Consider the following 123,755-nt stretch of genomic DNA (forward strand, 5'->3'; position numbering starts at 1 on the left):
TTGTTGATCCAAGTGGGACAGGAAATTCACAGTGCCTAAAAGAGATGGCTGGGCAGATGACAGCCCCCCTCCAAGGGCAGCCCCAGCATTTCCCCTCCCAGGAGGTTAGCTGCAGAGGAAGCAGTTCTAATGCACCAGAATGCTGAAAGTTGCAAAAAAAGTCATTAATGGGCACCAAGAGATGTGGTGCAATGACTAGATGGCTCCAGCAGGGGGAAGCAATTTGAGACAGTACAATATTGAAAAACATCTGCACAGATGAATATATACAAATGAAGCTGAATGTGTTAGACCCATTTTTAAAATTTAAATTGATTTTTTTATTTTTATCAAATTTATTGTAATAAAATGCTTTTGGAGTAAAAATCTATCTAAAGAGTTTTTTTTAAATTTAAGATACATTAATAATTTACAGTAGTTTATCCAGCATGAAATGGAATGAACTTAATGATGTAGCATGAGGCTGTATATTCTGCAATATTTACATTTTTTGTAAACTCATTCAATGAATTCAAGCTCTGCAAGCTAAAGAGGAAACCTTCATTTTGTTGGCAAACAATATTAAAGATTCTACCAGCAAGAATTTCAGATCCATCATGGCATTGCCTGTTATGGGCATCCACTCACCTGCTGCCCGCCACGTCCCTCACCCTGTTGTGTCCCTGCTGCATCTCCAGCCGTCCCGTTAAAGCGAATGGGATGGTCGGTGAGTCAACAGGGGCTCAGAGGAGGAGCTGCTGCGGGACAGAGACGACAGTTGCTCTTTAAAAACCGAGTTGATTTAAATCAAGCCTTTTTACTAGTGATTTAAATCAACTTGATTTAAATCAAATCCAGCCTGGTTAGACCCTTAAAACAAAGAAGATATGAACTTTCACAAACCAATTGTCTCTTTATTAGGACCAGCCTGTGCCCCAAGGCAGGAATCCGGAACTTGAGGCTGCAGACAAAGATCGTATCACATCAAGCCATGGCATTTGGCAGCCGAAGCCACAACTTCTTCAGAAGGGGTGCCACTCTGCCTGGAGCTGCCCTTGCCCTGCTGCAGGATGGGTGACACGTGCAGAGAGCGGCTCTTGGCCCCCGCCATGTCACACCTGGTGGGAGGGACTGCCAGGCGCAGCGCTGGCTTGGAGCACAACAGATGCCAAGGTCCCGAGGCACCGCTGGTGTGGTTGCATATCAGAGGTGGGTTCCTGCCAGTTCGCACCTCTTCGGGCATACCAGTTCCAGAAATTTGTCCTACTTTTGTGTACCTGTTCCACGGAGGTGTGGCCACGCCCCCATACCGGTACGCTCCCCTGCCCTGCAGCCCATTTGCAAGGCGCTTCTCCAAGAGAAGGAAGCAAGGGCGGGGCTTCTTCAGAGGACCCCAGGCAAGAGCAATGTTGAAGTCCTCTCTGAAGCAGCTGGAAAAGGTACGTGTGGTCAGAGGGAGGAATTCAAACTTCATCCTCCTGGTGCTGTACGGGGCTTTGGGCAAAGGCTGGAGGGAAGGACCCTGGCTCGCTTGTGCTCTCCCTCCCCAAGTGTAGTTTGATTGCAGGCGGAGCCATGTTTCCTTTTCAAACCTGTAATCAGTGAAGCTGGGCTGGATTTTTACATAGTGGATCCGAGCCTTCCGGGGCTGGGGGAAAGTGTGTGTGCTACACCATGGCTCTTTGCCTGGCTTCCTGTGTCCTGTGGTTTCCTCAGTGCGCGCTCGTGCTCTCCCTCCCCAAGTGTAGTGACTTCCTCCCCAGGCCCACATCCATTGCTCTCTCTCACACACACACAGCTGGATAAAACTATATAAAAATCTAGCCCAGCTTCACTGATTACAAGTTTGAAAAGGCAAGTGGCTCTGCCTGCAATCAAACTACACTTGAGGAGGGAAAGCACAAGCGAGCTCTGAGGAGACCACAGGAGGCGGCAGGAAGCCAGGCAAAGAGCCATGCTGTAGCACACACACTTTCCCCCAGCCTCTTACTTTTGGAAGGCTCGGCTCGGCTACCCTCCGGCTTCTCTGCCTCTCCTCTCACCCCAGCCTGCCAGAAGAAGGTGAATGGGTGGGCTTTATTGTGTTCCAGGCATTTCCCACCCAGACAGCAGGCTGCATTTGCAATGGGGAAGGTGTTTGAGGAAGGCAGCGGGGGAATGGGGGGGGATGGCAGAGGCGGTGCTTTCAAGCCATTGGAAAAGATATCCAATCCAATTTGTGTGTGTGTGTGTGTGTGTGTGTGTTTGAGAGAGGGGGAGAGGGAGGGAGAGAGGGAGGAAGGAGGGGAAGGGAGAAGAAAAAGAAAGAAGGAAACTTTTTCGCAAAGGAGAAAAACAAATGCTATCGCTTTAAATCGGAACCGAGCATACCGAGCTGTGAAATTCTGGGAGTTGAAGTCCACAAGTCTTAATAATTTTAAATTGAAATTATCTGGCAGGCATGTGGAATGAGCCTCAGGCAGGTTTCTTTGTTAGCAGAAAGAAAAACAGCACAGCAATTTAGGGCTAGAAGGCTACGAGGTGGTCATCTAGTCCAACTGCAGCAGGAAACCTTACATTGTATGGATTATTTTGGTGCCTCTAACAGAGAGGAAAATTGCCAGAAAGGAGAAATAGTTTACTAGGACAAGGGTGCCATGCAGAGGAAGGCAGAGATAGACCTTGACTTATGACTATAATTGAGTCCAAAATTTTGGTTGCTAAGCAAGAGCGTTGTTAAGTGAGCTTCACCACATTTTACCCAATCCATGACAACTCCTGGTGAGTGACATCAAGTTGGCCACTCCCACCTGGTCACATGACTGCCAAGCCACACCCACAAAACTGGCCACGCCTACATAATAGGTTCTAAAAAAAATTGAAACCCACCACCTGTGAAGTTCTGGACAGAGGCGACGGTTGTGCCCTGGGCACCTCTTGAAACGCTCCTCTTCCCCGGATTTCTGGCATCCACATTGAAAGGGGGATTCCCCTACACAGACCTCTGTTCATGATTAGATTGTTTTAATGGCTAAAAGCAGATGATTAAAGGTTCAGTTCCCCTCTTTAGCCAAGAAAGCCATCTGGGAGGCTTTGGGCCAGCCCCGCCCTCTCCCTTCACCCCTCTCCTAGCCCCACGGATGTATCATGGGGGAAATGTGAGAAGAAAAGTGTGTTGGATATGTTTGTGGCTTATTTGTAAAAATAACAAAAGTGGGATACAAATACATTTTAAAAAAAGCTTTTATGCACTTCGGTGCTGTCTCGCATTAGAATTCTGAATTGACGTCTGAGGAAAACTGCAATCGCTCCCTTATTTTACTTGCAGCTACTGAAGGTGATGCTTATAAAGGGGGGGGGGGCTGTCAGGATTGGCAGGCAGTGGGCGGGGCATGACAATCCAGGCCCGCCCACCTCGCACCTGCCTGAGACCGACGGACGGGCCTCCTTCGCCCAAACTTTGGGAAACTTTTCTAGGCGTCCCTGAAGCCCCTCGAGAGACGTCAAATGCCCGCTTCCCTTTGTCCTCCCGTCGTCGCCTCCCTCCCTCCGCCCTTTTCTTCATAAACACCTAACCGTCCCCCCCCCCAACTGCCCCTCTCCGACCCCCAAGAAACCCGGGGCTGCTTTGCACAAAAAGCGGCCGAAGCGCCGGTTGAACGGACGGCAGGCCCAGCAGCGCCATCACGCGCGGCCTTCCCTTCCAGGCGGACCCCGAGGCTGACCCTCGTCTTGGGGCTCCAGAGCCCCGGGGGGCGAATGGGCAGCGGGTGGTCCCCTCGGGCGAGACGGGGCTGGCGCTGTCCCCGGGGCTTCTTGGGCAGCCGGAGGCTTCCCCGGCCGGCCCCGCCGCTTCCCTTCGCCAGGCCGGAGTCCGCGGCTCGCCACCTCCGCTGGAAAGGCGGGCGCTCCGGAGCCTGGGAGGAGCCGTCGCCGCCCCTCCGCTCTTCTCCAGCCGGCCAGCCAGGAGCCGCCGCGGCCGCGCCCTCCACGCCGACGGCCGGCTCGCGGGGGCGGAGAGAAGGGGCGGAGAGGGAGGGGACCCCGCCGCGCCGCCTCTCCACAAAAGAGCCCAGGCCCGGCGGCTTGGAGCGCTGGCGGCCGGCGGGGCTCTTTGTTCGCCGGTGGGGCGGCCCGGGAGCAGCAGGCGGAGGGCCAGGCGGGCCGGAGTGCGGCGGGGCCGTGGGCGGCGCAGAGCAGGAGAGCGCCGCGGCCGGCGGGCATGAAGGGGCGGCGGGGCGCCGTGCCCCGCTCCGCCGTCCTCCTCCTCCTCCAGCAGCGCCCTCCGCAGTGAGGCTGGGCGTGGGCCGGCGGCGGCTCTTCCTCCTGCTGCTGCTGCTGCGGCGGCGGTCCATGGCGGCGGCCCCCGGGCGAGGATGGCGGGGCCGGCGGGCGTAGGGAGCCCCCCGGGCGCCATGGCGGAGTGGCGGCAGTGCGGGCGCTGGCTGATCGACTGCAAGGTGCTGCCCGCCAACCACCGCGTGGTCTGGCCCTCGGCCGTGGTCTTCGAGCTGGCGCAGGCGCTGCGGGACGGCGTGCTCCTCTGCCAGCTGCTGCACAACCTCTCGCCCGGCTCCGTCGACCTCAAGGACATCAACTTTCGTCCGCAGATGTCGCAGGTAGGGCGCGCTCCGGGGCGGCGCCTCCCCAGGGCCGGCCGAGGGGCCCGCTGTCGTCGCCCTCCCCGCCACCCGCCGCCAGGCGCGGCCGCCCCTGCCCGCCTCCCCGGCCGGGCAACGGAGAGCCGCCGCTGCCTTCCCTCCCGCGCGGGTCGAGGGAGGGGGAGCGCCGGGGACGCCTCCGCGCGGGCTCCGGGAAGCGCGTCCCAGGGGACCTCCGGGCCGGTGGCACCTGCTGGGGCTTCGTCCCGCGGGGAGGCGCGGACGGAGGGCGCCGGCGGCTCCTGCCTTGGCGGCTGCTTCGGCATCGGGCCCCGAGTGAGCCGGCTTCGTCGCCAGCCGTCCGCTCCTCTCCCCGCAGGGCCGGGGGAGTCTCCGGTAGGGGAAGGAGGGCCCGTTGCTGAAGGCTCCGTTCGCCCCCGGCCTCCTGCTCGGGGTTTGGAGAGGGTCGCCTCTCGGCTAGAGGCACAGATTCCGGGAGCCTTTAAAGGGGGGGGGGCTGCTGCCTTCCGGCCCTGGAGCCCCGAAAGGAGTTGCAGCCCCTGGGCTTTTCCACCCGGGACTCTTTCACAGAGGGAGACTCCAGGGAGGGGCTGATGGGCTGTGTAGTCCTGGTTGGGAGGAGGATTCGGCTTGAAGGTTGAGGGGGGAGGGGCGCTGCTCCCGAGAAGACAAATCCGGACCTTCTCAAGGCTTTTAATGAAGCGGATTTTGCCAGGATTTCTTGCAGGACTGGCAGCGATGGGGAAGGCCCTTGTGTGTGGGGGGGGGAGCTCTGGGGGGGGGGGTCTCTGCTGTGGACCCAGGAGCAGCTGCAGAGCTTCACCGCTTGCATTTCTGCCCTGGAGTGTGGACTGGCGAGGAGGAAGGGAAGGTCACCCTGTGCTTTAAAAGTGTATGTGTGTCTTTGTGTGTTGTGCAGATAAATCCTGCCATTCATTCACTTTGCTTCTGAAGTCAATCCAATCACTGGAAAAGACCTTCAGCCTGGCAGAAAGGAAAGGGGGGGGAGTGGTCACTCTCGCCTCTCCGTAGGTCCTGAAGGGGGGGGGGTCCTGCTTTTGGGGAAGAACTGGCCCTTTTGTCTAGGGAGGCCCTTTCGGGAACACGCAGGGTCCAAGTGGGGGGCTGCTGACCCAGCCTTTGCTCTCCAGGAGCCCACTTATCCATGCGCTGGCCACGTTGCTCCCCACGCATGTCTGGTGGGTTAACCATTTCCATCCCTTGGGGGCAAAAATCAAGGGAAACACAGGAGGGGCAATTGGGGGAACTAAAATACCGAAAGCCAGGAATCTGGGTTAAGCGTTCAGTATTAAGATGGTCAGCTTCTCTCCTCTTCCTACAGACAGCCAAGCCTTGAGAGAGACTGTCTGAAAGCAGAACTCGCACTCTAGACCAGGCAGTCCAAGCACAGGAGGGACTGAACAAAAAGCGGCCCATCATTGGAGGCTGGAGGCTGAAAGAAGCAGGGGCAGAGGGGGGAGCAGGGTGGGGGTCATTGCTGGACTGCCCCCCTGTCAGCTACCCAGAGAGGCAGGGATGGTGAGCGAGACCTTGGCAGTCGGATCTCCTTGGCAGCAGCTGATGGACTCTGCCTCCTGTGTGTGGTGGTGTAATATTTGAGCAAGCCTTGCTGATTTGCAGCTGATTTACAGGTGGGGGCAGAACGGCGCGAGGGGGATGGCAGCCCTGGCAGGATGGAACTGCTGCTTGGAAGGCCGAGGTGCCCCCTGTGTGTGTTTGTGGCGCTTCTCGGGCATCGGTTGGCTTCAATCTCTTTTTCGCAGTCGTGTCCTTCAACCCAAGGAAAGGTGCCCTGCAGCCTCGGCCCCTCAAGCCCAGGTTTCCCACACACAAAAGGAAACAAAACCTTTCCACTCCTTGTTCACTGACAAGACTCTCAACTTCTTGGCCATCCAGTCTGCTGAAGCCTCTGGGTTCTCAGCCACCAAAACGGTGAAATCTGGCTGACTTCTCCTCCTTTCTTCTCCCTGCGGGAGGCTTGAGTTTTCCTCAGTCTTGGCAAAGGGGCATCTGTGGACCCCTCTGGACCCTCCAGACCTGGGAATTTGGAGCTTCCAAAAGGGGCCCCGGGCTCCTTGCCGTTTCCACAGTTGTGTCTTTTTTTCCTCCAAAAGAACTGCAGAGCACAATCCGCTTGCACAAGGTATTCCTGCTGCCCACCAGGTTTCCTGAAATCAAAAAAATGCAGGGGGGGGAGTTGGAGGTGGCGGGGGGAGGGTCGGCAGGAGTTCCAGAGAAAAAGGGCATGAACTTCTCCCTTTGTGACAGGCTGGGGGTCCCAAGATGCCCTGGAAGCATGTGGGGCCTCTTCCTTCTCCCTAAGGCTGGCTGTTTCTTGTGAGGGGAACTTCTGCCTCATTTCCCAGCCTGACTGCTGCCCACCTTCCCTCTTAGCTGTGGCACTTGGCTGGTGTCTGTGTCCCAGAGCAGCCCCTGCCCTTTCAGTGCCATCTGTCAAAAGTGGTGTAGCGTTTGCTTGGATGGGGGTGGGGTGTGTGTGGACTAGATGACCTACAAGGTCCCTTCCAACTCCGTTCAACTGTATCTGTGCAACTAAGCAAACCCTTTGGCCTCATCCCTTGCCCAGAACCTTCGCTGTTGGGCGAAGCCATGTCTTGGCTGGAACCCATGGAAGCCTTTTCATGAATGCAGATGTGTGTGAGTGTGTGAGTGTAGAAGCACATTCCTTTGAACTCCTTGTAGGTTGGGCTGAGTCACTGATCTTGTAGGTCACAATGTCGAAATTTGGAGCAAAATGCTAAATTTTAATAGCATGACCTCGGTGCCTTTTCTCCTGTCCAGTTAAGCTTGAACGTTTAATACACAATAAAGTCCGTGTGGAGCCCTTTCCACCCCCCCCCCGCCCACCCGGATTCTGCATTCCTTGCACTTCTCTGGCTGGAAGTAGTAATGAGGACGACAACTACCACCACAACGACAGTGTTTGTGTAAGCGCAGCGCACAGCTGAAAAGTGTCGTGTGCCCTCAGAACTGAGGCCCCCAGGAGCGAAAGAGCTCGTCGGGAGATTTTCCCTTCCTGCCGGGGATTAAGCCAGGAGGGTGGCTGTTTCCATGCCCCCCCCCCTTGGCTGGAAACCAGCTGCTGCCCTGATTAAAACGTCATCAATAAATAATGGCTGGGCTGTAAGAACCTTTGATCTGTCCTGCTTCCCGGCTCCAGATCCCTCCTGACTGGCTGAGAACTCTCCTAATCCCCACAGGGCTGGGGGGCAGAGGGGGGGATCCCTGCTTGGAGGAGGCTGCTAAATGCTGCCCTCAAAGCTAATGGGCTTCCAGGAAGGCAGTGAACGTCTCTGGCCCGGAAGCTCCTTTTAGACTCCAAGTTCTCCTTGGCTTTTGGCAGCTGGCTGGGGCTCCACGCCCTGCTGCAGACTCACAGATCGGCCTTTCTTCTCTCTTAGCCAGGACTCGGTGACCCAAAGGAAGAGCTAACCGAGCCCAGTCTCAAAAATGTAGGACTCCATCACTGCATTGATAGATTTAAAACATTGACGAAGGTCTGCATATTTTATGCCTGCCAGGCTCTTGACACTGAAAGAGAAGCAAGTACTAGAAGATCTTCAGGCGCCGTGAAAAAGAAGGTGGAATTATTCCGCTTTGGGGAGTCAAAAACCCTTGGAGACCGACTGTAATTATCCTAGAAGTCTTCTTTAAACCTCCCTTTGCTTGGCTCTGCCCTCCCTCCCTATTATGTGCTTGGCGTCCTTCCCTCTCCTCCTAACTCCTCCCTCCTCTTCCTCCGCCCCCTCCATCTTCTCTTTGTTGAAGTTTAGATTTGACAGTCCTATTCTGACTCTGCCGGGGCACTGCGCATAGCCCCTCCTCGGTGGGGTTTCGACAACTGTCGGTTGACTGGAAAGGTAGTTTCCGGAGAGCTTTGCGCAGAAGGATGAGCTCTCCCTGTTCCAAAGTGGGCTGGTTTTGCATTCGCACCATTTGCACCCAATGCAGCACCTGGCAAGGCTCATAGCCTCATTTCCACCTTCTGCATATTACTGTACTGAAAGTGTTCTGGGAAAAGCCGTGGAGGCCAATATCCGGTGGTGCCCTTCACACAGGAAAGATTGCCGCTCGGGGTGTAAGAGGAGGAAAAGATCGTTAGCATGCATTCATGAGCGAAATGAAGAGACCCGGCTGCAGTGTGTGTTGTTGTTGTGAAACGAAGAAAAAGATGGAGGCTGCAAGGGCCGGGAACCGAAAGGGTGCCATGCTGTAAGCGAGGAGATGGACGCCCGCCTGGAGGGGAAGGACCAGGTTTAATTGTGAATGAAATAGGAGGAATTGGCTGAATGTGGGGCTTTTGGGGTGCTTGCAAAAAGCAAGAATTCATACTTCAGGAATTCTACATTTCGGTGAATATAGTGAGAACGGGAGGATTGAATTCCAGTTTTGGAAACCTTTATAAAAAGCTCTGAAAGAATGACATGGATGGATGGATGGGAATGAGAGGAAGGAGGACAGAAAAACAATCTAAGAATGAAAGAGAGTGCGGGGACCCTCCTGAGGGAAGAAAGCCCAGCCTGATTTACTTCAGATGCATAAATAAGCATCTTGTTTAAGCATAAATCTGTTTACTTGCAGGCCATGCATTGAACAGCATGAATGGATTTCTGATGTGGAAGGCCACGGATTAACAAGAGTGGGAAGGGACCTTGGAGGTCATCCAGTCCAACCCCCTGCCCAAGCAGGAGACCCTACACTGTTTCTGACAGATGGTAGTCCAGTCTTTAATTGAAAGCTCCCACAACGTCCGAAGGCAACTTCTGTTTCCATGGGTGGATTATTCTCCCTGCCAGGAAATGTCTTCTTATTTCCAGGTTGAATCTCTCCCTGTTCAGTTTCCATCCGTTCTTCCTTGTCCTGCCCTCAAGTGCTTTGGGAAACAGCTTGACACCCCCCTTCCTCTCTGGCAGCCCCTCAAATAGTGGAAGACTCCTATCCTGCCTCCCCTGGTCCTTCTCTTCCCTAGACCAGCCATGCCCAGTTCCTGCAACCGTTCATCGCCTGTTTCAGCCTCCAGTCTCCTAATCATCCTGGTTGCTCTTCTCTGCACTCTTTCTAGTCTCAACATCTTTTTTTAGTGTGATGACCAAAACGATGCAGAGCTCTAGGTGTGGTTTTACTAAGGCTTATCCTGGTTTGTGAATCTTGGGAAATGCCCGGGGATGCAGGACTGCAGGAAGCAGATTAATCTCCCAGCAGGAGGAGAAATGGAAAGTGGAGGTAAGGAAAGAGAATGGGGAAGCAGCAAGGAAAATGGTGAAAAAGACTTGTGTTACCAAATGTGAGCGGAGGGTGTGGAGTTCTGGGGATGGAGAGAGAAAGGGGAAGGCAGGGGGTGGGAGAAGGGGCGTATCAGTAGAACAGATACGGGCATCCCTCAACTCACAACCACAATTGAGCTCAGTGAAAGCTGAGTGAATGGAGATCAGTTGTGAAACATTTATTAAGTGTGTTTTGTTCCATTATATGACCTTTCTTGTCACCATCGTTAAGAGAATCACTGCAGTTTGTCACACGGTTGTTAAGTGAATCTGGCTTCCCCACTGACTTCACTTGTCAGAAGGTCACAAAAGGGGACACTGGGGCTGTCATAACTGTGAGTCAGTTGCCAGAATTTTGATCAACGTGGCCATGGGGATGCTGCAACAGTCGTAAGCGTGAAAAACGGTCGTAAGTCCCTTTTTTCAGTGCCACTAACTTTGAACGGTCACTAACTGAATTGTTGTAACTTGAGGGTATTTGCAAAATCACAGCAGGAGAGAGAAGAGGACTAACGGAGCCTCCTGAAGGGGGGATGGGTTACTAATCCTGGAGCCAGAAGGGGGGGGGGGGAGGACTGGGGACAGCTTGGCCAAAGGACAGAGGTCCAAGGAGAGAGGTGGAAAGGAGGCCACCAGGGCAAGTGGGCTGGACAAGGGAAGGCAGTGAAACTAGAAGGACCTTCATATAAGAAGGCAGTTGACAGGTGGCTAAATTTTGGAATTAATGTGCTTATATCGAGGACTAGAAAGGTGAAATTATGTTCTCTTCCACAGAAGGCAGACTGCAGGCGCTGCAAGGAGGGGCCAGGACGGAATTTGAAAAATAATGATAATTAAAAGAGCCTAAGTAGAGACCCAGATCAAGGCCTGCACAGCTTTTCTGTGAAGACCAGATAAATGCAGGTTACAGAAAAACGTGCGAGTGGGAGAAAGTCAGCTTAGCACACCTTTGTTTAGTAAACCTATGATGGCGATCAGGCTGGCATAAGGGTGGGTGGAGTGTCTGGCTGTGGAGCTGAAGGTGGATTGCTGAACCTGGCCAGGTGGGAAGCTTAAGAGACACTCCCAGACTAAGGCGGAAGGGCCTCTGGCTGTCCTCTCATGCACGTCCTGGTAAAAGCTTTGGATGGCAAGTGTGACGTCAGAGAGCCGTGTGCAGGAGACACAAAGTGTGACTTCCTTTGCATGCCAGAGGCGCCATCCTGTTGGCCGAGACCCCTGACCAGGTTCCCCAATGTCAGGTGGATGAATCTGGATATGATTGGACCGAAGACCGAGACCTCATTCCCGACGGGGAAAAGAACACAAACGATCGCACGTGACACACAAACGGTGGGAAGTAGTGCAAAATGCTACATCTTATTTTGGTAAAATATTTACTAATGATGAGGAAATGATAAATTCGGGTAGAAAAGTAGCATCTGGTATGTGTATCAGCTGCGAGGAATGACTGTCTCTCGAAGGAAGCCCTATTGAAATTGAAATTGGAGTTGTGTAGGTCTGGAGGGAGAGGGAGAAGGCAGTGGTTGTGGGCTGTGCGCAGTGAAGGATTGCAACCTCGGTTTTCCACCTGGCTTCTCTGCATAAGCCAAGAAAAACCTCTTACTCCTTAGGGAAAGATATGAAATTGGGTTGGTATAAATTGATCAGTGAAATCAATATCTGAGAAGACGGCATCCCATTTTGGTCACCACGATGTAAAAAAGATGTTGAGACTCTAGAACAGGGGTGTCAAACCCAAGGTCCGGGACCCAGATCCAGCCCGCGGGGCTGCTCTGAAACCCGTGAAGGACTGGCCCATGGTGATAATGCCAGGGAAAACGGAGCTCTGGAGCTCCTGACAGGTGCCCCCCACCCCCCAAGCTCTGTTTTTGCTGGCAGAAGGTTGCAAGAGGCCATCGCAGGTGAAAACGGAGCTCGGGAGCTCCAACACGAGTGATGATGAGCTGGCCATGCCCACTCTGGCCACACCTACCCCGGCCTCCTGAGGTCAAACGCAGCCCTCAATCAAATCGAGTTTGATACCCCTGCTCTAGAAAGAGTGCAGAGAGGAGCAACCAGGATGATGAGGGGACTGGAGGCTCAAACATATGAAGAACAGTTGCAGGAACTGGGCATGGCTGGTCTAGTGAAGAGAAGGGCCAGGGGAGGCAGGAGAGCATCTTCCAATATTGGAGGGGCTGCCACAGAGAGGAGGAAGGGGGTCAAGCTATTCTCCAAAGCACATGAAGGCCATACAAGGAGTAATGGGTGGAAACTGACCAAGGAGAGATTCAACCTGGAAATGAGGAGAAAATTCAACCCATGGGACAGAAGTTGCCTTCGGAAGTTGTGAATGCTCCAACACTGGAAGTTTTAAAGAAGACGTTAGATAACCCTTTGTCTGAAGTGGTGTAGGGTTTCCTGTCTAGGCAGGGGGTTGGACTAGAAGATCCCCAGGGTCCCTTCCAACCATGTTATTCTATGTTCTATTCTGTGACCCTTTGCACATCAAGCCCATCCATGTTACATCATTATTTGATCCACTGTGTCCAGTCAAGGGCAGCCCACACTCACCAAAAGCTGCCCTCCTTTTCTGCCGGGGCTGACCCAGGAGGACCCCTGGGATAAGGACAAAGCGACAAGCTGAGCTATGAAACCCTGGAGAAGGCCGGGCTGCTCTCTGCAAACACACCTGGCATGTCTTGCCAGACTGAGAATCTCCCTGTCCCTCCCCCCTCCCCCCTTTTTTCCTCAGATTTTTTAAAATTATTTTTTCCCTTCTACAACACCTTACAGTCATTATATCAACATTATTATGTCATCATACCTGTACATGTATATATTATTTTGCTTCTAACCCTAACCCCTCCCCTTTTGAATTCCTGACAACTTTGGCCGAAGAGAGGCGCCTTTGTTTGGAAGCAGATTTTGGCATTACTTCCTGCAGATTTATGGCTGCTTCTGTTGGGCACAACCAGCATCCACCCTCCCTTGGCAGAGAGGAGAGTTGGGGGTCCCTGCAGCTAGGGCTAGAAACCATCCAGAGCAGGGGGTCTCCAACCCTGGCAACTTTAAAACTTGTGGACTTCAACTCCCAGAGTTCTCTAACCAGCATAGCTCAGCATAGCTGGCTGAGGAATTCTGGGAATTGAAGTCTTACAGTTGCCAAGGTTGGAGACCCCTGGTCCAGAGCACTGGGCAGTGGTCCGCTTGCTTGACCGGTGGTGGGATGGTCCAATTCGAAGACTCGGTGGGTGATAAGCAGCAAGCGTCTCTGAGGGCTGAGTGGTCAGGAGGAGACCACAGGGTGGGTTTTTCAACGGTCTGGTTGACTACATATCCCCTTGTTGATTGACGCAGGGATTTCCTTCTCGCCAGTCACTCTCCGCCTGATTGATCTTTTCCAGACAAGAGAATCTGAGTCTGAGGCTGCTGTGTAATGTGTAAAAGGCAGCCCATATTACAGAAGGGCAGTTGGAAAGTGAGGGCCAAAGGAGACCAAGGATTCCAATCCTGCCCCAGGCATTCTGCTGCCCTCTCGGTCCCAGGCAGCAAGGTGGGGCTGGGTCCTGCCAGGCCCCCTGAAAGCCAATTCGGCATGGCAGAGGGAGCCTTTGAGGGTCTCCCTTGGGGATTCCTTCCTAAAAAGCCCCTGAGGAAGAACTGGCTTTGGCAGCCCCTTCCCCTCTTCCACTGCCAGCTGCTGCCCCAAGATTGGGGAGTGGGTGGGTGTGGGAGGGCCTCTGCTGGGCAGGTTCTGCCCCAACTGGCCCACCCAGGGTCGGGGGCCTGGCGGTGCAGATGCCTGCAATGAAGCCCAGAGGCCGGGGACAGCTTCTGCAGGGTGGCAGGAGAAGCTGCGTGGCTTCATTTAATGTGGGATGCGTGAGGAGGGAAAATGTCCATTGGAGGATACCTCCAAGGAGGGGGATTTGGTCGTGTGCCAGTGGCATGAAAAGCCATCTGAGGAACGGGGGGGGGGGGTCCCTCCCGGCCTTCATGCGATGATGATGTGAATGTGGCCCCTCAGCCTCCCCTGGGGCCCCATGCTGGGTCTTGGCCAGTCCCTCCAGCTTCCCCTTGTGGGGCAGGTGGGGGTTTGGTTTTTGCTATCCCTGCGGCCTCTTGGGATTCAGAGTTGGCAGCACAGAGCTTTTCTCCTCTGCAGCCTCAAGAAGAGCCCACCCCCGTCCGATGTTTTAGTAGAGGCCTTGCCCTTTTCTTCAGAAGGGGGGCTCCAGACTCCTCCTGGTGCCTCCCATCATTAGAGCCTCACCTGCAGTTGGGGCTGCCCCAGTCCGGGGCCTGCAACTGGGTGCGGTGTCTGCCTCGCTTCCCTGGGAGAGCTGCCCTCCCGGCGGATGGGGCAGAGGGCCTGTTCCCCAGACAGGTGGGCAGCATCGCTCAATGTCTCCTGCCTGCTGGCATTGTGGACCCAACGGGCAATTTGCTCCCTCTGCCAGGAACTTTGCTCCAGTGCAAAAGGGAATGGGTGGCACAGGGAGGGGGAGGTTAGAGCTCTGCAAACGCCCAGAAGCTCTCATGCCCCCTCTCCCTTCACCGCTTGGTCCTCTCTCTGCCCAGCTGGGCAAAGGGCTCCGAAGTTCCTGGCAGAGAATTTTCCAGGAATGAGAGGGAAGCCTCCACACTCTGGGGAGGTTTGCCCTCAATTCCTTCGGCCAGACCCTTCCTCTCAGCCCAGCCTACCTCACAGGGTGGTTGTGGGGAAAACAGGAGGGGGAGGAAGGGGGAGGGGGAGGGGGAGGAGGTGGCATGTTCTCTGACTTAAGTTATTTGTGAAAATAATGGTGAGCTGACATGTTAGACCATCCATCACAGCTAACAAATATCGGAAGAGATGGGGATTGGCCTGTGGGGCGAGACCCCCGCTTCTGCCCCCCCCCCTTAGGATGGAGGATTTAAGCCGCCCAGCAAAGCCTGGGGATTTGTGGCAAATCTGCAACTGCCCCCTGAATGCAATCTACGCCTGGCAGTTGGCATCGTCTGCGGGATTTCAGGGCTCAGGATATCAACAAAGCCATTCAGTGAAATTCATTAAAACCCTTTTATTCATGAGGCTCCTCCTTGGTTCTGCCCTCTCGGTACAATGGGAGGCACTTTTCTCCAGCGCTGGGTGACCTACGTGGTTTTTAAAATTACTGTATATGTTTTATTGATACTTCTTTCAATAAACATAAAAAGTTCCATATCTATCTGAACAGCATGTTGTCTGGGCATAGTTGGTTTTAAATAGACACACAACAATACTGACAACCATCATAAACCTGTCAATATTAATCACAAAATAATAATACAATTAGAAGAGCCTCAGTTTTAATGTTGCTCCCCCTTGTTATAAGTAATCCAGGTGTGATATTTCCCCCCACCCTACCTGGGACCCCAGCTGTGCTTTGGATCAAGTCGGAACTGTGTGTGTGCTTGTGTCAAAAACCCCGGGGCAGCTGTGAGCAACGCACACTCCGAATTCTGGATTCATACAGCCAAGTCTGAAGTCAGATTAAGAGTTTGCAGAGCAGCCGAGACCCCCGGCTCCTCCAAGAGGGTCCCCGTGTTAGGACTTAGATTAGGCTTGGAGGAAGTGCCCCCCCTCCGCCTGTTCCTCAGGGGCTTCTTCCTCCTGGTGGTGGTGGTGGGGGGGGAAGAAAGCGGGATCAGACTCCCTTTCAGGAGTTAGCCTCCAGCTGTTTTTTGGAAGGGAAACCCCACTTCACTCCTGCCTGGGGTGACAAGGAAGGAAGGAAGGAAGGAAGGAAGGAAGGAAGGAAGGAAGGAAGGAAGGAAGGAAGAGGGGGTCAACTTGTTCTCCAAAGCACCTGAAGATAAGAAACAATGGAAGGAAACTAAAGAAGGAGAAATCCAGCCTAGAACTAAGGAGACATTTCCTAACAGGGAGAACAATTGACCACTGGAATGGCCGGCCTTCAGAGGTGGTGAATGCTCCAACACTGGAAGGTTTTAAGAAGAGATGGGACAACCATTTGCCTTAAATGGTACAGGGTTTCCTGCAGGGGGTTGGACTAGAAGACCTCCAAGGTCCCTTCCGACTCCAACTACTCTGCATTCTGGGACTTCACCTGCATTTCAGGGGATCCCTGCTAGACCCCCCTGTGGTCACCCATAGGGTGCAAGTGAGTCTTTCGCCCAGACTCTGCCCAAGCACGGCGTTCTTAGTTGGCTCTTTGGAGTCGAGAAACCCAAAAGTGTTTGGGTGTTTCCTTCGCTCCCCCTTTTTTTCTGTTTACAAAAGCATCTCCTTTGGCCTTTTCTCCTTTGCCAGAACTCTTTTGCCTTCCCGGCCTGAGTTTCTGCTCCTCAGCATGAGGGATGCCCTGTGTGAAGGGAGGGGCAGCTGGGACCCTCTGTGATATTCGGGGCTGTTGGCTCTTCAAGGCTCCTGAGGGTGCGGGGACGGGGGAGGACTTGGGGCCTCTGGGAGGGTGCTGATCCGAGGGGATGAGTGGGAAGGGGGCACTGGGGGGTTGGCCTTGTAGTCCCTTCCCCAGGTTGGCTGGTTTGAGTCTCTCCAGGTGGACCTTTCTGGGTGGGGGGTGGTGGTGCTGTGCTCTGGCAACCATGTGGGGCTGCAGAGGCTTCAAAGCGGTTCCTAAGCCTTGTGGAGACCCCCTTGGCTGAGAAGGCTTCCTTCTCTTCTCTTGCCTCGCCCTGACTGGTGCCCCTGACTCCCTCGGCTCCAGGCTTGGGAGACGCCCAGGTGTGGAGACTCTGCAGGTATGCCAGAGAGGAAGAGGCCCCTTTCATTCCTGGTAGGGGGAAGGGAGGTCTGACGTGGGGCAGCCCAGAGAGCTGCACAGAGGGGGAGGGGGCTTTTGCTTTTAAAGAGAGAAGCTGGGCCTTTTTCTTCCTAGTTGTGCAAAACAGCCACACTGGCCGAAGGTGCCTCATTGTTGTGGAGGGAGACGCCGATGCTCCCTGCTAGCTATCCCCACATCTCCCCCCCCCTTGCAGGGTCAGGGGCTCAGATTTCCATGATTTCTGCCTTATAGTTTGGTTCACAGCTGAACTTTTATGGCCTGGGGCTGCCTTTGCCGTGAAGGGTGGAGGAGCCTCTGATTTGGATGGTGGCCTGGGAGTGTCCCAGACACCCCCGGCACTGCTCCTCCTCCTCCTCCTCTGTCTTTGGCTATTCATGCCCAGCCTCCCTGCTGGGCTCAATCCCGTTTTCAGAAGAAATGTGCTTCACTGGTGGGGGCTGCAGCCCAGGAAAGACCCAGAAGGGGAAGAGCGCCTGAGGGGGGCGGCATCTGAGGCTTATCTCGCCCCAAAGCCCTGGGCCAGCTCTGGGAGGAGGAGGAGGAGGAGGGGTCTGCGGGATGCCCTGAGAGCCACGGGGAGCATCTCAACCTTAAGAAAATCAGGAGTGACTTGTGCTTTGGGCTTCTGGCTGTGGTCTTGTCCCTCTCTGAAGGTTTGAACATGGCAGCTGTGCCTGGCACACGGGCCCTGCCTTCTGCCCTTCCTCCCTGGCACACGGGCCCTGCCTGCTCTCTGCCTCTGTTTCCCGAATGCTGTGAAGCTGCTTGCAGCTGCTCTGTGGAATTGCACACATCTGGCTCCAGGGTGACCCCAAAAGCAGATCTTCCAGATCTCTGCCTGGTGTGCAGAATAACTGAGGTGTTCTGAGTTGGGAGTAGAGTCTCATGCAGAGACGCTGTGGGCACCCTCTTCACCGACACGGCAGCCGCCCCAGCTCACCGCCCATGTCCCCAGGCCACGTTTCTCTCCTTTGGCTTTGGGCAATGCCTGCTGGGGCATTCCAGAGTTTGACGGAGAGAGGCTGGCCCAAGGACCGCCTGGCGCATTGGGCAGCAAGGCTGAGGCCCCATCAACCAGGAGCAAGTCCAGCTGCTGGAGACTCTTGGGGGGGGGGTTGAAAGGCTGACCGGTCTTCCCCCTGGGAGGGGAGGGCAGAGTCCTTTCTGACTGAAATTGAGCAGCTGGGATTGGGTGCAGATTGTGAGACTTTTGTGCCTCTTGACTCCCAAGTCCCTGATTCTTTGCTTCACTGGGGTGGGGGGGGCAGCTTGTGCACTAACAGAGTTGAGTTACTTAGAAACGGGGGTGGGGGTGGGGGGCAGGAAAAGTGCCTGCTGGGGAGTGGCACAAATTCCAGAGGAGTTTCCTCAGAAAATACTTGGCGGGTGTGCGTAACTGGGACTCTGCTCTCTCTCTTCACTAAGCGTTGGGGCTTCAGATGGAGGCTGATTTTGGAGGGAAGAAATTGTGGCCTGGGGGAGAGAAGCCCCTTGGAAGAGCCGGTTGGGGTCTTGAACTGACTTGGGATCCTTTCCCTGGAGGGAAGGGGACAGGAGGGGTCTCCAACTGGGAGCAGCTTCTGGCTGGGATCAACTGGGAGGGTCAGTGTCAGCTCCTGACAACTTCCATCAAGCAAGCTTTTCCAGAAGCCATTGCGTCTTTCCTAGGGCTCTGAAGGAGGGACTGGCTTTCTGCCTAGGGCAGGATTAGAACTCGGCTCCTCCCAGTTTCTAGCCTGATAAATTTACAAAGGATGGGATGAATGCAGCCGTTTTTTTCCCATTCCCAAGAATGCCTCTTAGTCCTGCTTAGGGCCTCCGGGGGAGAAAGCAGGCCAGGCAGCAGTCGGGGGCGTTTTGTGTTGAAGAAGGGGCAGAGATATTGCTTCATCTTCTAGAATTGGGGGGCTGGGCTCACCACCTTGTTGCCAGGAGCCTTCCCCTCCCCCACGCCTTGCCATAATCCTGCTATGGTTCTTGTGGTGGGGAGTTCCATAAGTGATGTAGCGAGGTGTCTGTAACTCCCCACTAGTGAAATCGATCTGTCTTTGCTTTCGATTTTTGGTTGTCCCCGCGAAGAAAACGTATGCTTGGCACCACCCTTAGCCACGGCCTCCTGTTGGCAGAGGCTTTTGGGGGGGGGGTCAGTGGCCGGGGGGGGGGCGATCCCCTGGCAAAGAGCTCTCCTCATCAGCAGAGACGGAAGCAACATCTAATTCCTCTCGCTAGGATTTAATTCGTTTTCTCCCCAGCAAGATAAGCAGCGGCCCAGCCCTGCCTCTCAGCCAGAAAGGGCTCCAGGGAGGTTCTTTGGGCATCCATCGCCACCCCCCTTGCCCAGAAAAAGCCTGCAGCTTGGGCAGGGGCCCACCTGGCAACAGAGCCTCCGAGCAGACGGGCAGGGACTGTCCTGGTGCGCCCGGGGTGGGTGGGTGTCTCCTCGATTCTGAACCGGAGCTCTGAGGAGACCTCAGTCCGTTGTTCTCCCTGCTGCCCCTTTGGAAGGCAGGAGCTGAAGACCCTCGTGGGGCTCAGAGGGCAGAAAGCCCCCTCCCCATCCCTCCCTGCTGCTGTAGGCCGGGGAAGTGAAGGAAGCTCACCTGACTCTATGCAGAAGTGCCCGCTCCGCCCCCAGTGGGGTCCTGCTTGAATGGGAGGCTGGCAGTGCCAAGGGCACCAGAGCTTCTCCAGCATCGGGTGCTTTTTTGGCCCTTTAAAGATCCGGAGGCCGCGTGGAGGCGGGATTAGGGGCGTGGGGCGTCTTCCGTGCCTGAGAGGCTGCTCCCCCCTCGGACCTGCGCTTGGGATTAGGCCTGGGGAGTGAACTGTGTGTGGAGGGAGGGGGGTTTCTCCCACTGTGGGGTCTCTGAGGGAAAGGCTCTGAAGGGTCCCCTTCTCTTGCAGTTCCTCTGCCTGAAGAACATACGGACTTTCCTCAAGGTCTGCCACGACAAGTTCGGCCTCCGGAACAGCGACCTCTTCGACCCCTTCGACCTCTTTGACGTCAGGGACTTCGGAAAAGTAAGTGGGGCTTTGGGGAGGGGGAGGGGAGGGGGAAGTGGCTTTTTTCTGGTTTCTGAAGCCCCCCCCCCCCCCGAGGAAAATGCCTCTGAAGAGGGGCTGGAGAGATGAGGAGAAGCACCTTGCCCACCGCCCAGGAGACCCCTGGGGTGTTGGCAGCCCCTTCCGGGTACGGCCACCGTCGTTCGTGCAGCTGTTGGCAACGCTGGCCCCAAGCAGGCCTTCAGAGAGGCACCTCCAAGTGAGGTGCAGCGCTTGGGGTGTCTCGCACAGAGCAGAATTCCCCCCCCCCACCCTGCTGCTGATGCTTGGACCTGGGTCGGGCTGCGGCCTCCGTGTCCTATGAAGGCCGCTGTTGGCGCTTGGAGAGACCCTGTTAATATGGAGGGTCGAAGCTGTTGTGTTGCCTTCTTCAAAGCAAAATCACAGAAAGTTGCATTGTTGAGTGAACGGAAATCATTCTGCAATTCATCTAGTAGAACAGCTGCAGTTATTCTACCTGTTGAGAAGGCCAAAAAGGGGGAAGAACTACTAAGCCATGGCAAAAGTAGCTTTTTCATAAAGGACCTTCCAAAAATCACAACTCTATTGGGCGGGGAAGGAATATTTTGTGGCGGAAGGGAAGGGTGAAACGAAATGCGGCTGTGTGGAAAGATTGCGGGCTCCCTCTCTGCCCATTGAGCTCCCCATTTCAGCATTTTGGCCCGAGCTCTTTCCCCTCTGACGGCAGTGGAGGCATTATAGCTGCTGCATTGCAGGCTTTTTAATTTCTCAGGGGGACCGTAGACGTAAATATATTTGCTGCGCCGGGGTTTTTATTGCGGGGGGGGGGGAGGCTAGCGAGGAAAAGAAGCTTGCTGGGAAACCCGAATTGGGAGGGGTCTTTGTGTAGCCCACCCTCCTCTCTCTTCTGCCTGACTCCCTGCCTGAAGTCTCCTGGAGTTGCTTCAGGGGAAAGCAGGTGGGGGATCTGGCAATTGCAGGCAGTGCGTGGAGGAGCTCACCTGGGCCCCCAGAGGAATTCAGGGAAGAAGAACGGAGGGGTTCCCTGGCTGTGTGGCTGTGGGCTTTGCTGCTTCCGGCTCTGTAATCATGCTGGAAATGCTCTCTCTCTATGTTTGGTCTCTTGGTTTCTACATGCCGGCGATGCGTAGATTGAGTTCCCTGAACTCCTCCATTTCACAGGAGGCCGGCTGGGCATGTTGCACAACACAAAGTCCCTCTGTCTCCAAAACGCTTGGAGTTCCCCGTTCTTTTTTTAAAAAAAAGGTTATATTTATTTTCATTCGCTTCATGCCTTGACCAGAGAGTTTATATTTTCACGGAAATGGAGGTGCGGGTGTGAGCAACGGTGGGGCTGTCGTAACTCCTCAGAAATCGGAGAGTCCATTGAGCATGAAAAGGCGTTTCAGTTTCTGGGCCCGTAATGGTGGGTCTTAAGCTGTTGTGCAGCTGACTTCAGTTTTCCAGGGCTGCTCACATTCGGGGTGTTTTCTTGAGCCTGGCAGGGCTCCCAACGGCTCCGCTGAATGAAGGCCTGATGGGGGGCACATTTAGCAGCTGATCTGGGATTTGAGGTCGGAGTTTGGGAGGCTGGGTAAAAGCCACACTTGAATTTCCGGCCGGTGAACAGACCTGTAGCCGGGACTCAAAAGTGCCTTTGCCTGCCAACTGGCGGGCATTTAGAAAGGACCAGGTCAGTTCCTGCCAGTGAGGGGAGGCAGAACTTGGCCAGCCACGGAGGCCCTGATCCCTTTGCCCAGGTGGCCTTGATGTGAAGATCTTCTCTTTAGACTGGGAGGTTTGTGTTTGCACCGGGCTGGGCGAGAGCCCCTTCCCTGAGGCTGAAGGCTCCTGTTTGGCCGTCTCGGTGGCCCTTTCGTTCAGCGGCCCCCATTTTGCCTTTAATGACCGGGATGGACTTGTTTTGAACTAGAATGGGGACGAGGCTTCACTCCTACGGCCGTTGCGGGAGTCCCGTTGCTTTCTCTGGAAGTCCCTGGAAATGACAGGAGGTCCTATTCCAAAACTGGGTGAAATAGGATGGATTAGATTTGAAAACCTGAGAATAATATATTATTCCGAACAGCAAAGGGAAGAAGCAGAGATGGTTAAACTGATTCTTTTATCCAAATAAGAGATTGTATTTGATTTTGTCTCTATTTTGAAATTGCTTCCGGATTTTGTGTTTGCGAGGAGGAAAAAATAATAATGGAACTTTGGTTCTGTTTTTGTAAACTAGACAGGCTTATTGTTGTAGAAATGGCTTATACATTAACTGTTGTGGGGTTTGTTTTACAAAAAGTTGTGGCTGTGTTGCTGTTACCTAAAGTGAGTCGGACGTTGGTGCTTTCTTCTTTCTTCTTTTCTCCCGCTAACTACACCCTCTCTTTCCCCCCCTCCCTCTTGCCTTTCTTTTCCATGTTTTTTCCCCCTTTACATTTTATGCTTCGATAAACTAATAAAAAAGTTAAGAGGAAAAAAAATGAAATGGGGTCAGGCAGAGAATAATTCTATTGGATTTCTCTGCCACCCTAAACTGCTCGGGGGGGGGGGGGCTCTTGCAGAGGGCCCCCAGTCATGATTAAGACAAGAAGGCCCTGCTCGGAGGGGCCTCTGGCTGGGGCTGGGGTATTCTTCCTGGCCCACCTTGGCAGCTTTGATGTCCTTGATCCCGATGTCTATGGAGACTCCCAGTCATCCATGATTGTCACCACCGTCACCCTGGCGCTGGGGTGGCTGTGGGATCCTCCTGGAGCCCAGGACTTTCCATCTTTACTCCTGGGTGGGTGGGTGGGGGGGATGGGGGGCTGCATCGTGTCCCTTGCGCTTTCAGCTCCTGCTTGGAGAGCTGGGCACGGATCCCTCTCGGGAGGCCAGTTGCTACCATTCACAGTCACCCTGCCTCAGTTGGAGAGAAAATCGCAATGGGGAAGGAGGAGGAGGAGGGCCTTAGGCTGAAATTGGGAATCCCCCCCCCCCCCCGGTGCAAGGTCTCCTGTTTGCAGCCCTGAGGGGGCTGCAAATGCCACAAGACAAAGGCCTCCTCCCCATGGAAGCCTTGCCTGGCCTGGGGCGAAATATCTGCAGGGCCAGGGACACGGCTGAAGCAGGGAGGCCCTCCCAGGCAGACCTCATCTCTTGCACAGTTGAGCAAGCAGGGACTCTGAATTGAGTCATGCTTCTCTAAGGGGGATTTTGTGCATCTGAAAATGGAAACATCTGCTCGGAGACTGATGCACCTGCTGGCCAAATTTGGCTGCTCAAAATGGAGGCAAAAAGATAAGCCAGCTTCCCTCCCTGTGTTCTCTTTCTCTTAATACCAGTCTTTAAAGTCCTAGTGAGGCCACATCTAGATTTCTGCATCCAGTTTTGGTCACCACACTATAAAAAAGAGATTGAGACTCTAGAAAGAGTGCAGAGAAGAGCAACCAGGATGATGAGGGGACTGGAAGCTGAAACATACAATGAACGGTTGCAGGAACTGGGCATGGCTAGTCTAGGGAAGAGAAGGACCAGGGGAGACATGAGAGCATCTTCCAGTATTTGAGGGGCTGCCACAGAGAGGAGGGGGGGAGGTCGAGCTATTCTCCAAAGCACCTGAAGGCCAGACAAGGAACAATGGATGGAAATTGAAGAAGGAGATATTCAGCCTGGAAATAAGGAGGAATTTTCTCGCAGGGAGAACAATCCACCCATGGAACAGAAGTTGCTTTCGGAAGTTGTGGGAGCTTCATCCCCGGGAGCTTTCAAGAAGAGACTGGGCTGCCATCTGTCAGAAATGATGTAGGGTCTCCTGCTTGGGTGTGGGGTTGGACTAGATGACCTACAAGGTCCCCTCCAACTCTGGTATTCTATATTCAGTGGAACAGAAGTTGCCTTTGGAATCTCTGACCTTCCACATCAGCAATCTTTTAATCTTTCAAGACGATGAGATTATAATTTCACTGTTGAATACTTCATGACCGTTTGCCAGACAGTGTCAGTTGCTGCCCTCCATCTGACGAGCTGCATTGAGGAAAGGAAGAAGGGAAGGCGGGAGGCAGAGGCCTGTTCAGCCTCGGGAGGCAGGGAGATCCTCGGGCTGCCTGGCACGACGGTCGGTCCGCCTTCTCCATCCCAAAGTCTGGGCCTTCGTGCTCGGCTGGGAGGCAAGGGACCTGCCGGGAGGAAGACAGGCAGGCGGGGGAACTGGCTGATTCCCCTCTTTGAGGGGCAGGGGGCTGGTGGGGGGAACCAAGCCAAGGCAGAGGCACCTGGAGCGCTTTGGGTCTGCATCCCCACCAGCCCTGCGGAGCTGTGAAGGTGGCAGCTGTATCCTCCCCTGCAGGTGGGAGGAGGAGGACGGCTGGCGGCTGAGGTCCTGGCCCAGGAGCCTTGGACCGGGCAGGGTCTCTGCATTTCTGACAGCGAAGCGATTCTCCAGCAGCTTCTGTGACGTCTGGTTTTCACAGCCATGAGTGAGTTTCCAGTAGAAAGAAGAAGGGGGGTGGGAGTCCGTCTGGGTCTGTCCCAAACCTGGACCCAAAGGCAGAACTTCCCTCGGGCAAGAGAACTGGGAGGAGAACTGGAAGAAAGAAGAAGCCCAGGATCCAGCAGAGCCTTTGGTCTGTTTACTGGGGGTGGGGTGAGAGGGGGATGGGCTGGCTGTGGATGATTGTCTGGATGATCCTTTCTCTGAGTGGCCCTGGAGTTCCTGAGTGCGGCTGGCCCAGCAGCGACTGGCAGGCCTTTTGGGCACGGAGGCTCCCAGAGTTTTAAGCTGCTCTTTTGCTGCCCTGAAAGGGGATATTTTGGGAGGGTGAATGTGTGGCTTTTTTCCTTTTCTTTCGTCTCTCTCTCCGCTCCCTTTTAAACGCACTTCCACCCCAGCGGCTGAGGGCTCCATTAATTTCATGGCTTTGCGTATAATCTTTTTCTGCAGGAGAATGAAGAGCACGAGAGCCTCGCAGTTCCCTTCTTCTGTGGTGGTGGTGGGGGGTCTGCAGGGTGGCCCAATGCCGCACAGAAGAGGGGGGGTGCAGGGAAACCTCAGGGGTCACAGATTAAACAAGGGAGGCTTGGAGGTGCCTGGTCTGGGGGGGGGAAGGGCAGTTAGCATCCGGGGGCTGGAAGCCATGTTTCCAGGGGGAGGAGGGGGGGCTCCAGGGGGGTAGGGGAGGGGCTGGGATGCTGCCAATGGCATGCGGAGCCCCGGATGCCTGGGGGATGCCAGGGCAGGATAGGGGCAGGTGCAGCCGGCCTGCTCTGGTCCCTTCTCCAGCACAGAAACCTCCGGAGGGAGCCGGCTCTGGCCGGTGCAATCTGTGGTTGTTGTGGGAGCTGCAGCCGCAGAGAATAGCCGCTCCGGCATCCAGGAAGCCACCAGGGGGGCGGGGTGGGGGGGGGTGGGGGGGAAGGACGCCGGAGTTAAACTGAAATCGGCTTCTATTTGGGCTTTTTAAACACGGTCCTCAGTTTTAAAAAATGGATTTTTGCAAACTGATTCTCAGATTCTGTTCCTCATCTCCATTTTGCAACGTTTTGCTCCCGCGGCTGAGGAGAAGCCTTCCACTTTGACCCCTTTGCTGTTTTTGTGCTGGCCCTGCAGGGTCCACCGTGGACCCCCAGAAGCCCAGCGTTGGCTTCAGAGCAGACCCCCCTCAGGAGGAGAAATGGGGCAGGGGGAGAACCCTGCTCGGGGGGGGGGGAGGCTCTGCAGCTCTCAGCAGAACTGGACCAGAGCCGTTCTCAGCTCCTCTGCCCCCCCCTCCAAAAAAAAAACCCTAGGTCTAGCTGTGAGATAAAGAAGGAAGTTGGTGGTCTGCTCCATTCCTTCTGGGGGGATCTTGAGGGTGGGGGGCAGAGGATGAGGTGTGTCTCTCGTGCCTCCTGCAGTCTTTAAAATATCCCTGGTGGAAGAGTTCTCCTCTTAAGAAGGGGCCAAGGGAAGAGGGGGAGAGAAGGGTCCCTGTGTTGCTCAGTGTGGGAAGAGTGAAGCTGCTGAGAAGGTGGGGGAGAGCTTGGAAGGGGCTGGGAATCCTGGGTTCCTCTCTGGGTAGGCAGAGCTCCAGAGGGACCACCCAGAAAAACTTGGGGGCTCCTCCGAAATCCTCCAGGGGCCACCTGGGTCTGGGCTTCAGAAGGAGATCTAGCTCTTTTGCCATCTGTCTTTCATCCCTCCTGACCTCCCGTCCCACCCCCCAATTCCTCTGCTCAAGGAGGTCCCCCCCCCAGGATGGCTCCAGAGAAGCCACGGATGGCCTTGAAGGGATGGGGGGCATTCCCCCTGCAAGGGTCCTGAGCCATCTCGGGGGCCTCTCCTGCATCTCTGAACTCTTCCCCTTCCCCAGCCAATCGCCCTCTCAGCCAAGGGTCACTCGTCCTGGTCACTCTCTCACTAGGAGGCTTCTCCTGAACTCGAGACCTTCACAACCCCCACGCTGTGCAACTGCTCCATTCTGCTGAAGGCCTCCGCAAAGCCCAGAGAGGGGACCTACCCACCGGTGGGGGGATGAGAAACCGGCCACATGTTGGAGGTGCTGCACAGACAGCAGAGTGCAGCTGGCTCAGACATCAGCCAAGAAGTCCGCAGAGGCTTCCTCAGGCTTCTCTGACCGAGCCAGGCCTTCGCCTGCGCAGCGTCTCCAACATGTGGCTGGTTCCTCATCCCCCCACCGGTGGGTCATCTCTCTGGGCTTTGGGGAGGCGTCCAGCGGAAGGGAGGCAGAGCTGAGCCCTGGGTGGGCAGTTGCACTGGGTGGGCATGAAGGCTCTTCCCTGGCACAGCCAGTGGCACAACCGCTCCAGAAGGAGCCACAAATGACGGCTAGGTTCTCCCCTGGCATGAAACAGCAAAGGCCAGAAATGGTCTTTCTCGGCTTGGGGGCCTCTCTGGGAGCTGAGCCAGGCTGATGCAGGGATGCCTCCTGACCCCCCCGGAGGAAGCCCAGCCTCCAGTGACTCCGTTCCTTCCCAATTCTTCACCCATTAAGGAAGAGGGGGGGGTGTCCTCAGGGACTCCAACCTTTTGGGGAGCCCCTTCCAGGACACGTACCCAGTTCTGCTGACCCTAGAGAAGGGGGCGGAGCAGCGGCAGCCAAACCTTTGGGCCCGGGGGTTCCGTGCAGAGAGGTGCAGACCGGAGGGGGCCTCTTTCCATGCTGCCTGCATCTCACAGGTGGGTAGGATTGTTTGGGTGGCCTGGTTTCTGGCACGCCACAGCCAGGTACCATGGAATGGGGGTTGGGGTAGAGGACCAAAGCCCCCCTCCCTCTTCGGACTTCCTGGGTGAAAGCTCCCCCCCTCCCTGCCCAGTGGGGGAAGTGTCTGCCGGAGCTCTCCTGGGGGGGGGGGGTTGTTGCCAAAATACACCCAATGTCTCTCCCCCCCACCCATGGAGGCAGCCACCCCATTGTTCTCTCTCAGCAGCCCCTCTGTTTATACAACAGGAGGGTCACAACGTTGGTGGCAGGCGGAGCTTGTGCCCATCAAAATTGGGAGCAGCCCCAGCTGGCCAGGTTCTCCTCCAGGCTCTCTCTGGAGCTGCAAAGGACTGGCTCCCCCCCCCCTCCCCAGCCCCCCACTTCAGCTTCTCACAGGGAGATGCAGCTCCCCCTGCATTCTGCAGCAAAAGTCCACGATTAGGAGAGAGAATAGATGAAGGGTCTGCAAAAGGAGCCCCAGGAGAGGGAGGGGCTGCTGTGCAACACACACACCCTGTGCTTCTGGCTTCCCCCACCCTCAAGCAGGCCCTCCTTTTCTGTTTCTCCGTGGGGGCGAGTGGCAGCCGTTGGCATGAATGCAGGGCACTCGGTCCGTCCCGTCCCCCCGCTGCTAAGAGGAGCTGGGTTTCTTACATCCTTCCTTCATCCTCCTCCTCCTCCTTGTTCTCCTGGTGTCCTGATGAGCCCCTTGTCCTGGAGGCTGTTGCCAAAGGGAGCCTCCTCCTCCTCTCTCTCTCTGATGTACTGATGCACACGGGTTGCACACTTCCCAGTTCTTCACCCGGGGAGTGTGCAACTTCCCAACTCTCTTGAGGGATTGCGGCCTTTGTAAATACGGAGCCATCACGGGATTTCCCAAGAGGTCCGTGGCTGCTCTGCCCGGGGTTGGTCCTCAGGGGAGCTGCTGAGCGCTTGGACCTGATCCGAAAAGGCTACCCGCCACTTTGAGATCTGCCCTGTCAATTCTTTTGTTAGCAGTAGCTTTTAAAGCATGAATACTGCTGTAAATCTTGAAGAAGGAAAAAAATAGAAAAGGGAGAAAAGGGAAAATAATAATAAATGGAAAGAGATGTATATAAATGTATTGGAGCCAATTTATTCTGGTGGTTAAAGCTCTGGGCTAGGAAGCAGAGGGTGTGAGTTCAAGTCCTGCCACCCAAGAAGGAGGCCTGGGTGACGTTGGGCCGGCCTCCCTCAGCCTGACCCTCCCGCAGGGTAGTTGCTGTGTGGAAATAGAAGGTGGGAGATAAAAATGGTGAAGGTGGGGTACAAATAAATAGAAAATGAAATGTACAAAAGCTAAATGGCTTTCTCCATCGCAACAAATATTGTATCCCTCATCCTTTTCTAAGAGCAGCTGGGACTTTGGGCATCTCTCTTTCCACGCGGGACTCTCCTCTGAGTTGGACGGTCTTCATCGTTATTTCGCTCACAGGCTAAAAATAAAGGATATTGAGCCATAGTTTGAACCATGTTAAGTCTCCTTTTTTAAAAAAACTGGAATGTCGATGGACCTTTCCAATCCTCTTGAGTTTCTTGGCATCGCTTGGCTAAAACCTTCACATCCCCTCTTCTGCTGCTTGCTGAATTCCATGAGTCCCTGCAGCCTTTTAACTTGGCACCGTCCAGAGAGCTGGTTTAACTTCCAGCACCCGAGGTTCTTATAATAGGGAATATCTTCTGAGTCATGGTGGTGGCGCAGTGGTCAGAGTGCAGTCCTGCAGGCTCCTTCTGCTGACTGCCAGCTGCCAGCAATTTGGCAGTTCGAATCTCACCAGGCTCAAGGTTGACTCAGCCTTCCGTCCTTCGGAGGTGGGTAAAATGAGGACCCAGATTGTTGGGGGGCAAGAGGCTGACTGTCAACTGCTCAGAGAGGGCTGTAAAACACTGTCAAGCGGTATATAAGTCTTAAGTGCTATTGCTATCTTCCATGTTGGCGTCTCTGTCCCCTTTCTTTGATCTCCTCCTATTGCAGCTGTCAGAAAGCCAACGCCTGCCCTGAATCAATAGAAGGATGGTATCGAGGTCACGTGAAAGGTCACTTAGTGCCACTTTTTATACTGCTTTGGTAAGACCAGACTTGGAATGCTGTGCCCAGTTTTGTTGACCATGATACAAAAACATGCTGAGAATACAGAGAAGAGCAACAAAGATGATTAGGGGGCTGGAGGCTAAAACACGAGGAACGGTTGCAGGAACTGGGTGTGTGCAAGTCTAACCAAGAAAGGGGCTAAGAATGACAGGATAGCAGTCTTCCAATATTTGAGGGGCACTCATGGAGAAGATCAACCTGTTCTCCAAAGCACCTGAAGGCAGGAGAAGAAGTAACAAAGATCATTAAAGAGAGATTCAAGCTGGAACTAAGGAGGAACTTCCTGACAGGGAGAACAATCCATCAGTGGAATGGCTTCCCTCCTGAATTTGTGAGTCTCCAACACTGGAGGTTTTTAAGAAGAGACTGAACAGCCATTTGTCCAGAGGGATGCAGGGTGTCCTGCTTTGAGCAGCAGCCTGGACTAGAAGACCTCCAACATCCCTTCCAACATGGTTATTCTGTGTTCTGTAAGAATGAGATCTAGGAAATAGGAATGAATTTCCAGAGGAGAAAATTGCAGACTACAGGAACCATTTCCACCACTGAGGACACAGATAAGCCTCCAGGTGGCCTCAATGACTCTCTCAAAAGACGCAAAGGGCCAGCTGTCTGCAAGGAATAGAAATCCTTCCATTCCCCACCATCCAGCCAGAGCTGAAGAAGCTTCTTGGATGAGAAGCGAAATGTCTTCAAAAGAAAAAAAAAGTTGCCTCCTGAAAAAAGCACTTTTACAACAACCGTGACATGGATGGCTGAGAATCTCTTCAGACATCTAGGAAATGGATTTCATCCAGGAATGCTTGATTTTTATGCTACCGTATTTGTGGAAATGGAAAATAGAATGCCTATAGTTGGAAATAAGAGGTTATAGTTTGGGGAAGACGGGCACTTTGCTATCCCTTCAAGGCATCTTCCCCACTGGGGAGGGAAGCCCTAATTATTGCAATCAGCATCTCTGTTAATTGATCCCTCCTGGCCAGGGTTAGCCCAAAGGGGGCTGGTTCTGGATTACTGGGAGAGCCTGATCCTGTCCTGGCAGCCTCTTTGAAGCCCCAGGGATGCAAGTTGAAACGGATCAAGCCAAGGCATCATAAGCTGCCCTGCGGCCTCTCCTTGCCTGGTGTGCTAAAAGCGTCATTAGTCTGGAAACGGATTTGAGGAATGAATCTGGAAAAACCACAAAGTCTTCACAATCCATCACAAATGAGTCAAGGCAGCCTCTGCAGCCCTGCTGGTCTGAAGCAGCTCCCGCATCAGCCAAAACGTCTCCCACAGGCAAGTTCCAGCAAGTTCAAGGGAGGCAGGGACCCTCCCCGCTTTTTTCCTTCCACTGTCACAACAAAAGATTTCCAATAAACTTAAGCTGTGCTTGGTCATGTTTGCTGCTCAGCTTTTGCTCCCCTCACGCCCAGATGTCTGCTGAGATCCTGCGTTCCCCCCAGTCCCTTGGTAACCCAGGAGAGGTGTAGGTGGCTGAGCAGGCCGAGGCTCTCCGGAGCTATGAGATGATGAGCTGGGAAAGCCCATAATTCTAGTTGGCCCCCAGTGCCGTCTCTGGGGTAATTTGGCTCCTTGGTTAAAACGAGCACTGGGGTGTTAAGGAGTCCCCAGGATTGGCCTTGGAGCCCTGAGATGGTAACTGGAACCTCTCCTGCCCTGCTGGCTCCTGACAGTCCTTCTGAATCTTTAACAGGTTAACAAGAGTTGGAAGGGACCTTGAAGGTCATCTAGTTCAACCCCCTGTCTAAACAGGAGAGCCTACTCCATTTCTGACAGATGGCAGTCCAGTCTCTTCTTGAAAGCTTTGGTGATGAAGCTCCCACAACTTCCGTTCCATGGGTTGATTGTTCTCAGTGTCGGAAAATCCCTCCTTATTTCCAGGTTGAATCTCTCCTTGATCAGTTTCCATCCATTGTTCCTTGTCCGGCCTTCGGGTGCTTTGGAAAACAGCTTGGCCCCCTCCCTTCCTCTCTGGGGCAGCCCCTCCAATATTGGAAGATGCTATCCTGTCTCCCCTGGTCCTTCTCTTGCCCAGTTCCTGCAACCGTTCATCGTATGTTTGAGCTTCCAACCCCCTCATCATCCTGGTTGCTCTTCTCTGCACTCTTTCTAGAGTCTCAACCTCTTTTTTTATAGTCTGGTGACCAAAACTGGATAGAGTATTCTAGGTGTGGTCTTACTAAGGTGTTATAGAGTGGTAGTAGCACCTCCCTTGACCTTGATTGTATCCCTCTGTTAATTCAGCTAAGGATTGCATTGGCTTTTTTGGAGAAGCCCTCCAATTCTGGTAATCACAGGTAACGTCAAAGCCTGCCGTGAGCTGTGTGTTATGTTTGTGTGTGTGACTGGAAGCTTGCACATTGCTTTAAAGAGGGGGGGGGTGCTGCCCCCTGCATTGCTCGCTTAGGTGATACATGTTGTTTGTCTGTCTGGTAAATGGATTTGATCATCAGTCATCATCTTCTACCATTAACCCTATCCCAGAACATGGCACTGATGTGCCTGGTCTTCCTGCGGCACATCACAAGCCCCTCATGCAAACATCAGAGTGTGCCCCGTTCCAAAGGCCTCGGCAGAGGAAGTCGCATGTGGGAACTCAAGGCACACACAACGCCCATCCAATGCAAGAGTTTAAAAAGGGGCTGAAGAATGGTTGACTGCTTATTGCAGACCTTTTAGGAGGCCTCAGGAGGGGCTGCACCCCACTCGCCCCCCCCTTCCAGGTTTCAGAACCTTCAGGGGAGAAACTTCAGGCCATGGGCTTGGCACGCTTGCTGAGATCTGAGTCTGTAAACCATCATTTGGATGACGATAACATGAGCTGACCCTGCAGAGGTCTTACATGCCAAAGGAAGCATTGTAGAGCCTGAAAGGATTAACCCTGGTTGTTCCAAACCACTTCCAAGCCCTCCCGCCTGCCTGGAAGGAGCCAGGGGCCTTATTCTCCGGAGGGAAGCCCTCCTCCTGTCCATGGTTGCCATGGTCTCAATTGGGCCCTGCGGGTGCCAAAACAGCTGGTCCCAGGGGTGGAGGAGAGTGCCCAGAGTCTTCCTGGTGCTTCCTGGCAGATTATTGTGGCTGGGCGTTGTGTTCTCTTCCAAGACAAAGGTGGCATTTTTGCTCTATAAAGTCAAAGCACGAAAGGGCTCGGAGCCCTTCTGGGACATCCCTGTTTTCTCTTCTGTAACGGAGCTATGCAAGTGTGCGTGAGAGCGGGTGCTCCCCTCTTCCCCAAGTACATTCATTAGATTCCCACGGCCTCTTTTATCTCTAAGGGGCGAAGCCTTCTCCATTCCCAGGGACCGAAGGGTCTGGGCCCTGGGGCTGAAGGAGGCGCTTAGGGCATGGGTTCCACATTTGACAGCAGGCCCATATTGTCATTCTCATCCCGCCCCCTCTTTCTCTCTCTCTGTGTGTATGGTCACTTTTTTCTTTGCAAAAGTCACCATATTTGTAGGCATGGAGCTCTTGAAATTGCTGCTGCTGCTGTCCTGATTGCAGGGTTGAGTTTCTGGGGCAGCAAAATATCACAGCTGATCCTGGCTGGAGGTCAACAGCCTTTTCTTCCCAGAAGCCCCCCCTGGGATGAAGAGCTTCCTTGCTCACCGGAGCTCCTGGAGACAATTCCCAGCCTTTCCAGGGAGAGTCTCTGGGGCGCCCCTGGCAGCCTCCCTCTGACCTCTTCCCCTCCTGTAACTCTGCCAGGTGGCCAGGTGGGCTCAGCTCTGCCCAGCACTCTGAACAGCTTGGCATTTGGTCAGTTTATGAGAGGTCGACCCTCCTTCCTTGGTATAAAGAGTTTACTCCGTGTATTATGGAGGCCGTGAGGAAGAACAGCTGACGTCCCTTGAGTGTTGATACAACGCCTCTGCCTATTCCCCTTGACCTCATTCTTTTGTGGAGTTGATTTTATCTCCTGTTAGATTTTTATCCACCTTTATTACTTTATAAGTAACTCAGGGCAGCAAACGTGCCTAATGCTCCTTTCTCTCTTATTTTCCACACAACAAGGGTCCTGTGGGATGGGTTGGGCAGAAGGAGAGGACCGGTCCGAGGTCACCCAGCCGGCTTTCAGGCGTAAGGCAGGACTAGAACTCCCTGCCTGCCCATTTCTTCACCACCAGGCCAAACTGGTTCTTCCCGGAGACCCTTCTATCATCTCCCCCCCCCCGTCTCCCCCCCGCCTCCTCCTGGGAGTCAGATGTTTTGCAAGGAATTGAGGTGTGGTCCAGTCTGACACCCAAAGGCCTTGTCTGGCCATCCCAGCTGTCACCCAGAGTGAAATGAGAGCCGGGGGGGAAGGGGGGAGGGGATGATCTCATAGGGAAGGATCCACGGCTGGCAGCATTCCTGATGATCTGGGAACCATTGAATTGCTCTCTGGATCCATCATGACTCTTAGTCTGGAAAGCCCTTTCCAAGAAGAGGAGGAGGAGGAGGAGGAGGAGGAGGGGGCTTCTCTCCCGCAACCGGCTCCACCTTCGGACAAGGCTGCTGCCTGTGGGGGCTGCCTGGTAGACATTCTTCTTGGGGGGGGGTTACTGAAAGCCAGGAGAAAAGGGAGGAAGCCGGGCTGACTCAGCCGTCGCCCTCAGGTACCCCTCAGCCTCCGCTTAAGGACACCCGCCCCACATCTGGGACTTGGCCAGTTCCAGGAACCTGGTGCTCCGGCTGGACACAGCCCCTTCCTGCCAGCTGTTGGCATCCGAGTGAGGAAGGGGCCATGTTGCCCCCCCTTGGTTGCAGGAGGGAGAAGGGGGATGGGGGGGAGGCATCTTCTCCGTGCCCGCAGCCGTCTCTGCTCCAGAGCCACCTTAAAACTTCTGCCATTTGGATTTGCCTCCAAGGCCGCTTGGTTTTTCTGCCGTTGTGACTTTTGTGACTTCCAGGAGAGTCGGTTCAAAACTCATTATTGCTTTGGCATTTATTTACGAAGGCTGAAAGCAGCTGGAGCTGACTGTGGATAAATGAAAATGGATCTTTGGGGAACGGGGGGGGGGGAGAAGGGGGGGGCTGAGTCTCTAGAAAGTCTCCCTTTTCTCTCCCAGAGCCCATTAACTCCTTTGGAAGAAAAGGAGGCCAAGGGCCCTGCCAGAGATTAAGTCAGGCTCTCTATGAGAGGCCTGGAATTGCAGAACAAAGTGGGGTGCGGTTGGGGGGGGGCAGGCCCACCCACCGGAAGGACGGGTGTGTCACTCAAAAGCCCACTCCTGGGGGGAGAAGGTGGGCTCCGCTGCAGAGCTGGGGAGGAGCTCTCGGGGGGGGGGCAGAGGGGCAGGCTGCCTTGGAAAGCCCCGGCTCTGGAGGGGGGGGCACCCCCTTTGAAGGAGGGCTCCCCAGCCTGCTCTGAAAGGGAACGGAGGCTAAGATGGGGGGTGGGCAGGCCCAGAGGGGAGCTCTGCCTGCCAGCCTTGGGGCAACCTCTGGGTTCCAGAATCAGAGACCCGGAGTGGGGGGGGGGGCTCAGCAGAAGGTTGTGGGGGACCCACTGTCGCTACTTTGCCCTGAGGGCTGGGCCTGTGGGGAGAGCTGCCTGGGGGGGGGGAGGGCCAACTGGATTCCCCTCCCAGCCCCTCCTGCCTCGGCTTCATTGGCCTCCATGGACTTTTGTCCTCCTCGTTTTCTGCTTTGTATTTTTAGACCTCGCTTTCAACCAAAAGTTCCCCAATAGCAGGAAAATAGCTAATAAAACTTGGGAAAACCGTAGTCCCCATTATTAACCCCCCCCCAATTGAGGTGCCCCCCCCCTGCTCTGCTTCTGCTCTTTTTTGCCAGCAGCCTTTCTGAGACGATCCTTGAGTTTTATGGCTGCTTCCCCCCCCCCCCCAATTCTTCAGCTGCTCCTTCTGGATATGCTCCCCCCTCCCCCCCCCACCAGCATCTCTTTAGATGCCCCTTTTCTCCTCCTCCTCCTCCTTGGTGTCGTTTGTGCTTGCTCCTAATTTCTCTCGTCCTCCCTGCTCCGTCTTCCCTTTCGGGATCTGATGCCAGTGGAGGATATGCCCACTTTCCCTCTTCTGATGATTAAACTATGCTCCTCTCTTCCCCCAGGATTCACTTCCCTGCTTCTCCCCTGCCCCTCCTTCCCTTGGCAGCCCTTCCAGTGGGATTGGGTCCAGGGAAACAGGTCCCCTCCTTCCTCCTCCTCCTCCTCTTCCCCTCCTCCCCCCTCCTAACAAACAACGTTGTCAGCAAGAGGGGAGGGGGGCAGGTTGGGCCGTGCAGCAGATGTCAGGGTAGTTGCACCCTCTTGCAAGCAAGACTTGTGAAAGCACGACAAGGATGTCATAAAGATCAGCCGTAACATACCAGGGAACAGTCGGTGGGAAGCGATGCGTGTCCCGCTTGGACGGCTTCCCTGCCACTCGCCCGCCCGCCTGTCCAAAGGCATCTGTGTCTTGCGCAGAAAAGGCCTGGTCCGAGGGAGGGGACAGGTGGAAACCGAGGCCAAGGGGAAAGGCGCACATGTTGGGCGTGCAAAAGGGCTGCCAGAGTTTTGGGGTGCCCTTTATTGGGGAGGCGGTGTGTGTAAGAGCCCAACTCACACGTGGTCTTCCTGGTCAGAGCTCCCAGGCAGAGGGCCACGGGGGCCCGTTCCTTTCAGTGGCCTCAGATGCTTTCCTTCAGCTGTTGCAGGACTGCTGCAGGCAGAGGAGGTTGTGCTTGTGATGGGCTCTGCCTGTTGTGCTTACACAGCAACTTGGCCCCTGTCACATTCGCCTACTTCATTCTCTCGGCTGCTCAGACACGTCCTTCAGCCCTGGGGAAGAGCCAGGTGGGCACCCTTGGTCCTCCCTCCTGCTCTAGGAGTCGGTAGGGACTGCGTGGGCCCGATGGCTCCGTGGCCAAGCGAGGGCTGCTCCTTCCTCCCAGGCGAATGCGGGGCCAGTTTAGGAAAGTGGCTGGGAGATTCAGAGGCTTCGTCCTTCCCACAACCGTGGCTTGCCATCAGCAGAAGCTGCCACCTCTTCACTTGGGGGGCTGGGCTGAGCGAGGCCCTGCTGTGGGGGACCCGGGGGGGGGCTGTTCCTTCCTTTTGAAGGGTGCCGGAAGAGCCCAGAGGTGAGGGGGGGGCAACCCTGAGGGGCTGGAAAGGATCATGACGGGGGGGGGGGCATCTGGAGTAGCTGCAAACGGAGCCTTGGGGGATCAGTAGCAGCTTCCCGCCTGCAGCCTCCTAGAATTAAAAAACTGCTTTTTCCTTTCCTTTATATTTCTATCATTTTAGAGCCTAAAATTTGGGACAAGCCCCTAACTTTTTACATGGTTTATTAGTGCACAATTCGCACGCGGGTTTGAACCTGTCAACGGGGGTTCATGAAACGACGCTTGCGATGTAACTGAGGTGTCTGGCATTGTGCAGTTACAACACTCAGACTGGAGCTCTGCAAAACCCTGAATCTCTGCCCTTAAAATAAATGCATTTTATTTACTATGTTTTTCTGATCAGATTCCCAACAAGAACAGTTCAGGTTTTAGATCAATATGTTGCTGCGTCATCTTCTCCAACCACATTTGGATTTTTGCCCAGTTTTTTTTTTTGCTTCTGCACATGTCCACCAGAGATGTTAATATGAGCCCGGGGTCTGGTGACGTTTCTAACATTAAAAAAAGAAAAGGACGAATGTTGGTGGCCACCCTCCCTGTGCCCAGGTTGCCATGCTCTGCTTGTGACTGAATCCTGAAGGCCAGGGCCTGCTGCTTAACAGGATCTGACCAGCATGGGAGCAGCTGGGACCAGATCTCTCCCAACCCCCCCCCCCCAGACAACATGCCTGCCGGTCTCCTCTTGGCTGGTGTCTGTGCCCCGAGTGCCCCATCCTTTTTGCTCCTGGGGAATTAGGAGGGAGGTGAGGATGCTTTTCTCTTGAAGGGCAACGTATGCGAGCACATCACAGAGAAAAGCCCCCTGTGCCATCCCTTCAGGCCCCGCAATCCCAAAGAAGGCTCCCAAGGCAGGGGAGGTGTCCAGAGGGGCCGGTCCTGCTTGGACTAGGGACTCCAGGAGATGTGGGCCTCGCTTCCCTTGAGGGCATCTTTGGGGGCCATTGGAAGAAAGTGTGGACCGTCTGATGTGGCCAGAGTCACCCTGCAATTCCCCTCGTCCACCTTCCTAGGCAGATTCTTGGGCTTTTCCTGTTTCCCCATGAAGAGACGGTGCTGGCTTCATTCTCGGTTGGGCTTCCCTTGTCTGGGCCCAGTGCAGTGTCGGCTGGTCTTCTGCAAGGCCGGAAGTGGAGGGCCGGCTGAAATAAGCCTCCGTGAAAGACTCCCCCCCCCCCGGGTCCAGTGTGGGAGTCCCAGGTGACCTGCAGAGATCCATGGGAGGCTGGAGAAGGCCCTTTTCTCTGTGCAGCCACGGAAAGCCCGGCGGAGTCTGAGGGCCAGGAAATGGGCTCCTCTGATGCGCTGCTCTTTTCAACCCATGGGATGCTTAGGGTGGGGAGGGGGGCTGTTGGCAGAGCAGGCAGGGCTGCAAACCTCCGTGAAATTGGGCTGTTTTAGCCCATCTTGATAAGCGATCCCTGGAATGGCCGGTGGCCAGGTGGGAGGAGGCAATGCCCCTTAACTTCACTCCTATCTTCACTCGGGTTAGGGGGATTTCCTGACCCCTCCCCTCTTCGTTGCCTTCTTAAATCCCCTCTCAAGCTCTCCGTTGGCAAAGCAGACCTGCTTCAAGGGAGGCTCTCTTCCTGGGGCCCCCAGAGGCAATCTGGCCTGTCCCTGTGCTGGCCAGGAGGAAGGTCAAGCTGTGCCACACGCCAGGGGTTCCAGGCAAAGCAGCCTCAGCAGAAGCCCCTCCTCTGGCCGGGGGTGGATGGGGGAGAACTTGGGCCTTTCATCACAGTAGAAGTGACACATTCCCCCCCCCCCCCCCCGTTCCTCTGGCCTCTGCCTTCCTTGTTCGGACCTCTTGCTGAAGGGGGCTACAGCACAAGGCAAGTGGCATCCGCTTGCCACCCTCCTCCTCCTCCTGCAGGGGAAATGCCCATCAATCACTGCCTCTGGCAGGCTGAGCAGGGCCTGCTCCCTCCTTTGCTGCCCTTCTGCCCCACCCTGGCCTGACCCATGTGCATTTCGGTCCTCTCGTCTTCCTCTGTTGCATGCGGGCATGCGGGCTCCCCCCCCCGTGCTTTGCTGGGAGGCAGGGGTCAGGGGTGGGACCCCAACATTCCCTGCTGGGCTGCTTCAGCCTCCCACGCCATTTCGCCATTCAGGCTGTTGCTGCTTCGGCTTTGTGCCAAACAGGAAGGGCCACAGAGCTACGGCCAAGGAGCAGCTTTGCGCAGTCAGACTCCTGGCACGAGGCGCTAGACAATGGCAGCCAAGGAGGTGGGGGAGGCATGCTGGCACCCGCCTGAAATGGCCCCCTTCCAGTCCCTCCCGCTGCTGGCTGCTTGGCTTGGCGGGAATGGTCGTAACAGAGTTTCCTGCTTTATGGTGTTGGCCGTTGTTGCCGATGGCCTACGGGGGAAGCTGCAGCTTAAGGGCAAGCAGAATCGGGCTCTCTGGTCAGCTGGGCAGCCTTTGCAAGAGCAGGAGGGGAGGCCGGAGGCCCCCAAGGCAGGGTGGATGGGGCTGGTCATTGCTAAGGGCAGCAGTCTTGGTTACCCCTTTTGTGTTTTTAAAACCATATTGTACCTAGTTTAGGGGTTACACGAAACGCTTGTTGGGCACATTTCAAAAACGTTGGGAAAAGATACTGTTGACCTCGGAAACTGGCTGGAAAAACTTGGGCTCTTTTGTCAAAATAGGCTAAGAGATTCCTTTGCGACACATGGGCCTCCCATCCTCCACTCTTTGTGGGACTCGGGGTCTTTTCATGCTGCCTGAGGGGTCCTACCCAGGACCTGTTCTTGTGGTCTCGGGAGGAGCACCAACCGGGGCGGGCGGGGGCTTCGTTCAGGCCTTTAGGTGGGTCGAGTAGGAATGGCTTGTAACTTGGAGGTCCTTCTGGACAAGCTATTCCTACTGCTGGAGCTGCAGGTGGAGATGGTAGCTACAACAGCCTTTGCCCAGCTTCAACCGGTGCTTTCCTTGACGCTGGACTGCTACAATGGGTTTTATGTGGCGCTCCCTTTGAAGCCAACTCAGAAGGCGCCTTGATGCGGTTAGCAGGTTCTGGTTCTGCAGGCTTGCACCGAGCTTTGGGGTGGAGGCCTCAGTGCTGGGCCTGGGTGGCTTCATGGATCTCCACCGCCATTTCCTTCCAGAAGTTCCCTCTGGCCCATTCACTCCTCTGGACGGAGGCAGCAGTTTTTCTCTGGTGGCTTCATGCTGTTCTTTAAGGAAGATTGTGAGGAGAACATTTTACCCTGCTTGGACCAGAAGTGCAGTTTATTTTTATTTTTTTTGCACGTTTTCTGCTTCTGAAAGGAATTGCAATCCGCGAGGGTTTTTTTTTTTTTAATTGTCACAAACGGCAGGAAGTTCCTTGGGGATGCAGCAGCGTTAACCTACGGAGAAATAAATGGATGAGGAAATGGGCTGTGTCATTTTGAATAAGTTGGCGAGGTTTCGCCCAGAGAGACGATCGAGGCAGGCTGGCTCTGCCATCTTCAATCATAGGCTGGTGATGCCAGCAGACAGGCCTGGGTGGACTGAAGGCGGGGCTGGGGGAAACGGCTCTCCTTGGCTTCTATTTATGGTACATTAAGTCAGTCTGATCTCCTTGTCTCCTTGAGGTTATTTCTTGCTTGTTCGGTTGCAGTAAATACATAAATTGCAGAGTATGCTTCGTAGACTTGACCCAGCTCAATTTGGCAAAATGAAAAGGGCTAAATAAAATGAACACATAAAATATTTACGATGTTCGGCAGCTTTACAAATAGTGATTTTTTATTTATTTATTTACTCTCTTTCCTGTCGAGATGGGCCTCTTTTAAGAACCCTGGTTAACGTTTTCAGATACCCGGCCAAGATCCGGCCTACTTTGGTCTCAGAATAACAGGGTTGAAAGGGACCTTGGAGGTCTTCTAGTCCAGCCCTCTGCTCAAGCGGGAGACCCTAGACCATTCTGGACAAATGGCTCTCCAGCCTCTTCTTAAACACCTCCAGTAATGGACCAGCCTCCACTTCTGGAGGGAAACCATTCACTGGTTAATAGTTCTCACTGTCAGGAAACTTCTTCTTAGTTCTAGATTGAATCTCTCTTTGATAATTCTTTCACTTCTTGTCCTGCCCTCAGGGGCTCTGGAGACCCTCTTCTCTGTGACAGCCCCTTAGGTCCTGGAAGTCTGCTATCACGCCATGCCTAGTCCTTCTCTTCCTTAGACTAGACCTACCTCGTTCCCTCCTTTGTTGCTCTTTCCTGCATTCTTTCTAGGGTCTCAAGAGACGTTTTTTTTGTATTGTGGTGATCGGAATTGGACGCAATATTCGGAATGTGGCTCACGAGTGCAATATAAAGTGGTGCTGTCACTTCATGTGACCTGGACTTTATCCCTCCGTGAATGCAGCCCAGGACTGCGTTGGCTCTTTTGCCAGCTTTAGCACACCTGGAGTTTTCTCACCCCACAGCGGAGGTTAAATGGGCCCGAAGGTCTTCCCTTCTTTCCTGGACCAGTCGTGCAGTCACCCCGAGGATCCAGGCCGGAGGGTCTGTTGTAAGGGGAAATGCCCTGAGAAAGAAGCTGCCCCAGAAGATGGAACGTCTTCTAGATTGGGGGGGGGGAGGGGAGTTAGGCAAAGGTGGGGGGGTTTGTCCTCCATCTGAGCTGGGCTAAAAAGATTGCAGCCAAGTCTAGAGTTTTATCATGACGTGAAACCTCAAAGCTATGCCAAAGAAGGAGAGAAATCTCAAGGCTTTTAGTGTGCCGTTGAACGAATCTCAACAATGTTCTTGGCTTATCTGATCGTTTTCAAGGGCAGGACAAGGTGGCTGGTTGTAGCTTGTAGGCCCTGATTGCTGGATTCCTGTACTTTCTGCCTTCCTGGATTTTGCATTCAATAACTTTCTGCCCCCCCCCCACCCCCCTTCTCTCACAGCAGGCCCTGATGGCCAGGCTCAGAGGGAGGGAGGGAGGGAGGGAGGGGACCTGTCTTCTTGGCAAGGCTTCAGACATGGCTGAGCTTCACTTGGAGGGGGGAAAGGGGGGTCAAGCACAAGGGAGGGGCTAGGTGGAGCCCTGTCTCTGGAGGTCACTCAAGGTTGTGTTATTGGAGCAAAAGCTTTAAAAGGTGGGAGGGGAGCGAGGGGATTTATCCCTTTGGAATCCAGGAACACCATCCTCCCTCTCCCTGGGGGAAGGGTCTCGCCTTGATACGGTTGTGTGTCTGCAGAGAGACCAGAGAGAGACACGGAGCCAAAAGTAGAGCCTCTCTGTGAAAGAGCAGCCCAGCCTCCGTTTCCACAATCGGGCATTCTCTGGGTGGGTCGCTGACTCCTCTATCCCTCTGAAATCACACCTGCCCACCTCTGCCTCCCTCCTTGGGCTCAGCCGCCTTCAAAGGATGCAGCTTCCAGTTTGGCCCTCAATTCATCCCTTCTTCTTCCTCTTCCTCCTCACCTTCAAGCAGAGGGGGGGATTCAGCCGGTCTGGACCAGTTTGCCCGAACCGGTAGTGGAAATTGCAGGTGGGCCTGTCCCGTCTCTATGACGTCCTATTTAGGCAGGTTTTCAAGGCTTGTGCATGCATGCAACTCGCACGTGTGATCAAAGTGCATCCGCGGAAGGCTGAGCGCAGTTACGGATGGAACGTGCATGAGTGAAGTGCGCGTACCCACATTTGCAAACTGGTAGGGAAAGTAAGTGAATACCACCCCTGCCTTCAAGCATGTACTTTGCCCATTGATGGCCTAGTCGTGATTTTTTTAATAGTTTTTTTTTTTTACCCAGCCATTATTCTTTTTATAAATAACTCAAAGCAGCTTACGTCCCCAACGCTCCTCCTAGTTTCCCCAAAGCAGCAACCCTGTGAGGCGGACTGGGTGGGGAGAAAATGCAGACACAAAATTCCAGCCACTCTTCATGCTTATTCAGGTGGGACTAGAACTCCCTGTCTCCTGGTTCCCAGCCTGGGACCTTAACACCAGACCAGGAGTAGTACATCTTACAGACCAAGGGCCTTTCGAGTTCACGCGCCTGTGAATCTGACAAATTTAGTGGGCTGAAATATTTTTAAAGTTTTTGTTAATATTTGATTTTTCATGCACATTCCTCTGAATATATTTTTGTTGACAATGTTGCTTTATGTACATAATTTTGCAAATAATGTTTTAAATATAATGCTTTCCATTTTCATCAATTTATTTCTTTTTCTCAGCTGCTCTCACACTGGCAAACCGAGTTGCAAATGCAGACCACCGAGAATTTTGAACAATGGCAGGCCTTCTGCGGATGGCTTCATTTGTTTATTGTTCCAAAAATGCAAAATTAGGTATTTTCTCATTCAGAAGTTTGTGCTGGGCCCCTATGTCCGGTTTGATTCCAAGGGGAAGGAAGTACTTTGACTTTAGCAAATCGAAAGCAACTCGGAGGAATGCTCTGAATGTTGAATGGGGCAAAAGGGATCCTTGGGAAGAATTTAAATTGGTTGGTCAGTTCTTGAGGGGAGACGTTCCCCACCCCCCTCGCCCATCCCCTTTCCCTCTGCCTGCCGGGCACGGTGCCCGTTCTTCTGCCAGGCCTGGAAGTGGCTTTGTCTAAAATCTGGAACTGCCTCCTCCTCCTCCTGCTTCAGATTGCCGTGTTTATTTCATAGGCTTATGGATGTCATATTTAGGAAACAAACCAAAAGCAAAATATTTAAAAAGCACAATGCTGTTTCTACAGGAATTTTTAATACAGAAAATGTTTTCTGATAGCCAAAAGCCCTAAAACTGGAATAGAGCAAAATGAATGTGGAACTTCTCGTGTAATTTCAGGGTCATTTTCAATAAAATGGAAAGTTTATTGACTGAAACATTTTACTGAAATGTAAATGAAGATTTAAGAAAGTAAATGCAGCATTAAGCGTAAGGGGAGAGGCTAGAAACAGAGTCCCACAGCAGGACTGGAGGGGGTCGGGGTGGGGAAAAATCTAATGTAGGGTCTGTTCTCTAGCCTTAAGGGCCTCTCCCGCCAGTCCTAATTCTATCCCAGTTTGGCTTGCATTGGGCACATTTCTGCTCTTGGAAATTGTAGGAGTTGCTTGCAGCAAGGGGGCAACTCACCAAGTAGTTTTACACTCCTGAGATCTGAGCCCACTTCTTAGTGTCCGCAGTCATAGGGATGCTGCCCTTACTCCCAAGGGGCAGTCCTGAAAAGTGGCGAGGCAGGTCACTCAGCATGGTGTTGATCTGCCAGGCTGGTTCTGGGCTCAGCAGGTGCTGGCGGTTGGGGTCAGGCTGGGCAGAAGGGGCTCGAGGGTCTGGATCCTCCTTCAGGAGCAATAGAACAATAAAAGTTCTCCAAGGTTCTGCTTGTTTGGCAGTGGGCAGCCCACTTGTCCCCGGGTGTAAGAGCAGAAGCTGTGTTTGAAGCAGATGCCATGGAAACAAGTTCATTCCCTCAAGACCCCTCCCTCCCTCCCCCCCCCAAGATTAGTCCACCTGAAGTAAGAACTCTTCCAGCAGAATTGTTCTGGATGTCCACTTCAAAGTAATGCCTATGAACCACAAATCCCCCATGACTCGGTCCGGTTCATCTCTGAGTGGTCCCTGCCTCCCGTGCCCATTTTGAGGGGAAGGGAAAGCCCAGGGGGGGGGGGGAGCAGGCAAGCAAGGTTGGCCAACAGGGTCACCCCACCTGAGACTCCGATGGCTCCTCTTGACGCTCCCTTTTTGCATTCTTAATTAATCCTAATTTATAAGCATCCCCAAATAAATATCTTTTTATCGTTTGCCATCTGGAATCTTAGGATTAACCCCACTTTTGCTCAGAGCCCTGCTGACTCCCAGCCTTCCCCAAGACCGGCATGTGAAGTCAAAAGAGGCAGAGACGTGGGGGGTGGGTGGGTGGGCTCCTGGATCAGGCAGCCCCTCCCCATAATTAAGCAGAAAACCAGCACCCATAAGCTTAAAGCAAACCATTTCAAGGCTTGCATTTTATGCCCTTTTATTTTGCTCCTGGGCAAACGTAATGATGGTATTGAAGAGCCAGGTGTTTCCCAGTGGGGAAGACACTTGACATCTGGGCCTTGTTGTTATGATGGACTTGCTCTTGGGCTCTTTGATCACACGAATTGACCCTTCTCAGTTTCTCCCTTAGTTTAAGGCAGGGGTCTCTAACCTTTGCTGGCTGGGGAATTCTGGGAGTTCTTTAAGTCCTCCAGGCTTAAAGTCGCCAAGGTTGGAGACCCCTGGTTTAAGGAATGAAAGGCAATGTATGAAATAATGCCTGGCCACACTGGAGACAGAGAGGCCGTGGGATACGCAGGGCGCAGAAAGCAGTGGAATGAAACTGAAATCGGATTCGTTTTCTTTTTTTCCTGGGCCCTTTTAAGTTCCGTGGGTAGCTCTTTTTTCAAAGTTTTCTGCACTTGGCCTAAAATTGCCTGATGATGGACATGAATGGATGGGAAATTAGTTCGTGGGCTGGGTTCACACAACCAACTAGCGCTTGTTCAGAGCACAAAGCAGCCACACACTTCAGCCTGACCTGCTATTCCAACCCCGCCGTGAAGGTTGGGGTTCGACAGGTGGGGTTGAAGGAGACCTTTGGCTGAATTGGCTGCAGGCAATCCCAGAGCAATCTGGCCCTCGTTACCCAAAGAAAATCTCAGGTCCAACTCAGTAAATGCCACAGGATTATATGGTGAAGGTAAAGAATGGATTTGAGGGATTAGAATGGATAAATAGGGTAGAGAAAGAACTTTGAAATTTGTGACATTGCTGAAGATAGCAATAGCACTTAGACTTCTATACCGCTTCACGGTGCTTTTACAGACGTCTAAGTGGTTTACAGAGTCAGCCTCTTGGCCCCAACAATCTGGGTCCTCATTTGACCCACCTCGGAAGGACGGAAGGCTGCGTCAACCTTGAGCCTGGTGAGATTTGAACTGCCAATTGCAGTCAGCCGGCAGCCATCAGAAGTAGCCTGCAGTACTGCACTCTGACCACTGTGCCACAAAAAGCCCAAATGCAGAAAATTGCGTGAGGATGAAATGCGTATTTGCTGGTTAATTAAAGCTACTGAAGAGAGGCAGAACATGAAAGGTCCAGAATTGGAAAAAGAGGGCGCTGAGGTTGTATCCTGGCATCAGGACAGTTGTGTAGTTGTGCGTTTTGTGCATTGCAGAGTGATGATTAAGGACACAAATTAGGGATTATGGTTTTTATTGTTGGTTTTTTAAAAGGATCTTAACACTGTTGCTAAGAGCCAACCAGAACCGAGGCTCATGAGGTAAGCAACCATATAAGCCACACACACACACACACACACACACACACACACACACACACCTTACTGGCTTTAAGCTGTCAACAGAAATAGTGGACGAGAAGAAATAGAAACTGAAATTAAACCTCTGTGGACAAATTTCAAGAGCCTTAACTATTTAGCTGATCCTGCTTAGGTAGCTGGAGGTGAGGAAGAACTTCAGGAATGTATCGATGACGGTGAAAGAAAACCCTTATTTGTCAATGCAATTTTTATCAGTGCCCTGGATGGGACACGAGGAGGGGGTACTTAGCAGGTTTGTAGATGACAGAAATCTCTCTCTCTCTCTCTCTCTCTCTCTCTCTCTCTCTCTCTCTCTCTCTCTCTCTCTCTGTGTTTGTGTGTGTGTGTGTGTGTGCGTGTCTAAAGCATTAGAAGAGGCTGCCAGTTCTTAGAGGTCCAGACTTAGGGGAACGATGGATGGGCTGAAAGAAACAAGATAGCATTTGCCAGGCAGAAATGCCAACATACAACCTGTGGAGGTACGAACCTATAACGCTCAATGAAAGGTTGGGTGAGGCCTGTTTGGGCAGCAGCATGTGTGAAAGGGACTTGGGTCTCCTTGTCAGCCACAAGTTAAATATGAGTCAGTGGCGCCATGAAGCTACTAAAAAATGAATGAGTGGAAATAGGAGTCTTCAAATATCTCAGGTTTCACCCCAAGGAGGGCGGACCTGTTCTGTTGGCCTGGACGTCAATCATCTGGGGCTCTTCTGAGGCTGCTCACCTGGAGGACGTGTTCACTGCCCTTCACCGGTTGGATTCTACCCTCCGTGGACCCAACAGCTCAGTCAAAGGGGAGGAAATGCTGAAGGCCTTCCTGGGAAGGAGGGAGGCAGGAGCAGTTGCCACCTTGAAGAGCCATCTCTGGATTCCACACTCATAGGGAACCTCACCCAGTCCCCAGGAGGATCTTGGAGACCTGCCAACTACAAAGGATCCTGCATGGAGCTGATTATGTGGATCCCCTTCAGTTAGGATTCAGACCAGGCAGTGGGTCAGGAATGACACGGTCACTTTTACAGGTAAACGTTTAGGGTTTGTAAGCCACCCTGAGTTATCCTGTGGGTGGTCGATAGATTTGATTGTTTGATAAATATATTTATTTATTTGGAAAGGGGGGGGTGCAGTGATCCCTGACCCTCTCGGATCCTGCCACAACTGAGCGTGGCATTCTCCTGGGGAAATTGAGAGTTTAGTTGTGATGGTTCTCCTCCCTGCTATTGATCAGAGATTCAATATTGATACGGAATGCTCTCCTCCACGCTAACATCATCATCATCCCTAGTGCCAGGTGAGGTAATATCAGAATCTTATTATACAGCACCTTCCAGAGGTGAAGAGGAGATGCAGTGGGGGACCAGGCCCCTATCGGGAGGGAGGCTTTAAGAGCCAGGAAGGACTGAACCCTGGCAGGATGGAATGGCTGTTCATGCCAAGGACCTGTGTGGCTCTGGAAAGCGGTCACTTTTTTAGATGTTCTTCTCCTTGCGGAAAACAAAATGCAGAATCTCCTCGCCTGTCATTGTCAAGAAGGCCAAAAGGCAGTCTTAGCTCTCACCAAAGACCAGCCTCTTCCCTCATGGAGAAGATGACTCTATGTCAGCCAGCGCCTTCCATTCTTCCGATGCCCTGAGAGAGGAAGGCGCTGAGCAGAACCATGCCTGTCTCTTTGTCCATCTTAGATTGGATTAACAGAGTTGGAAGGGACCTTGGAGGTCATCTAGTCTAACCCCACACACACAAGCAGGAGAGCCTACTCCATTCCAGACAGATGGCAGCCCAGTCTCTTCTTGGAAGCCTCCAGGGATGAAGCTCCCACAAGTTCCGAAGGCAACTTCTGTTCCATGGGTGGATTGTTCTCAGTGTCAGAAAATTCCTCCTTCTTTCCAGGTTGAATCTCTCCTTGGTCAGTTCCCATCCATTGTTCCTTGTCTGGCCTTCAGGTGCTTTTGAGGGGCTCGAGCCCCTCCTCTCTGGGGCAGCCCCTCAAATATTGAAAGCCTGCTATCCTGCCTCCCCTGGTCCTTCTCTTCCCTAGACTAGCCAGGCCCAGTTCCTGCAACTGTTCATCGTACGTTTGAGCCTCCAGTCCCCTCATCATCCTGGTTGCTCCTCTCTGCACTCTTTCTAGGGGTGTCCAAAGACTGTGGCCTTCTCTGCAGTGGCAGACCCTTGTTCTGCAGAGGTGGGTAGGAGGTCGTCTATGGGGTGCTGAGAAAACAGCCCTTGCTCATCCCAGGCCCTTTTTCTTCCATTCTTCTCTTCAGTTCATTGGGGGGAGCCTAGCACGCTTCCCAGAGAGCCTCCCTCGCACCCGCCACTCCATGGACTTTATATTTGGATATGTATTATTCATTAGAAATAATTAATATTCTGCTGTGCAAATTGCATGGAGAAGCCGGGTGCCGAGAATAATTGGAGCTGGCTGGTGACAATAAACATCTCTGCAACAATTGTTCATTAGAATTCCTTTGTCCAGAAAGTTTATTGTCTTTGTACTTCATAGATGTAAAATCATTTGTCATTTTTATCACCACGCTTGGGCGTTCTGCCCACGATGAGAAGGGGAAGGAGGGCTCGCCAGCATTTTCCAAACGTTGGTGGAAGTGGAACTTGGCGTTTGGTTTCCAAATGAGCAGCCCTGAGAAGGCAGAGGGAGGCTTTCCTTTCCTTGTGAAAATGTGTTGCAAAAGGCTCCTTCGAAACCGAGGGGTGCTCGATCTGCCCTTCCCTCGGGGCGTCTCCTGTGGAGGAAGGGCATCTTCACGAAGGGGAGCAGCAGGAAAAGAGAAGGGAGCCCCTCATTTTCCTTGGACGCCCCAGAGGGGTCCGGGATTGTTGCCCCAAAGTGCCAGGTCTGTGACCATCATTCAAGGCCTCTCACCCCCAGCCCACTCTGTGCTTCTGCTGGGATCTGCCCCCCACCCTTAGCAGGGCAGGGGGGGCATCTTCTGCTTTGCATGGTGATGGCCCCCCCAATTTATATACCGTAACTCTGAGCGGTTCAGGGACGAAAGAGACAAATATTTAAACACGAAGTAAACCAACTCCTAGTCCCCCCAAGCTAGCATTCCCAACGCATAGATACCCATGGTCCCTGTGCATCCCTCCCACCCCGAGGCCTGGAGAAGATCCAGCCTAGAAGGCCTTCCTGGAGATGGATGGAGATGAAGGAGAGGGACGGTCCAGTGGTGAAATTCCATTTTTTTTTACTGCTAGTTCTGTGGGCGTGGCTTGGTGGGCGTGGCAGGGGAGGGATACTGCAAAATCCCCATTGCCTCCCCCCCACTGGGGGGGGGGCAGCCAGAGGCGGCATTTGCCAGTTCTCCAAACTACTCAAAAGTTCTGCGATTGGTTCTCCAGAACCTGCTGAATTTCACCCCTGCACTGGTCCCACTATTGGCAGTGCCTGAGAGGCTGGGGGAGCACAGTTGCCTCGGGGGGGGGGATGCACCTGCATCAGTGGTGGGATACGACCAGTACGCCCCGGCACGGGTGTACTGGTGCCTGCTGGGAGTACCAGGTACCGTTCCGGTACGGTGCTCTGGAGGGCCCACCCGCCTGCCCGTTTTCCTTCCAGCTATTGGAGCCGATCGGGGCATTTACGCAGGAGCAGCTGGAGCATGGTGGGGGGTGGGGGCCCGGCCCCATTGCACAGTACCAGTTGCACCGGGATCTGGAACCCACCCCTGATCTGCATCCGTACAATCCTCTCCCCTCCCACCCCAGCTCCAGCAAAGGGAGAAAGAGGATGCAGAGGCTGGAGCTGAGCTGCCTCGGTTGGGCTGCCCTTTCCTTGACCGGTGAGCCGGGCACTTGCCGGGCAGAGGTGACCCCTTGTGATCCGGTGGAGTCTGTGTGGGGGCTCCTTTTGGTCTTCTGAGGAGGTTCAGTAAGCAAAATAGCCTCCAGTGAGAAAGAGTCGGGATGGGGCACAGGTTGGAAGCCCCCTCCCCATTTGAGGTAGGGGAGCTGGGGGGCTTTAAAGGTGGGGAGGGCCCTTTCCTGAAGAACCGCTGGGGCGACGGGCTTTTAAGTGCTGCTTGTTCCAGCACTGAGAATTAATAATTAACATGCCCTCCGTGTGGGCTTCGGCAGCTCAATCTTCCTAATGGCTGCCACCTTCCATCTCCCAATTCAACGTCAAGCCGAAGCCAGGAGAGCCAGCCAGGTTCCTGGCCTGCGTGATGGACTGAGAGAAGGCAAATGAATTCCCCTTCTTTCTATGAAACACAACTTTCCTTACTGCTTTGCAGTTACTACTTTGTGACCTGAAACCTCGTCCTCTGGTCTTTGTGATGTGGCCATTTAACTCCTGAAATAGGGCAGGAGAAGAGAAGCGAGCATTTCCTTTCCTTAAGGCCAGATAAATAAGATTTTGCTCTCTCTCTCTCTGGCTGACTCTGGAGAGGCTGCCTGGACTGCCTGCCTGGAAGAGGATTTCTGCAAGCACAGTAGGATTGGGTTGATTGGGGGCCCCAGAGGGAGGGGGAGGGAGAAGAGCAGCCCCTCCCTTAAATAAAAGGGCCAACTTTCAACTCTGGAGCTGCCCAGGAAATACCCCCCCTCCAGACCTTCCCCCTCTGACTGCCCCTCCCCTCCTCCGGGAGTCCATTTTGCCACTTGGGCCTCCTGAAGGACGTGGTGCAGCCACCCTGCTGGCCGTCATGGGGCGGGGGTCTTTTCGCCTCCGGCTGGAGCCCAGAAACCCCTGCCTCCCCCCAGCTTCTTTTTCCAGAGAGAGAGGAGGGGGCAGCACTGTTCACGAAGGGGGACAGTGGGAGCCTGTCTGTTGCTGAAGAGGCCACCCCTCCCTCTCGGGCTGTACCCCCAGCTGGCCGAAGGGGCCGTTGCTTGTGGCTGTGGTTTGACCAGTGGAGCAATGAATCAGTGGAAGGGCCTCCCTCCAGAGGTTGTGGATGTTCCCCCATGGGAGGTTTCTGTTAAGGGGCTGGACGGCCACTTACCTGGAGGGGTATAGCAATAGCACTTAGACTTATCATATTTTTCAGAGTATAAGATGCACCAAGGTTTTGAAGAGGCACATTTAAAAAAAAAAGTTTTGCATTCTGCAAACCTCCCCAAAACGGCCCGTTTTTCGCAAAAATGGATAGCCTTTAGGAATGCATCTGGGTGCGTCTTATACACTGAATAGAGCATTTTTTGCCTCCCGAAGCCCCACCCCTTCACCAAAATGGCCATGCAGAGCCTTTGGAAGGCTTATAGAGTGCTCCTGGGGGCTGTGGGGGGGGGGGCAGAATTAAGCAAAAACAGCCCATTTTTCGCTCATTTCTGCCCCCTCCCCAGCCCCCAGCAGCTCTCTGAAAGCCTCCTAAAGGCTCTGCACGGCCATTGTGGTGAAGGGGGCGGGGCTTTGGGCAGCAAAAAAGTGCTGTATTCAGTGTATAAGACGCACCCAGATTTTCAGCCTCTTTTTTGAGGGAAAAAGGTGCGTCTTATACTCCAAAAATACGGTATATACCACTTCCCAGTGCTTTCCAGCCTTCTCTAAGCAGTTTACAGAGTCAAGCTTTTGCCCCCAACAATCCTCATTTTACCCCCCCTTGGAAGGACGGAAGGGCGAGTCAACCTGGAGCCTGGTGAGATTTGAACTGGCAAATTGCAGGTAGCCGGCAGGCAGCAGAAGGAGCCTGCAGTACTGCACTCTGACCACTGCACCACCGTGGCTCTTGCTTGAGTAGGGGGCTGGACTAAAAGGTCTCCAAGGTCCCTTCTGACTCTGGTATTTTTGTTACTGTTGATGCTTTTCCAGGCAAGATTGGGAAGTGAGGGGAAGGACAAAATGCTCTCGGCCACCCTCCCTCACCCCCTCTTTTCTGGGTCGGGGGGGCAACTCAGCAGGAGAGAGGGACCCTCCTCCAACAGTGAAACTGTTCCCAAAGCAGTGTGGAAAGTGGGGGCTTCTTTCTGACCACCACGGAGCTGAATTCGTGCCGTACCATAAGGCTTGGCTGGGAGAGGGGGGCTCTCCAGAACCACCAGCTCCAGGACCACCAGCAGCAGCCATGAGGGCCTTAACGCTTTTCTCCTCTCATTATGGCCACGGCTGCTGCTTCTGAAGCTGGAAGCGCCTCCCCCTCGCAAGCAGACCTGAAGGGCCCCCCATCCCTGTGGGTTGATCCGCCTGTCTGCCAACCCCCCCAGGAGGCAGGGGACGCCCAGGGGTGGGAGAGGGGCTTGGCCTGGCCCAGCAGGGCTTCTGGGCTTTCCTAATTCTGCATTGGGAAGCCTGAAAGCTGAAGGTGGCTTCTGGGTTCTTCCTCTCCACCCATCGAGCTTGAAGCATTTGCACCTGACCTCTTTATCCCTCTGTGTGGGTAACAGTGGGAAACGCCTGGAGTCTCTCTCCAGCTGCAAGAGGGTTGTTTTCGCTCTGCACAATGTCCATAGATGTCACCTTAGGCCAAAGTCCCAGCCCTGGGCCTGAAACCCTCTTCCTCCTGCCATGCTGGGCCTCCCCTCCAGCTCACCCGTGACCTGGGCTGCCCTTCCGCTCCCCCACTCATGCAATAGCCCCTGCATGGCCTCGGAGGCTCCCCTTGGTCTGAAGTCCAGCTGTCCGGCCTGCCCTTCCCCACCCCGTCCTGGAAACTCTTCGCTCACAGCTGACCTTTGTCAAAACCAAGTTCTTATGACAGAGACACGTCTATTTTAGCAGATTCCGTTCCGTTCCCTTCCAAAAGAAACTTCTCCCTCCCCGTTTTGTAACTGCCCCATGAATGAGGGCAGCCGGCTTGTTCAGCGTTTGTGTGACTGGCCAAGTCCTGCCCACCCCAGGACAGTCTTCACTTGCTGCCTCCTGCTGCTGCCTCCGTTCAGGCTTTAAATCCTTCCCCCATACGTTGACCAAGAGCTCCCTGGGCGATGGAGGGAGCTGATTAATGGAAGAAATACAAACGTCTGCTGAGCCAAAAGCTTTTGGAGGTCTGGTCTCTCTGGGGAGAATCTCCAGCCTTGTGCAGGCAGAGGAGCCTGGCTGGTCTCAGGCACTCGGACATCCGCTTAAAGGCACCTCTGCCTGCAGCTGCCTCCAATCCCAGCAGCTGACTGAGCCCCAGACGCTCCTGCGGTTCGATTCACTGGATGGGCGAACCAGCAAATCTGGCTTGTCTGAAGAAACGAGCCACTTTTAGGAAGCATGGCATGCTAAACAAACCCCAGAAGGTTGTGGGGGGGGGGGGTTGGCCAGGAGTTGATTGAGGGAGCATGTTTTTAATGATCCTGAAAACCGTCTCACCACCTCGTGCAAAGCTGTTTCCTACCCATGTGTGTAGCCCAGACCCACGGCAGGAAGGCGGAGGGCTTCCCCTGGCTGCTGAGCAGATGCCGAGAGCCTCTGCCCCCCCCAAAAGGAAATTCAGTTTGGTTTCATGTCATTTAAATCTAATTGCCATGAAATGCAATGAACTAAAGAGGAATGTCTGCCATTATCCCCAGCCTTTCCTGTCCCGTTAACCGTTCTGGGAATTTGGGGGTCCAGGGCATCTCTACCAGAGGAGACCCCCAGGAATGTGTGTTGATGTGGCTCCAGAGGCCGAAGTGATTGATCTCACGAGCAGGAAGCCTTTTTCTAGGCAGACTTTTATCTGCCGAAATGAGGGGTTTCAACTTGAGAAGGAGGATCGATTGTGCTCGAAGCTACACAGGATATATTTGGGAGTTGCCTCCTCGGACAGCATCACTTCTCCCTTTTCTTTCCTGGGTGCTTCTTACACTCCACGTAATGGAAATATCTAGCGACCCCCAAACTTTTGGACACCAGGGACTGTCCGTGGGGAGTCGTTTTTCTGCAGGCTGGAGGGGACGTAGTTTCGTGTCCTGCCTGCATCGCGCAGATGGGGCTTCGCTTGTTTGCGCAGTCCAGTTTCTGGCATGGTGTGGCCCCTTGGACCTGGGGCTGGGGACCCCTGATCTAGCTCAGCTGGGGGACCTGGTGGAGAAGCTGGTCTGTGACTTAGTCAGGGAGAAGGATTCAGACCGCCTTGCTTTCTGTGGGTCTGAAGAAGCGCTCAGGCAGACGGGAACAATGGTTACCTTACCAGCCATCTCCATCATTCTGGAGAGTCCCAAGTGATTTTATTCCTTGAATTTGCCTGCCTGAAGGGGGCCTCACCCTCTGCTGCCCTTAATGTCCCTGTGAAGGCCAGGGAGCAGCATTGGGGAGAGCCCTGCTCCTGGGTCAACGTTTAACAGAGTTGGAAGGGACCTTGTAGGTCATCTAGTCCAACCCCCCGCCCAAGCAGGAGAACCTACACCATTTCTGAGAGATGGCAGCCCAGTCTCTTCTTGAAAGCTCCCAGTGATGAAGCTCTGAAATAAGGCACCTTATTTCTCTCTAAGAGTTGTATTTGTTCCATGGGTGATGGAGGGAGTCCGTTTCCTGCTCAGTCACCCTGTGGGCAATGCGGTGGTAGGAAATCCACCAAAGAGTGGCCATTGTAGTGGGATGTTAGACATTTTCAGTCTCCAAGCAAAGCTCCGAGGCCTGCTTAGCAGCGGCTGAAGTCAGAGGCAGGGCCTGTGCTCTCCATGCAGAATTCCTGGGCTGCTCTGCTGCACCATTCCCATAATGGGGAGAGTATCGCCTGTTCTCCACACCCATCCAAGCCTGCCGTTCAAGTGGAGGAGGATTGTCCTGCTGGACAAGAACCGTCTGTTCACAAAAGGCCCGAACTCTCCCTCTGAATCTTTCCTACCACAGAGGCGTATCACGCCACACAAAGCAGGCTGTGTGTCCTGGAAAGCGTCCTTCTGAGAGGGGACGCGGCCTGTGGGGCACCCCGGGGCATCTGAGCGGATGGGGAGTGTCCCACCAAGGCTGCGCTAGCTCCTTCCCATTTCAGGAATCTTTCCCAGGCTGCTGGGAAAGCGACTCTTGGGGTCTTTTCTGCCCAGCAGCTAATTTTGGGATGGAGTCCACCCTTCATTTGTAGCTTCAGTTTTTCCTTTATTTTTAATGTAGTTGCGTCTCGTGTTAATGCAGCCAGGATATGCGCCACGTCTTCTCCTGCGTAGAGAAATGGATGCTCAGAACTCCTGTCCGGAGTGGCGCTGGTGAAAAGCAAATGGGCACCGCCAAGCTCTGACCAGGGCAGTGGCCAAGCCTCGATCTGCATGGTGGGTCCCACCTCGGACCATTTTAGGGGAAAAGGGCAGATGCCCAGGGTGGTTTTGCTGGGGTGGACGGTCAACTCAAGACCCCTCCAGGCTGGATGTGAGTTGGACTGACCCCATCATCTTGAGCAAGTTTGGGATTAGAGCTGGTCTCTGGGATTCCCTTGAGATTATGACTTCTGAGGAAGGAAGAGGCTCCCAAGGTTTGAGTGGCTGCCTGCTTTGAAGTTGTGTGTTGTGAGCCCTTGATGGAAGAGGCTCTTCCTGGATACAGCCACTCACTTCTGCCCTTTGGGTGCTGGGAACGTAGAGCTGACTCAACTTCGGAGAATCCTAGAAGAAACAGTTTCTCTAGATTCCGCCAAGCTCTGACTCAGAAGATCCCCATGGGGTTGGCCATCCTGCCAAAGGACCTTTGTGGCCTGCTCTGCCTGGCCGTTCAGACTCTCGCTGACCTTCAAAGCCGTCCACTGACTGGGCTCTCATGGTGGGAGTGGCAGCGCTTGAGTTACTCCAGTGTGGTGGTGCCTCCCCCTCCTGCTTGGCCTTTAGCAAATCGGTCTCTTGCCCCTTGCTGACCTTCAGCTGCTCTTTGCCCCCACAGCTGGGCCAGGAGCGCTGCAGGAAGCTTGACCGAACTTCTGGTGGGGCTGCAGACTCAGAGGCTGAGCTGCCTCCAGATCTCCTGGCTTAGGAGTGGTGGCAGCTGAGGAAGCTCCAAAGGCCCCCAGAGGCCGAATGAAAATGTCATCTTGGGGGCTGCAGGAAAGGGAACGAGGGAAGATGTCGTGGCTCATCTCTGGACTGTTTGTGTATTTATTCCTGCTAAGAGCTGCAAGTGCCAACTTCCATCAGGACCTCCCTCAATTTAGTACCCCTCCCCCCCAAATGTAGGAAGTGCTGGGGCTCAGAAAGCAGTGTGGCTGTGTGTGCGGGAACCCATCATCCCCTGCCCGCATGTGGCCCCTTCACCACTTTGCAGAGGGAGCAACTGCAAATCAGTGACTCTATTCTCAGGGAAATGGCAGAGGGGTAGATGGGTGGCAGGCCATGGGGCAGCGTGGTTAAGGTTTGGGGCTGCTCCCTTTTATCCCTGCAGCTGCAGTTGTGCTGGATCGAAGTGAGTCTCAGTGTTGAATTGCAGCACGTGATTTGCTGGACACGTAAATGCCTGTCACGGCCTGGGAAGCCGCCCGAGCCAGCAGAAACAGTGCGAGGGTCAGTTCCACACAGTTCCCCATTTCCCCCGGGGTAGCCTCATAATCATTGCAGGTTAAATGGCTACTTTGGGAGGGGGGGCTCTGGAGACCACCCCAACGAGAGCTACATCCAGCCCTGGCCTAAGGCTGCATAATCTGTTTGAAGTCCATGCGCCTCCCCCTTCCTCTTGGTCTCTGTCGTGCAGCAATTCTGGGAGTTGAGGTCCACAGGTCTTAAAGTTGCCAAGGTTGGAGGCTGAAGTGGGAAGAGAAATGCTGGCATCAGATGCACAACCTGTTATTCAGGCTTGGGACCTGGTGGGCTTGTGATCTTCTGGCCACTGTCCGTCTGGGATCTGGCCAGGCAGAACCAAGTTGCAGCTGGAATCATCTTCTCCAACCGTCTGCAAGGGGCAGGCAAGCCAGAGGGACAGTCCAGGAGCTGTGGTTGTCCAGCCTCTTCTTAAAGGCCTCCAGGGACAGCCGCTGTGGACACCCTCTTCCATCCATCGCTCAGACGGATCACCTTTGTCAAGGAAAGAAATGAGATTTCTGTCACCTGATCTGTTGTCTTCCTGGTGCTTACAAATGCTTTTCATAATTCATTTCTGAGATTTGGGCATCACACTTCCAGTCATGGAGCCTAAAATTGAATTTGCCTGTTTTACATCCGCATTTTAATCTTGATTCATCTTCGGTCTGCAGTCGGTCTGTAGCTCCAAATTCTGTTTTACAAATACTGTCACTAGTTACCCTCCTTCATCCAGTATCGGTGCCTTTTTACTTTCATTTCCTTACTTAAGAATGTTGCCTTTGTGGAGATTCCTTCTGTTATTTTCAGCCATTTCTCTTCTCCAAGATCATTTGAATTGTCTTTCTGTAATCTAGGCTGTCTCATCTCATGTTATGCCATCTATGAATTTGACACAGTTTCCTTCCACTTGCTCATCTAAACCCTATCAAAAAGGTTGAAGAGTAGAGGTCTCACGTGGTGGAGCCTTTTACCCCCTACCCCCAGGGGCCCTTGCCATTTGATGGGGAGCTCTTGAGGAAGCCCTTTGCATCCAAATGTTGAGGCAACTGGATCTCCTTGAATTGTCATCCTGCCCACAGCTGACCAACCATATGACAAACGTTTATTGAAGTCAAGATCATTTATCTGTTTAGATCAGGGCTTCCCAAACTTTGGGGTGCAGTGTTTGCAACTGGGCCGCAGAAGCAGCAGGCAAGTGTGTATGCACGCACAGTGCCATTTGCGTGAGCAGTGGGTGACACTGCACACACACATCTGCTCCATTTGAGTGTGTGGCAGGCGCATGTGCAAATGGAACTGCACGCACGCTTGCTGCTCACGCGGAATTGCCCCCCTCCCCCCCCCGCTGGTCCAGAAAGGTTGGGGGATTCTGATTTAGATGCTTTTATGCCACATCAGTTTTTTAAAAAGCATCTGGCTCACAAAAATGTATACAATTAATCTATTTTAATAAATCAGCAAATAATAAAATCTCACCTCTGTCTTTTATGTAAGTTCCATTATATCGCACATGCAGTGTTCCCAAACACCTTATGAGATGGGACTAACATTTGAAGTAAAATGAAGTCCATGGAACATTTGTTGAGGATAGGACCCCGTTTCCTTCCGGCCTTGAAGGGGGAAACTGAGGCTCTTCCATTTGACTTGCAGTGGGCTAAAGGCAGATCCAGGAAGAAGGAATCTGTCATAGCCCCATTGGAGCCTGAGTAGCGGAGGACGAGCCAAAGCTGCAGAGGACTGACAGAGGTCAAGGGGCGGCCTCATTGGCTTCGGAGGAGGAGCAGGCCGAGGCAGCCCCCAGTCCCTTGGGCTTGGAGGGAACAACGGGCAGGAGAGAGGGGGGGGGGAAGAGAGGGCAGGCAGTGGAGATGAGGAGCAATGGAGCTCAGGTGATGAGCAAGTACTGCCCCCTCCTGATCCCTGAGCACGGAGAGTGGAGAGAAGGCAGGAACAGCCGATGCCCCGCCCCTCTTCACAAGGCACACCTGGGGAATGAGATTTAAAGAGACGCTATGGGGAGAGGTGCTTGTCGGGAACAAGGGCTGAATTCGTGGAGTTTTGTGTACTGTTGCCGATGTCTGGAATTTGCTGGACTTCTTGCCTAGTTCCTTCGCTTCGTGGACTCATTGCCTTCTTCGCTTGCCTGGCTGGACTACTTGCCTTGAAACCATTGTGCTAACACCGCCTTGCTGGACTAACTCACAGCCAGAGGCTGCTGGAGGTGTGTGTGTGTGTGTGTGTGTGGACATTTTGCTACGGGACTTGCCATAACGTGGGAGCGTTTGGGGGAAAGTTGGAGCAATAAAGGGGAGTTTGAACTATCAGCCGACTGTGTTGCTGGTTCGTCAAAGGATCCTGTCCTGCCCCATTCCTTCTCAGCTGGAGAAGTCCATGCTGGGTGGTTCTTGCAAGGACAGGGAATATCTCCCGAAGGTGATGAGGAGGGATACAAATGTATAAATGAGTGCAGTCAAATGCCAGATCTCAGGATCAGGTTCACTGTTTGTCTGCCTGGAGGAAAAGTGAGAGATTAAAAGAAAAAGAAAAGGCAAGAGATGGGACAGAACAAAGAGAGAGAGAGAGAGAATAGTTAGAAAGACTGGAGTGATTTAAAACTGTAACACTTATCACTGGAGAGACTTTGTTTTTTTAATCTGGAAGGAATTAAGTCAGGTTTTGGTTATTGTCATGTGGAGATCAAGAAGTCATAAAGCCGGAGTGCAGAGGACCAAACGTAGAAATGCACCAGACAGTCACACAATTGGCAATCTGCCAGTCACCTGCCTGCTGGTGAAGAAGCAGGAAAAAAATTGCCCATCCCAGGTGGTCCAGAAATGCCCTCCGGTCCTGCCTCTGTGTCCTCCTTGCACAACAGGAGAAGAGAGGCTTCCCTCCAGACAATGCTCTGCAGGCAAAAGCCAATCCTCTTAGAAAGGACTTTGGGGGCTGGGTGGGTTATAGTTCAGCTTTTTCCCTTAGGTTAAAATCTGGGCCCAGTTTCAAACTGTCTAGCATTCTCTCTCTCTCTCTTCTCTTTTCTCTCTCCCTCGCTCATCTATCTATCCATCCATCCCCCCTCTCTCTTTCTCCATCCATCCAGCCATCATCTATCCAGCCATCTGTCGGTCCATCCATCCATTTATTGGTCCATCTATCCATCCATCCATCATCCATCCATCCATCCATCCATCCATCCATCCATCCATCCATCTATCTATCCATCTCTATCATCTGTCTGTCTGTCTATCTTACTCCCCCGCCTCTTTGTCTGTCTGTCTGTTTCTATCGCATTTCTCGACAGCCCATCTCCCTCCCTATCGGACAGCGCGCAATAAAAATGTTAAAATATAAAAACAGATAAAAATTAAAATAATAATATAACATTTAGAATTGAAAAGGAGGCAAGGTGATCAGAAGGGGAATTCCACCTGAGAGAGGCAGAATCATCCTCATTAAGGGGGAGCAGTTAAGGGGAATCATTTTGAAGGCCAGGCTCCCCCTCCCCGCAAGCCATAGGGAACAGCAGAGAAAGGGGGAAACGGGGGGGGGGGACAAAAGGGTTAGTGGGGGAAACCTGCTGCACCTTTTCTGATGAAGTTTTTTCTTCTGAACTTATCCTGAATTACTTTGGTGATACTCGGTCATTTCTCCATTGGGAGGAGCTTCTTGGGTTCAGGAATGCCTTCTTTTTGAAGGGGCGGGGCTACAGAAATCTTAGGCAAGATCATACCCCCCCCCCCCATGCATCTGAAGGTAATATTTTTTTTAAGAATTTTATTCATTTCTTATTAAAATATTGGACACAATGCGACTATCATGGCATTATCTCTGCCATACATACTAAAATATAAAACAAATAATATACAAATAACATTGCCTTCTTACATTACTAATTACTTATAATTGTTCTACTCAATATACTCCTTTATATTTACATATATTACATCACATTCCGTGTTCACAAATCTAAATTATTTCTTCTTCCAAAGTCCATCTCTCATTTACAACCATTGGTAAAATCTATTCCATATATCATGATACAGAATATCATGATTCTCCTTTGATTTTTAATTCTAGCATCAATTTATCCATTTCTGCACATACAAATATTTTCTTTATTATCTCCCTTTCTAAAAGTATATTTTCATTTTTCCATTGTTGAATGTATATCATTCTCACTGCTATTATATGAGACATTAAATATATTGGCCCTTTACTATAATCTTCTGTTATGATTCCTAATAAGAATAGCTCTGGTTTAAATTCTAACGTTTGTCCAGTCATTTCCTCCAACCACATCTGGATACCTCGCAAGAATTCTTACTCTTTTTTGAATGTTCACCACATGTGGTAGTATGTGCCCAATACTTGATTACATTTCCAGCAATTTGGGGATACATTGCTGAACATTTTATCAGTCTTGCTGGTGGAAGAGGCCACCTATAAAACATTTTGTATACATGTATGATGTGGCCAGTGTTAGTTTTCTATTTCCCCCCCACAATTTTTGCCATTTTTCCAATTCAATGTTATACCCATTTTTTTTTTGCCCATACCACCATAGTCTCTTTGACTGATTCTTCCTCAATTTTATAATCTAATAAATATTTGTAAATTGTCTTAATCAATTTCTCGTCCATCCCCAATAATAATTTATCTAGAGTCATTAGGTCTCTATTAATAACCCATGTTTTCACATCCTTCGTATAGCAAGCTTGAATTTGTAGGTATGACCACCACTTCAATTCTACCCCTTGTGTTTTTATTTCTAATCTAGTTTTCAATTCTCCTCTTTTATTTAATATATCCTTGTATGAGACCATTTGCCCCAAATTAATGAGATTAGGATATACCAGTGCTTTTAAGGTAGAGAGCTTTCATGTAATTTTTTTGTTTAATTTTAGAGCATGTCATATATAGTGCCTTTGGAAGTATTGGTGTTCCATATGGTTTCTGCGGTATGTCCCGGGTCTCCTCCGGGGGTGACCGCATCAAGGCGGGTCCACTCAGGGGGGAATGAAGACAAACGCACAGTTTTTCCTCAGAGCGAGTGGGCCCAGAATGAATTCTGGACCCCCCTTTTATTAGCAGTGTATGCAGAAACAAAAGCATTCTGAATTATCATTGGTTACATACAATACATTTGCCTGTCACTCAAGCGGTGCTTTTTGGTGTTAGTATCTTATCAGCTTGGACTGTGTGTTCCCTAGGCTGCTTTAGCCTGGAAAGTCTCCGTTGTGCATTGTTCTATTTTGCAGACACAGCTTTCTAGATGGGGCCCTCCCAGTGGGCATCCAGCTCAACCCGCATTCAATTCTCAATTTATTTCAGTCCCAAATTCCGTATATGTGTTCCAATCAGGAAAACTGATCTGCACACATACCATGGCGACCTCATTCCCACAGGTTTCCATACCACAAGAATGCCTGCCACCCTGATTGGCTATCATGGCCCTCTAGTGTTAATAACCTCCTATTCCGTAACATTATCCATTCTTTAACCCAGGTAATTGTTGCATCTTGATAATACAATTCCCAATCTGGCAAACTTCCCGCAGTAGTTTCATCTTAATTCTTGGTTTCTTTCCTTGCCGTATAAATTTTGACATTATTTTATTCAGATTTCCAAAATATTCATTCTCTAATTTTATAGGGATGTTTTGAAATAGGAAAAGTATCTTTGGTAGACTATTCATTTTTATTCTCCACAACCATTGTTCCCTTAATGTCTAGGGAGATTCTCTCTCATCCAGGTCAGGGTTGTCCCAAAGGTGCTTTTTCTGGAGGCAACTGGACTTTCTGGTTTTTCTTTGAAGATGTTTTGCTTCTCACCCAAGAAGCTTTTTCAGACTGGATGATGGGGAATGGAAGGATTTACGTATGTTCCCTGCAGACAGCTGGTCCTTGGCATCCTTTTAGAGGGACGTTGAGGCCACCTGAAGGTTTATCTATGTCCTCAGGAGGGTCACCTGAGTGATGGAAATGGTTTCTGTAGTTTGCAACTTTTTCCCCCTCTGGGAATCCATTCCTCCTCCCACCCATTCCAAGGGTCTTCATCCCAAATTGTGTAGCTGAAGTCTGAAGAGATTCTCCATCATCCAGGTCAGGGTTGTCCCAAAGGTGCTTTTTCTGGAGGCAACTGGACTTTCTGGGTTTTTTCTTTGAAGACGTTTTGCTTCTCACCCAAGAAGCTTTTTCAGACTGGATGATGGGGAATGGAAGGATTTACGTATGTTCCCTGCAGACAGCTGGTCCTTGGCATCCTTTTAGAGGGACGTTGAAGCCACCTGAAGGTTTATCTATGTCCTCAGGAGGGTCACCTGAGTGGTGGAAATGGTTTCTGTAGTCTGCAATTTTCCCCCTCTGGGAATCCATTCCTCCTCCCACCCATTCCAAGGGTCTTCATCCCAAATTGTGTAGCTGAAGTCTGAAGAGATTCTCCATCATCCACGTCAGGGTTGTCCCAAAGGTGCTTTTTCTGGAGGCAACTGGACTTTCTGAGTTTTTCTTTTGAAGACGTTTTGCTTCTCATCCAAGAAGCTTCTTCAGCTCTGACAGGATAGTGGGGAATGGAAGGATTTATACTCCTTGCAGACAGCTGGTCATTTGCATCCTTTTAGAGGGTTGTTGAGGCCACCTGGAGGTTTGTCTGTGTCCTCAGGAGGGTCACCTGAGCGGTGCAAATGGCTGGGGAGCCTTCTAGGAACTGTTGAAAGGACCGTGTTGTAGATTGGAGGTAGGCGATGCCGTATCCCTCCCCCCTCTGTGGAGAGAGGGCTGTTCAGTTTTGACAGAGATGGCCTCTGCGACCCCTCTTTCAAACCAACGGTCCTCTCTGTCCAAAATGTGGACTTCGGTGAAGTTTATCAAGATTTCAAATCTTGATCAGCCTGTGAATGAGCCACACACACACACACACACACACACACCCCTCTGCAGACATCTGTAGCTGGTGGGGACCCCTGTGGTTGCCCCAAGCAGGAAGAAGAAGAGGGGAAGCAAAGGGAGGAGCCAGGGCTGCTTCCCTCTGGAAGTCCTCTTAGGACAGCGACTACCATTAGCGCATCCTTTTCAGAAGAGATGGGGGGTTTCTAAGGGGGCTCAAAAGCCAAACTTGGGGTTGGGTGTGGTTTCCTTTGGGTTGTTTCACCTTTTGACTCTGTTGTTGGAGGAGAATTAGGGATTTGTGAACACATGACAGCAGTTTGCAACCTGAAAAGTCAGCGGGATGCTTCTCTGGTTGCCGAGAGGTTGATGGTCAAGGCTAGAAGGACGCGTCTCCATGAATTATGCAGCGTCTGTCTTTTCTGTCCTTCAAACACGCTTCCGTCTGTAGGAAGATTGTTTCGACTGTGCAAGGGATGTCCTGTTACTCATTTAATAAATACTAATAATTTAGTGAGGTGAGAGTTTTGTAGCCTTTCTTGTTGCTGTACCCAGAAGCGGAGGAAATGCCTGCCTCTTCCGGTTCTTGGGAGGCCCAGAACAGCAGAGGAATAACCCAGGTGGGCGAGGGCACCTTCAGCTCATCCTCCCCGGCTTCTTCAGTTCAGATCGCCTTCCTCGCTGCCCCCCAGCCCCGGCCTTCAAAGGGCCCTGGTGATAAGCAGGACCAGAGCAGGTGTCCAGCCCATCCATGACCAACGGCACCACTTTCCTGCTGATGCAACAGCCTGATGTTTGGGGGGGGGGAGGGCAACCCAATTGTCCCTCAGTCTTGCCTTGGCTTAGGGCGGCCAAGCACTCTTCGCTTGACAAGGGCACAAAGTTTGGGGATTGATCCAAGATCACCTCTGACTACACGGGGAAAACAAACCAGAAACACATCCTCGCTCATTATTACTTGTAATGCGCAGAGGGAGGTGCTCTGGGTATCCTCCTCCTCCTCCTCCTCTCCACACAACCCACTCCCTTCTAGCATTGATGATGTTCTCTAGTTGGGTAATGAAATGTCTGCAAGAATATAACCAAGATCAGAGAGCAGCAAGGTCTACACAGTTCTCCTCCTCCTCCTCCTCTCCCGTTGTATATTTGTGAGCATCTACCCTGTTTCCCCGAAAGCAAGACCTCCCTGGATAATAAGCCCAATTGGGCTTTTGAGCGCATGTGCTAAAATAAGCCCTCCCCCAAACTATTTAAAAACATGCGCAGCAACCCTGCAATTTCCTGGGGGAGGAAGGAGGGGAGACACACCCCATGCGCCCCATATGCAGCTGCCATCCACGCGGAACAGCCTCACAGAGGCAGCTCCCGCGCCCCTTCTCCCGCGCCCCTTCTCTTAGTGTCAGCCGCAAAAAGAGTGAGAGGCCCAGCGACGCTACGGCTGGCAAGAATATTCCAGAAACAGACAGAACACCCTTCCCTCTCTGAATCAGCTGATCCACAGGCCATGAACCAAGGTTAAGGGGCCTCCTGCACCTCAAAAATAATAAGACCTCCCCCAAAATAAGGCCAAGTGCTTATTTCAGGGGGGGAGCTCAAAAGAAAATTGGAGCCTGTCTTATTTTCGGGGAAACGCGGTATGCACTTTTCAGCCAATACATATGTCTTCTTCTCATGCTTCTCCCTTGGACCTTTCTTTATGTAAGTCTTTTGAAGTACTTAATATTTCTCATTATTTACAACTTACTCTAATTTTCTAACTTTGTTTTCTTGGAGTATTCCCCCTGTCATCTCCTTTGCCTGTTCCCTGAAGGGTGGTGTCATTTTCTGCGCAGTCAGCAAAGGGTCTTTTAAGGCATCCTGCGTAGATCTGCATTTCAAAGCCTCCTGCGTGTCAGTGGGGCCTTTGTCCCTTCTGCTGCTGCTGCTGCTCCTTGCAAAGATCCACCAGCAAAGTCCCATTGAAACACGACGGCAAAGAGGTTTCCTTATACTTTGAATAATTTTATAATGGTTTTAGAATATATATTATTATGAATACGCCGCCTTGTTGCAGTCAGCATAACATTAGAAAGGGTTTTGTCATTTTTCCTCCTCCTCTAACATCTGCTGTTTGCTTCAGTATAATTTCACAAACACGATAAATGCCTGTCCTCCAACGGAATGTTTTTCCATTTAGAGCAGCCTTGCAAAGGTTCCTGGATCAGGTGCGTCTCCTAAATGTGGATCAATGTCCACCTCCCTCAACTCAATCCTCTCAGATTTGGGATATGAAAAAGAGCAACTCTTATACCTGAATCCAAATTAGATTCAGAACAACTTCACATTTCTGACCTATCTTTCTGTGTACTTTTTAAAGATTTATTGGAAATTATTTGATGCACTTTTTGCTTTAGTTTTAGATTGGAGTGGAGTGGAGTGGAGTGGAATGGAATGGAATGGAATAGAGCATAGCTGGAAGAGACCTTGGAGGTCTTCTAGTCTAGCCCCCTGCTCAAGCAGGAGAACCCATACCGTCTCAAACAAGTGACTCTCCAGTCTCTTCTATGTGGTAATAATCGAAGTCAGCCCAAAATTTGGAATAATTCTTGCATTATAGATTATATTGGAGAATTTTTGTTCAGTGCCAGTTTTGTCCATTCGTTTTAGTAATTCTGCAGAGATGCCGTGAGCTCCCAGCATTCTGTACTTTCTGTACTTTAAAGTTTTGCTTACTCGTGTTTTTCATTTGACAGTCTCTTTGTACTAGCTCTAAAACTTTGCCTTGCATGGATTTCAGTTTGAGTTTTTTTTTTCCTGCTGGTAACTTGTATCAGTGATTCATTAACTCTTTTCTGGCTTTCATTCGTAGAATTTTTGTTAAAATTTTACTCCACTGGTTTGGTTTCCTTCTGTGATCCCTTTTGGGTCCCATGGCTTTAATTCTTTTGGTTCCGGGGTTTCTGTTTGATGTCTGAATCTGAACCTCAGGATGATGGCTAGAACCTAGAAACCAAGCTTGTCACGAGTTTGTCTGTATCCCCAATATACTATTTCTAACATTTATATCAGTAAAATATATATATTTGATTTCTTTTCCTTCCATGTTTTAAGAAGTTTTTGATATAAAAGTTCCATTTTAAATAAACAGTGTGTTGTCTGAGTACAATTAATTTTTAGAAACAGCAATCATAATGATAACAATAATATTTATAGCATTAATATTGATCACATAATAATAATTGTTAATTGTTAACCGCCCTACTTGGAACAGCCTATATCCTTCGACATTACCTTAACAGTTCCTAGGTCCTTGGTTAGGACTCGAGCTGTTGAGTTACCAACCAGCCCCAAAGGCTGTGAATCTCACCAAAGATTAACCACGCAATAATAATTGTTTATCCATTTTAATAAACCTTCCTTAAGTAATTAATCATTATCTTATGCATCCAGATTTCTAACTTCTGTTTCTACCAGTTAGCCATTGATAAAATAAGTCCCATGTTTAAAAGTGTTCAGTATCTTCCTTCTCCTTAATTTTGAGTGTTAATCTATGCGCATTCTAATTTTTTAAAATTACTTTTTCCACTTCGCTTTTCTACTGTTGTGCAAACACAACTCTTAACTGCTGTTAACACACGTAAACATTTTTCATCATTTGTTCATCATTCATCGATACATCATTTGTATGATGTATTTTGTCCAATATTTTTTTGCCTTTGGGCATGTCCAAAAATAGATTTGATTTCTTAAAAATCATTCTAACATGCCTGCAGGTGATCCACAGGGCACATCCATCTTCTTCTAGACATTCACAGGGCATTATGAGAACATGATGTGATCACCTTCATGGCTTTTCTTCTTGATTATTTTCTTACAGTTTGTCCCTTATAATTATTTTCTTCCAACTGTTTTCCACAAGTTCAGGCTCAACTCTTTTTTTTTCCCAGATCAACCAAATGTTGATTTATTGGTTGCGTCAGAAGTGGACTGACCTCTTTGTTGCCTGACTTCCTGGGCTAAGGGAGAGGGAGAGCAACTGACCCACAGTCACCCAGCTGCCACGCCAAGGCAGGACTACAATTTGCGGCCTCCTGGGTTCTAGCTTGGTGCCTTAACGATTAGACTAAATTGGCTCTCATCGAATGAGTTACTAATATTTCTATATTCTATATTCATTATATTCGTATCAGATCTCTGGGTGCCAGTCAGTATATTTCCCTCATTCCCAGGACTTCCGTTTTCCCAACTGCCTTGACCATCTTTACAAACTGCCCTGCCGTGTCAGGACTGGCTCTGGGATTCTTTGCCCCCTCGGACCCTCTAAGGCACCGGTCACCAACCGGCGGTCCATGAGAAACTTTTGGTGGTCCGCAGAAAAATTATTTGCATTTTTATATTGCACTAAATATTATTTATTTATTTAAAAAAAAGCATTAGTGGCCCACAGGATTTAAAATTATGAATTGAGTGGTCCCTAATATCCAAAAGGTGGGTGACCCCTGCTCCAAGGCCCTCCGATTAAGGGTTTCCAGGGCTCGCCTGGCCTTCTGCCAGAGCCATACAAACCCATGTCACTTTCCAGGCCTCCATTAGAGACGAATGGCTAATAAATAAATAAATGTGTGTTTTTTAAGGTTGTACGCCGCCCTGAGTCCTTTGGGAGAAGGGTGGCATATAAATCCAATAAAAACAAACAAAACAAACAAACAAACAAAATAGATACGGATACAGGTTAACAGAGTTGGAAGGGACCTTGAAGGTCATCTAGTCCAACCCCCTGCCCAAGCAGGAGACCCTACACCTTTTCTGACACAGATGGCAGTCCAGTCTCTTCTTGAAAGCCTCCAGTGATGAAGCTCCCACAACTTCTGTTCCATGGGTGGATTGTTCTCCCTGCCAGAAAATTCCTCCTTATTTCCAGGTTGAATCTCTCCTTGGTCAGTTTCCATCCATTCTTCCTTGTCTGGCCTTCAAAGGTGCCTTGGAAAACAGCTTGACCCCCTGCCTTTCCTCTCTGTGGCAGACGTGCCTGTCTCCCGAGTGATCTGGGAGTAGGGGATTTAACTATCACTCCCCTGTCATGGTCAGATCACTCACTTCTCCGACTTGACTTCCCTGGTGCTACCCCCCGCTGCGGGGAGGCGGAGCCGGAAGATATTAGATGGTTCCGCCCCAAGCGCCTGATGGAACCAGATAAGTTCCAGATGGAACTTGGGCCACCTCCTATAGACCTGACCCGCCCCCGGGTAGAGGACCTGGTAGCCGCATGGAATAATGCGACTGCCGGGGCCCTAGACCGAGTGGCGCCTTTGCGACCTCTCCTGCGGCAACGAACCACCCTGGCCCCTTGGTTTACCGAGGAGCTAAGGGTGATGAAACGCCACAAGAGACGCCTAGAGAGTCGTTGGAGATCCTCCCGCTCCGAATTTGACCGAGCACAGGTACGAACCCACTTAAGGACGTACCTTGTGGCATTGAGAGCGGCCAAACGTCGACATTGTGCCGCTCTCATTGCATCCGCAGAGAACCGCCCTGCCGCCCTGTTCCGGGTGACCCGCTCCCTTCTGTTTCAGAGGCCGCGGGAAGCCCCTTTACAGGGCAGGGCAGAGGAATTTGGGAAATATCTGCAGGATAAAATCGCTCAAATCCGGAGGGAATGGGTCCCTTTCAGTGGTCTAGTGGAGACGTCCAAGGCGAGTCTTGAGAGACCACTCTGGGAGGAGTTTGACTCGGTTGCCATCGAGGATTTGGACAGGTTACATGGACGTCTGCGACCTACCACATGTTTATTGGACCCGTATCCCTCCTAGCTTGTACTGGCATCCTGGGAGGTTACACGCGACTGGCTCCTGGGCCTAGTGAATGCTTCGTTGGGCGAGGGGTCTCTGCCGGCCGCCTTGAAAGAGGCGGTGGTGAGGCCCTTACTCAAGAAGCCTTCCCTGGACCCAACGGAGCTAGCCAATTATCGTCCTGTCTCCAACCTTCCCTTTTTAGCGAAGGTTGTAGAGAGTGTGGTGGCCTATCAGTTTCCACGACACCTGGAGGAAAATGATTATCTAGAACCGCGCCAGTCCGGCTTCCGACCCGGGCACAGCACGGAGACGGCCTTGGTCGTGTTGGTTGATGATCTCTGGAGGGCCAGAGATAGGGGTTGTTCCTCTATCCTGGTCCTATTAGACCTCTCGGCGGCTTTTGATACCATCGACCATGGTATCCTGTTGCACCGGCTGGAGGGGTTGGGGGTTCGGGGCACCGTTTTACGGTGGTTCGGCTCCTACCTCTCCGGCCGGACGCAACGTGTGTTGACAGGGGAGCAGAGATCGGCCCTGAGCCCCCTCACTTGGGTGCCACAGGGGTCGGTCCTCTCGCCACTCCTGTTCAACACATATATGAAGCCGCTGGGCGAGATCATTCGTGGTTTCGGGGTGGAATATCATCTGTACGCTGATGATACTCAGCTGTACATCTCCACCCCGAACCACCCCAACGAGGCCGTCGAAATGATGTCCCGGTGCTTGGAAGCCATACGGGTCTGGATGGATGACAACCAACTCAAACTCAACCCCTCCAAGACGGAGTGGCTGTGGCTTCCGGCCCCCCGGTTCAACCAGTTGTTTCCATCTCTGGACATCGGGGGCGTGCAACTGGCCCCCATGGAGCGGGCGCGCAATTTGGGCGTCCTCCTGGATGCCCGGCTGTCCATGGACGACCATGTGACAGCCGTGGCAAGGGGGGCGTTCCACCAGGTCCCCCTGGTGCGCCAATTGCGCCCCCTATTGGACCGGGATGCCTTACGCACAGTCACTCATGCGCTGGTGACGTCTCGCCTAGACTACTGCAATGCTCTCTACATGGGGCTTCCCTTGAGATGCACTCGGAGACTGCAGTTGGTCCAGAATGCGGCCGCGTGGGTGATTATGGGGTGTACTAGATACTCCCATGTAACACCTCTCCTGTACGAGCTGCACTGGCTTCCTGTGGTCTGTCGGGTGCGTTTCAAGGTTCTGATTACGATCTTTAAAGCGCTCCATGGCACAGGACCTAGTTATCTGCGGGATCGCATCCTGCCCCATACATCCCTGCGACCAATCCGCTCGCACAGAGAGGGACTTCTCCAGGTGCCGTCCACTAAACAGTGTCGGGGGGCGACGCCTAGGAGCAGAGCCTTCTCTGTGATGGGCCCAGCCCTGTGGAATGACCTCCCCCTTGACATCAGGATTACCTCCGATCTCCGCTCCTTCCGTGTAAAGCTCAAGACCCACCTTTTCCAATTAGCTGGCCTGGCTCAACCATAGTTTTATCCCATTGCTCCTGACAGTCTTTTTTAAATTTGTAATTTTAACTGAGGGTATTTTAATTGTTAATTTTAATTATTGTATGCTTTTAACGCTTGTTACCTCCTCCATGTACATGTACGTGTATGTGTTTATATGTATGTGTATATGTATTGTATGTATATGTATATGTATATTTGTATGGGTTTTTATTGTACGCCGCCCCGAGTCCTTTTGGAGAGGGAGCGGCTAACAAATTAAATTTATTCTATTCTATTTATTCCCCCGGCCCTTCTCTTCCCTAGACTAGCTGTGCCCAGTTCCTGCAACCGTTCATCGTATGCATTCAAATAAATTCAAATAAGCAAATAAAATATCATCCTTCTCATGTATCTGCCGCTACATACTTTTCAAGATAGGCAAGGAAATTCAGTTTATGAAATCAGTGTTAAGTATTTGAAGCAGGCGTGGACAATATGGGGCCTGAAGTCCTATCCATTTTATTTTGATTTCATGTTAAAAAGGACCTAGAAGCCGGCATCCTGGAATCACAGCAAGAGCCTCTGGCCCCATACTTTGGATGGGGAGAGGGAGGGAGGGGGGGCTGCCGAAAGTCTCCCTGAGGGACGGCACTTGGTCTTCTGGAAAATGGGCCTTTTGTTAGCCGCTGTGCCTGCATCGTGGCAGCCATTTTATGAATGCATCAGTCGTATTCCGGAGCTTCGTGTCTGTCCCAAAAGTCTGTGTTGTATGTTTTTGAATGATTCCCATCCGAGGAAACCCCCCCATCCCTTGAAAAGCCCCTTTGGAGATGAAAGTGACAGAGGAAGAGCCTGGTAGGGGGAGGTTCCTGCAGAGCCCCCCCCCCCCAATTAGGCTCCCAAGTAACCAAAGGGGAGGGGAAGGGTTTTCCTCCCCAGGGATGGATTCTCAAGGCAGCCTCCGGAGAGGGGGGGGCTGCACGGAGGGTCCCGACTCCTCCGGCCAGGGGCCCCACCCTGGGTCATATCAATACAGCAACTGGGGGCTTCCTCAGGGCTATTGTGCTTTTCAACCCTCCTGTATTGTTCAAATGTTGATCAGTTGTTGCTGCACGGCATGTTTTTAATGTTTCAACACCGATTTTTGTTGGAAGTACCAATCAAATAAATACATGTTTAAATTTATCAACCATTTTGATTTTTATTCCTGTGAGTAGTTGTCGTAGGGGCCCAAGGACACTGCTTTGCCCGGGACCCATAAGGCCGTTAAGGCGGCCCTGCCTCTTGCAGCCGTTTTGGGGGAGGGCACAGATGCATCCCTTGTTCTCAAAGGCACCTTTCCAATGTTGGAGGGCGTCTGAAACCCTTCTTTCCTTCCTCCCCTCTCCCTCCCCCCCAGCCTTCTTCCTTCCTTCTTCCCTCTCTCCCTCCCTCCTCCCTCCCTCCCTCCCTCTCTCCTTCCTTCCTTCCACCCTCCTTCCTTCCTTCCTCCCTCTCTCCCACCCTCCTCCCTCCCTCCCTCTCTCTCTCCTTCCTTCCTTCTTCCCCCTCTTCCACTCTCCTTCCTCCCACCCTCCTTCCTTCCTCCCTCCCTCCTTCCTTCCTCCCTCTCTCCCACCTTCCTTCCTTCCTCCCTCCCTCCTTCCTTCCTCCCTCTCTCCCACCTTCCTTCCTCCCACCCTCCTTCCTTCCTTCCTCCTTCTCTCCTCCTTCCTTCCTCCCTCCTCCCTTCCTCCCTCTCTTCCACCCTCCTTCCTTCCTCCCACCCTCCTCCTTTCCTCCCTCTCTTCCATCCTCCTCCTCCCTCCCTCCCTCCCTTCCTTCCTTCCACCCTCCTTCCTCCCTTCCTCCCGTTCTCCCACTCTCCTCCCTCCCTCCCTTCTTCATTCCTGGATCTCCTCCGACCTGCTGCTCCCAAACCCCAGAGAGGAGATTCTGACTTTAGGGATCCTCCTGCAGAAGCCACTAGAGGAAGAACCTGGGGGTGGGGAGTTAGAGGAACCAGGATGGCTCGACCAGCAAATGCCAGCAGACAGGAAGCCCCGGAGAGCTCAGGAGAAGCGGGATGCCCTCTTCTGCAGGTGGCCTCCTTCACTGGCCACTTAAGCAGCCCTCGCCCTCTTTAAGGAACCTGTTGGGTACGTTGAAATGGGTGAGAGCCAAAATGCTCTTTTCAGCCTCTGCGTATGAGGCACCTTCCTTGGCACGGCTGGCTGGATGGCTCAGAGATGGCGACCCCCAACGGGAGCTGCTCTTCGGCTCTCAATGGGGCTCCCCCTCTGGCCAAGCCACAGCCTGGGACTATTTCAGGCGTACTTGATGTTCTCTTTTCACTTTTCTGGCTCCATTAATTCAGAGGAGCCTTGGTGGCAGCTGCTGCACACTGAGCTTGGCCAGCCATGCGTGCCCAGGCCTCCAGCTGCCCTGAGAAGCTGCCAGGCAGGAAGTGGCTGCGGTGGCCGGGTGCTCAGTGCAGATCAGCCCCTGAATGTTAATTCTCTCCCTCTGTGTGTGGAGAGGGGGAAAGCTCTGTGGACCCCGTAGAAACAGCCTAGCTTTGAAATCCCTTCCTTTCCTCCCTCCCTCCGGCCCCTCCCTTCCCTTCATTCTTTTCTTCCTCCCTTTTCTTCCTTCCTTCTTTTGGATCAATGGAAACTCTTTTGAGAAGGAAAGTAGATTCTCCCCTCCAACACTCTCGCCCATCCTTCTGGGCCTCAATGTCCACAGTTCTTCCTTCTGCCCATCTCATCCAACCGTCTGGTGAACCTCCCCCTTTCACCTGGGCAGGTGGGCTGGAGCAGGTGAGAGTTGTGCCACCAGGCAGTTGGAATTCCTAAAGGAAATAAGGTGCCCCCCCCCCACTGCCCAGGATCAGGGTCATCTGAGCTGTAGGACACACAACCCAGCCAGGGTGAGGGGAGGAGAAGGGGGTAGCAGCCCCCCTTGCTCCTCCTCTCTTCTACCTTCTTGGAGCCCAGCCAGGTGGGCTTCTCTGCTGGCATTTTTCTGTCTCTGGAAGAGAGTTTGGAGAGCCCCCCCTCCTTTTGGTAAATGGAGAAAAAGCAGGAGGAGACTTATCGGACTCTGGTGCTGCCTTCCAGATGTGAACAGAAGGCCATGATGACAAATCCTGGCTAAATCCTGGCTAAAGGCTAGAAGTCCCTCAGCCAGCATTCCAGGGAATTATGAGAGTTGGTGTCCGATCTCCAAGGTTGAGAAACGCAGCACGAGACCCTCCGTGTCCAATTCCATCTCCTGCTTTCAGAGCGTCCACAGGGATCCCTTCTTGGGTGAGGGGCCAGGTGCCCCCATACGTTGCCCTGTGGCCCATTGCCCTGCAGGGAGATTTTGAGCATTACGAACCGACTTCTGTGCAGTGCCCTAGAGGTGGTGCTCTCCCTTCACAATTGGGAGGCTGTGAGTTCGATCCCAGGTAGCGGCAGATATTTTTCTCTCTGGGCACAATGAGTAAATATCAGCTGCGAACTCTGCATTGGCGACAGGGAGGGCATCTGGCCAGCAAACCCCCAGCTCCATTCAGTTGCCCCGACTCCACCCCAATGGAAGGGATTGCGGGGTCATTAAAAGACCAACCAACTTCTGCAGTGAGGCAAGCCATGCTTCTCTGTATGATTGTGGTCCAGCTTCAGTGCCACTTTTTAGCCAGACGTCTGCTGCATGATAACTGGGGCTGGAGGCTGCCACTATCTCGGTCATGTAGGCTCAGGTCCTGCTCTGTGGCCACCCGAGCAAGAGATGGGTGGTCAGGTGAAATGAAGCATGTCTTTTGATCAAGAGCAGGTTGTAAATTCTGACCTTGAATTTTCTCTTTTTTTCCATCAGGTCATCTCAGCCGTTTCCAGACTTTCTCACCACAGCATTGCTCAGAACAAGGGCATCAGGTAGAACGACTTCCTCTTACTCCACTTTGAGGTTTCTTTTGAATGAAAAGCTGCTTTTTTGCAACAAATAAGTTAATATTTTGCTTTAAATGGAGGCTTATCTGAGGATTGCAAACTTCCTTCAAAATGTGTAACAGTTGAATTATACAAGCATGAAAACCATGAATGGTGAAGCTGCTGGACTTAGGAGCAGGGAGACCAAGGCTCCTGCCCTTCCTGAGGCCAGGGGAGATTTTGGTCCACACCCCTCCCCCCAATCATCTCAGCCCTATACAGGAGATCAAAAACCATTTATGACCCAACCCATGCTGGACCACCATGGAAAGGTACAGGCCATTCCATCAGTGAAGAGGCCCTTGTCCTGCATGGATCACGATTCGGGATAACAAAATCTTTAATATGTCATTATTTAATATAAGAGACCTGGTGACACAGAGTTGGAATGCAGTACTGCAGGCTGCTGATTGCTGGCTGCCTGCAATTTGGCAGTTTGAATCTCACCAGGCTCCAGGTTGACTCGTCCTTCCGTCCTTCCGAGGTTGGTGAAATGAGGACCCAGATTGTTAGGGCAAGAGGCTGACTCAGAAGGGGCTGGAGAAGCACTATGAAGCGGTGTACAAGTCTAAATGCTATTGCTATTATTTATCATTCAATTCATTCAAGGAGATGACATTTCACTTTGACAGGTGTTACAAAATCAATTTTCCATTGCCTGTCTCAATTTCTTGGTGATGTATGACTTCCTTAAACCACAACTCCCATCTATTTACGTGGTTTGTCTGTCATGCTCTGTTCGGGATACCTGGCCTGCAAAACACCCACCTGTGCCCAGATGTCCACGAGGCAGCCCAGAGCACGCAGAGTTTCCTGCTCCCTTCTAAGGGCTCGTCTGCTTTTTTTGGCAGCTGATAGTCCCGAGGTGCAACTTTTCAAGCCTTAGCATAGATTCACTTCTAGCCATGAATCGTGAGCGTAGGCAGGGCCAAGGTCTGAACGAGGCTGCTGAGAATTAGGAGGAAGACCTGCTTAGAGAAATCTCAGGGGCTGCAGAAATGCAAACATCTTAATGGGGAAAAGGGGAGAAAGAGAAAGAAATGCCTCCAGTAGCCAGGTGTCTGCAACGGGGGGAAAAGAAGGACAGGGGCTTCCTGAAAAGGGGCTCGGTTGGCTGCCTCTGAGGAGGCGTTTATCGTAAGGGAGCCCGAGAGGAACTGAAGAATGGGGTGGGGGGTGGGGGGGGCAAAAGTGGAAAGGCTGAAGACAGGTGTGGTTGTGTCTTCTGGTCCTTGAAGAGCGGGTGGGCTCTTCTCTCCAGTGCCTGAGAGGAGAACAAGAACCCGTTGGGCGGATGCCTTACCTGGGGGAGATCCCAACTCGAGGGGGGGGCCCACAGCTGACTCCTGGCCTGGTGGGGCTCCCTTGTTGGCGGGGGCGGCCTGAGGATTCCTGCCCAGGTGGACTGGGGGGCCTCCTGGATCCCTTCCAACTCTAGGAGTCAAGTCTGCTCTTGGGGTAGAGGTGGAAAGCATTTAAGGCTATGTTTCTAAAGAGGTTAAACCATAGACCAAAGTTTTTTAAAACTCAGACGTTTCGTTACTCAACTGAAGTAACTTCTTCAGTCAGATTTTGGGGAGGCAGAGAATCATTGAAGGACTTGCCATGCAGACTGCGGGGAGTTTCTCCCCAAAATGAAAAGCAACCTGTAAACCAAATCACCCAGGCCCAATGAAATAAACTTTAATAAACGTTGGTCCGGTTGGCCATGATTTAACCTTTTTAGATACATTAAATGTCCTAGACCAGCCAAACACCCATTTCTAACCTCAGTCTCTTAGCGTCTGCCTGAGTTGTCAGTCACAGAGGCAGGGATCAGAATGACCAGTTAGTTGCTCAGCCTATGCAAAGGAATCTTCTTAAACTAAGGGTCAGATTAGAGAAGGTTCAAGGCATTGAGAGGAGTGGTGGGCTTTGTTCTCCTGTGACTGGGCAGGGACTAAGCTGATTGCTCTCTTCACTCCTCCTCCCCTCTCTGCCCCCTCACTGGGTCTCCTGAAGGGCCCTGCCGGGTTTCTGTCCTTGGCCTTCTCAAGGTCCTCAGAGGAGAGGCTGGAGGGGACAAGGGTAAATCTGGGGAGTGGGATCGGCAACAACAGCCCCAACTGCTCCCCCTCCCCAAGGCCTCTTTTTTAAGTGCCACAATAAAACTCTGGGGAAGGCAGATCAAGGGTGGGTGACTCGGCTCTCGGGTTGACCCAAAGGTGGGTTTTTTTTTTTTTAACAATTTAGGAGGTTTGGTGCTGATGGGTTGGGCTTCTATTGGAGCCGAGGGGCTGTTATTTCAGCCCAGCGTCGTTTGCCCGGGCAGTGATTTTAAGGACCAGCCACCCAGAGAGGCAGGAGCCTTGCTGGCCCTTGCAAGACCGCAGGTTGATTCTGTGGGGCAGGGAGGGGGGGGGAGCTGTCCCGAGGGGCCCTTGGCTGCACCTGAGAGCCAGCAGGTGCTTCAGTAGGACCCAGGCTCTTCTTGCAGAAGGGGGACTAAAGCCACAGCAGAGTCGGGATGGCTGCCCACCAAGCAGGAGGCCTGGGGGGGCTTGATCCGTCTTGCTCTCCCCTGGAGGGAACAGTGGGTGGCCTCTGCTGCAGCAGGACTGGCCCAGAGTAAGGGGCTGGGGGGCTTCTCAGCAAAGGCGGCTAGGAGGCAGCACCAGGGCTAAGCATTGAGAGAGGGACCGGACCGCCCTGTCATCCGTGTCCAGGAGAAAGGCATGAATAGGGCTGAGCAGCGTCTTCTGCCCTGTCAGCCAAAAGCTGGAGGAGGGTGAAGCATCGGCAGGCTCAGGGTCACTCGGGAGTTTATGGAGACCAGGACTCCAGAGACCCCTTGAAGCCCCCGAGTCCGGCTCTGCTCCGTCCAGACCCCAGCAAAGCAGCAGCTGCCCAGGCTCCACGCCCCCCCCCCCCTGAGGGAAGCTTTGGGTGTCCAGCAAGAAGCAGGGAAGAGGAAGCGAGGAGGAAGGGGCTTGTGCGTTTCTGCGTTTCTGTTTGTCCTCCTTGGCACGGAAGGAAAGTGTGTCTTTGTGTGAACAGAACACAAGTGGAACTTAACACCCAGAGGCATCATGAGCACTCCTGCCATCATTTCTGGAGGGTTGATGCCTTTCTCCATCAGAGGAGCCTCTTTGCAGGGACGTTGGCTGGTTGGCTGGCTGAACCGTTCCTGTAACTGCCCGTCTCACAGCAGAAAGGGGGGCAGTGCACTGAGGGTGAAAACCCAAAAGGCCAGGGACATGATCTGCCATGAATGAAGCCCACCCACCCCATACCTAGGAGACTGACGCACTTGTCCTCTTTCCTCCAGGCCCTTCCCTTCAGAGGAGACCACCGAAAATGAGGACGATGTCTACCGCAGCTTGGAGGAACTGGCAGAGTAAGTCTCCTTGCAAGGGTGACCAGGCGGCTGCTGCACCAGCCATGTCCCTCCCTGGCCTGTTGGGAGTTCACGGCAGGCATCCTTCTGCCAAAGGGGTTGGTGTGCTCTCACGGAGCTCAGTCCCTCTCTTGGGAGGCCTCTCTCTCTCTCCCTGGCGCTGTCACAGTCCTCAGAGGCCCTTTGGCCTGGGTCCCCAGGGCCCCCTGGCGGTCCCGGGAAGCGCAGAGCGGGGCAGAGGCCTTGCCAGGGCTCCTTCCCCTGCCCAGCTCAGCTTGGCTCTCGGGGGTTGGCTGGAAGAAAGAGCTGCTTGGCGAGTGGGGCCGAGTGCCCTGCCCTGCCCAGTGGAAGCCAGCAGCCTCGGGGGGCCTTGCTTGGTCAGCGGCTGGTTTTGCCCCTCTTCTCAAGAGAGCAGGAGTGTCCCCAGCCCCCTTTCCTGGCTGCTGCAGGGGGAAATGTGGCCCTCAAGGGGCTCCTCTGTCTTTAGTGACTGGGCTGTGATGTCCATCTGGAAGGCAGTTTAACATTAGATAATGCAAAAGGATTTTCTCACAGAGATTTTATTTAATATTTAGAATTGAGTGGTGTGCTGGCCTAGAGGTGAAGCTCTCACCTCACATTCAGGAGACTGTGAGTTCGATCCTGGGTAGAGGCAGATATTTCTCTCTCTTGGCACAATGAGTAAATATCAGCTGTGAACTCTGCATTGGCGACAGGAAGGGCATCCGGCCAGTAAACACCCAGCTCCCTTTAGTTGCCCAGACCCCACCCCAATGCAAGGGATTACGGGGTCATTAAAAGACGATTATGATTTTATTTAATATTTAGACTCTGCTGCTACTGTACTTCAAGGAGGTTTATTTTGCACCAGCATTAAGTCGGGGGGTGGGGGGTGGGGGTCAACCCCTCTGTCCTTTAAAAGATTAGTGCTGATTACTTTGGAGAGACCCTCCCCTTTGTCAGCAGAGGCTGGACTTTGCCTCACCCGTTTTCTGGCCAAAATAGATGTTTGAGATTTTCATTCTGGTTAATATTTTGTTGTCACGGATACACATCTCGAGGTGCCTTGTTCTCTTTCTTTATTGCTCGCGAATGGTCCATAATCAGGACAGCAGCAAGAGAGGAAAATCACTTTAGTATCTATTAAATATTAATGGAAGATTAATAACAAATCATAGAAAAACAGCAGAAACACACATTAAATACCAGATGACCATAGATTTAAACCACAATTACGAATCAGGGTTGAGTAAAAGAGAGATCAGAAACCGGTCAAGGCGTAATCAGTGGTAAAAGCAGGCAGGTTAATTCTTCAATTGCCTCTTTCCCACCAACTCCAGCGTTCTAAATAGAAGCCCCTTCAGGGGAAGAAGGCGGGGGCTGCCCCTTTGGCATTAAAATCTCGGGGGTTGCAGAAAAAGGAAGCCCAAGAACCACAAGCCTCTTTCCCTCAAACAAGACGGCTGCCCACCTGAGTGGCCAGAAGCAGAAAGGGTCCCTCCTCTAGCCTCTCTGAGACCCCTGATCTCACCCACGCAGGCCCAGCTCCCACCGGGGCTGGAGCTAAGGGGCTTCCCCTGATGCTGAGGCCTCCGCCTTCTATTCTAGTGAGCATGATTTGGGAGAGGACATTTACGATTGTGTCCCGTGTGAAGATGAAGGAGACGACATCTACGAAGACATCATCAAAGTGGAAGTGCAGCAGCCCATGGTGAGGAAGCTGGGACAGGCTGAAGGGGGAAGGGAAGAGCTGGGCTCCTTCACACACACCCCTTTTGGAGACCCCCCTTAGAAGTTGGGAGCAGGCTGGGGAGGGGAGGGGGTCCTTGGGCTTTCTTCAGTCTTGACACCCCATCAAAGAGCTCCATTGGTTGTCAAGAGTTCCTGTGCAGAGCCCTCTCCCCGCCTTCTGAGCAATCCTTGTGGCTGACGGAGCCTCCGAGGAGGAGGTGGAATGATTGTGGCAGAGGGAAAAAAGGTTGTAAGCAGCTGAATTTGTGGAGAAGGCATCAAATAGGAACCGGATCATAGGCGGCGGCAGCTGCTTTGATACATTGTCACGTTGCCTTCCGGGTAGTGGAGACCACGGGGATCGTCAATGGCTCCACCAACCAAATTTATTTGCAAAAGGAGTAGCATTGGTTTTGTTTTATGCACTGGGAACCTCAGATCTGCCAAGAATTAGAGCTCCAAAGCTCTTGTGGCACTCCAGAACTATCTAAAACAGGGGGCAGGAATGGAGCTTCTTGTCTTCAGGGCTCTGGAAGAAGCGTCAGGGGAGGAAGGGCTTGGAGAAAGAGCATTGCAAAGCCAAAGCCGCCCATCGGCCACAAATGGAGCCCTCCCTCCTTTGGGCCACTGTGGGGAAATGGGGGAGAAACAGACCTGCCAGATCAGATGAAGTGAGATGGTTCTCCCTGTCAGCACCTGGGCAGGTTCCTCCTCTTCTGAACAGCGGGAGATTTTCTCTTGGGCTGGGACCTTGCCAGGCTGCAGGGCAGGTGGGCCCAAAAGCAGCACGGAAGAAGAGGCTGCCCCCAATGGGTCGAGAACCAGGTCTTTGAGGAGGGCAGGGCCAAGAAGACCCTTTTTCTCCACAACCATTGCTCCTCCCTCAATGTCTGCGAAGAACCTCAGTCCTCGAGGTCACGGTTGTCCCAAAGGTGCTTTTTTCAAGAGACAAATGGACTTTCTTGTTTTTTCTTTTGAAGACGTTTCACTTCTCATCCAGGAAGCTTCTTCAGCTCTGGCTGGCTGTTGGGGAATGGGAGGATTGATCCTCCTTGCAGACAGCTGGCCATTTGCATCCTTTGAGAAAATAGCTGAGGCCCCCTGGGGGTTTATCTCTGTCCTCCGGAGGGTCACCTGAGTGGTGCAAATGGGTGGGGAGCCTTCTTGGAACTGCTGAAAGGACCATGTTGCAGATTGGAGGTAGGTGATGTCGTATCCCCCCCCCTCTGTGGAGAGAGGGCTGTTCAGTTTGGACAGAGATGGCCTCTGTGACCCCTCTTTCCAGCGGTCCTCTCCTCTTCCCATCGGTCGGAGCTGAAGAAGCTTCTTGGATGAGAAGCGAAACGTCTTCAAAGGAAAACCAGAAGGTCCGGTTGCCTCTTGGAAAAAAAAAAGCACCTTTAGGACATTGCTCACTTAGCTTCAAAGGGGGGGGGGGCTGCAGGGGCTCCTCTGAGGGACAGAATCCTCCAAGATACGGAGTGGTGGAGTAGCACCTTCTAAAGGTCTGGCCAGGAGCTCCTTTGCTTAAGGGGGAGTCTGAGTTGCCCCCCCCCCTAGTCCCTGGGAGATGTGCAGGGAACGAGGCTCACTTAGCAAGAGCAGGAAGCTTCTCTTGCGTTTCTCAAGGACCTCTTACACCCCCCTCAGTTTTGAAAAGAAAAGGGAAGTTACGCGGGCAGTTATGATGTCAAATGTAACCATGCTTCACTTTGCTTGTTATCTATGCATGCTTCAGATCAGGTATATGCAGGTAAGTTTCTCACTGTAAGTGAGGAGGGGTCTCTCTCCCCTTCCCGGGTCTTTGGATGCTAGGAAAAGTGCCACTTAGTGGCCCTGGGCCCAACATGAATGGAGTCCCACATGCCCAGTGAGCTCCTGCCTGAAGAACTAAGGGTGCTGGGAGTTGCCAGGGGGTCTCCTGATCAATTTCAACCCTTTGTTTGAAATCCTTCTCTAGTTGCCCTCCAGATGCTATTGGTAGTTGCTGTGAGAACCATTCCTGATGTGCCGAATTGGAGTCGGCCTTTGTGGGCCCCTCTTCTGTCCGTTCTCCGCCCTTCACACAACCTCATAGTTATAGGGTACAGAGAGAGAAGGCTAGCAGCAGAAGCATTGGCCTCCGCTGAATATTTTGCAGCCTCGCTTTGTTCATTGATAAGTCAACCTGTTCTCCGAGGTCCTTCCTTACCTTTGGATGGACGGCCTGGAAGAATCTGACTGGGAAAGAACCCAGGGGCTGGGGTTGGGGGGTGGAAATCGCTCTTCTGGTAGTAGGTGCTGAAAGCTCTGGTGGATGAATAAACACCCGATTCCCCCAAACTCCCTCCTGACAGTTGAGGATGAGTTTGGATCTCGGCTGATCTTTCTCGGCCTCCTTGGCCTTTCATTATGGCCACCCTCAACTCAAGTGTCTTCAGCCCCAGGCAGATGGTCCGGCTGAGAGGCCACGGCTGACTCTTTCCCAAGGAAGGACAATATAGCTTGGCCTCCTCATAGGCGCCTCCCCCGTCACGAAGGCCACAAGCAGAGAGACGCAACAGGAGTCAAGCAGGCAGGAAGGGTCTCTCGGGCCTTGCCTGAGTTAGGGGGAGCTCTTCTACAGCCTGGCCTCATGCTGTCCCACCCTCATTTTCTCTCTCTTGGGGAATCCCTCCATCTTTCAGTAGAAAATAATTCGGCAGTGGCCCCTCTCCTCCCCCTGCTCTTCCAATGGATCTCTGTGAGCTTCCTGGAGATCCACCCGTCCAGATCTTCCCTGCCTTGCTGTGTCTTGCTGCTTTAGAAGATGCAGCCCAAGGGTCAGGGAGATCCTTCAACTCGATATCTGGCCCGCATCATGACCTGCCCCCCCCCCCCTGAGTGTTTCAGTGATGCAGATGGGGACCAGTGGAGGCCCATGGGGAGGCCCTTCCTCTCCATCCCAGGGCCACATCTGCAGGCGGGGTGGGAACAGTTCCTGCCCACCATCCCAGAGCCAGGTCAAAGCTGGGCATCAATGACAGGAATGCTAGCCCATTCCGCCCTGGGCTTTAGGGCGCCAATTTTTTGTGCTGCTTCCTATAGAAAATGGGCATGACAGAAGATGACAAGAGGAACTGCTGCTTGTTAGAAATCCAAGAGACAGAAGCCAAGTACTACAAGACCCTGGAGGAGATCGAGAAGGTGAGTGAGGGGCTCCTGGGAAAGGTCAGCCAGCGTCAACTGCTCTTTCTCTGGAGGGGAGACTCCAGCATGCGCCCAGGTCTTTCTTGTCTAAGAGTGAGGTCTTACACTTAGGCAAGAAAAAACAAAAGGACACATGTAGAACTGGGTGAAATATCTTAATATCAGTGACTGTGAGAGGGATCTTGAATTCCTATTGGACAACCAGCTAAATAGGAGCCAGCAGTGTGCAGTGGCAGCCAAAAAAGCCAATGCAATCCTGAGTTGCATTAACAGAGAGATACAATCAAGATCAAGGGAGGTACTACTATCACTCTACAAAACCTTAGTAAGACCACACCTGGAGTTCTGCATCCAGTTTCGGTCACCACACTGTAAAAAAGAGGTTGAGACTCTAGAAAGAGTGCAGAGAAGAGCAACCAGGATGATGAGGGGACTGGAGGCTAAAACATACAATGAATAGTTGCAGGAATTGGGCCTGGCTGGTCTAGGGAAGAGAAGGACCAGGGAAGACATGAGAGCTGTCTTCTAGTATTTGAGGGGCTGCCACGGAGAGGAGGGGGGGTCCAGCTAGTTTTCAAAGCACCTGAAGGCTAGACAAGAAATAATGGATGGAAACTGAACGAGGAAAGATTCAACCAGAAATAAGGAGGAACTTTCTGACAGTGAGAAGAATCAACCAATGGAACTGAAGTTGCTTTTGGAAGTTGTGGGAGCTTCATCCCTGGAGGCTTTCAAGAAGAGACTGCGCTGCCCTCTATCAGAAATGGCGTAGTAGGGTCTCTTGCTTGGGGGGGGGGGAGTAGTTGGACTAAATGACCTACAAGGTCCCTTCCAACTCTGTTGATCTCTGACCCCTGGAGTGGAATCGCTTCTCGGAATACAAAGGTCAGACTTTCAGGTGTAGAAAGGAGGGTCGTAAGCAGAAGACTGCAGCCGCCTTATTTTCTACTTTGCTTTTGCAGAACTACATGAATCCATTAAGGCTGATCTTGACTCCACAAGACATGGGATCCATATTCATCAACTTGGAGGTAACTTTCCTGTGGTTCTGCTCCACTTTATTATTGGGGCCCTGAGCCCTGTAAGGCCGGCAGCTTCTGCCTGAGAACCAGTCGCCTGCTGGATGCTTCCCCCCGCAACTCAATTTTTAAAATCCGGTCAGTAGTGACAAGCCATACTTTCTTTTTTAAGTATGTGAGGATTCAGATTTAAAATAGGTTCCCAACTTCCCAAAATGTTTTCTTTGTTTCAGGACCTTATTAAAGTGCACTTCAACTTTCTCAGATCCATCGATGTCTCCATGATGGCTGGTGGAAGCACCTTGGCCAAAGTTTTTCTTGAATTCAAAGAAAGGTAAGAAGGGAATTGAGGCGAGCTGGGCCCAAAGGGCTGAGCCCCAGGTGTTTCTAGTGTTCCCTTCTAGTGGGGAAGAGGAGGAAGAGCCATTGTCTCTCTGCTTCTTCGCAGGCTTTTGATCTACGGCGAGTATTGCAGCCGGATGGAGCACGCACAGACTACCCTGAATCATCTCATGGCCAACCGAGAGGATGTACGGCAAAAAGTTGAGGTAATTGAGAGCACTTTTCTTCATTTGTTATATTTCCTTCTTTCTGTAAAACTGCCAAGGCTTTCATAAATAATAGTAATAGTAATAATAATGAATAATTTATATGCCTCCCGTCTCCCCTATGAGGTGACTCTGAAAGCAGCGAGTCCTCTCTGTTTTTCATCTATCTCATGGCTGCCTAACCAATGAAGAAAAACCATCAAAATATTAATAGTTTATGAAAAATAATGTATTAAATTATTTTAAAATTTAGAATTTTATAAGAAGAGACAAAGAAAAAAACTGAAAAGAAATCATGTTGTGAGGCATTATATAAATTTGATAAATAAGTTTGAGGGACTGAAGATATTGCTAGACTTAAAAGAAATGAATATAAAGTGGATTTATTTGATCAAGATATCTATATTTATCTATCTATCTATCTATCTATCTATCTATCTATCTATCTATCTATCTATCTATCTATCCTCTATCTATCCTCTATCTATCTATCTATCTATCTATCTATCTATCTATCTATCTATCTATCTATCTTTAGGGCTATTGGATTTTTGCTGACATCATGATTGAGATTTATTTATTTATTTATTTTTTATTTGTGAAATTTATTGACCGCCCATCTTTCCCAGGGTAACAATCTTAAAAGATAAAAACAGTTCATGATGATGCTTTATGAAATTGTTTATAGATAAGAGATGGGAGATGGGAAGAAGAGACCATTAGTTGTATTTTAAGGGGTGATAAATTATTGTGATGAAAGTGGGAAATCTTTACATATTTCTTTTTTCTTTTTTACCTTATTTTCTTGTCTCTTTTTCCCCTTTTTCTTTCTTTTTTGCACCTTTCGCTCTTAACTTTTTTTCACTTTGTATTTGTTTTGTTTTTTAATCATACTTTTTCCTAAAGTTACTCTTAAAGGGGGGCATTGCACTTTGAGCAGAGCTGCTGATGCCTCTCACCTGCTTGGTGCCCATATTTGCAAGGCTGAGGACTAGCAGCAGCTCTCTGGCCTTTTCCAAAAGACGGAGGCCCTCATCTCGGGCAAAGCAGCGGAATTCTCCCCTTTGTACAGTATAAAGCCAGGGGGAAACTGGGGCAGAGGGGGCTCAGCTAAAGTCTTTCCCTTGCAGGGCTGTATGGGCTCATGTGCCCAACATGCTGCTCTATTTCTGGGTAAGCAACTGTCAGAGCTGCCACAGTCCGATCCCTTAGGAAAGAAAAGACTTCGACTCCGTTGGGTTAAAGCAAAAGGTTCTTTTACTAAGCCTGTTGGTTGCAGTAAAGTCGGATCTGAAATCTCCATTGCTCAATAGATGCAAAAATAAGGTGTAGGTTCCCCCCCCTCGCTCTCCCCGTCACCAGTCCGTTTCCAGCCAACTGGAGCTTGCCAAGATGTTTTGAGCACTCTTGAGATGTTTGGGGTAATGTACATATAGACAGACAAGACATGTAACATAAAAGTATCTTCCATTACATACAGTGTGTCGATTGGTCACAGAATTTTTGTGCATCCTTTCCATAGTCATCACTTACATTTTATATAGAATCACATATTTTCAGTCAAATGTATTTTTATACATCACTATTATAATCTGTGTTTGCTTGACTATCACTATTATTTCTTCATCTTAAACAAGATATGCTGAGTATGGGTTCATTTATATTATAATAATTCATTAAATCATCTTCAATATATCCAATAATAAAGTATTTTTATGTCTTATTCTAAATCATTCTATTATTCTAATATTGGTGACATTCTTCAATAATTTTCATTTCCATGTTTTTTTATCTAACCACTGATAAAATAGATCCCATATCCCATAAAATTGTTTATCTTCCTGTTCTCTAATTTCAAATGTCAACTTAACTCATTTCAGCACATTCCATTATTTTATGAATAACTTCCTCCTGCCTTGGTGTTTTCTCATTCTTCCAGTTTTTAGCAAATACAATTGTAGCTACTGTTAACACATTTACAATCAAGTATTTCAGTTCTGTATTGTATGTTTCCAGTATGATTCCCAACAAAAAGATCTCTGGTTTAGAGTCAATATGTTTTTGTATCATTTTTTTACAACCAAGTATGGATTTTAGTCCAATATCTTTTAGCTTCTATGCAGGTCCACCACATATGGTAATATGAACCCAGTATCTGATGACATTTCCAACACTTTTCCAATTTATTCTTGAACATTCTTGCTATTATTGTTGGGGATAGGTGCCACCTGTAAAACATCTTATACAAATTTTCTTTATATGCAGTTGACATTGTCATTTTATAATTTTGAGACCACAATTTCTGCCATTTCTCTAAGTCAATCCCACGTCCAAAACTTCCCCCAAGCAATCATGGATTCTTTAACTACTACTACTACTACTACTTCTTCTTCTTCTTCTTCTTCTTCTTCTTCTTCTTCTTCTTCTTCTTCTTCTTCTTCTTCTTCTTCTTCTTCTTCTTCTTCTTCTTCTTCTTCTAATTTAACTTCTAATAAATATCTGTATAGTTTTTAATCACCTTTTCATCAGTACCTGTCAAAATTTTACCTAACTCAGTCATTTTATCATGGAAACCTTTCATTTTAAGATCTTTCATATCTAGAATGTATTTGCACATATGAAAACCAATTCATCTTTATACCTTGCTGTTCCAATTCTTGCATAGATTTAAGTTCACCCTTTGCATTTAATATTTTACCATATCTAACTATTTGTTCCTTTTTGTATGTTATTGGATATGAAAATACATCAATAATTGATAACCAGACTGGAAATTTAAAATAATGTTGTTTTTCAATCTTTTCCCAGTTTAATAACAAAGCCTCACGTATGTAATGTCTCATGCCATCCCAACAACAAATCATGTCCTTCTACAGTCAATAATCTAGAATTTCTTAATGTTATCCACTCCTTAACCCACATCAAGCTTGTTGACTGATGGTATAACTCCCAGTTCGGTAGACCAAATCCTCCTCTTATTCTAGCATCTTGTAATAATTTTAATTTTATTCTTGCTTTCTTTCCCTGCCAAATATATTTCAACACTATCTTGTTTAGGTCGTCAAAGTAGGCTTTTCCTAGTCTAACTGGAATTGTCGAACAAATATAGAATCCTGGGTAATATATTCATCTTAATTGTAGATATTCTCCCTATTATTGATAAACGTAGATTTTTCCCATTTTGCCAAATCTATCGCAATCTGCTGTTTAAGTTTATGATAGTTGTTCTCTTTAAGTGTGCTGCATCTTGCTATCAAGTATATACCCAAATACCTGACCTTATTCGTGATTTGAATTTTCAGAATTTCCGCCAATTCTTCCTTTTGTCTTTATTGCTCTTTCATCCTTCCCTCTTTCATCCTCCCCCCACTTCATTTGATGGCAGGATGCCTGTGAAGCGCCAGGCCGAAGCAGTCAGAACTGAGAGCAACTTTATGCAAAGCACAGAAGAAAGAATGGGAAGCCCAGAGCAGAAGAAATTAAAGGCAAAAAGAAAGAAAGAAAAAAATATAGAGCTAAAACTATTTTACTCCAACACCATTCACCGTATTCCACCACCTTTCCTCTACCACGTGGAGACCCCACTTCATGTGTGGTCTTCTCTTCAGGATCTCCTCAACTCATCAGTCCCACCATGACTTTGCCACTCTCCTCCTTCCTCTTGGCCCATTCACCCTTCCTTCTATGCCCTCAGATGTGGCATGGCATGATTAGCCTCCTTGTGGCAGAAGGAAGCCATGTAGATACGGAGGTTTTCTCATTGCCGCGCCCAGAAACCAAATCCATCTCTCAGCCAGCACTCCCAAATTTAAATTCTAGGGTTTTTCTTCTGTCTGCTCCGAGTCAACAGAAGCAGGGCCCTTCCCTTAAAAAGCCCTTGATTGGCGTTGACCCAACGCTTGTCATTGGTTCCTACCCGTCACCTTCATTCTTTCTGCCATCCACGCTTGCTGAGTAGTTCTTGGTGCTCTCCAGGTCTGGTGGTTTTCTCACAGACATTTCATCACCCAAACTGGGTACCATCATCAGTGCAACCAGGCGCAGGGAACTCCAAGGAGCCCTCACTTCAACCCTGAGCTACAACTATTCTCCTCCGTCAGTACTTTCTGAGCAGTCCATTCCCATGTCAACACCTCTCTTCTTCTCGACAGGTCCCTCACTTCCATACAGTCCCTTGAATGTGAGATGGGCAGCTATTTAAATATGACAAATAAATAAACAGGCAGACGTGAGTCCTTGCCCCATTGGTAGCCAATGATGCTTGTTTCAGTGTCTTGCACCTTCGCCCAGGCCGCCCGGGCCTTTCCACTAACACTTATTTCATCATCATCCTCTTTTAACGACCCCCATGATCCCTTGCATTGGGGTGGAGTCTGGGCAACTGAATGGAACTGAGGCCGGATGCCCTCCCTGTCACCAAAGCGGAGTTTTATTCAGCAGACATATTCTAGTGTGCCCAGAGAGAGAAATACCTGCCTCTACCTAGGATTGAACTTATTTTGCCTGCTTTAAAATTGCTTTTCCCAGAGAAACTGAGAAGGCCAATCCCACAAGGCCATGTGCTTCATGCTTAGGTGTTATTACGACTCTGGGTCTGGCCAATGCCATTTTTGGTCCTGGATTCCTAGGCCAGCTGTCCCCCCAAGGAGCCTTCTGTCTTCTCTCCTAAACTTGCAGAAAAAAGGGGGATCTCAAGTCTCTTCCCCCCCTCCTAGGAATTCCGAATCAGCAAAGATCCCCAAAGGGCAAAGTCTTTGCATCTCTCCCAGGGCTGGAGGGTTTTCTCCAGCAGAACAGAAGACGCTGGGTCAGCCTTTGCTGGCTTGTGCTTTGGGGGCTCCCCATAGGTCAGCATCTCTGCAGCTCTTTCCAAATTTTATTAGGATTTGCCATGTTAAATCTTCAAGTAATTAAAGCTTGTGACGCAGCTTGCCTTAATTCCATTCCAGTGCCTTTTGTGTGATCGCTTTTTCTTACTAAAAGCCATAATTCTTGTTTTATGTCATAATTGATGCTCAGCTGCTCCTTGAAAACGGCCAAGTAAATGCTGCAATCACCTCTGCAAACCAATTTGCATGCAAGGAATTAGAAGTGGATAATTAGAGCATAATTATCATGTAGCATGTCAGTTCTCTTCATCCGTCAATGGAAAGCGCCTGCTCTTTTCATACAATTGCGATGCTGCCCAGATATAGGAAAGAGAAGAGCCAGCCCTCCTGCTCCAAAGCCGACCCATCTCTGCAGCACACAGGGGCCATCTGTGGGGCAGAGCAGGCTGGGGCAACTGCCCTCACTCGCTCGTTGGTCTTCAGACTCGAAAATCGGTCCTTGTCTCTGAGTAATCTCCACTCCAGCTGCCAGTTAATTTATTTCGTGTCCAGATCAAACCACAAATTGTGAAAATGAGCCCACCTTTCTCATCGTTGGCCAGAAAGAAATCACTTTTGGTGCATTCTACTGGTAGTAATTAGCAAGTCAATACATTGGCCAGACTCTGTGTTTCTCCACATTCGCAAAGCATTTTATTATCCACCAGCAACCTTCACTTGAGCATATTTACACTCACACTTAGGCCCACCTACCCTCGGCCTCTTCCAGGTCCTCCGAGTGACGTAGGTCATGTTAAGTAATTAAGCTCCCCGTTAGAAGAGTGAGTATGCAGAGAAGCGTAATGAGAGTGATATGGAATAACACACACAAACCAGCATACAGAGACACTGAATAGTATAAAAATATAGTAGTTTACTATGTAGAAATATAGAGGTATTCAGAGTCCGGTTAACAGTCCAAGTCATACACGGTTCAGTAAGTCAGTTATCAATATTAACACACAAAGTAGCTAAACAGTAGCAAACCACAATACCTCAAAACACCGACCAGCGTCTAACAAAACAGAGAGAGAGATCTAACAACCATTCTGGCTCCCTCTTATAACTGCTTGAGGTAACAAGCCAATTACATCTCTGAATCATTTAAAGTAACAGTAAAGTAATCATAGCTTATATACATTGCCAAGCCAAGCCTAGAGTTACATCCCTAACAGGTCAGATCCCTCAGCCAGGTTCTCTTCGGGGATTGCAGGAAACTGCTGCTGCATTGCATTCTCTGCCGCTCTCCTTTTGGGCGAGGTGTGTGTGTGTGTGTGTGTGTGTGTGTGTGTGTGTGTGGCTAATGATTTAAGAGCTGACCAGCTGCTACGATGATGTAATGCTGGGAATGAGTCAGCAAGCTTTTTGAGCTGATATCACTTTAAGAGCCTGTAATAAGAAGAGGCCCTTTGGGGGCATGTGTTTCTTCATGCTGTAATTGCTGATTGCTGTTGGTTTGAGGTCTGACTAAAGTACGTGTATGTATATAGTCTTTGTAGATAAACCACTGTTTAAATATAAACCTCTGTTTAATCAATTTGCTCCTGGGTTGTCTCCCATAGTCACGCTGTGCGCACTCTGACAGGGGTTTTAAAAGAACTTGATCTGCTTCTTTGGAATTCCCCGTCAGATTCCTCCGGCCGTTCTTTCCAAATACAGAGGAGGGGGGGGTGGGGGCGCTGTCGGACAAATAGAATTTAATGTGAATCAGTTGATTAAATCTCCCTCTTTCTGGAGCTAATTTTGGGCCGTGTTGAGAAAGGTATCGAATCTTATCAGAAACATTCATGGTGGAATGCTGCAAGTGCTGTCTATAAAAATGTTTCCATCCCAGTCTCAGAAGAGGAATTACATCTTCTGTCTAAATGTCAAAAGTGTGTCTCCTAAGTTCCCAAGTGTTGCTTTTCCCGACCTGCACTAAAAATGGCAAAGGGAAACAGGAATATTTCCGGGGTGGCCAGGAGCCCGAGGATCTTGCAGGGAGAGCTGTGGGGATGAGAGCAGCTTGGCTGGCAGAAGGCGGGACTGATTCCAGCTGCTCCTGGTTCATCCGGTTTCCACTTTTTTTTGACCATCTAGTGTCCGAGATCTGCCCTGCCCTGCCCTGAAGAAATCCTGCTCATACTTTGCTCCTTCAACAGGATGGTCCTTCCTGCTTAGGCCGGGAGATGGGGTGAAGCACCCGGTTGAAAGTAGTCAGTTTCTTTTGCCAAAATTGAGATTTCCAAGCATCTCTCATGCTTGTTGCTTCCCACGGTGGATGCTCTTTGATGATTTCCAGTGCCACGGATATTGCACTGCAAGGAAGAGCTCCTTGTTTTTCGGTATAGCGCAAAGCAGGAGTGGACAGCAGCCAGTCTTGGCCCAGAGACCCCTCTGTCTGGTCCCAGATAAAGCTGGCCCAGAATTGAATTGCATTTGACAGACGACAATTTGGATACCTGGATTTGTACCAAGTCCTAAATTTGGGCTTCTTTCTACAGAAGCTTTAATGGTTTAGTAGTTCATTAGGACTTCTTAAATTAGAACAGACTTCTAACAGCATGGAAGGAATTTATCACCGTTCTAATTTCATTTTGCGATTCAGGTTGTACCATCTGCTGATTCTCATATTTGTATTCATTCAGTCAGAATGAAGAGCCATTTTTAGAGTTCTTTTATAGGCAATATAAAAATATATGCATATAAAAGAATGTCTGCAATTATTGAATGAAATATTGAAAATCCAAGGATACTTTAAATTCCTTAAAAGCCCTTCTTTATTCACCTGATTCTACTCCCCCCCCCCCTATTCCTTGGGTTTTGTTCCTTTTCTGTTTATATCTTTTCTCTGATGATGTTCGACAAAATACAGTTTTGAAACTCAGCCAAAGAAAAAGAAATAGAAAAGGGCAGACCATTTCTTAGGAATTGTGGCCTGCCGGGGCCTGGGTGAGAGCCCGGGGGGGACAAGGGGTGGGGGCATCCAGCAGGCATCCAGCGCAAGTCCAAGGGGAACACAGCTAAGGACCCTTCTGCCCAGGGAGACCCTCACTGCTGCAGGGCTGGAGCCAGCACCCCTTTGAGTCAGATGGGTCCTGGGGAGGATGGCCACATGGGCTGCTGGGACAGCCTGTCCTCAGCCACTATGGAGACGGTTGCTGCTCTTGTCCAGGCCGGAAGTGTCAAACTCAATTTCATTGAGGGCCTCCTCAGGCGGCTGGGGGTGGCCAGCTTGACGTCACTCATTGAGGCTCCATTTCTGGCCGTGACAGCCTCCTGTAGCCCTTTGCCCGCAAAACGAAGCACACAGCCTCCCTGGGCTTCTGTTTTCGCTGGCAGAGGGCCGAGGAGGCTGTCGTGGCCAAAAATGGAGCCCGGGTGGGCCTTGCGCAGTCCCGTACCCCCAAGCTCCTTTTTGCTGGCAGAGGCACCACGGGCTGGTCCTTTTCTGTTTCCAGGGCAACCCCGTGGGGCAGATCAGATCCGGCCCCCAGGCCTTGAGTTTGACACTCCTGGTCCAGGCAGACCATCATTGGAGACGGTGGGTGGGTGAGGGAGACGAAGGTGGGCTTCAGGTCTCTCTTTTGTTGCTCTTCTTTCAAGGAATGTACCCTGAAGGTCCAGGAGGGGAAGTTCAAGCTCCAGGACCTGCTGGTGGTGCCGATGCAGAGAGTCCTGAAGTATCACCTCCTGCTCAAAGTGAGTCCTTCTCCGCCTTCCAGAGGGATGGAAAATGCAGGTGGATTTCTGGAGAGGGCAGGTGGGCTTCCTTCGCTCTCAGGTCAGGATTATAGAATTGGAAGGGGTCTTGGAACACACACACACACACACATACACACACACACACACACACACACCGCTCGAGCAGGGGACCTTGTACTATTCCAGCAAATCTCTCTTCAATCATCATTTAACAATAACGCCATAATCCCTTGCATTGGGGTGGAGTCTGGGCAACTGAATGGAGCTAGCAGAGTGTTTGTTGGCCGGATGCCCTTCCTGTTGCCAATGCGGAGCTTTGTTCAGCGGATATGTACTCATTGTGCCCAGAGAGAGAGAAATGTCTGCCTCTACCTAGGATCGAACTCACAGCCTCCTGATTGTGAGGTGAGAGCTCCACCTCTAGGCCACCGCAACCACTCACAAATGGCTCTTCAGTCTTTGCTTAAAAGCCACTAATGGTTGAGCACCCATAGCATCTGAGAGCCCTTCCTTCCACTGACTGATTGTTCTGTTTTTTGCCAAACGTTGTTTTTATTTTTTAACATACATCTAGTATAATCCAAATGATACCATTACATCTTAACAAAGACTTTTTGAATATTCATTAATATATCAATTCCTCTTGCCATTAAGCCTCTTCGATTTTTATTTCCTCTTCTGCTTTCCATACACCATATTATCATCTTTCACCCTTCTCCTCTCCCTCTCTTCCCCTCCCTCTGCCCTCTCTCTCTTCATTACTTCCCCTTGCTCTCTCCCTCTCCTCTCCTCTCTTTCCACACCTTCCCTCTCTCCTACTCCCTCCCTCCCTCCCTCCCTCCCTCCCTTCTACTTCCCTCTCTCCTGTCTCCTTTCTCTCTCTCTCTTTCTCTCCCTTCCATTCTCTATTTTACGTGGTGCATTTCTGCCCGATTGACTGTTCTTAATGTCAGGAATGTCTAGATTGGATCTCTGTTTGATTACTTGCTACCCCATCCTGCCTTCAGGTGCTTTGGAGAATAGGCTGACCCCCTCTTCTCTGTGGAAGCCAAATATCGGAAGACTGCTATCATGCCATCCCAGTCCTTCATTAGACGAGGCATACACACTTCCCACAACTGTTCATTGTACACCTTACTCCTGGTCCCCTAATCACCTTTGTTGCTCTTCTTTGCACTTCTAGAATTGCTAGAGTCTCACACACCTTTTTTGTGTCATGGTGCCAAAATTGGATGCAGTATTTCCAAGTGTGGTATTATCATTATAAAGTGATAGTAGCACTTCACATGACTTTGTTACTTTCCCTCTGTTGATGCAGCCTAGGATTGCATTGGCCATGTTGGGAGCTGCAGCTCACGGCTGGCTCAGAATGCCAGGATTCCAAGCCATCGATCCATTACTTGGGTCCATTGCGAGCTTCTCTGGCTGAAGCCACCTTGGCGCTTCAGTGTTGCCACGCATACCTAACTGGGTATCCACTAGGACAGCGATGGCGAACCTTTTTTGGCTCGCGTGCCATAAGTGGGGGGAGCGCAGGGGGGGCGTGTGCGGGCGTGCCACACCCATAATGCAATGCGCGACCGCCCAGTGTGCATGCACGCACTACAGGTGCGAACACCCACCCCCATTTGTACATGCTTTTTTCTCCCTCCCCAGGCTCCAGAGGCTTTATACGGTCCCTGAAGCCTTCGGAGCGCTCAAAACGACCTTCCGAGCAAATCGGAAGTGACTTAAGGTTTGCTCAGAGGGCCATTTTGAGCGCTCCGAAGGCATCAGGGAAGCTCATGAAGCCTCCGGAGGGCCTCCAGGGGTGCGGGGAGGCTCTTTTCGCCCTCCCCAGGCTCCTATAAAGCCTCTGGAGCCTGGGGAGGGCGAAAAATGGCTTTAAAAAGCATGTGCGCTGGCCAGCTGACAGGGCAGCACTTTGTGTGCCCTGACAAATGGCTCCGCGTGCCACCTGTGGCATTCGTGCCACCTGTTCGCCATCACTGCACTAGGACACCTAGATTGCTCTCCCAATTATTATTGTTGAGCCAGATACCACCTATTCTACACCTGGGCATTTGGGGTTTCTTACTTTCCTCACCACTGAAATGCATTTTGTTCAAGCCCGTCAAGATCCTTCGTATTGTGAGCCTGTCTTCCAGAGTGTTATTGCTATTCCTGCCAGCTTGGAGTTGTCTGCAGATTGGATGAGTTTCCCCATCTATCCCCTTGTCTAAAGCATCGATGAAGCTATTGAAGGGTACTGCTTGCTCCTTCTCTCCATGTAGATGCCATCGCCGCATGGCTTTTTCTGCAGCTTCCAAAGCACGGAGGTAGGATGCCGAGTCTTCCGGAAGTTGCCACTCTGGGAATACGCTCTATGGTTGTACGCTCTGTCTCAGCCAGCCCACAACCATAGAGCGTACTCCCAGAGCGGCCACTGCCGAAAGACTGGGCTGTGGACCTCCGGAGTTTGGAAGCCGGAGAAAAGGTTATGCTCAGAGCGCGGCGGTGGCACCCTGGCCCTGCAGGGAGAGCTGGGCCAGGGCATGGTGAGGTTGGTAGCACACCAGCTGGGGACGGAACAGGCGCTCACGCAACCTCCCTTTCCACCTGGGCAGAGCGCCATGCACTGACATAAGGGTATCCCGAATGCGTCAAGCCGCGGGAGCTGGGGGGAAGGCAGAGCACCACGCGGCTTAAGGGATATCGCTGGGTTGCTGAGTGGCGCTCTGTCCGGCTGGAAAGGGGGGTTGCTGGGTGGTTGCTCGTGGGCGTGGTCATCTCATGGCTGGTTTGTTGCGCTGCTGCGACAGCGCAAGACAGCTGTTTGCCCCTGAGGCTGTGCCTTTGGGCGCCTGCTCACAAGAGATCAACCATCCGGCAACCCCAAAAAAATATCCTCCCCGATAATACGACCCAATCAATATTTGGGGGGGTCAAAAGAAAATAAGACCCTGTCTTATTTTGGGGGAAAAATGGTAGGACATCTCCTAAGCGCCGACTCCAGTTGGGATGGTAGAGCCAAAGGGATGTAGAGCAGGCAGCCTCCTGAGCCCAGCTGAGCCCCTGAGGCTCTGCGTCGGGTGGAGAGAGCTGCGCATAAGGCAAGGGGCAGGGGTCCCCAGCTGACCAGGGAGTCTTTCAGACAACTTCAGCCTGGGTCTCCTCTGGCTCCGCTTGTGCCCCCCTTGCGCAAATGCTTTTGGTTCCACACAGAAATTAATAGTGCACTTATTCTCACAAACCTTAATTAATTCTGGCTTGTTTGTTCAAGCTTGCACCAAATCATCTGATTCTGCATGTCATCGTCTCGTCTCCCCCCCCCCCTCAGCCATTACTCTTGGGACAAGCAACTCCAAACCTTGCCCCAAAGGTGCTTTTTTCAAGAGACAAATGGACTTTCTTGTTTTTTCTTTTGAAGACGTTTCACTTCTCATCCAGGAAGCTTCTTCAGCTCTGGCTGGCTGTTGGGGAATGGGAGGATTGATCCTCCTTGCAGACAGCTGGCCATTTGCATCCTTTGAGAAAATAGCTGAGGCCCCCTGGGGGTTTATCTCTGTCCTCCGGAGGGTCACCTGAGTGGTGCAAATGGGTGGGGAGCCTTCTTGGAACTGCTGAAAGGACCATGTTGCAGATTGGAGGTAGGTGATGTCGTATCCCCCCCCCCTCTGTGGAGAGAGGGCTGTTCAGTTTGGACAGAGATGGCCTCTGTCACCCCTCTTTCAAACCAGCGGTCCTCTCCTCTTCCCATTGGTCGGAGCTGAAGAAGCTTCTTGGATGGGAAGCGAAACGTCTTCAAAGGAAAACCAGCCTCCTGGAAAAAGCACCTTTGGGCCAACCGTGACCTGGAGGACCGAGGATCTCCATAGGCAACTCCAGCCCTTGTTTCTTGGCAGAGCCTCTCCTACCACCTACCCCAGTGGCCTTGACACCCCCCCTCCCCCGTATGGTGAGGTGGAGCAGAAAGGAGGAAGGCAGGCAGTGGGTGGAGTAACCCAGGATGATGGTTTGCCTTCTAGGAGCTGCTCAGCCACTCGTCCGACCGGCCAGAGAAGCAGCAGCTGAAAGAAGCATTGGAGGCCATGCAGGTGGGATCCCGTGGGAGGTCTGTTGGGGGGGTGTCACTGAACAGAGGCAGGGCCTGGTCTCTGGCAAAGGGCTGCTCCCCAAAGCCCACCCCAGATTCTTCCAGCCTGGCTTGGCCCTGCTCTGCTTCTGCCCCAGCGCCCCCTGGGAATTGCACAGCCCCCCTGAGACTGCTGGGTGTCTTTCCGCTCTCTGAGCTGATCCCTGCCTGGCGCTTTCTGTCTGCGATGCCACTGAGGGGCCCCTTCGCCTTTCAGGACTTGGCCATGTTCATCAATGAAGTCAAACGGGACAAAGAGACCCTGAAGAAGATCAGTGAATTCCAGAGCTCCATAGAAAACCTGGTAAGATCAAAGGGCCAAAGCTTTGGCTCTGAGGCCTCCTGGCCTGGTCTCTCTCCTGCCGGCTCTGGGAGCCCCGGGGACTCCAGCCCCCCAGCTGGCCAGGAACAGGGCTCCTCGTTCAGGAGGTTGGCATCCTGTAACGGCTGCTGCATGGCAGCGATGGCAAAGGGCCTTAGCCAGCTGAAGGGCACAGAGGATGCCAGCTGGAGGCAGGGGGCAGGGCAGGGCAGTCCCCAAACACTCCCAGCCGCTCTAGGCTGTGCAACGAAGGGCCCACACTGCCACACTGAGGAGGGGTCACAACAAGCCTCGGGCCCTGGCATAAAGGGATCGCTGGGCTCAGCCAGGCGGGCATGAGAGGCTGCCTCAGTGGCGTCAACACCCAAGAGGAAAGGAGACCACCCTCCCCCTGCTTTCTGGTCTCCCCCAGTTTGCCTGCTCACTGGTCCCCAGACCTGGATCTCCCCCAGGAAGAGGCTTCCCTGCCACCTGACTCCCCCTTTCTCTGACAGCTGAGGTGCCCTTTGGAGCCTTCCAGATTAGGGGGGAGTTTTGCCCTTTTCCCCTTTTTCCCCTTTGTCCCAGCCAGTGAAGCTGGAAGAATACGGGCGGCCAAAGATCGATGGGGAACTGAAGGTCCGCTCCATCATCAACCACACGAAGCAGGATCGGTGAGTGACCAGAGCAGCGATGAGGGAAGGGCCTCTTCCGGGGGTCCTGGCTGAAGGGAGACCCCCAGGGCAACCCTCGTGCAGGTGGCAGAGTTACCGGGACACGCTGGGTTGAGCAGGTTGGCTTCCAGAGGCAGGAATCCCACCCACGGCACCCCCACTCAGCAAACCAGGGAAGGCCAACAACATCCTTTCTCCCTCCTTTTCCTTCCTTCCTTCGTTCTTTCCCTCCCTCCCTTCTTTCCCTCCTTTTCCTTCCTTCCCTCTTTCCTTTTCCTTCCTTCTTTCCCTCCTTTTCCTTCCTTCCTTCCCTCCCTCCCTCCTTTTCCTTCCTTCATTCCTTTCCTCCCTCCTTTTCCTTCCTTCCTTTCCTCCCTCCCTCCTTTTCCTTCCTTCCTTCCTTCCTTCCTTCCTTCCTTCCTTCCTTTCCTCCCTCCTTTTCCTTCCTTCTTTCCCTCCTTTTCCTTCCTTTCCTCCCTCCCTCCTTTTCTTTCCTTCCTTCCCTCCCTCCTTTTCCTTCCTTCCTTCCTTCCTTCCTTCCTTACTTACTTACTTACTTACTTACTCTCACTTCAGCCCTGGAAGAGGCAGATTCCACTGGAGTGGGAAGGGTCCGCCTGCCCTTGTGCCAGGCCCTCCTGTCCTCTCCTTCCCCAAGACCCCCTTTCCCTGCTTGAGAGCAGCAGCCGCAAGGCAAGAGAGCTCAGGGGTGTCCTGCCTGCCACCCCTGCTCTGCCAGATGGGTTGAGCCTACCTTCTGGCCTCTTCTGCAGCCGTCCTCCTCCTCCTCCTGGAAGAGCGATGGAGCCAAGGGCTTGAGGGGACGGACCCTTTGCCTCCCCTGTCTGCATTAACAGGAAAGACCCCTGCCTTGGTGCATCCCCCCCACCCAAAGGTGGACTAAGGCAAAAGTCCATTGGTGCCTGGGCTGCCTGTCCTTCTTGGGGGCCACTCAGAGGGTGATGCCTTGCCCTTAGCACCAGCTATGTGCCAAGCTGCCCAGGTGCTCTGGCCCTGTGCTGAGCCCCATGGCAGGCTGCAGGAGCTGGCTTTTAAAGGGGGGGGGCAGGAAGAGACGAGGAGAAGGGCCTTGCGGGGGGGGGGCATCTGGCTGGGTCTGTTGGAGACACAGAATCTCCTCTAGGGTGGGACTCCCAGGCAGCCCCTTGAAACTTCTTGGGGCCAGAAATGGGTTACACTGGCCAGAGATGATAAATCCTCTTGACCAAAGGCACAAGTGACCCCTCTTCAGCTGGCATGGATCTCCTGGTCACTGGAGGAGAGGGTTAGGGTTAAGGTTAGGGTCCCGGGAGGAGAGTGGGGAGGGTGGGAGCCCCGTCCCCAGGGCCTGGGGGGAGAGCGAATGTGCTTGCTGAGTTTCCTCTTCTGATTCTGGGACAGGTATTTGTTTCTGTTTGATAAAGTGGTGATTGTCTGCAAGAGGAAAGGCTACAACTACGAGCAGAAGGACATCCTGGAGTTGCTCTGTTACAAGATGACCGATGACCCCACCAACAACAAGGACATCAAGAAGGTGGGGGGGGGTGCAGGGGCCCCCTCCCCCTCTCTTTTCTCCCTTCCCTTCCTGGCCAACGTTGGGCACCGCAAGTGGGGGAGAGCTCTAACAGCTGGAAGCACAGCTGCTGTCTCTTTGGGGGGCAACCTTGCCTGATGGGGCTGCAAGGAGCTGTAGAGGGCCTGCCCCCCAAAAGAGCCAGACTGCTCAGGCTGCCCATTCTCCACTGGCCTGGGGGCAGGGGGTGTCCTTGTGCTGCGTGGCCCCTTTTCTGGTCAGCTGCCAACAAGGGCTCCCTCGTGGACAGTTGCTGCTTGAAGGGATGTGTGGCTGCAGGAAGGAGATCTCAGGACATCCAGCCCCTCTTTCTTCCCTGCATGAAGGAACCCCTGTTCTTCCAGGGGGCTTAGCAGATGGAATTCCCCCCCCCCAAGCTCTGGAGGGTGCAGATCCACAAAGAGACCCTCCACTCATTCCCTGAACAGCTGGCCCACCTGGGACTGGGGGCTGTGGGGATGGGGAGAAAGCCCCCCCCTTGTTTTAGAGTCCAAACAGGTGGGATTTGGAGCTTGTGGTAACTAAGTGTGTCTCTCCTTCGCTTCCTTTTTGCTTCTCAGTTGCATGGGAAAATGGTAAGCCATCTCTACCGATTCCCACTCTCTTTGCCTTTTGCTGCTGCTGTAATCATCCTCAACAGGGCTGATTGGGCATCCTCCAGGGGGCTGCGGGGGGGGGGGGGGGGCTGCAGTTACTGCAGGGAGGCTTACAAGCAGCCCTTTGAGGGAGGCTTCCCCGAGGAGGGCAAGTGGAGAGGCAGAGAAAGAGAAGGAAGCCATGCCAGCCCCGGCTTCTGCCCTCTCGGAACCAGCCCCGAATTCCCATTCATTGTGGCCAGGAAGGGAGGGCGGTTGGCCAAGCTTGCTGCCTCTGGTGCTGCGACTCGGCCGCCCAAGGGTGCCTCTTGAGGCCAGATGTCAGGGTGGTGCAATGGCTCCCCCCAGCCCTCCTGGCCCGCACTGGCCTTGGCTTTCTGCTGCCTCTGCATCCCTCTCTCTTTCCCCACAGTGGTCTTACGGCTTCTACCTCACTCACCTTCAAGGCAAACAGGGGTTCCAGTTTTTCTGCAAGACGGAAGAGATGAAACGGAAGTGGATGGAGCAGTTTGAGATGGCCATGTGAGTCTCCGACCGACAGGCTGGACGGCCAAGAAGCCAGAAGCTCCTGCTGGCCGCCTTGGCCCGGGCGTTGGCACACGGGATGTGTGGGCAGGGCTGAGTTGTGCCTGGCCCTGAGCCCCAAAGCCCCCCTGGGTGCAGAGTGAACCCTCTTGCCAACCTCCCCAAAGAGGAGCTGCCACTTGCTTTGCCGGAGCTGAGGGGGCCCCTTTCCTTTGCCCAGATCCAACATTAAGCCCGAGAAGGCCACGGCCAACAATCACCAGTTCCAGATGTTCACCTTTGACAAGACCACCAACTGCAAAGCCTGCAAGATGTTTCTCAGGTGAGCGTTTGTCCTTCTTCAGGCAGGCCCAGCACCACTGGCAGCCGTGCAGCTCTGGGGCTTCTTGGCACAGCAAAGCAGGGGAGTCCTTGCCCCAAGCAGCCCCTCTGCTGCACCTGCTTTGGAGCCCGGCTGGCCTCAACCGAGGGTCTCCTTGGCTCTGGGCCCCCAGTGCCACAGCTGCTTTTGACAGGGGTGGGCTCAGCCCCAGCTCAGCCCCTGAGCGGAAGGGCTTCCCTGTACCTGAGGAGAGCCTGGGGATCTGGAGCCTCCCCTGCTCCTGCTGTGTGGAGGGCGCCCACCAGGGGTGCAGCTCTAGGCAGGCGTTCTGGGCCAGCAGCGTCTCTTTCCGCAGGGGGACCTTCTACCAAGGCTACCAGTGCCTGAAGTGCAAGGCGGGCGCCCACAAGGAGTGCCTGGAGGTCATCCCACCCTGCAAATTCAGTAAGTGACCCACGCGTAGAGCAGGGAGGAGCGGGGGAGAGAAGCCCCTTGCATCAGACCCTGCAGAGCTGCCAACTAGACCAGGAAACAGAGCAGCTGGGTCTGCTGCCAGGGAGCCTGTTGTCCTGGTGCCCCCAGGGGAAGCAGAGATCCTGGGCCCTCCACTCCTTTGCCCCAGGGAAGACTGGTGGGGAGAGGCTTGGGCTGGTGCTCTCCAAATCAGCACCTTTCCCTGCAATAAAAGGGATGGTTCGTGAGCCATGGGGGCGCATGGTGGTCAGAGTGCAGTACTGCAGGCTCCTTCTGCTGACTGCCAGCTGCCTGTAATTTGGCAGTTCGAATCTCACCAGCTCAAGTGTCAACCATCAGCCTTCCGTCCTTCTGAGGAGAGTAAAATGAGGACCCAGATTGTTGGGGGCAAGAAGCTGGCTCTGTAGAAGGCTTGGAGAGGACTGCAAAGCGGTATATAAGTCTAAGCGCTATTGCTATTTGCTGTAATGGCTGCCTGTTGAGTTTGGTGCCCTGCATCTCTCGCTGGGCCGCTGCGTCCAAAAAACTTGTCTCCGTGGGCTTCTTTCCCAGGGACAGGTAGAAGGTAACCTGTCAGCCTCTCACTCAGTCCCACAAGGGCAGAGCAGCTGCGGAGACACGTCCCTTCTGCAGCCGTTTAGAGGATTTTGCATGTCATAAATCCTTTTGAAAAATGTGTTTTGCCCTCCTGTAACATCGCCATCATTTAACCAATATGCTTGTAACTGTGAAAGGGTGCTCTAAGTACGGAAGGTGGGTCAAAGAATAGTAAGAAATGGGGGTGGGGGGGCCCAGGTAGTCCTGAGATCTGCACACACAAACTCACCAGCTGGGCTGATCCTCTTAGGTAGCTTCTCCATTAACCAGCCCCTCTTCAACGTTGCCTTCTAGGTTCTCCTGCTGAGCAGGTAAGCAATGCAGCTCCTCTTCGCTCCTCTCTGGGGAAGGGCTTTGCGGGGAGCAAAGTGCCAGCCGAAGACCCCCGGGTCCCCTTTCTCCAAGGCCCCTTTTCCTAGATGCCAGGCTGGCTCCTTGGTTGGTCCTGAGACGGGGCACCCTTTCCTCTGCGACGTTTTCTCTCCCGATTTAAATGGGAGAGGGGGGTGGGGGCTGCAGCTCAGAATCCAAACTGTCAGGTCTCTGTAAGGCCTTTGCTGGGGGGGGCACCTGGGGGGTGTCAGTTCTAAGAGCAAGAGTAGCTCATAGTGTGGACAGAATGTCTCCAGGAGACTGAAACGTCTTTCTTTTTATTTCTGGACAGGAATCACTGAATGTAGGTAAGCCGCCTCCTCCTCCTCCTCCTCCTCACCCCCTCTCCCTCCTCCTCCTCCTCACCCCCTCTCCCTCTCCTCCTCCTCCTCCTCCTCCTCCTCCTCCTCCTCCTCCTCCTCCTCCTCCTCCTCCTCCTCCTCCTCACCCCCTCTCCCTCTCCTCCTCCTCCTCCTCCTCCTCCTCACCCCCTCTCCCTCCTCCTCCTCCTCCTCCTCACCCCCTCTCCCTCCTCCTCCTCCTCACCCCCTCTCCCTCCTCTCCCTCCTCCTCCTCCTCACCCCCTCTCCCTCTCCCTCCTCCTCCTCCTCCTCCTCACCCCCTCTCCCTCCTCCTCCTCCTTCTCCTCACCCCCTCTCCCTCCTCCTCCTCCTTCTCCTCACCCCCTCTCCCTCCTCCTCCTCCTTCTCCTCACCCCCTCTCCCTCCTCCTCCTCCTCCCCACTCCACCCACTTGCCTTTTAGAAAATGTGCCCCTTAAATCAAAAAGCAGAGTGAATACTTGGTGCAGTTTGTCCCTTTCAAGATTTGTGCTGGGGGTGTCAGAGGTTCCTGTAAGGGGGGGGGCCCTGGGCACCTCCTGCAGGGCGGAGTCCAAGCCCCTCTGAACAGAATAACAGAGTCGGAAGGGGACCTTCAGGGGCCCCCAGAGAGCGGCCTCTTCGGCTGAGAGACCCACCCAGACCCCTGCTGTTTCTGGCTTCTTTCCAGGCCCTAAAATGGTGGCCCTCCAGAATTACCATGGCAACCCAGCTCCACCAGGGAAACCAGTCTTAACTTTCCAAATGGGCGAAGTGATTGAGCTGCTCCGAGGAGAACCGGATTCCCAGTGGTGGGAGGTAAGTGGGTCCTCCAAGAGGAAAGCTTCCTCGGCTCCTTATCCATGGAATTCAGGTTTGGAGCTGCCTGGCATTTTAACAAGCCTGAAACCCTTCAACTCTACTCGGGGGAGGAGGAGAGCCTGGCTAGGACGCCCCCCTCCCTCCCACCCTCCCTCTGCTGGGTTTATTCAGCAGCACCAGGATTTTGGGGGCAGGGACCCATCCTGCCATGCGGGACCCAGCACCCTCGACCAATCTGCTACCCTTCTCTGCCACCTGCCCAGGGTGACTTCAGGGAGCCACACCTATTCATCTCCGCCCCCTGCCTTTCATCCCCAGAGCTAGGGTGGGGCTTTGCTAGCAACAGTGGCTCTTCGGTCCCAAGGACCAGCCGATAGATTTCCACTGCTCTCCTCTCCTCTGCCTTCTGTGCATCCAGCACTGGGCCCAGCTGTCCCTCCTCTTCCTCATCAGCCACCTCCAGACCTGGGAAGTGTTGACTCTCCATCTGAGGGCTGACGGACGGCCCAGGCTCCCCTTTGTGTCTTTTTGACAGCTCCCCTCCCTCTTCCCCCTCGGAGCTCCCGGGTTGCCTTGATGCTGACTCTCCTCCTCTGATTCGGCTGCTGGAGGGGCCAGCAGCCCACAGGCCACAAGAGGGCCCTCGTGAGGACTCTTCTCTTTCTTCCAGGGGAGACTCGTCGTGTCCAAGAAATCTGGCTATTTTCCCAGCTCATTGGTTAAGCCTTGCCCAGTGGACGCCCGGGTAAGAGTCCTGGAGGCAGGGAGCTGCAGGAGCCCCCCACCCTCACCCCACAATTGAGGCCCTGGACTAATGACTGCTGGTTTCAGGGGCTACCCTCTTTCTTTTAGTTTGTGGATGAATTCCCTCCTTCTGGCCCTGGGGTCTCCTGTTCAGACCAGCCCTGCATGGGATGCCCTTGGGAAGAATTCATTGGAATCCCCCCCCCCCTCAACCATCCCTTTGTTCTCTGCTGCAGCCTCCCAACAGCCGCCCTCCTTCACGAGAGATGGACTATTCCACGTACCCCTGGTGAGTTGGGCGGGTGGGATTGACTGGGACCCTCCCCCTAATCTGGAATCTCATCGGTGAGGAAATTGGGGGGAGATTCAAAGCTAGTGGGATGCGGGGGACAGTTTCTTGCCCGCTGGGTACAATCCGCTCTCTGTTCAGCATCGCTCTTCAAAACAACCAGACCTCCGGCCCTGAGGAATTAAATGGGAGGCCCTCAAACGAACCGTTTCTCTCGGGGGCCAGTTGACAGTCCAGTTCCTTGGAAGAGCTGCCAAAATTTGGAGAGTCATATTTGTGGAAGCCTTTCTTGGTTTTCTAAGCCTTTCCCAGTTGCACCTGTGAAAAGGAAGAAAAAGCATCTGAACATTTAAAAAAAAACCAACCCTCCCTGTCCTGTGGGGCAGAGATCCACAGCGGTTCCAACTTTGTGGAGGTGTGGGGGGGGTATGGTTTTGCATGAGTGGGCAGCTCCATTTGTACAAGTGGCTTGCACACACACCTGCCCCTCCTGCAAATGGAGAGTGCGTGCGTTCACCAGTTATTTCCACCGCCCCGTAGCAGACCCCTCCCATGGCCCTCTGGTGGCTTTCAATTCAGCCAAAGGGGGGGGGGGGGAGAATGGGATGATTGCAGTGGGGTTGGTGATGGTAGAGGACCGAAGAGTCTTGATGTTGAAGTGACCCCCTCTTTGTTTGGGGGTTTTCTGGAAGGTATTTCTTGAAGCCACAACCTGGAGCCGCAGGAGAGGGCCTCAGTGTCCCCCGAGTTTGTAGAGGTGTACGATTGCAGATTCGGGTAGCTGGAGAAGAACGGGGGGCTGAGGAGACTTGGGATTGGAGCAGCAGGAGGTGCGAAGGAGAAGACCAAGGGGTCCAGGGGGATTCTGGCATGGCACAAAGCTTCTCCCAAGGATGTCTTCGGAGGTTGTGGGATCTTCATCCCTGGAGGCTTTCAAGAAGAGACTGGGCTGCCATCTGTCAGAAATGGTGTAGGGTCTCCTGCTTGGGTTGGACTAGGTGACCTCCAAAGTCCCTTCCAATTCTGTTAATCTGTCCCTTGATGGTCCTTCACCATCTTCAGGGAGGTTCCCAGCAGAGGCCGTGAGGTTCAGCCTGGGCCTGCATGAGTCAGACCATCCCACTCACAGCTGATTCAAAATGGGAATAAGATTTAAATTAATTTTGCTGGGTTAAAGAACGGCTGAGATTAAGAACCATCTAATGTAACAAGTGGACGCCAAATTACTACAGCGGAAACAAGAATTGAATGGAGAACTATTGGAATAGATGTAGCTGGCTCAATATGTTATTGATGAAGCAATCTTGGAATAACCGTTTATTAAAATCAAAGAAGAGCCAACCGTGTGACGTGGCTGTAAAAGAAAAACCAATCCCCACAGCAGCCCAGGTGCCCCCAGGGAAGAGCTCCAGCCTCCCTTCTTGGCCAGGCTTCCCTTCATTTGGGGAGGCCCAGTTCTGCCAGCAGCTCAGAGAACTTAGAAGGGAGCCAAAGAAAGGCATTCGGGGGAGAAGAGCAAAATTAGGGGAGGGGGAGACTTTCTGAAATACGTCGCCCTGGAGGAAAAGACCAGCTCTCTCTCTGGTCACCCAGTCAGGCAGGGAGAGCACATCTGGGGGGAGGGAGGGGGGCTGGATTCAGGGATTTCCCTTCCAACCCTGGGATGCTCTGAGCAGGGGGGGGGGCTGAAATACGGAGCCCCCTCAGCTGGGCTTTTTCCATACCCGCCTAGGGGAGACATCAGGGCTGCCAAGGGGCCCCTTCCCCCAAAGCCCTGCAGGGCCACAAAAGGGAGGACCGGCCGGCCGCTTCTGCCCCCCCCAGGCTGAGCCCCTGATGACCAGGCCCAGCTCCCCAGCTCCGCTCTCTGCGCCAGGGGTCTCCCTGCAGGCCACTGCAGCTCAGGAACGCCAGAGGGATCTAAGGGGGTCCCTACTAACCCAGAGGGTGGATCTTAGGTTTGCAGGCAACATGGAGAGGCAGCAGACGGACAACCTCCTGAAGCAGCATGCCAGCGGGACCTACCTGATCCGGGAGAGGCCGGCCGAAGCCGAGCGTTTTGCCATCAGCATCAAGTCAGTGGCCTCGAAGGGCAGCTTCTTGCACCCCTGGGGGGGGGGGGGCAGGCAGGGTCTCCCCCTCCCAGGAAGAGGAGCCGGGTTCATGCAGCTTTCAGACCCTTCCTGTCTTCCTGTTCCAAAGAGTTACACGGGGCTTAATAAGGCCCTGAGAAAAGCCCCCCCCCCAGGGGGGGGCTTTTGAACCCTTTTGTACTTGCTAGAGTTCGCCGAAGATATCTTTTCTGCTCCCAACAATTGGTCCAAAATTAGTCTGGGTGATGGTCCTTCATGGGAGACCCCATTCGCATCTCAAGACCCCAAGGAGAGGGTCTGCTTGGCCTCCCTGGTGGAGCAAGCCTTCAACTGGGCCTCCAGCATTTCAGCCCATAAGCCTCCCCCTCCCCCCCCATTGCCAGATGGGACCTTCGGCTGTTGAAGGCTCTGCCAGGCTCTTCCGTGGGGCAAATCTGGAGGGTGAAGGGCGGTGGGCTTTTGGGTGGGGAACTTCCCTGCCAAACCCCTGCCCTCCCCCCTCGCAGGTTCAATGACGAGGTGAAGCACATTAAGGTGGTTGAAAAGGAGAGCTGGATCCACATCACAGAAGCCAAAAAGTTTGAAAGCCTCTTGGTAGGTTGGCATTTGGGGGGAAAGGAGCCTTGTCTTGGACTGGATCTTCCTGGAGGCTTCAAGGGGCTTCAGGGGCTTCTTCGTCCTGTCTTCTGCAGGAGTTGGTGGAGTACTACCAAGCCCATTCGCTGAAGGAGAGCTTCAAACAGCTGGACACGACCTTAAAGTATCCGTACAAATCCTGGGAACGCTCTGCCTCAAGAACCTTAGCTCGGTCCCCGGGTAAGGACCCTCTGCGTCCGGCTGGGGGTCACGGAGCAGATGGAGAGCTTGCAAAAGGAGCCCCCTCCCCTTGGCTTCCACCAGCCGAAGCCCTGTGGCTGCATGGCTGCACCCCCCCACCCCCCAGGCTGCCCCTTGAAGGCCCAGTCCCCACCAGTGGGTTTCTTTCCGGTTGGCCTGAAGGCCTGGCTGGCCGGCAGTGAAGCCCAGCAGTGGAAAGACTCCGGCCCCATGGCGCTTCGCCCTCAGCAGCCACCCTTGTGGCTCAGCCCAGCAGGGCGAGGGCCCAGTCTAAGCAGGGGTGGCCAGTGGCTGCTTTTCGGTCAATGGGTCGGAGGGAGGTGCTTGCAACAAACCTCCAGCTTTACACCCACCTACATCCACGCCCCCCCCCACCAGAAGCCGCCCTCCCCTCAGCAGGGAGGGAGGGGCTGGGGAAGGGCCTCCCCCCTCCCCCTTCTCTTTTCCTCTTTGGAAGTTGGTCTCTTCCTCCCTCCCTCAGGGCAGCCTCTCAAGCGCTCTGAAATCACAGAAATGGTAGAGAAATGCTAAAAGGGCCCTGAGGCTGAAACAAACCACTTTAACGCCTGAATTTGAGTTGATGAAAAGGCCGCTGGAGTCGCTGCGGAAGGGTTTAGGCCGGATCCCTCTGAGCCTGGATGGGGAGAAAGTCAAGCATCCCCCCCACCCCCCCACCCCACCGCCAGAGAAAGCAGGAATTCCCTGCCTCCGCCCGGGAAAGGCCCAAATGTTGCAAGTCCCCCAACTGGCCACAAAGTCCCCCCCCCTCCCACGGGTGAGGGGGCAGTGATGAAGGGGCAGTGATGAGGGTGGACAAGCAAGGGGACCGATGGGCTCTGCTTGGCCAAAGGAACCAGAAACCCCAGCTGAGTGCGATGGCTCAGGCCGAGATTGCTGGGGGGTCCCTCCTGTGGGATTCTGGCTTCGTCCCCAAGACCCATTTGGGAGATGAGGAGGAGAAAGGCTGGGGCTGAGGCTGGGGCTCCCTCGGGGGTCCTTTCGGGGGCTGCCCAGGGGCTCCATGCTTCACTTCACAGTCCGGTTGGCCCTTGCTGGGCAGCTGCAGCTGAGAGTCCTTTGGTGCTTTAAGGACGGGGGCAAAACCCTTCCCGCCTGCTGGGCCTGGTCCTCCTTCCCAGGCCAAGGCTTTGCTTGACCCCCTCCAGGCAGGAGAGAGCCTGGCTCCCTCTGCAAACATCCGCCCAAAGTGGGCTCTTCCCCTGGGGAGGGAGAGGGGTCGAGAGGCCGGTCAGCCATGCAGACACCTCCCTCTTCCTCTCAGGCCAAAGCATGAAGAGCGGGGGTGGGGGACAGCTGGGGGGGCTTTTCCCCTGCCTTTCTGATTTCTCCCATTTCGTAAATGTCCCTCTTTAATACTGTCTCCCCCTCCCTCCCTCTCTCCCTCCCTCCCCCCTCCCTCTCTCCCTCCCTCCCTCCCTCCCCCCCTCCCCTTTCTCCTGCTGCCTCCATTTCCCTCTAACTTCTTTTCTGCAGCTGCCTGCGCTTCCTACAATTTTTCCTTTCTCAGTCCTCAGGGCCACCACTTCACTTCTCAGAATCCCTCCACTCCTTTTTGGTCAGGTAGATATCTATATATAGCGCTCACTCTCTCTCTCTGTCGCTGGATACAATAAGTATAGATGATGTGTATATATATATATATATGTATAGGCCCCCATCCATTTGCTGAAGGACAGTGACACCTGCTGGTCATGTAAGGAAGGACGGAGTTGACCCTCTGCCCACCGTTGGCAGATCGGCCATCTGCTCCCAGTCCAGCCTTGGCAGGGCAGCCTCACAGCAGCTGAGGAAGGCTCCTTGTGGCCAGAAAGAAAGGAGAATTCAGCCAGAAGCCACAGAAAACAGGCTGTCTTGGGGGAAGCCCCTTCACTCTTCTCCCTTTATCTCCCCCTCCCTCCAGTCTTCACCCCTCGGGCCATCGGGACTGCAGTGGCCAGGTACAACTTTGCTGCCCGGGACATGCGGGAGCTCTCCCTGCAGGAAGGGGACGTGGTGAAGATTTACAGTCGGATCGGCGGGGATCAAGGCTGGTGGAAGGGAGAGGCCAACGGCCGAGTAAGTAGCCTCTGGAAGGGGCACGGCCCTCTCTTGCCACTTTCCCTTCCGGATTGGGGAGGGGGCATCCAGCCAAGGAGCAGCGATGCATCCAGCTGGGCACAAGCTTAGTGCCGGGCCCTGCCCACTCAAGCCCCCTCAGTCATAAAAGCCTCCCCCACCCCCAGGTCCCATCCCAGGCTGCCCCTCCGTCCTTAGGCCCCCTCCTGATTTCTTGCAGGTTGGCTGGTTCCCTTCGACCTACGTGGAGGAGGAGGGGGTGCAGTGATGCCCAGACTGGCAGGAGCTTCTGTCCCCAGGGGCAGCCCTGGCCCGTCTCTGGGCCTCCGAGGGAAACAGGACTGTTCTTCCAGCACTGAGAAGAGACCCTCCCTGGCCCCCTCCCCAGCCCCTGGGTGGGAGTGCATGGGGGGCATGTGCAGGGGTGGGGCTGGGGGAAGGTGTGCGCACAGGCAAGGCGCAGCTGCTTCTCTCCCGCAAATTTCCTGGCACGGAGGAACCAAACGCCGTTTGCAGAAAACCATGAAACCTCTGGGGAAGGCAGGCAGGCAGGCAGGAGCCGATGGCCTGGCCAGAAGTGCCTGCACTACAAAGCCTTCTGAGGTGTGGAAGATGGGCTTGGTGGTCTCTGATGCTTGGGGGGGATGCTAGAAGAAATGCTTCTCTAGGGTTTGGGAGGCCCAGGAGGACGTTGCAAAGGGGGCCCTTGGCTTAGGAATTTTGTGCGGGGGGGGGCGTCTTCTGCAAGTCCCGGCATCCCCTGTGGCCCTGGGCCAGCCGAGGGGGCCCTAAATGTGAGTGGGGCCCTTTGTGGTCCAGAGGAAGCCATGTGAGCATCTCCAGACCTGCTGGGGTTCTTGCTGAATCTGTCTTGAATCCGGGGTCGCAGAGCAAACATCTGGCTGGAGAGAAGGAAGCGCAAGAGAGATGTGGGCTGCCTCTCCCTCTGTCGTGTGGGTCTTTCCTCTGTCAGTCCTGGGATCCCATCTGAGCTGCTGCCAGTCGCACAACCAGCTTGGCCTGGCAACGGTTGGCCTCCTTGGGGCCTGCCAGCTCCCGCTGCCCTCCGAGGGCCCCAGAAAGCCTTTGCATTATTGCTCATCCTGCTGGCCAAAGGGTTTCCCTCCATTCAGGGCTCCCCAGAGGAGCTTCTGCTAGGAGAAGAGGCTGCCAAAGAGGATTGGCATCAAATAGAAGAGCTGCAGGCAGATCCCCTACAGGGATCTCCAGCATTTGGCTCCCCCCCAAACTCTGGGGAGTTGCCGCGAAGGAGGGATCTCCCTGCCTTTCAGACTTTGGGGAGATCCGCTGGCCGTGTGCAGGCCGTGAGACGGTTTAGCTTTCCCTTCCAAACAGGCTGCAGGGAGCCCTCTTGAACCCCGAGCCGCTTCCTTGGCTTCCTCAGTTCTCTTGGCTTTGGTGCCACGGGGCTGCTTGTGGGGCAGGAGCTTGGCCTCTCCGGGGAGCCTGCCCCATAGCGCCCTGAGATTGGCACAGCAGCCACTCTGCCTGCCCACTCCTAGCAGATCTGCACTTGGAATGCCCAGGTGGCTCTGGTGCCCAGAGTGGCTTTGCCTCCTTTCACGGAGAGGTTTACCTGGAATCAGCGTCAGTTTTAAAACCCTCTTTCTGGGCTGCTTCTCCCCTTTTGCCCATTACAGACAGCCTGGCAAACTACCATTCCCTGACACGGATGCCCCTCCAGAAATGGGACTGGCCCTAGGCCAGAGAGATCATTCCTTCCTTCCTTCCTTCCTTCCTTCCTTCCTTCCTTCCCCTTTTCAGGTAGGGAAATACCTACATATGGCAGAGAGAGGCAGAAAGTCTGTCTGTCTGTCTGTCTCTCTCTCTCTCTCTCACACACACACACACACACAGAGCTGATCTCAACAAAGCTGGATGGGGTCCCTGTAGAACTCTCTGCGTCATCAGGCAAATCTCCCCAAGTGAGAGAGCTCAGCTGCCTAACACTCCCCTTAGACCAGTGGTTCTCAACCTGTGGGTCGAGACCCCTTTGGGGTCCATCGGAAAAGACCATCGGAAAACACATATTTTCAATGGTCTTAGGAACCAAGACACCAATTATATGGTTGGGGGTCACCACAACATGAGGAACTGTATTAAAGGGTCACGGCATTGGGAAGATTGAGAACCATTGACTTAGACTGAGGCAAGGTGGGGTAGGGAGGAGAAAGGAATGAGGAGTCCGTCTGTCTGGCCTGCAAAACCCCCAGTGACCACTAGATGGCACAAGAGGGACTTTGTGTGTTCTCTCTTTGCTGCTCTCTAGCTTTTGTCTGGAGTTCTGCAGCCTGGGGTAGGATTCAGTGCTCTGAGCTGGGGCCGAGAGATGCTTTACAGAACCAGAGCAGAGAAATACGCTGGCCGTATCTGCCAGGCCACTGGCCAGTTCCTCCTGAAGCCAAGAGAGGGGGCGGTCTATAAATTTAATAAAATTAAAATTAAATTAAGAGAGGATGAGAAAGAGGCATAAAGGAGGGCCCACCGCAGCACACCCAGCGACAGAGGGAAGGACATGCAGCTTGTGCCTAACAGGCCCAGTCAGCTGGCCCCCTTCCCCTCTTGGAGACCGCCTCTCTTCTGTGTGGCAGGTGGGGCTGAGGCCATCAGGAAAAGTCCAAGCTCCTGGCCTGAGGCACCTGCTCTCCACCTGTTGTGTCTTTCCCCTCTTTCTGGATCCCTCCAGAATCCCCCCAGCCGATTCAGTGGGGGAAGGTGTGGGAGGAAGAGGAGGAGACCCGTCCCCCGCCTGTGGAGTAGAAGCAAAAGGAAGCCAACCTGAGCCCCCACCATGCCTGCATTCTCTGAGAAGGAGGCGAGGGATGAGCTGGCCTGGTGGAGTAGCCAAGGCCAGCGGAGGGTTGGGCCGGGACTGGGAGGCCGAGGGGGAGCCCCCTCCTCATGGAGACGAGGCCACCCGCGCAGGTTTGTTGTGGAGAAGAGCCGGTGTTGTGTGGCCACCTTTGTTGCAGACGCCGCTTGTCTGAACACATGCGGAGATTCAGCCTTTGCAGAAGTCCATCGAAGTTTGGGGAAGGAGGTCAGGCAAGAGGAACAGGGAAAAGTGGCATTTCTTCTCAAACACAAACAAGACAATGCAATCGAACTGTGGGAGGCGGCCCTTGTGAAGAAGAGAAACCCCGTTTCTGGATTGAAAAAAAGAGAGGCTGTTGTTTGTTTGCTGATGTAACATTTCTTTTCTCCCCCAAGGAGGTGCTTGGTTTGTAATTAATTACTCTCCCCGGCCACCCTCCTACTTGTAAATAAGAAAAGGATTTTTTATTAAAAAGGCAAAATATTGTACATATATTTTGATTTTGCAAAAACATTTTTAAAAAGAAAAATAATAATGGAAAAATAATACGGACAACATTCTCTGATGTGTCGGTCTCTTTTTTTAACTTTCTTTTTGGCACTCTCCTTAATTGAGGCCAGGAAGGAATGGATGAAAAATGGATAATACATTTAGATACACAATATCCTCAATTCCCAACCCTTAAAAGAGAAATCTCTTAATTTCTCTAGCAAATACTTTTCCTTGGTTGAGAATTTCCCCATGGTTTCCTGGGCCACCCGGCATCGGAGCACAGCAGGCATCCTGCCTATTTTTGACTTTGTGCCATTAAGTCATTTGGACTCCTAGAGCCCAGAGGGATAGATTCTGCCCCCAACTTTTCTTTCAAGCCTCCCACAGACGCCAGTGAAGTCGCATCTGTTGCTCCCACCTCAAACTCCTTCTGTTTTGCTGCTGCAGTGGGAGGCAGCCTTGAAATGAACCATCTGCACAGATAAAATATGAAATGTTGATTTAAAATGGTATGTTTTAAATCAGTGGTTCTCAACCTGTGGGTCGGGACCCCTTTGGGGGTCGAACGACCCTTTCACAGGGGTCGCCTAAGACCATAGGAAAACACGTATTTCCGATGGTCTTAGGAACCGAGACACCAATTTTATGGTTGGGGGTCACCACAACACGAGGAACTGTATTAAAGGGTCGCAGCATTGGGAAGGTTGAGAACCTCTGTTTTAAATGAATACTTATATGTCTATAGAGATCCTCAGTCCTCCAGGTCATGGTGAGCTGAAGAAGCTTCTTGGATGAGAAGCGAAACATCTTCAAAAAAACCCAAAAAAGTCCAGTTGCTTTTTATTTTTTTATTTTTTGAATAAACACAAATAATAATAATAAATAAATAAAAATAAATATTTATTTCTTAGCCGCACCCTCTCCCGAAGGACTCGGGGCGGCGTACAATGAAACATATGAAATAAATATGTGGACAAAACAAACATATAACAGAGACATATACCGAGACATACACAAGGAGGAGGTCGGCTGATGAATAAAAAACAATTAGAATACAGTGATTAAAAAACCCCTAAATAATTAAATATAATTAAAATACCCAATTAAAAACCCGTCAGGAGCGATATGGTTAGATCAAAGTTGAGCCAGGCCAGCTGCTTGGAATAGGTGGGTCTTAAGCTTAATACGAAAGGAGCGGAGGTCAGAGGTATTCCTAATATCCGGAGGGAGGTCATTCCACAGGGCTGGGCCCGCCACAGAGAAGGCTCTACTCCTAGGCGCCGCCCCCTAGGAGACAAACAGACAAAACACACACACACACAAAAAAAAAACACCCCACAGAACCATCTTCCATTACAAATTGTAGAAAATGTGTTGATTGGTTACAAAAACAGTCATCACCTATAATTCATATCAAATCATATATTTTAAATCAAGTATATTTATATATATTACTATCATCATACCTCAACCTTCATTTGACTATAATTGTTTTTACATCCTTTTATATAAGATAGTCCAAATTTAAAGCAAAACCACATAATGGCATTCCATTAGCTCTTCCCAATATCATCCAGTAACATTGCATCTTTATAACGTGTTCTATATAAAAATTGGTTATATTTAATAACAGTTTCTAAACCTTTCACCATTTGCAATTTATATCAAATTTCCTCTTATCAAACATCTATATCTATCTATCTATCTATCTATCTATCTATCTATCTATCAATAGATATATAGATATATAGATATACACATGCACACACAAACGTGTGTGTGTGTTGTATTTGTGCTGATAAATGAATAAATCAGCACAAATTCAATACAAATATAACAAAGGCAACATTAAAAATATGGTTTTCTGCCTGGATGGTCTCCTGGAGTGAGCCGAAGGACAGAAAGGGGAAGCAGTGTGTTCCCTCCCATATTTGGGCATATCGGGTTCTGACATCATACATACATACATACATACATACATACATACATACATACATACATACATACATACGTATATACATACCAGGGACGTGCAGGCAGGGGAGGCAAGAGCCGCACCACTCTCATCATGAAAACATTTTTAAAAAGGGAAAAGGCGCTGAGGAGCCTTCTGCACACGTGGTCGGGAATGGGGGCGCTCCGCGGTCCCCTTCATGTTGACTCAGGAGTCAGGAAGGAGGGGAATGGGACCACATGTGCAGGAGGCCCCTCTAGCCTCAGCCTCCCTCCTGCGCACATCCAATTCCCCGCCTTCCTAAGTCAACATGAAGGGGACCGCTCCGTGGTCCCCTTCATGTTGACTTAGGAAGGTGGGGAATGGGACGTGCGCAGGAGGGAGGCTGGAGGGATCGCGGAGGAGGGATCGCGCAGTGTGAGCCGCTGTCCCGCGGAGTGCGCTCCGCGGTTCCCTTCATGTTGACTTAGGAAGGCGGGGAATGGAACGTGCGCAGGAGGGAGGCTGGAGGGATCACGGAGGAGGGATTGGGCAGCGTGAGCCACGGTCCCGCGGAGCACGCTCCGCGGTCCCCTTCATGTTGACTCAGGAGTCAAGAAGGAGGGGAATTCCCCTCCTTCCTGACTCCTGAGTCAACATGAAGGGGATCGCGGAGCGTGAGCCGCTGTCCTGCGGAGCGTGCTCCGCGGTCCCCTTCATGTTCATTTAGGAAGGCGGGGAATGGGACATGCGCAGGAGGGAGGCTGACGTGGTCCCATTCCCCTCCTTCCTGAGTCAACATGAAGGGGACCGCGGCTCACGCTGATGATGTCACCAGCCGTAAAGCTCACCGCACGTCACTGATACATACATATATATATATATCATCATCATCAATTATTTAACTGTATCATCACTTCATTTTATACATAATGCTCTCAATTTAACTAAATTTGACCGTTTTTTATTATAAGCTTCACATCAACCTGTGTCTTTCCAGTAATAGTGCAGTCTTAAGTCTCTTGCCATTTGTGGCATTAGTATTCTATTCTGGTTATTTCCTTAGTAAGTTTTTTATGGACTTCTCTTCGCAACTTATTGCTTATTGCATATCTTGTATAAGCTCGAAACCCTCCATCTGCTTCTTCGATCAGCTTATCTTTAGTTATCAGTAGTGCTTCTGACAAGATTTCTCTCCTTAGTTCCATCAATTCTTCTCTCTTTTCTTCTTCTATACTTTGAGATCTGGGGTAGAGCTCCAGTCCATCTAGCTCCCCTTTCCATATTCCACTCTTTCCATTTCCAACCACACTCAGTTCACTGTCAGTATCAACAATTTTCTTGTCTCTTTATTTTTTCCTTCAGTTTTTAGAACTCTGACCTCCACTTTCTTCATTTGGTGAACATCCTCAATTTTTCCATCAAATTTTGCTGTTCTAGGATCTATGTTCTCCAATCTCTTCTCAATTCTCTCTGTTACTTCTAATAATTTTTGAACATAATCATTTGCAATGTTAAGGTTTCTTTTTCATGTTCTGCCATTCTTCCAACTTGTAAACACTGCCACTCTGGCATTCAAAACTTTTTATTAAATTTAAAGCAAGTTCATTTATAATCTTTCAAGACAAGGCTATTTCACTCCACTCCAGCTGCCAATGAAGCTCCCAAAAAGCACCTGTAAAAACAACCCATGCTCTTCTCACTATCACTCTCTGTAAACAAGCTGAGGAACCTTGAAATGCAAAATCAAATGATCAAATAGAAAAAAGAATAGACAATATTTCCAAGCCTCCAGCCTCCAAGTGGCAGTGTTACTTCCTTTCCCTCTGTTATTACAGTCCTCTTTATATTCATTTTATATCTTCTTTATATTCCAGGCTTAAAGAAAACAAAATTCTTAAATTGGGCAAAAAAAAGCCAACAACCATCCAATCCAGCATTATAAAAATAAGGAAAAAGATTTTAATCCATAGGTATAAAAAAAGAATATAAAAAGTAGTAGAAGAAAAACTAATCCGTTCAATTTAAAGAATAAGAAACATTTGCAAAAGTTCCACCCGTAAAAGAATTTTTTTAAAAAAGGATATCACACTGTCTAATGTAGCTAAATTTCACCGCTTGTTCTCTTCTGTTTTCAAATTTAACTTAGCTTTAATTTTTTGGGGGGTATCTCTTTTATAATAATAATATTTCCTCACTAGATGGACACACTTTCTCTTTCCATTTTCCTCCCATTCCGGAGCTGTCCCAACTTCAGAAGCTTCAATGGCTGCGCTTCTGTCGCTGGCAAAAAGAGATTGTCCTGGATCAATCGGACTTTGCGGTGTCCCTGAGATCACCAGGACGTACTCTTCCCTGTCACCGTCTCTTCCGGACGGTTTAGGTCCAAAAGGACCGTCCAGCAGCAGAAGTATTGACTGCGATCTTGGAGCTCCAAGATCGCACGTCGTGTCATTGCGACGTCAGCTCCTCTCTCCTCAAAGTCAAGTTGCTTCTTGAAAAAGCACCTTTGAATACTTGTATGGGCAGGTCCAGCATTCATTTTCATGTAACCAAGTGAGCAGAAGCACACACATTGATACCCTTCCACCCTCCTTTTGGAAGATAACACTCTTTTTACAAGTTATCTTCTTTTCTTAAATTACCTTCACTAATTTTCAGTCTTTATAAGCACTAAAGTGCAAAGATTCATTGACTTGGGTTGATGTTCACTGCAGTAAACTAATAATGGTTTTCTTCATTTTTCCTATTCTTCTAGCATAACAAACCTGGTCTGCGATACATTAATTTCAGACTTGCATTGCAACTGTGTAATATTTGCTTCAACAATGCAGCATCAGCTGGCCTGGCCGATCCCTCTCATGTCTTCAGCAATACACTGAAGATAAACTTGCCTTGTTGCCAACTCAAATTTTATTTTAATCTACACTTTGCTTCCATGGCTCTTTTTATATTCCTTTTATATCGCTTTTTATATTCCTCTTGGAGCCGCCCTTTCATCCTATATCCATGCAAAAGTCTGATAACTCCTCCACATCAATACAGACCATCTCGCGTCATACATTTCTCACTCAGCTGCCGAAGAGCCAAATCTGATCTCTGCGCCCGGCCTGCATTTACCCTACAGCCTCACCCGCTTCTCCGTCTTCTGCATCCGGTCCTTTGGCCGAGGGCAACCATCCCCAGGCAAAGCTCTCGAATGCTGACCTTTCCTTGCTTCACTTTCATCCCAAATCACTTCATTTGTTTCATCTATAATTCTGTTCCATTCTCTGAAGGTCTCCTATTTATCCCTTTTCACTCCCTTAGAAAATCATTTCTGGAAACTTTTCCATCTAATTTCTCCGTATTTTCTTCCCTTCTTTTAGTTTCAATTGTTCCTTCTGGCCTTCAGCATTCTGTGGCGAGGATCTTTCTCTCTGTTGGCCTTCTGTAGTCTTTCATCCTTAATCTTTATTGAATAGAACTATTCACTTATCTATTAGATTGGCCCCAATCTCCTACTATTCTGGGTGGCTAACAAAATGCAACGATTAAATTATGACAGGATCAGAAGATAAATTCAACAAACTTATATAAAGCCAAATCACCCAAATGGGTGTATCACCACACCTCACTTTGGTTTGGAGAGACAGCCAGGTTTTTAGGGCCAGCCTGGAGAATCACTATCTTGGATAGTGAACGATGGTCACAGGACAGGTGGCACCCTTTCATTGATTGGGCCCAGAATACACTGAGGATGCTGTCAGACTGGGTGCAGCAGACACAAACTATGAGCTGGATGGTCCTTCAGGCCCAGGCAGTGAAAGGGCTGAACCAAAACACCAAATGCAAGGTGACCAAAACATGCATGGCTATCTAAAAAGCTTCCTAATTACCGGTAGGTGCAGGTGCAACTGGGTGCAGGCATTCCTGATCATTTGCCACTTGCTGCTTGAGCAGGAGCTGCCCCCCTCCCACCCATCAAATCTGAAGAGATTCCTGCAGTCCTATTCAGGATCAAAGATGGAATTGTGCTGGATTCAGAAGTGTGCAAACCTCTACAGCTCTTCCGTCTTTTCACAACTGAGTTTAAGCCTGCTCACACCACTCAGTCATGAGGATGAAACAATAACAGCATTGGCTGCCAGGGCAAGAAGGAGATGCATAATTTGGATTTAGTAAGGGTAAAGAAACCACCAGTACCACCAAAGCTCCAGCTTCTGCACGTAGTTCTACAGGGGAAGCTCAAAGGCAGGGACTGAGCAAAGATGGGAAAGATGAGCTTGGAGCTTCTTCCCTTCCAGCTTCATCCTTTGGTAGGACACCAACGTGAAGCAGGTCATGCATCCAGAACATTCCATTGGATGGACAACATTCTCCCTCTCCCTCCCTCCCTTTCTTCCCCTCTCCCTTCCTCCACAGAGAGAGGGAAAGGGAGAGAGTGAATTATCCCACTGAATCTCTCAATGAGAGCAGCTTAAAGTAATTCCGCAGTGACCGCAAGCCATTGCTTTGTCCCCACATCCTGAGAGGCCTGCAATCAGCAACACTTTTGCCCAACTCAAATGTCCTCAACACAATAACATAACACAATCCAGCCTAAAAGTTTTTATAACTTCTTAGTTGAAAAAAGCCCCAGTAAAGCTGTCAAGAGCTAAATATTTTGAAACCGATCTATACTAGTCTCCCTTTATTTCTTTGTAGGTGAATATAAATTTAAGGTCAAAAATAATGCTTAAAAGTTCAACAGGGGAGGAGGGAAAGGATCCAGGAAATTACAGACCAATCAGCTCAACCTCAGTATCTGGAAGATCCTAGAAAAGGTAATCAAGCAATTGATCTGCAAATACCTTGAAGCAAACAAAGCTATAATAATAATAATTATTATTATTATTTATTCACATTTCTAAACCGCCCCCTCTCCCAAAAAGGGACTCGGGGCGGTGTACAGTCCACAATAAATCACAGATAAAATACAAATATAAATAGGGCTATAAATATATGTATGTATGTATGTGGAGGAGGTTAAAATTAAGAGTCCTGTACAGAAGAATAAATAAATATGAGGCTAAAAGCCCTAAAAACAATTAAAACTAAAACATTACCCTTAAAATAACCAGATGAGAATATACTACCAGGAGTTCATAGATGTAACATTTATAATCATGCTATGCCAGCTAGTCGGAACAGGTGAGAAGCCAACAAGTATTTGTCAAAGACAGATCATGCCAAACAAATCTCATTTCATTCTTTGATACAGTGATTAGTGATTAGTGGACCAGTGAAATGCTGTGAGTACAGTACACTTAGATTTCAATAAGGCATTTGACAAAGTAGACCACAACCTATTTCTTGTTAGGTTACACAGCATCACCACCAGATGGAATTGTAACTGGCTGACTAACCACACAATGTGTAGAACTACACCTACGTGGAGGGAAGGATGCAGTCAGGAACTCCAAGATTCTGTCTTAGGCCAAGTACTTTTCAACATTTTCATAAATGATTTGGATGAAGAGATAGAAAACTCATCAAAATTGCAGATGACACTAAGCTGGTGGGAATAGCTAACACTTCAGAAGATAAGACTCAAGAGTCAGAAAGATCTTGACAGACCTGAATGCTTGAACGCCGTATCTAACAACATAAAATTCAGTGGTGAGAAAAGCACATGGGCAGGAAAAACCAATGCACAGTTATAGAACATTGCTCTAAGGATTTGCCTCAACTATCTCCTCAGGAAAGCATGACTCTTGAAACAAGGAGTTATCAAAAGGAACTTTTACTGAGAAAAAGTGATTGCAGAGAAGTTGGGGAGAATCTGAAGTTCCCACGCAAAGCGTTAAGCTACTCTTCCCCATTCAAAGCCCCACCCCATCTTCACCAGGATCCAATACCAGGGCCACAAAGGTGTTTTGAGAACTCTGAGGTATTAGCTTGATAGCAGTTCATTGCCAGGGCACAGCGACCTTGGTGTCAGGAAGGAAGTCCATCGTGTCTCCCAGATAATCCCTGAATCCCATGCAGTTACAGCAAAAGCGAAAGCATGCAGAGAACGCAACCGTGATAGCCGCCTCCTCCCCTCCATCCGAATGGCAGCATCCCAGAGGGGGACCTGGCTAAATAATAGCAACTGGGGGAGGGAGCAAGCAGTCCTGGTGGACAAGCACTTAGCTGTGAGCCCTCTGTGTGCTGCAGCTTTCAAATAAGCCAACTCAGTCCTAAACTGCATCAAGGGAAGTAGCGCATCAAGAACATGGGAAGTGATAATGTCGCTTTATACTGCACCAGTGAGGCCAAACGTGGAATATTGCATACAGTTTGGGTCACAATGATTAAAAAAAGAAGCTAAGACCCTAGAAAACATACAGAGTAGAGCAACAAAGATTATAAGAGGTCTGAAAGCTAAATCCTATGATAAACGGTTTAGGAAGCTAGGTACGTCTAGCCCCGTGATGGCGAACTTATGGCACACGTGTCAGCGTTCCAAATATCATGCAGAATTAAATCAGAGTCCAAGGCAAAACTATCCTTAAAGTTCCAATTTAATAAGTCAGACATGTTGGCACATCTGCGGAATCCCAAATCTAAAGCTTCCTGGGATTCCACCCAGTTGAAAGTTCATGATCTTATCCCCACACCCACAAATCCATCACATGGTCCAATCTTCTTCGGCCACGCTGGCATCTCCACCCAGCTGGTTCCGGTCAGGTGCAGAGGTGCGGAGACAAAAGATGACCTTGGACTTCTAGAAAAGAATGACAACAACACATTCCACAATTCTACTCCTTTCTATTCCCCCCTCCCAATTACTACACTAATGAAACAGCACAGTGAAATAATAGAGAGAGTGGCAGGCCAAAGATCCTAAAGAGGAATATAACTGCAGGCCTGACAACGCGTGGCACAGTGGGCACGCGGAGCCATTTGTTAGGGCACGTGAAGTGTTGCCCTGTCAGCTCCAGTGCGCATGTGCACACTGGCCAGCTGACTTCGGCCTTCTTGTAAGGTCTTTAAAACCAGAAGTTTGGAAATGGACTTCCGGTTTTCTTTTCTTTTCTTTTTTTTTAATTGAAAAAGTTTTATACAAACACATTTTCCCCCTTTTTACCCCCCCTCCATATAATGTAAATCACATACAAATACTATGCCCCCTCCCCTCCCCCCAACTTAAAAAAAATTCTCATTCAAATATTGTGCCAAATACTGTACCCCCTCCCCTCCCCCCACCTTAAGGTAAATTACTCATTCAGATATTGTACCCCCTCACCTCCCAACAATCATAATATAAGTTTCTCTTAGAGTAGCAATAGCCGATTAATCCCATCTTCTAAGTTAATTAAACATATATAAACCATGATATAAATTTCTCTTAAAGTAACAATATTTCATTAATCCCATCTTCTAGGTTAATTATGCATATATATTACCCCACCCTCCACCCTAACCCTCCCCCACCTCCCACTCAGACCCACCGCCCTGACTTCCGCTATACACCACTCTAACAATTCCAAGCATCCCATGTATTATTTACTCTGATCATCTATCAGTCTAAACATTCTTACCTAAAGGCTACATAGTACTTCCTAGTCTGATATTTATTCTGTATATAATCAATCCATTTTACCCATTCCTGTGTATAGTTCTCCTGCTTCTGATCTTTTAGGAAAGCTGAGATTTTTGCCATTTCGGCAAACCCCGTCACCTTCTGAATCCATTGATCAATAGTCGGTTAAAAATCTTTTTTCCAATGTTGCGCAATCAACAACCTAGCTGCTGTAACCATATACAAAACCAGTTTTGTTTCCCCTTTAGTAAAATCCTTAGTTATACCCAGTAAAAACATTTGCGGAGTAAATTGTATAACCCACCAGATTTTTGTCCAAAAAGCTTTAACCTTATTGCAAGTCCACCATACATGAAAAAAGGTAGCATCTAGACACCCGCATCTCCAACATTTTGGTTGAACATTTGGGTACATGCATGATAATTTTTTAGGATCTAAGTACCATCTGTAAAACATTTTATAAAAGTTCTCCCTTAAATTCTGTGACTGTGTAAATTTAACATTCTGAACCCATATTTTTTCCCATGTTTCCAACATAACCACTTCACCAAAATTCTGAGCCCATTTAATCATACAATCCTTAACCAATTCACTTTCTGAGTCTCTTTCTAACAGTACATTATATATTCTTTTAACCTGTTTTGGTCCAGTCTCTTTTATCTGCTTAATCAGTTCCACTTCTTTATCCATAAAACCGACCCTACGATCTTCTTCCCATCTCTTCTGTAACTGTATATAATGTAACCAATTTAAAGTAATTCCTTCTTCCAACAGTTGTTCCAAAGTTTTTAACTTCCATTCGTCCCCATCAACAATAAGCAAGAACATGGGAAGTGATAATGTCGCTTTATACTGCACCAGTGAGGCCAAACGTGGAATATTGCATACAGTTTGGGTCACAATGATTGAAAAAGGAAGCTAAGACCCTAGAAAACATACAGAGTAGAGCAACAAAGATTATAAGAGGTCTGAAAGCTAAATCTTATGATAAACGGTTGAGGGAACTAGGTACGTCTAGCCCCGTGATGGCGAACTTATGGCACACGTGTCAGTGTTCCAAATATCATGCAGAATTAAATCAGAGTCCAAGGCAAAACTATCCTTAAAGTTCCAATTTAATAAGTCAGACATGCTGGCACATCTGCGGAATCCCAAATCTAAAGCTTCCTGGGATTCCACCCAGTTGAAAGTTCATGATCTTATCCCCACACCCATAAATCCATCACATGGTCCAATCTTCTTCGGCCACGCTGGCATCTCCACCCAGCTGGTTCCGGTCAGGTGCAGAGGTGCGGAGACAAAAGATGACCTTGGACTTCTAGAAAAGAATGACAACAACACATTCCACAATTCTACTCCTTTCTATTCCCCCCTCCCAATTACTACACTAATGAAACAGCACAGTGAAATAATAGAGAGAGTGGCAGGCCAAAGATCCTAAAGAGAAATATAACTGCAGGCCTGACAACGCGTGGCACAGTGGGCACGCGGAGCCATTTGTTAGGGCACGTGAAGTGTTGCCCTGTCACCTCCAGTGCGCATGTGCACACTGGCCAGCTGACTTCGGCCTTCTTGTAAGGTCTTTAAAACCAGAAGTTTGGAAATGGACTTCCGGTTTGCTTGTGGGGACATTTTTTGCCTTCCGGAGCCTTCAGGCGGCTTCCCAAAAGGCTCCGGAGGGTGAAAAATGGCCCTACGGCCAAACTGGAAGTCTGTTCCCGAGTTTCTGGCTTGCCTGTAGGGCCGTTTTTTGTGCTTCGGGGGGGTGAAAAGCATCTGAAGCCTGGGGAGGGTGAACAACGGGTCCATTGTGAGCCAAAAGCAGAGGGGGTCGTGCATATAGCATTATGGGTGTGGGCACACCTGCGCACAATGCCCCTGAGCTCCCCCCCGCTTTTGGCACGTGATGGGGAAAAGGTTAGCTGTCACTGGTCTAGCCCATCCAAGGAAGGATTGAGGGACATGATAGTGTTTCCCAATACTTGAGGGGCTGCCACAGACGATACGGGATGGACAATTCAAATCCAAAGCATTT

The 123,755-nt window shown here is 51.5% G+C and overlaps 1 protein-coding gene across 4 annotated transcripts; it reads left to right on the forward strand.

Annotated features, from left to right (window-relative positions):
* Positions 1 to 4,171: 4,171 nt before the first annotated feature.
* On the forward strand, positions 4,172 to 112,303 carry VAV2 (vav guanine nucleotide exchange factor 2). 4 transcript variants are annotated; one of them, XM_081967485.1, is made up of 29 exons: positions 4,176 to 4,577; positions 19,567 to 19,683; positions 73,676 to 73,734; positions 77,096 to 77,164; positions 78,773 to 78,875; positions 81,962 to 82,060; positions 83,026 to 83,094; positions 83,316 to 83,416; positions 83,531 to 83,630; positions 92,084 to 92,179; positions 96,190 to 96,258; positions 96,514 to 96,600; positions 97,186 to 97,271; positions 98,673 to 98,805; positions 99,853 to 99,962; positions 100,186 to 100,287; positions 100,643 to 100,731; positions 101,653 to 101,669; positions 102,023 to 102,038; positions 102,741 to 102,868; positions 103,542 to 103,616; positions 103,852 to 103,904; positions 105,863 to 105,979; positions 106,504 to 106,591; positions 106,690 to 106,813; positions 108,329 to 108,415; positions 108,756 to 108,910; positions 109,131 to 111,347; positions 111,393 to 112,303. In XM_081967485.1, exons 1-28 carry the CDS (start codon positions 4,335 to 4,337, stop codon positions 109,176 to 109,178), a joined length of 2,640 nt encoding a protein of 879 aa, XP_081823611.1. In that variant the 5' UTR covers positions 4,176 to 4,334; the 3' UTR covers positions 109,179 to 111,347; positions 111,393 to 112,303. The 4 variants fall into 4 exon arrangements, with proteins under 4 accessions (XP_081823610.1, XP_081823611.1, XP_081823609.1 ...); XM_081967483.1 differs by having other exon boundaries at positions 108,363 to 108,415; XM_081967482.1 differs by lacking the exon at positions 108,329 to 108,415.
* Positions 112,304 to 123,755: the final 11,452 nt, after the last annotated feature.

This window comes from Natrix helvetica (genome assembly GCF_964273705.1).
Source record: "Natrix helvetica genome assembly, chromosome: 15".
Taxonomy (NCBI): Eukaryota; Metazoa; Chordata; class Lepidosauria; order Squamata; family Natricidae; genus Natrix; species Natrix helvetica.

What these genes read in the sequence shown, in the direction of transcription:
- VAV2 (XM_081967485.1), top strand. Translation starts at nt 4,335, where the DNA reads ATGGCGGGGCCGGCGGGCGTAGGGAGCCCCCCGGGCGCCATGGCGGAG. An exon ending in TTTCTTGAATTCAAAGAAAG is followed by an intron (nt 83,417 to 83,530) that starts GTAAGAAGGGAA and finishes GCTTCTTCGCAG; the next exon opens with GCTTTTGATCTACGGCGAGT. An exon ending in CTCCACTCCTTTTTGGTCAG is followed by an intron (nt 108,416 to 108,755) that starts GTAGATATCTAT and finishes CCCTCCCTCCAG; the next exon opens with TCTTCACCCCTCGGGCCATC.